The sequence below is a fragment of the Rana temporaria genome, chromosome 9 (genome assembly GCF_905171775.1).
Source record: "Rana temporaria chromosome 9, aRanTem1.1, whole genome shotgun sequence".
Classification (NCBI taxonomy): domain Eukaryota; kingdom Metazoa; phylum Chordata; class Amphibia; order Anura; family Ranidae; genus Rana; species Rana temporaria.
The window spans coordinates 164,671,038-164,815,216 of record NC_053497.1 but is presented as its reverse complement, the minus strand read 5'-3'; the positions used below and the strand labels follow the sequence as shown (position 1 = coordinate 164,815,216).

Genomic DNA, 144,179 nt, shown 5'->3' with positions numbered 1-144,179 from the left:
AGCCATGAATAGGCCACTGAAGTGGCCTTGGCCACTGGTTCCTGTTTATGACAGGTTGATTCTAGAACCGTCTGTGGTCTAGACAGATTAGCCGGACTCCCCAATCCATTTAAATAGCTTCGTAGTTGGAAATATGCCCATTGTTTCATGTTAGGGAGATCATTGTCTAACTTGAGTGAGGGCCAAGTTTTGAGTGTATTCCCTACAAAGCAGTCTCCAGCCAGTAGAGGACCATTGGTGCGAGGCAATTTAAAAGTCGGGGTGTCAACCCCTGGTGTGAATTCAGGGTTGTCAGCTAAAGGGGTAAGCGGACTAGGAAAGGTGGAGAGTTTTCCCTGTCTGGCGAGTGAGTGAAAAATCCCCAAAGTGGTTCCTGTGAGTGGGTTTTTACGAAGGTGAGGTGGACACTTGGGCCACGACAACCACGGTGAGTACAGGAGGGTCATGGGACTAAGTTCATTCTCTAACGCTATCCAGTCTTTTGAGTGGCCATGGCAGTGCCAGTCCATGATCCTTGCTAAGTGGGACGCTTGGTAGTACTGTTTGAAATCAGGGAAGCCAATCCCTCCCAGATCTTTAGATTGTGTCAAACTAAGTAGCTTGATTCTGGGTTTCTTCCCGGACCAAAGGAATCGCAGCAGTACTGAGTTCAGGGTAGCGAAAAAACGATGCAGGATCACAATCGGGAGCGTGCGTGTCAGATACAAGAATCTGGGCAGTATAACCATCTTGACTATGGCCGCGCGACCGAACCAGGAAAAATGTTTCAGGTCCCATCCACTGAGAGCCTTCTCACATTCCCTAAGTAACGGCGAAAAATTCCGCTCGAACGTGTCTTTGAGATGCTGGGTTAGCCACACCCCCAAGTATCTGAGAGCATTTCCTTCCCATCGGAACTGCGAGTTTGCCTTAGTCTGGGATAATAATCTGTCTGGTAGCGAAACATTGAGAGCTTCCGATTTCGTGTAGTTTATTTTTAGGTTTGACATGTAGCCATACTGGGCGAATTCTTTCATTAAATTAGGGAGCGAGACGTGGGGGCATGACAAGAAAAAGAGGAGGTCATCGGCGTATGCCGCAACCTTGAACTCACTGTCCCCTACACGAAACCCAATCACATCTGGGTTTAATTTGACTAGTCTGATAAAGGGTTCGAGCGTAAGGATGAAAAGCAGGGGTGACAATGGGCATCCCTGCCTTGTCCCGTTAGCAATCTCTACTTTTTCGGAGAGACTACCATTAATTTTTAGACGAGCCGATGGGTGTTGATATAGCGCCGCCACCCATGCCATCATACAGGGGCCAAATCCTACCCTGCTGCATACCGCCGTCATGAAGTCCCACGCCACCCGATCGAAGGCCTTCTCCGCATCAGTGGAGAGGAGAAGGCCCTCGATCTTCCGCACCCTCGCCGCATGGATCAGCAGCAGGGTTTTAGTAACATTGTCTTTAGCTTCTCGGTTCGGCATGAACCCTGCCTGCTCAAGACCGATCAACCCGGGGAGCAGTGGGCTAAGTCTAGTGGCAAGTATTTTGGCGAATAGCTTCACGTCCAGGTTGAGAAGTGAAATGGGACGATAACTCGAGCATGACGTGGGGTCCTTACCCGGCTTTGGGATGACAGCCACGTGGGCCGAGAGAAAATCTGGGGTTACCTTTCTGGGTACAGACAGTGAGTTCAAGGCATTTTTAAGGGGGACTACAAGGCTTTCAGTAAAAGTCTTGTAGTAAATAGCTGAATATCCGTCCGGTCCCGGACTTTTATTGTTTTTCAGCTGTCCTATCGCTACTCCTATCTCTTCCACTGTGATAGGTTTTTCTAGGCTTGTAACATCATTGTCTGTGAGTGACGGGATGCCACTCCTGGCTAAGTATTCCCTTATGAGCTGAGGTCTATCGCCTATCATGTGAGGTTGTCTATGCTGAGGTGGGAGGTTATAGAGCTTCATGTAGAAGCTGTGGAAGTGGTTTGCGATTTTTTCAGTTGTCACGTCCAATCCCCCATCTTCTCTTTGTATGGCAGCAATAATGTTGGCGGAGGAGCATTCACGGAGCGCTCTCGCCAGGAATCTACCAGACCTGTCACCCGCTTCGTAGTAGAGTCGTTTTTTGAAGAACAACATACGCTTGGCTGAAAAGTCTAGGATCTGCTGTAGTTCGCATCTCAATTCGAGCAGCTGTTTGGCTGAATCAATGGAGAGCGACTGTTTGTGGAGAGCCTCCAGGTTGTTAATTTGGGTGGACAATTTATGCAGTAAGGCCTCTCTTTCTCTTTTACGTTTTGCCCCAATACTAATCAAGATTCCTCTAGCCGTGCATTTGTGCGCTTCCCATACTGCAAGTGGATCTGATCCCGGGGTGGCATTAAGCATGAAAAATTATTTCAGGGATTTGGTCAAAGAGGCAAGTGTAGTCTGGTCGGTCAGTAAGGATGCGTTAAGCCTCCATGTGGGTGAGCGTCCAGTGGGGTGTGTCGCATCTAAGGAGAGCGACACCGGAGCATGGTCAGAAAATGTCTGAATGCCTATGTGCGCACCCGTCAATCTCGTGAGGTCACGTTGCGTGATGAAGAGATAGTCTAATCTGGCGTATCTCGCATGAGGGACCGAGAAATGGGTAAAGTCACGTCCCCCTGGATGCGAGAAACGCCAGGTGTCGATCAGATTTAGAGACTGTAGCATCACCTTGAGTCGTTTTAGGAGCCGATAGGTGATGCATGATTTCCCATTAGAGGTGTCCTCCAGGGGATTTAAGGGCACGTTAAAGTCCCCTCCTAGGATGATACAGCCATTGGCAAACCCGGCGAGTTCCCTGACAAGTTTCTGGCAGAAGGTGCCATGCGCCCTGTTCGGGAAATAGACGTTTGCAAGGGTCATTGGTGAACCTCCATATGTGCCCTTAACAAAGATGAACCTACCCCCTGGGTCGCTTAACTGGTTTGTGGGTTGAAAGGGTGCATTCTTGCTAATCAGTATCGTCACACCTTTTGATTTTGACTCACTGTTGGTTGAGTGGAACACACTTGGGAAGTGAGCATTGAAGAGTCTAGGGATTTGGTTGGTTCTAAAATGGGTCTCCTGGAGGAACACAAAGTGTGGCCTACCTTTTTTTAGCTCCTTTAGTAAGGTTGAGCGACGCTCCGGTATATTCAGCCCCCTGACGTTATGCGATATCACCAGTGGACTGGTCCCCAAAGAGGAGTAGGCCATATCGATCTTCTCAGGTAGCGTGGTCGGTCGGTAAGGCAACCTGGTAGGATAGAACTGCAGGAGACAAGTCAGCAACAACACCCCAGAGTCTATCAGTTTCGCTGTGCAGCGGGTAGATTAATATACTTTAGGGATGTGGGTGGGATGGGGAATGTGGGATGGGAGGGAGGGTGTAAGAGAGGACAGGGAGTAGTGCAGAAGTAAGAGAGAGGAGTAGTAAGAAATGAAGTAGCAATGGAGTCAGAAGAAGAAGGTCAACTGACAGAGGCTCTCCCCCACGGGCCCGAAATCGGTTCCGCTGGGGTGAGTCCGTTTGCAGTGAATGTTGTGTCCCGCGACTCCAAAAGGATGTCAGGACACTTTGTGGGGTATTAGGGAGGCAACGACAACGGTATGTCAGTACCTCAGGCAAGTAACTGTCTGAACGTACAGGCACAACAAAATAAAAAAGAGAAAAGTAAAACCAAAGTGTAAAATTTCAGACAGACATTGCCAAGCAACGGGCGGCACACACAGCCCTATAAAACACGATCAATCATGATCAAACTTGCAGGTTATTCAACAAATACTCAACCTAAGTGTGAACAGATCTGCCAGACCGTTAGCATAGAGTTCTTGAGAGAAACTGCATCATAACCCCCAGAACAGCACAATCGATATTAGAACTTGAAAACGGTCTCTTTCCCACCCTCCAGCACATCAATGGTAGCTTGCCTTATGTTAGAGAAGAAGAAAAGAACAAAGTTAAACATGAAATGAACTCAGGCACTAAACAGTTTTGATGATTCCATGGACCAGCTAATAAAAAGGATATAGGGCATCCAGGGTCCCTGATCCCCCAACCCCGCCTGTAGAGCATTGTGTTATACACACGGGGTCCCTCTCATGCAGTCTAGTGTCGCATAGATCCTAACATGGAGGTGTGTTTTCGTACCTAGAAGAGAGCCACGTCCAGGGCAGGGTACTAGGCCGGGCAGCTCGCACGAGCGGTAATGGTGACCTTGTCAGTTCTCAGGTATCCAACAGTCAGCTCAAAATTGCTATAGAGATTCAGGTATACAGGGTTTTAGTCAGGGGGGGATGTTCGATCAGGCGGCAGTAGATTAATGGCTGGAAGTGATCGTTGTGATCGATTGTGAGCAGTGGGGTGGGGTGCAGAGGCACATCAGTTGCGTGGAGTAGTCCTCTGGGGGGTTATGGTCCCGGCATATGAGACAAAAAGCAACATAACGATTAAAAAAAAAAAAAAAGGGGAAAAATAATTGTGACAGGAACAGTGTAGAAACAAAGGGAGCGATCAGTCAAAACTCACGGTCAGTCCTCGGCTCGTCTCCCCGGAGCATCGGTCATTGCTTTTTATGTAATAAGGTATCTGCGCAGCAATTTTCCAAACGTAATTTTTTGGGGAAAAAAAACACTTTTATGAATAAAAAATAATTATTGCTCTCTAAAGCCTCGTACACACGATAGGTTAAACAGAGGACAACGGTCTGAAGGACCGTTGTTCTAGGTTAACCTATGAAGCTGACTGATGGTCCCTCGTGCGTACACACCATCAGTTAAATAACTTTTGATAAATGTAAAGTTATGCACTTGGGGGCTAAGAATATGCATGCATCATACATACTAGGGGGAGTACAACTGGGGGGATCTGTAGTGGAGAAGGATCTGGGGGTTTTAGTTGATCATAAGCTCAATAATGGCATGCAATGCCAAGCTGCGGTTTCCAAAACGAGCAAAGTCCTTTCCTTTATAAGAGAGGTATGGACTCCAGAGAGAGAGATATCATTTTGCCCCTGTACAAATCATTAGTAAGACCTCATCTGGAATATGCAGTTCAGTTTTGGGCACCAGTTCTCAAAAAGGATAAATCGGAGAACTGGAGAAAGTGCAGAGAAGGGCAACCAAACTGATAAGAGGCATGGAGGAGCTCAGCTATGAGGAAAGATTAGAGGAACTGAATTTATTCACTCTTGAGAAGAGGAGAATTAGGGGGGATATGATCAACATGTACAAATATATAAGAGGTCCATACAGTGGACTTGGTGTTGAGCTATTCACTTTACGGTCAACACTGAGGACAAGGGGGCACTCTATACGTCTAGAGGAAAAGAGATTTCACCTCCAAATACGGAAAGGTTTCTTCACAGTAAGAGCTGTGAAAATGTGGAACAGACTCCCTCCAGAGGTGGTTCTGGCCAGCTCAGTAGATTGCTTTAAGAAAGGCCTGGATACTTTCCTAAATGTACATACAATAATTGAGTACTAAGATTTGTAGGTAAAGTTGATCCAGGGTAAATCCGATTGCCTCTCGGGGGATCAGGAAGGAATTTTTTCCCCTGCTGTAGCAAATTGGATCATGCTCTGCTGGGGTTTTTTCCCTTCCTCTGGATCAACTGTGGGTATGGAGTTGGGTGTATGGGATTGTATTGTGTTTTTTATGTTTGTTTATTTTTTGTGGTTGAACTGGATGGACTTGTGTCTTTTTTTCAACCTGACTAACTATGTAACTATGTAACTATGTAACCGATCGTGTCAGAACGTGGTGACATAAAACACGACGTGCTGAAAAAAACGAAGTTCAATGCTTCCAAGCATGCGTCGACTTGATTCTGAGCATGCGTGGATTTTTAACCGATGGTTGTGCGTACTAACGATCGTTTTTGACCTATCGGTTAGCAATCCATCAGTTACATTTTAAAGCAAGTTGCCATTTTTTTAACCTAAGGTTAAATAACCTATGGGGCCTACAAACGATCGGTTTGGACCGATGAAAACGGTCCTTCAGACCGTTGTCCTCTGGTTAACCTATCGTGTGTACGAGGCCTAACGATCGCAGTGATAACTCACATGTGAGGTTTGAACGACATTAACAAATTGCACACGGTCAGAGATGGCACACGGGACGGTCAGAGATAGCACACGGGATGGTTAGAGATAGCACACGGGACAGTCAGAGATGGCATGCATGGAACATGGGACGGTCAGAGATTGCACGCATGGCATATGGGACAGTCAGAGATTGCATACATCATGGCACACGGGACAGTCAGAGATTGCATACATCATGGCACATGGGATGGTCAGTTTGTATGCATGGCACACAGGACGGTCAGAGATTGAATACATATGGCACATGGGATGGTCAGAAATTGCATGCATGGCACACAGGACGGTCAGAGATTGCATGCATTTCTTGTTAAAAAAAGAGATTACATGGATGGCACACAGGATGGTTAGAGATTGCATGCATGGCACACAGGATGGTCAGAGATTGCCCACAGGACTGTCAGAGAATGCACATGGGACGGTGAGAGATTGCACACATGGCATACGGGATGGTGAGAGATTACACGCATGGCATACGGGGCGGTCAGAGATTGCACACATGACGGTCAGATGGCACACATGGTATATGGGACGGTCAGAGATTGCACACGGGACAGTCAGAGCTTGCACCCATTGCACACGGGACGGTCAGAGATTACATGCATGGCACACGGGACAGTAAGAGATTGCACACTGGGCGGTCAGAGATTGCATGCATAGCATATGAGACGGTCAGAGATGGCACACATGGCATAAGCAGGGCCGGACTTACCATTGGTCTTAGAAAAAACAAAAGTGTGGCGCTGATGAAAGTATAAAACAAAGTCCATATGATAGGACAATTGCACATAGCAGATAAGCCAAAGTCCACAGTAGAACCAGATCTCTGAAGCAGATGAGGGACAACAAAGTATAAGTTCCTTAAACCATGAAGATGGGTAAAGATGTCTGCTTACCAGATGTTGAGACTTGAATAGGTGTACACCTATCAAGTCATACAGGCTTGTAGGTTACTGAGAACCTGATGTCGTCTGCTGGGGGAAAGGGATGTAGGATCCAATAGTCCTTCCTCCTGGATGTTGTTGATTAGCCGATAACCATATAGAAGTCTCAGACACGAGAATCGATGATTGACCAAAGGGAAATTAAAACACACATAGCGTGATACTGCATATGGTTGAAATTTATTTTAAAGGGAATAAAAAATTTACACTCACGTGTGACCGGAGGTAATAAAAGCGCTTGTACAATAAAAGGCAGAAAAGGTCAGTGTCTTCTCCCGACGCGTTTCGTTCAATAGAACATCGTCTTGGGGCACTGACCTTCTGCCAACATGAGCCAAATATATAACTGTAGATGTCCCCTACCTTAATTCCGTGATCCGTATGGGGACAGGTCGCGCCGCATCTAAATGAGTCTCCACTTCCGGGTTGGAACAAGATGGAGTCACTAGCGTGCGCTTCAAGCCTCGATCTGAAAACGAGGCTTGAAGGGGAATGGGACGCACACTGTGCGGAAAAGCACGCACAAAGACAAGGAGCGGAACGTAATTGCGCTAAACACCAACGTAAGTAACGTGACGTGACTGGCGTTCAGACTATGAAGCGCAATGAAGAAAATATGCGTTTCACCGACAAAGGACGAAAACTCACGTGGTGTAAAGCCTCCAATAGAGGCACACGGTGGACATGATACAAAACCGCAACGCAAAAAAGTGGGGACATCTAGCGTTTAAATAAGGAATGGCACCAAATAACCAATTGTAAGTCAGTTAGATGTAATAATGGTCACATATGCATGTGAATATTAAATGCAAAGAACAGTAAGAAAATTCATCTAAAAAATTCATAAACACATAAAATATCAATCTATCGATGTATAAGAATAAAAGATGAAGTAAAAATAAAAATAAAAATGAGAAGTCTAGAATTGTAAAAAGAAACTTTTACATGATCATATATGACAACAGTACCATAATAAAAAACAAAGAATGGGGATAATCATGATTTGTTAATAAAAGAATTAATATCCCATTCAACATTCAATCCATATGGCATATACGTTTGTAATTCGTATATCCAAAATGTTTCAAGCCTCGATACCCCTCTAGTCTTGGCTCCACCTCTCCAGGGGGCCACAAACTTGTCTATAATCAAAAATTGGGTACCAGCAGGATCACGATTATGTTCTTGTCTGAAATGTCGTGGTACCGTATGTTTTGTATATATACAAAACATACGGTACCACGAGGTGGAGCCAAGACTAGAGGGGTATCGAGGCTTGAAACATTTTGGATATACGAATTACAAACGTATATGCCATATGGATTGAATGTTGAATGGGATATTAATTCTTTTATTAACAAATCATGATTATCCCCATTCTTTGTTTTTTATTATGGTACTGTTGTCATATATGATCATGTAAAAGTTTCTTTTTACAATTCTAGACTTCTCATTTTTATTTTTATTTTTACTTCATCTTTTATTCTTATACATCGATAGATTGATATTTTATGTGTTTATGAATTTTTTAGATGAATTTTCTTACTGTTCTTTGCATTTAATATTCACATGCATATGTGACCATTATTACATCTAACTGACTTACAATTGGTTATTTGGTGCCATTCCTTATTTAAACGCTAGATGTCCCCACTTTTTTGCGTTGCGGTTTTGTATCATGTCCACCGTGTGCCTCTATTGGAGGCTTTACACCACGTGAGTTTTCGTCCTTTGTCGGTGAAACGCATATTTTCTTCATTGCGCTTCATAGTCTGAACGCCAGTCACGTCACGTTACTTACGTTGGTGTTTAGCGCAATTACGTTCCGCTCCTTGTCTTTGTGCGTGCTTTTCCGCACAGTGTGCATCCCATTCCCCTTCAAGCCTCGTTTTCAGATCGAGGCTTGAAGCGCACGCTAGTGACTCCATCTTGTTCCAACCCGGAAGTGGAGACTCATTTAGATGCGGCGCGACCTGTCCCCATACGGATCACGGAATTAAGGTAGGGGACATCTACAGTTATATATTTGGCTCATGTTGGCAGAAGGTCAGTGCCCCAAGACGATGTTCTATTGAACGAAACGCGTCGGGAGAAGACACTGACCTTTTCTGCCTTTTATTGTACAAGCGCTTTTATTACCTCCGGTCACACGTGAGTGTAAATTTTTTATTCCCTTTAAAATAAATTTCAACCATATGCAGTATCACGCTATGTGTGTTTTAATTTCCCTTTGGTCAATCATCGATTCTCGTGTCTGAGACTTCTATATGGTTATCGGCTAATCAACAACATCCAGGAGGAAGGACTATTGGATCCTACATCCCTTTCCCCCAGCAGACGACATCAGGTTCTCAGTAACCTACAAGCCTGTATGACTTGATAGGTGTACACCTATTCAAGTCTCAACATCTGGTAAGCAGACATCTTTACCCATCTTCATGGTTTAAGGAACTTATACTTTGTTGTCCCTCATCTGCTTCAGAGATCTGGTTCTACTGTGGACTTTGGCTTATCTGCTATTTGCAATTGTCCTATCATATGGACTTTGTTTTATACTTTCATCAGCGCCACACTTTTGTTTTTTCTATGTTCTATTTGTGACAAAAAGTGATCTATTTTTTGTTGTGTTGGCTGCTTAGTTTAGGATTGTTTTGGCAGCGCATTACCGTATAGACGCTTTTTGTGTCTATATTTTCCCTTGTTACCATTGGTCTTGACTGGGCTCAAGCCCATGGGCCCCGCCCAATAGGGGGCCCCCTTTAAAAAAAAAAAACACCTTTTTTATTTATTTTTTATAAAAACAAATGTTTTTGTATATATTTTTTATATATATAGATAGATAGATAGATAGATAATATATATATATATAGATATATATATATGATATATATTTTATTATTATTATTATTATTAAAGGGCCCAGAGGTCTCCAGGGCCCACGGGTGGCAACCCCCCCCCCCCTTTTTTTTATATAATTTTTTTGTTTAAAGGGCTCAGAGGTCCCCATGTGGCAACCCCCCCTTCTTTTTTTTTAGGGACCCAGAGGTCCCCAGGGCCCCCGGATGGCAACCTCCCTTTTTTTATGTATTTTTTATAAATGCTTATTTTTTTATTAAAGGGCCCAGAGGTTTCTTTTTTCTTTTTATTAAAGGACCCAGAGGTATATTTTCTTTATTTCTTCTTTTTTTTGTAAAGGCCCCCCCCCCGCTTCTCAATTTGCGGCAGCCCCCCCGCTTCTCAATTTCAGGCGGCAGCAACCCCCCCCCCCCGTTCTCTGCTCCAGGGGGCCAATGCCTCAAGCTGTGTAAGGGGCCCCAAAATTCCTGATGGCGTCCCTGCACATACCTCCCAACACACACGGATTCTGTGGGACTTTCCCGCACAGACAGCTTCTTACTGCAGTCCCGCGAAAGGGTTAATTTTCCCGCACTGCAAGAGAAGACAGCACGGAAGCAGGAGGAACCGGAGCGGTGTGTGGAGGACTGTGGCTGCTGAAGGGAAGAAAGCCGACACACACGCCAGGCTAATGACAGTCTGTGGCCCCGGCTGTCGGCACAGGTGAGAGGCACTCCCCCGCTCAACAACTGCAAACCCCCCCCCAGGAGGAACCGGAGCGGTGTGTGGATGTCTGCTAAAGGGAAGAAAGCCGCGACACATCCCGTGCACAGGTGAGAGGCACCCCCCCGCTCAACAACTTTAATGCGCACCCCCCCCGCTCAACAACTATGATCCCCTCCTCGCTCAACATCTTCGATCCCCCCCCAATTCTCGGCTCCAGGGGGCCCCTTCAACACTCAAGCCAAGGGGCCCCCACCACCCTAAGTCCTGCCCTGGGCATACGGGACGGTCAGAGATGGCACTAGGGATGGTCAGAGATGGCGCTCCGGACGGTCAGAGATTGCATGCATGGTACAATGGCAGGGCTGGTTCAATAATATACACAGCTTGCTTGCCTCACCTTATGCAGAGATGAGAGCAAAATCTTCATCTGTGCTGTACCACCACTACCAATCGCGCTCCTCCTCCTGTGCTTTCTGCTGGCCTTGGTCCCTCCTCCAGGTCTCACTTTGCTCCAGGCTCCCCCTCTTCTCCCACGTTCTATCTGCTGCTGAAATGGAGGCATTGCTACCGAACCCAGGGAGGTGGGAGGAATTATTTTTCTTCATGATCCAGTGATCCTCCCTCAACTCGAGGGCAGGGGGACAGTGTCTTCGAGTGTCAGTATTATAGTTTTGCGCTGCAGCTCAAATGGGATCTGCCAGAGATACCTCCTACGATGTGCGCATGCGCCATTGTTACATCAGCCCAGCTGATCGGCAAATCGTCTGTCGTGCTATGATGTACGGTGCATGCGCCGTTCGTCCCAGGCCCTATTCGATGGGGAGCACTTCGACAGAACACCAGGACTGTGCTGCGCCGCCTCCTGTCAGTGTGCGGATGAGCTAGGCTGTGTACAGGTTGGAGACAGGCTGGCCATTGGCGCCAGCATAAGCAACTCTTGGGAAACCCCTGACTTTGCCACCATCCTGGTGCTTACCGTGGCTGCCTTATGCCTGCACGGGCCTTGGGTATAGGGCACTCAAGTCGACAAAAGCCTTGCAGAAACTATTTTTGCAGCAATGAAGATGACACCCATTGAAATGAATGTGTTTTGACTTGTCATGAAACTTTCTGTGTCGCACGTGGCGGTAGTGTGAACCAGGGATAAGGTCTCACAGCTGAAGACCATGAGGAAAGTTTCTTTGGCCATCTGGTTACCTTGGCCCAGATTCTCCAAGAAGCACCTATCTTTAGGCGGGCGTAGCGTATCTCAGATACACTTCGCTGCCGTAACTTAGAGCGGCAGGTCCCGTATTCAGAAAGGACTTGCGCTCTAAGTTACGGCGGCGTAGCGTAAATTGGCCGGCATAAGCTCGCGTAATTCAAACTAGGCTGGTAGGGGGCGTGTTGTATGTAAATGATTGGTGACCCTACGTAAATGACGCGCTTTACAAACGGCACATTCGCGCGCATGCTCAGTATCACGTCGAATTTTCAAAGTAAATTACGCCCGCTCAATAGTTGACGTGAACGGAACCTACGCCCAGCCCCATTCACGGACGACTTACGCAAACAACGTAAAATACGACGCTGTTCGTACGTTTCCGACGTCCATACCTAACATGACTTACCCCTGCTTTATGAGGGGTAACTTTACGCCGGTCCGACGCCTTGCGTAAATGACGTATCTTGATACGCCCGGCGCACGTACGTTTGTGAATCGGCGTATCTAGCTCATTTGCATATTCAACGCGGAAATATACGGAAGCGCCCCTAGCGGCCAGCGGAAATATGCACCCCAAGATACGACGACGTAAGAGACTTACGCCGCTCGTATCTAGGCAAAATTCATGCATAACTGATTCTAAGAATCAGACGCATAGATACGACGGCGCACATTCGGACTTACGACGGCGTACGTGGAGTTACGCTGTCGTAAGTCCTTTGTGAATCTGGGCCCTTGTGTCAATGCATAACTCAGGGCTTGACAAATTTGCTTTGACTCTAAAAGCCAATTAAAAAAGTGAAGAGACAATTTTTTCTAAACATTCACCCCCTTTCTGCCAGGCCAATTTTCAGCTTTCTACGCTGCCACACTTTGAATGACAATTCCACGGTCATGCAACACTGTACCCAAAATTACATTTTTATAATTTTTTTGGAGACAGATATAGCTTTTTTTTTTCTGGTAATATTTAACCACTTGCCGACAGTAAGAATCACTCCCTAGTACTGACTTAACCCCTGCAGCGCCACCTAGTGGTTAACCCATTCACTGGCAGTGTAATTTTTACAGTAATCAGTGCATTTTTATAGCACCGATCACTGTAAGAAATTACAATGGTCCCAAAAATGTGTCAAAAGCGTCTGCCATAAAGTCGCAGTTACAAAAAAAAAAAAATCGCCGATCGCCGCCATTACTAGTAAAAAAAAAATATATATATATTAATAAAAATGACAAAACTATCCCCTATTTTGTAGCTGAGTGAGTAACTTGTATAGCGCTACAAATGAAAACTAAAATCACCTCAAGACGCTGTATCCAATGTCGTCGTCCAGCTACGCTTCAGAATAGATGTGTCTTAAGTTTTTTTCTGAAGGCCCGATGGTTCACTTCTGTAGGTAGAGCGTTCCATAGCCGTGGTCCTTGGAATGCGAATCTCGTTCTCCTTTAGATTTGTAGCTGCTATAACTTTTGCACAAACCAATCAATAAACGCTTATTGCGTTTTTCTTTACCAAAAATATGTAGAATACATATCGGCCTAAACTGAGGAAAAAAAAAACATTTTATATATTTTTGGGGGATATTTATTATAGCAAAAAGTAAAAAATATTACATTTTTTTCAAAATTGTCGCTCTATTTTTGTTTATAGTGCAAAAAATAAAAACCGCAGAGGTGATCAAATACCACAAAACGAAAGCTCTATTTGTGGGAAAAAAAGGACATCAATTTTGTTTGGGAGCCACGTCGCACGTCAGTTAAAGCGAAGCAGTGCCAAATTGCAAAAAGTGGCCTGGTCTTTGACCAGCAAAATGGTCCGGGGCTGAAGTGGTTTCTTTTTTTCTAAATACATGAAGAAAGATAGAAAATGTCTTTAAAAAAAAAAAAAGTTTCTTTCTTGACCACTTAAGGACTGCCTAACACCGATATACGTAAGGCGACCCGGTCCGAAGCGCCGTGACCGCGCCAATGGGACCCGATCGCCGCCGGTGTCCCTTGATCGGGTCACAGGAGCTGAAGAACAGGGAGAGGTGAGTGTAAACACACCTTCCCTGTTCTTCTCTGTGGCAGTGTCACTGATTGTCTGTTCCCTGTTATAGGGAACGACGATCAGTGATGTCACAGCCACGCCCCCCTACAGTAAGAATCGCTCCCTTAGGGCACACTTAAACCCTTAGCGACCCCTAGTGGTTAACCCCTTCACTGCCATTGTAATTTTCACATTTATCAGTGCATTTTTATAGCACTTTTCGCTGTGAAAATGACAATGGTCCCAAAAATGTGTCAAAAGTGTCCGATGTGTCCAACATAATGTCGCAGTCACGAAAAAAAAAAAAAACGCTGATCGCCGCAATTACTAGTAAAAAAAAAATATTAATAAAAATGCCATAAAACTATCCTCTATTTTGTAAAAGCTATTTTTGCGCAAACTAATCAATAAACGCTTATTGCGATTTTTTTTACCAAAAATATGTAGAAGAATACATATCGGCCTAAACTGAGGGAAAAAAAATTATATATTTTTTGGGGGATATTTATTATAGCAAAAAGTTAAAAATAACGGAAAATTGTTATTCTTACCTTCGGTAATTTTCCTTTCCTGGCCTGTCCTCACGTCAGCACATCATGGGTTAATCCCTCCTTCGGTCCACCAGTACCACCTTCTCTTAGCTAATAAGTAGGGGGCCCCTCCTCCCCAGTCCTTGTTCCACTAATTTGGCGGACGACAGACTATAGGGAGGGAAAAGCTGTGCTGACGTGAGGACAGGCCAGGAAAGGAAAATTACCGAAGGTAAGAATAACAATTTTCCGTTTTCCTGGCCAGTCCTCCCGTCAGCACATCATGGGATTTGATTTAGCACCTTAGGGCGGGAAAATATATAAAAGACTCGGACGACAACTATAAATGCGGCATTTCCGAAACTAGACGCCTTAGATGACGTCACGTCTAAACTGTAATGCCTAGCGAAGGTCCTGCAGGAACTCCAACTAGCTGTCTTGCATATTTCTTCAACCGGAATCTTGGCAAATGCTGCCCAAGAGGCTGCCACCCCTCTGGTAGAATGAGCTCTAGTTGCCTGCGGAGGCGTCAGCCCTTGTTTCTCGTACGTGAGCTTTATTACTTTGGTGATCCAGGTTGAGATTATTCTTGTTGAAGCTGCTTGTCCTCTTTTAGGTCCCGATGGCAGGACAAAAAGGGAATCCGTTTTGCGTATTTGTTGAGAACGGTGCAGATAAATTGAGAAAAGGTTGACCATGTCCAGAGGTCTGAGGTCCAATTCTTTTTCCTGCCTAGGAGATACTGTAAAGCTAGGTAGCACTGCCTCCCAGTTAAGGTGGAATTTTGAAACTACCTTGGGTGTTGCTATTGGAGAAGGCCTCAGAATTACTTTATCTGGAAGAACGATGCAATACGGTTCTTTACTGGATAGGGCTGCTAGCTCAGAAACCCTCCTTGCCGATGTTACAGCGGTGAGAAAAAACAGCTTAAGTGTTATGCCGCATACAGACGGTCGTTTTTTGTGATGAAAAAAAAATGACGTTTGAAGTGATGAAAAAAAACGACATTTTTGAAACTTCATTTTCAAAAACGATGTAGCATACACACCATCATTTTGAAAAATGATGAACAAAGTGACGGCACTCTAAAGGGGAAGTTCTATTCGCCTTGAGGCTGCTTTTAGCTGGTTACTTGTTAGTAAAAGATGATTCGTGCTTTTTTGTCTGTTACAGCGTGATGAATGTGCTTACTCCATTATGAATGGTAGTTTTACCTCCCGTCTCAAAACTTGCTTCTGGGCATGTGCGGGTTTAAAAACGTTGTTTTGCCCACACACTATCATTTTCATTGACACAAAAAATGACATTTTGAAAGACACAAAAAATTCGAGCATGTTCGAATTTTTTTTTGGTCGTTTTTCTGAAGACATAAAACGACATTTTCCCCACACACTATCATTTTAAATGACGTTTTCAAAAACGTAATTTTTTTTCATCACAAAAAACGACCGTCTGTATGCGGCATTAGAAACCAGAATGGACAGGATTCTGCCGGTACAAAAGGATGTAGAAGCAGCGCTTTTAGCACTGTGCCTAAGTCCCATGTCGGGAATAGACACTTCCTTGGAGGATTTATTTTCATGGTTGCCTTCAAGAATTGTTTTACTAGTGGTTCGTCTGCCCATCTATGTCCTGTAAAACACGACAAAGCTGATATTTGTACTTTCAACGTACTATACGCCAAGCCTTTGTTTAAAGCTGATTGCAAAAAGTCCAGTACTTGTGCCACACTCGGATCCAGTGAGGAGAAATTTTCTTGCAAAGGTTGTAAACCTTGCCCAGACCCTGTTGTAGGTGACGTTGGTCGAGGCCTTTCTAGACTTTAAGAGTGTTGAAATTACTTCCTTTGAAATGCCTTGTGCTTGGAGTCTGGTTGATTCAGCAGCCAGGCCGTCAGTTGCAACCTGTTCGGGTTGGGGTGTACCCATTGGCGCTTCCATAGGAGGTCCCTCTTTAGCGGTAGCCATATCGGGGGAGCCGACACCATGTGTAGGAGTAGAGGGAACCACGGCCTCTGCGGCCAAAAGGGGAGAATTATTATTGTATGGACCTTCTCCTTCGCAATTTTTAACAAAGTTCTCATTGCTAGCGGCATCGGCGGAAAAATGTATACTAGGGGAAAATCCCATGGAATGGAGAATGCATCCTGGGTCAAGGACCCGTTGCAACGTAACCTGGAGACAAATTGAGGTGTCTTTGCATTGATTCGAGTCGCCATCAGATCCACCGAGGGTGTCCCCCACTCGGAGAAGATTGGTTCTAGGAACTTCCAGTTCAAGGCCCATTCGTTCTTGTCGGGGAAGTCCTGGCTCAGATGATCTGCGATGGAATTCTGGCTGCCCGGAATATAAGCTGCTGTTAGGGCTTCCAGATGTGTTTCGGCCCAAACAAATATCTTGGTTGCCACCTGCAGAAGTGGCAAGCTCTTGGTTCCGCCCTGTCTGGCTACATATGCCACTGCTGTTTTGTTGTCCAACATTAGTTTGACTCGAGCACCCTGTATCAGCTTCTCGAACGCCCGTAGGGCCATGTATGCTGCTTGGAGCTCCAAGAGGTTGGAGTGTCGGGATTCCGTTTTGCTCCAAAGCCCTTGCACCTGCCTGCCGAGGCAGTGAGCACCCCAGCCCCGGAGACTGGCATCCAAAGTTATCAGAACCCAGTCCCCGGGGCTGAGGGGCTGATGACTTCCACCGGGCTAAGTTCTGTCGAATCCGACTTGGCATGAGGATCCTCTGGTGGAGAGAAGTACTGTCCCATTGGTTCAGGAAGGTTGTCTGGAAGGCTCTTGTGTGGAACCTTGCCCAAGGAACGGCTGGGCTTGCTGCAGTAAACATCCCGAGTAGGGTCATACAATCTCTCGCCGTTAGCGATGATGATTTCATCATGCTGCCCACGCAAGCTACCAACTCTGCCTTCTTTCGTTCGGGTAGAAGGACCAGGCCTCTGTTTGTATTGAAGACCAGTCCCAGATATTCCATCTGTTGTGAGGGAATTAATTGACTCTTTTGTTTGTTGATGATCCAGCCAAACCTTGATAGGATTTCCAAAACCGTCTCGCGTTGACACGCCAGTTCTTTGCTTGAACGTGCTACTACCAAAATGTCGTCTAGGTAGTGAAAAATCTTTATGCCCTTCAGGCGAATGACGGCAATAACTGCTAGCAAGATTTTGGAAAATATTCGTGGGGCTGTGCTGATGCCGAACGGCAGACACCGGAACTGAAAGTGGTCTTCCCCCACAAGGAATCTTAGATATTTTTGATGTCTCTTGTTGATTGGGACGTGCAGATATGCATCCGTTAGGTCGACTGATATCAGCCAGTCTCTTGGTTGCAATACAGAGATGATTGTAAATACGGATTCCATTTTGAACGTCTTGGGCTCTATGAAGTGGTTTAAAACCCTCAGGTCTAGAACTGGTGTGAGATCTCCTGATGCTTTGGGAACTAGAAAGATTGGAGAATATACCCCTCTTCCTTGTTGACATAGGGGTACCGGCGCGATCGCCTTCTTTTGCTGCAAGCCGGTTAAATATTCTTGTAAGCAATTCCGTTTTTTCTGATCTGTCGGCCATTCTGTGTGGACCACCGTATTGGGTGGCTTCTGCTGAAAAGATATTTTGTAACCGTATTTGATCGTCTTGTGGACCCATTGGTCCTTGATTTCCTCCGCCCATACTTTCCAGAAGGACATTAACCTGGCGCCCACCTGGACAGGATGGGCGGTTGACCTGTCAAAAAGACTTCTCGGTTTTCTTTGCGGTCTGCGCCGCTCTAGACTTTACCTTCTGCAAGAAGGAATTTTGTGGATTTTTCCAGTAGGGTCTTGTATATTCCCGTCCTGGCCTGTATGCCCTGGCGTCATACGCCCTTTTGTACTCTGGCTGGGCTGGCCGAGTGGCCTGGTGTCTCTTCCTGGGTCTCTGTGGTATTAGACCCGATTTTCCCCCTGTAGCTCGACTGATAGCTTCTTCTAGGGTCTTTCCGAACAGCACCTTGCCGTTAAACGGAATATTGCAGAGACTCAGTTTGGAGGTGCTGTCTGCGCCCCAATGCCGCAACCAAAGAGCCCTCTTTGCCGTCACTGCAAAAGCCATGATCTTTGCAAGTAGCTTTGTCAAGTCCATAGAGGCTTCTGCTATGAAATCGGCCGCAAGATCGAAATCCTCCATTGTTTGTATGAGTGCTTCTGAGCCTGTCTCTGCTTTAAGGGCTGCTTGGGTTCTCGTGGTCCAGACTTTGAGTGCCCTGGAGACTGAAGTTAGGGCAATGGCCGGGCGGCACGCTGCACCTGCGGCTGAGTATACCTTTTTCAGGTCTGTGTCTGCACGTCTGTCCATTGGGTCTCTAAAGGTCGTGGAATCCTGTAAAGGCAGCGCGACCTGTCTGGCCAAGCGTTGTAAGGCCGCATCTATGCCCAATGGTGAGTCCCAAAGGTCTGCCTCTGGAGTTTTAAAAGGGTATAACCTTGAGAAACGATTTTGAACGTTTGCCCTCCTTTCTGGCCTTTCCCATTCTTCCTCGAACCATTCTCGGATTTCCGGCAAGAGGGGGAAGGTAACCCCTTGTCTCTTACGGCTAGGAAAAAAATCTTTTAATTTTTTCAGGTGGCTGAACATCTTGATCCCAATCAATGGCCTCTCTTATAGCTGTGACAAATGCTTCAATATATTGAAAATCAAATAAATATTCTGAGGGCTCTTCAGAGTCCGATGAGCCTAATGATGGCGTCTCCCGAGTGGGTGAATCGTCTCGCCCTGGCTGATTGACGCTCCTAACTTTGGGCCTTGATCTAGGAGTTTTGGTAGCTGAGGCTGACTGAATACCCTCTGCCACTGCTTCTTGGATATAGTCTTTAATTCTTTTTGCTTCTGCTTCCCTGTCTGTGGCCACATCTTTAATGCAGCCAGCGCAAAGAAGCTTGCCAGGTTCGGATGGAGCCGAACATGCCCAACAAAGACCATCGTCCAGGCGGGGCCTTGACCCACTTGGCTCTGCTACAGTCGCAGAGTGACTGGATTGGCGTGCTGGGCTGGAATGGGACTTATGCGTTGCCCCGAGAGCCAGACGCCTGCGGAGATTTTGAGCGGTGGCGGGACTTCTTTCTCCGTTCATGTCTTATCTTAGGGCTTCTGCTCCTAAAAAGACAACCAAGAAAACTATGTTTAGCTCTTGGTGTGCACTCTTTTAAACTGTGGCCCCCGTAGACCCCTCCTACCTGTCAGGAGACCTTGGTGCATTCTGGGGCTGTGGTGAGCTCATGCTGTATAAAAAGCAGGATACGCACATTAGATGTGAGGCAAACAGTTGCAGACCATACCTAATAAATACGTATCTATATTTTTATTTTATACATCTATCTACATATCTTTACATATATATCTCTATTCCTAATACACATATATATGGATACTCTACAATATATATGCACACCTAACCTTGATTATTTATTATTCACTTTGTTTTTGTTTTTTTCAAAACAACACTGCCCCTTTAAATAGGCATATTTACCTTAGATCAATAAGGGAAATAATTCAGGGTGGCAGCAGGCAGTTAGGACGGCTGTAGAAGCTCTGTTAGACAATGTGAGAAAAGAGAAAACATCTTCCTTAGAAAACACAGCCCAGCGCTGAAAAATGCTGACACAATCTCTCTCACCTCCTCCTAGCAGGAGGCTTACCTCACACTTCCTTTACAAGAGCAGTGGCAGACCGCACTGAGCTGTCTGCCATTGCGAGTTTATATAGTACTCCGGGGTCCGCCCCCCGGCGCGCCTCCGGCACCGCCCCCCCTGTGACGTCATCACCGCCTGACAGAAGGTGGAGGAAGGGAGGGCGGCGCGCTCCTACGGAGCACAGATTCAGAGGAATAAGCAAGCCACACACGCTCCAGCGTATGGGAGAGACACACCACAGCCCTGTAAAAATAAAGTAAGCTTTTCCTAAGCTATATTGCCCGCAGCTCATGCACCTGAGCGTCCAGGGTCATAAAGGTTCATACCTTTATTATTTCTGGACCTTCCAACCCGAGGAGAGGCTGAACCTGGGTGGGATTGGTTCGGCAGGGGGGTAATATCCTCTTCATTTGTAGTTTCCGGAAGAGTCTTCTAGTGGTCTGGACGTCCGACCAAAAAAAAAAAAGGAACAAGGACTGGGGAGGAGGGGCCCCCTACTTATTAGCTAAGAGAAGGTGGTACTGGTGGACCGAAGGAGGGATTAACCCATGATGTGCTGACGGGAGGACTGGCCAGGAAATAGATTTTTTTTCAAAATTGTCACTCTATTTTTGTTTATAGCCAATTTTGTTTGGGAGTCACGTCACACGACCACGCAATTGTCAGTTAAAGTGACGCAGTGCGGAATCGCAAAAAGGGGCAAGGTCCTTAACCTGCATAATGGTCTGGGTCTTAATTGGTAATTTGTTATAAAATTTAGCAAATAATTTTTTTTTCTTCTAATGTGCAGTGATAAGGAAACATTGGTGGCCCCTGAGGAGGATGCATTGGTGGCCCCTGACAGGTGACTACATGGCTGTCCAGAGGGTAGCGGGCTCTCAAGCTGCCCAGACCCAACTTGAAGTCCAGGGGGGAACTGGAAGATGAGCAGGGAGTATCCCTGGACAGCCCGATCTAGACCCCCACCCAGTGTAAGGGAGGAGAGAGCTGCACAGGGGATACTACCTGCCAGAGACTCTGCTCCACTGCTCCCCTGCTACTACTTTACTGCCCCACATCTGCCATAACCCACCCTTCACAATCCCATCCCTATCCTACATAAAATAGCGCTGTCGCTTCCCATCACCCAACAATGTTGCTCTCGGCTATTATACAACATGTTACAAAACACTTTCAATACCAAAAAGAAAAAATTTCATTGTTAGGGTTTATATACACAAGCAACATAAACTCAGATTTTAACTACAGTGGAACCTCGGATTGCGAGTAATGCAGTTAACGAGCGTTTCGCAATACGAGCACTGTATTTTTAAAAATCCTAACTCAGTTTGTGAGTGTGTTGTCTCGCAAAACGAGCAGGATTCAGGCCAAAGAGGTGTGCAGTAGCGTGTATGGCCTGAGGTGGTGGGGGCGCCGGAGCCGAGCAAAGCCAAATGGCGCTGTTCGGAAATGCTTGGAAAGACAATACTCCGTTCCCGAGCCTTTACGAGCTGTCCTTGGCCCTTTCCGGCTGTTTCCGTGGCTCTCCGGTGCCCCCCACCTCTGGCCGCATGCGGTATTGCATGCTATTGAAGTCAATGCAGAACTAATTATTTTCATTTCCATTGACTTCAATGGGGAAACTCGCTTTGATATGCGAGTACTTTGGATTACGAGCATTCTCCTGGAACGGATTATGCTCGTAATCTGAGGTTCCACTGTATTTTAGAACACAAGACAAAACAAAAAAGTAAACAGAGTCACTTCATAGGGGCAAGCCAATTTTATTGATAATTAAAATCTTAAAAAAAAATATAGTTACATCCCAAAATTCTATTATTTATTGACTTAATGTCCATAGAGTAAATACAGTCTTATTACCAACATGCCATTTGTTCTCTCATGTGCCTCATATCTATATCTGATCATTTCAGGTCTCTGTCTGGTGATTGAGACAATGATTTTTCAAGTGCTAGATAATTTATTCAATCTATAACTGGGGAATTAGACCACATCTGATACATTATTATTCCAGTCGACTGAATCACCCAACAACCTCAGATGTGTTTCAGAAAGGCTTGGTATCAAGTTTTCTGCATCCCAACTGATGGCTTAAAGGGAATATCATTCTTTGTTTTTATTTTATAATATCAGGAACATGGAGATAATGCTCAGCCTCCTGAAGCTGGGAAGCCAGACAGAGTCAATGGAATTTCTGAGAAAAAACATTTAGGCATTACAGATTATGTTAACTCAACATATTACAGTGCATTATGGTCCACTGCCCTAAGACAAACCATCTATTTTGTAAGTACTGGTAGTGCAGTTAGGAAAAATTGGACATGCAGTTTTTTATAAGAATGAATTTGCAACACACACATGTGCATTGTAATGTGCTGCAGTGCATTGTCCTCTACTGTGCAGAGTGTTCAAAACAAAGGGCACCACAAAACACTGCAGTGCATGCGTTGCACTAAACCAAGGGTCTCTAAACTGCGGCCCGAGGGCCAGATTGGGGCACTATTTCTCCCACTGATATGAGGCACTATTCCTCCCACTGACACCAACAATGGGGCACTATTTCTTCCAACAATACCAATGACAGGATACTATTCCTCCTCCTAATAGGGGCAATACTCCTCCTCTTTGACCACCAACCCTGAGGCCATATTTATTCTCACTGATGCCAGGCCCGCGCCATTTTTGCCCCTGCTGGCCACACTCTCCGGCCCTTCTAAAGTCTGAAGGACAATAAACTGGCCCTTTTGTTTGAAAAGTTTGGAGACCCCTGCACTAAACAATCGATTTGTATTTATGGCTTGTATGTGGAATATAAGTACTTAACAATACCTTTTCTTTCCTTTAAGCAACATTAAAATAAAAATAAAAAACAACATACTGACATTTTCCATCATAAATCATGTCATCAATGGTCTCTTATATTCCTCTAGAATGTCTGAGTTCACTCAATTATAATATGCCTGCTTTGATATTGTAACATCAGCCGGTCCATAACGTGGGTTTTGGACTGTAAAGTAGAATGTGCAATTTTGTTTTGTTCCAAATTAGTTTTTGGACGAAATTTGACACATTTGTTAATTCGGAAAATTATCGAATTAACAAAAACCCATTGAATTTGGAAATTCGAAAGCAAGAACGAAAATCCAAAGATTCAAAAGAACAAAAATCAGAAAACCCCAAAATTTGAAAATCTGAAATAACTATTAAATTATAGGTATTGGAATTTCCTTTCAAATATGGCTGTTAGTGAACGTAACAAACAAAGATTTATCCAAAGTTACGAATTATTATTTATTTGTTACGTTCCATTTGTTTAGATGCGACATTCGTTATTTAGGATAATTCGTAACGTCGGATAAAATTCATATTCGTCGTGTTCACTACCAGACAAATCTGAAAGGAAATTCCAAATACCTATTATTTAACAGTTATTATTGTGGAAATCTCGAATTTCCGTTCTTATTTTAAATTTTTGGGAAATTTTGATTTTCCGAAATTAAGATTATTTTTCGAAAATAACGAATTTCAATCTTAACAAATGACCCAGAAAAAAAAACAAAAACAAAAAAAAAATGAATGAAACTAAAACAAACACGTTTTTCAGCAGTGCACATGTCCACTGTAAAGGCATTTTCAGACAGGTGACGAACACTATGAAGCAGTGGCGTCTCCAGCTTTCATATTTAGGGGGGGCACAGGGACAAAAGTAGGGGGTCCAACTATAAAATGCAATTATATATATATATATCCTGGGGCCCTATACTACGATCCCACTATGGGCCCTTTCACATGTTCTGCAGTGAGCTCCCTTCCTACTATACTGGGGCCCCAGGGTGGCAGAAAACAAGAGATATATGTCACCAGCACACCAAGAAAATATAAGGGTCCAAAGCAGTGGGAGAACTATCAGGGTTGCAAAGGATGTCTTGCCAGGGAGTCTACTGGTGTTCTGCCACAGTGGGGATCCCCAGCTGTCCTGTCCCTGCTATTTACAGCGCTGGTCTGGCGTCTGTCTCCTTGGCAGTGGTGGCAGTCTATTAGGACCTAGTGCTGGTGACATTATGGGTGCATGCAGGGGAAGGCTGGCACTATTGGTTATAGAGAGCCGAGCCCCCAGCTGGTCACCTAGCAGCAGTAATGCTGTATAACCTTCTATGTTGACATGCTGATCGGCATGTGATCCAGGTGATGCTCCCAGTCAGATCTAATAAACACAGTATTTATTATCATCAAGAGTACAACCACATAAATATAATCAATTGTATGATCAGCAGCCATGTGGGCTCTATGCCTGTAAAGTGTGGGCTTTGATCAATAAAATCACTAGGACTGTGCAAATTAACTTTTAATTAATCGATTAATCATGAATTTTTTTGAGTGATCAAAATCTTTTTGATCGATTAAAATTCTTTTGATTGGTACTCACCTCTCCGCCGGCTTCTGGGCCTTCAGGGAGTTCCGTTGGAGATCCAGTAACGTCACGGACACCGGCGGGGCTTGCCGTGTCCATCTGAAGGGCTCCTTTGCTGTGCCTTCATATCTGCATGCCAGCGGGACCTTACTATCTGCCACACGCAAGGGCTGTTACACTTTCCTCTATCAACCTGGGATTCTACAGCCATCCACTGGGAGTTGTGATAGTTCCCTTCATGGGACATCTACATGCCGACGGACTGATGTTAACCTCTCCTCATCTGGATTCAGCAGTGGTATAGTTGTACACATTTTTATACCAGTATCATACTTAGCTACATGTTTTTATGACTGCTTTTGTTACCGTTTGGTATTACTCGCACCATTTTTACAGTTTATGTAGCTACATCGATTTTATCTCCAGTGCAATATTTATTTGGTTACCTACTTGATGACTGTAAAAGTTTTAATGCTATTCCCATCGAGCGCTGCCTTTGTGTGTTTTTTGTATCCTGCTATCCATTTTTCTAGTGGTTGGTAGCTGCACTGGGAATCAGCCTTTAAGGAGATCAGCTAAAAGTAGTTGGATCTGTATGTGCGCTATTAATCGAAATAAGTCGATTAATCGATAAAAAAAAAAAAAGATTAATCGAACAGAAACATTTTGATCAGTAACAGCCCTAAAAATCACTGATATTTATGACTAGGATTTGACTGCGAGCATCAACTGGATTGCATCCCGATCAGCATGTCAGAGAAGGGTCCACTGCTGCTAAGCAACCTGCAGGGAGCTCAACTGTCTACAACCAATAGAGATGGGCTCGGGTGTGTTTGAAATCCCACATGCCCGATCACGCCAGGAAGCCGACACTCCACAGTGCTAATCAATGTATGGGCTGCCTATAAGCTAAGACCAGCCATAGACAGTTTAAATCTCAGCTGGTTCAGCAGAAACTGGCTGAGATTTGAACCATTAATGAGCAGATTCTCTTATAATTATCACTAGTGGTTGCTGTATAGTCACTAGTGATAATCACTGTTTGTCGGGAGAATATAATTGCTGGGCAGGAGGGATATTACCCTGTCACCACTGTCTGTTGATGGGGGAATCATGCAAGTTTCTTTCCTGCAATCTGTGGATGCAGGAAAGAAATTTGCACCGTATATTATCTGCCTGACTGAAAGTGAAAGTAAATTGTGAATGTTTTGAAAGAACAGGAACAGGAGAGGGGGAGGGAGACAGATGGGGGGGGGAGAGAAGGGATGGAGATAATGTAGTTCAGTGATTACAGTGTACTGCAGTCTGCAGTGCACACACTTAAACACGGCCCAGGCTTGAATATCTGGTTGTGTGAGCGCTCGCATTATGCAGTGATGGCGAGCAGAGGGAGGGGGAGGAATCCCCCACAGAGCTGACTGGGGATGCTCTCCCTCTCGGGGAGCAAAATACAAAAATTGCAATTGCATGTGCCCCCCCCCATGTGTGGGGGGGGGCACATGGTGGGGCACAGCATGATGTTGGGGGGGTCAGGGCCCCCTCTGGCCCCCCCCTAGGGACGCCTCTGCTATGAAGTCTATGGGTATGCAAAACCTGCTTGAAGTAGATCAGGAGGAGGTCAACTGCAGATCTAATGTACCCATCAGTAAATTCTGAATGATTTCATACGTGTTTCATACTAATGCTATCGACACAAGTCCAAAGCCCAGTGACACAGACCCTAAAGCAAAACACAGCTCAGTATTTTCTGAAAAGCTTCTTACATCTCTATGATGTCTGGAGCACTTCTATATACACCCTGCGGAGTTCAGTCCATTATGGATATTGGTCTGTACAGCAAAGAACTCCTCTGAATGAGGGGAAAGGAAATGCCAATGTTGGTCTGACCTTAGCGATTTGCAGATGACAAACACCATTCATTGTAAAGATGAGGGAAGCCCATCAAACATTCTGACATACATGAAAGGGGCAGCGGGAGAGCTGTGTCTATTTGGCGCAATGGGTCATCATCCACCTGAAGAAGCCCAGCAGTTGTTTCCAGAATATGATAGTGGTGTCCATGATGAAATGAGATGTTAAACGTAGGTATGGTATAATGTCTTTTTTTACAAATCAAACTATCACTTACAAATAAAATAAAACCCAACAAAATTAAAAACCTTCACCTTATTGCAAATATGAAAAGATGTAAAAGTTATCCTTAAAAAAAAAAGCAGAATTATGTTGTATAATATGATAATTGCTGTATAAATCCTATTCCTACAGAAAACCTGTCATAGAATATGGCACATTGTGTGTATGACCTCATTAGCCGTGTATCAGGATATCAATGTTCTTCTGACGAATGTACAGAGAAACTAATTGTCCCCCAATAATAAAGGGAAAGGCGGCTCACTATTCATGGCTGGCAATAAACGAAACCTGTGAGGATGGAGATATGAGAGATGCCAGATTGGATTGTTTTTTTAGGAGTGCAAGTTCTGAGGCCGTCACCCTGATCCTTGAATTACTATCACCCTGATCCTCGAATTACCATCATCCTGGTCCTTGAATCCACTACACACAACTCCCTGACCTGACACAGGCACACAGAAGGGAATTATGACAGCATGCCTGTTCCAGGTCACTGACTCATGATGTACTCAAGCCAAGATCATGAACGTAGAAAGGAGTCTACACCCATAAAACAGATCAGAAATGGTATCTCTGGTGATTCTATCCTCATGATTTTACAGGGGTCCAATATATGCTCCCCATCATTACTCAGATATTACTGCAGGCAATGCTGTATCCTGGCCTAGGCCAACAATGCCCAGGCCTAGGCCAGTATTTTGAAGGGGGGCAGCACAGAAAGAGTCTCCACCAGCTTGCGCTACAGTTAAGCCTCGTACACACGGCCGAGGAACTCGACGTGCCAAACACATCGAGTTCCTCGGCCAGTTCAGCCCTGAAGCCGCCGAGGACCTCGGCGGGGCGAGAGCTCCCATTGAACAACGAGGAAATAGAGAACATGTTCTCTATTTCCTCGCCGAGCTCCTCGTCGGCTTCCTCGGCCGAAAGTGTACACACGACCAGTTTCCTCGGCAGAATTCAGCCAGAAACTCGGTCGGAAGCTGAATTCTGCCGAGGAAACTGGTCGTGTGTACGAGGCCTAAGTTATATCTTCTTAGTCCTTTCCATAGAATTATCAAAAATGTGTTGCCTATAGTTTTACTTTACACCTTTTCTTTTTCATTTTATAGCCCATGTCAGTTTATTTTTTACCATCCCTGTCCCATTGCAGAGATTTCCCTTCACTTCCTGCCCCATAGCTAAACAGAAAGTGAGAGGAAATCAATGCAAATTAAGGGAATTCATTTCCCACTCTCTCCCCCCCCCCCCCCCCAGAACTAGTGTCCCCACTCGAAAATTTCAGGGCGGGTCATAAACAGCAAGGGGTGTGGCCTTAACAATTATGTGGGTCATATTTAAATTAGGGGGGGGGGGGGTGCACAAGTTTAGTCAGGCCTAGGGCAGCACAAAACCTAAATACACTACTGACTGCAGGGCCTGGGAAGTCAGATGCAGAGTACCGAGTACAATGATGGTACTAATCAGAAATCCTCAGCACTGATCCAATCCGTTAAATCTGTATATGAATATTTATTATAGTCCTTTATAGGAGTCACATTGTCAGCCATGATGATTTGATCAATATGGGGAAAATACTTCTCTCAATCTTCATACAATTGATGTACCACCCTGGTTTTATATTCAAATTTATGAATACATGACAGGTTCTCTTTAAATTACATGACATTAGGTGTATTAATGAAAGCAGACAGAAGCAAGTGCAATAGGCTGAAAGTGAATGGAAAGAAAATTCATCTGCTCCTCTTCCTGCGATTTCCTCCATTGTGTACATTCAGACTTTCTGGTTGGAGGAGTCAGAACTGGCATCTGAAGCTGTAAAAGAAAGTGGAGCAATTTAGTCTGTATGGAGATCATAGGCAATGATGATCATCATATAATGCTATATAAAGTACAGAGCGAGAGAACATCCTTCTGGCACATGCTTTTTTTTATTACAGAGAAAATTCTGTACAGAGAGACAATATTGGGGATCTCCTCAGTTATTCCTATCATATAATGTAGGTAATGATAATAAAAGTTACTTGTATCACAGAATAAGATTACATTATGGTCTACTGCCCTAAGACAAACCATCTATTTTGTAAGTACTGGTAGTGCAGTTAGGAAAAATTGGACATGCAGTTTTTTATAAGAATGAATTTGCAACACACGCCATATGCATTGTAATGTGCTGCAGTGCATTGTCCTCTACTGTGAAGTGTGTTCAAAACAAATGGCACCACAAAACACTGCAGTGCATGCGTTGCACTAAACCAGGGGTCTCCAAACTTGTATCACAGAATAAGATTATCTGCAAGACGTCTCACCTCCTCACATATTCTACAGTCCAGAGTTTGACAAGTTTGCATGGAATCTATGAGCCAGCTAAAAAAAGTTAGGCGCCTGAAAATGCGCCCCGCCGAGCTTGTGCGCAGAAGCGAACGCATACGTGAGCAGCGCCCCATATGTAAACGGTTTTCAAACTACACATGTGAGGTATCGCCGCGATTGGTAGAGCGAGAGCAATAATTCTAGTCCTAGACCTCCTCTGTAACTCAAAACATGCAACCTGTAGAATTTTTTAAACGTTGCCTATGGAGATTTTAAAGGGTAAAAGTTTGTCGCCATTCCAAGAGCGGACGCAATTTTGAAGCGTGACATGTTGGGTATCAATTTACTCGGCGTAACATTATCTTTCGCAATATAAAAAAAAACTGGGCTAACTTTACTGTTGTCTTATTTTTTTAATAAAAAAAAAGTGTATTTTTCCCCCAAAAAAAGTGCTTGTTAGACCGCTGCGCAAATACGGTGTGACAGAAAGTATTGCAACGACCGCCATTTTATTCTCTAGGGTGTGCTCCCCCACCGCACGATTGCGTCGGTCCGCGGCTTTGCTGCCTTCTGCAGGCACACTTCTGCAGGCACACTAAAATTACAGAGAACAGGACATGATGGGATACTTACTACTGGTGGTCTTGTAACCTTTTCCCTTCTCTGAAATATATAAATTATTGTGTTAGAAACAGGAAAATATTAAATAAAAGCTCATCACAATCTGTCATAGCCAATATCCAAACTTTCAGAATTTTGAGGCTTGAAACATCCATAGAAGGGATATAACCCATCAGAAAAGAATACAAAACAGACTAATATAATTACAAATGGCTATAAAAATAAAATAAAAAGTTGAAGAACGGACCCCTACTTTCTATAAATGACACTATGGATGCTGATAAAATAATAAAGAGATAATATCACAAGAGAATGCTGGAGGCCACCATTGCTGAAATCTTCCTTTGAGAATGCTCATTCCCTGGCTGTCTTGCTAATGTTTGGCTTCAATGCTGTCTGAGTTAGTGACCCAGAACAGATACAGTTATGCCCTGTACACACGATCAGAATTTCCAGTGGGATAAAATCGATGGAATTTTCAATCGGAATTCCGTTCAAGCTGTCTTGCATACCACTGTCTTGCAAAACACTACGACAAGCCGAGAAAAATTAAGTTCAATGCTTCCGAGCATGCGTGGACTTGATTCTGAGCATGTGTTTTTTTTCTCCGTCGGAGTTCGACACAGACGATCGGAATTTCCAATTTGATTTTTTGCCATCGGAAAAAAATAACATGTTCTATTTCTAAACTCAGACGGAAAAAAGTCCAATGGGGCCACACACAGTCGGAAAATCAGATGAAAAAGTTCTGTCTGACTTTTTTCATCGGAAATTCCGATCGTGTGTACAAGGCATTAGTTATGGAATTGAAAACTTTCCTGGCATTCATTTACAACATGCTCGTTCCAGGTTTGTGACTTCCCCGCCAACGCCTCCTGGATGACCCCACACCCCTCTTTCACTTCAAATATTTTCCTGGTAGTGGGTGGCTCTTGATGATACAGATATCAGCACTGACATTAAAGGGGTTGTAAAGGAAAAAAAAAATCCCTAAATATATTCCTTTACCTTAGTGCAGTCCCCCTTGACTTACCTCATCCTTCCATTTTGCTTCTAAATGTCCTTATTTCTTCTGAGAAATCCTCACTTCCTGTTCTTCTGTCTGTAACTCACCACCATAATGCGAGGCTTTCTCCCTGGCGTTGAGAAAGCCTCTTGAGGGGGGAGGGGGTGAGCAGGAATGTCAGGACGCCCACTAACACACAGCTCCTTTCTCTATCTGCAAAAATGAGAGTGTCCTGACTTGCCTGCTCGCCCCCTCCCCCCTCAAGAGGCTCTCTCCACACCAGGAAGAAAGCCTTGCATTACGGTGGTGAGTTACAGACAGAAGAACAGGAAGTGAGGATTTCTCAGAAGAAATAAGGACATTTAAAAGCAAAATGGAAGGATGAGGTAAGTGTAAAAGGACTGCACTAAGGTAAAGGAAGCTATTTAGGGAAAGACATCAGTGCCTCTTCCTGCCCCTGCCTCCTACCCTGCATTCACAGTATGTCCTCAGTCTCTCAGGTTGAATGAGAAGTGCAATTTCACCCGGAATACTGAGTGGGACGGAACCGATTGGCACCTCGCTTTGGTGCTTCCGCCAAACAGTGCTTCCTGCCCCCCAAACTGTTCCAGCAGACTGAGAGCCAATACCAGCTCTTTACCCTTTACCCCAAACATTATGCTGTGTAAAGCCAAAAGAATGGTTGTTTATTGAACAGAAATACAGGTTTTTGTACACCTCAAAAGTAGGACCACATGCGCGGGAGTGACTACATCGCGGCTCCAGCCACTAGAGCCGTGATACCCGGAAGACACGTCGAGGCAACATGTCAGCTACCTCGGCGTGGACCAGGTGAGTTACGATGCCTTGTTCTAAGGTAAGTATTTCATAATGAGCTAGTATGCGGTGCATACTAGCACATTATGGCTTTTGCCTTACAGGTGACAAAAAATAAATAAAAAATGTTGTTGCTTGAGCTGATTATATTGCCATCTGCTCTCACAGTGTGACGTAGTCATTGCTGGTTTGGGCACAGAGACTCCAAATATATATATGGATCCTCCAGTTCCCAGAGTCTGTGTTTTGGATAGACATGGACTTGAATCCGAAGCAAGACCACTTCAGGGGTCCCCCAGGCACACATCTCCCAAAAAGCAGTGTTCCCTTAAAAGCCCAGGCCTATAGTCAGTGGGTAGGAGGCCTGCCCCTAGTCCCCTCCCAAAGCCTCTGTTCCAGTTTTGTCTGTCCCACTGAGGACATCTTCTGGCAGAAAAGAGGTACTGTGGGAGACAGTGGAGGGCTGAGTACAGGACCTAGACTTTAAACCAGGGATATGCAATTAGCGGACCTCCAGCTGTTGCAAAACTACAAGTCCCATCATGCCTCTGCCTCTGGGTGCCATGCTTGTGGCTGTCAGAGTCTTGCTATGCCTCATGGGAATTGTAGTTCTGCAACAGCTGGAGGTCCGCTAATTGCATATCCCTGCTTTAAACTTTGTAGGGGGGAGGGCAGCAATGGTGGCTTCCTTAATTGTCACTTTAAAATGGTTGTAATCCCAACCACACATCTTGCACCTACAGGTAAGCCTAGATTAAGGCTTACCTGTAGGTGTAAGAAATATCTCCTAAACCTGCACGGTTTTGGAGGTAATTGCAGGCGCCGATGTCTACGGCGCGTGCAGGCGCACTGAAAGTGCAGTTTTTCTTAATGGCATAACCAGGGTTAATGCCATATTCCCGCGCATGCGCTGGGATCTCCCGGTCCTGCGCACATGCGCGGGAGTGACGTCATCGCCGCTCCACCAATCACAGTGTCGGCGGCGGAGGGGGACGAGGAGGACTTCGGGGGCTGCGATATCAGGTAAGTGCCACATAATGAGCTAGTATGCTGTGCATACTAGCTCATTATGCCTTTCTCCCTTTCTCTTGCAGGTTATTTTTACTTCCTCTTTAAGCAATCAAATTCTTCTGAGCTTCATTCATTTATACTGTGAAAGACAGGAACATTTGAGAAAAATAAAAATTTTAATCTGTCACTTACTCTTGTAGCAATAGATTCCAACACCAACAGCGACAGCGATGAAGGCAACAACAGCACAGACAATGCCAATAATCATTGCATATTGGGTGCCATTGTCAGGTTCTGAAAGAGAGATGCATGAGATGGTGGGAATACTGAGAGAGAGAAGTTCAGGAGAAGATACTCTATAATAGAAGACATGTAATAGTTAGACATTATGTACACAGATGGGAAGAAACCGTATACAGTATATGCCCAGTGTAAAATTCTGGGTGTTTTCCCACGTTATACTCTTATAAATGTTGATGCTTCTTTGCATCACGGTGTACCCCTTCACGTATGACATAATTACCGTACGCTGAACCTCTGTGTACCCGTATGCATTGTACGCACATCTGTGGGTAAATGCTGCACAGAAGCACCAATGTTGACAAGCAGAAGGCTGCATACAGTCAACCACTACAATAGCAGGCTGTACACAACACATGAGGCTTCCGGGGTGCGGGAAAACTACTGGAATTTTATGCTAGGCTTGTCTTCACCTTCACAACTAAAATCAGCTGACAATTTCTCTGCCAAGGCTGTTTGAGTACAAATATTGTACATCATCCGACAGTAAGACCTTGTTTACACTTGCAGTCAGGAGTGCGGTTGAGCAGCGTTATCCTCCTCCAACTGCTCCTACTAAGGCCACCATGACAGCAAGTGGGGTGAACATTCCGCAGCCAAGATGCTTTGCATTGTGGTGCAGCAAAATTACTAGTAAAAAAAAAAAAATATTAATAAAAATGCCATAAAACTATCCCCTATTTTGTAGACGCTATAACTTTTGCGCAAACCGATCAATAAACGCTTATTGCGATATTTTTACCGAAAATATGTAGAAGAATACGTATCGGCCTAAACTGTTTTATATATTTTTGGGGATATTTATTATAGCAAAAAGTAAAAAATATTGAATTGTTTTCAAAATTGTCGCTCTATTTTTGTTAATAGCGCAAAAAATAAAAACCGCAGAGGTGATCAAATACCACCAAAAGAAAGCTCTATTTGTGGGAAAAAAAGGACGTCAATTTTGTTTGGGAGCCACGTCACATGACTGCGCAATTGTCAGTTAAAGCGACGCAGTGCCGAATCGCAAAAAGTGGCCTGGTCCTTTGGCTACAAAATGGTCCGGGCTGAAGTGGTTTACTGATTTTAGGTACGGTATCAATCTTTAGCTGAAATTATACCCTGAGCTGTGTGTGACGAGCTCAGTGTACAGTGCAGACAGACAGGACAGCAACTTTAATGCAGAAGAGACATAGTGGTGTGATTTACTAAAGGCAAATTGCTTGTTCACTTTGCAAGTGCAATTGAACTCTGCAAGGACATTTGCTTAAGAGCTTAGTAAAATGAGAAGCTTCACTCTGCAAAGAATACCCAATAACATTTGTGTTTGCACATGATTAGATGACATAAGTCCCTCATTTACTAAGGTCTGGAGTAAATCCCCTTGCAAAGTGGCCAGTATATTTGGCTTTAGTAAATCACATTTTTTTTTTCACACTGAAGTTACACTTAAACTTATTTTTTAGTCATGGTTACTGGAGGTCCTGGCTGCATTTCTCCTATAGACATGCCTGTAGCTTCCCCTTGCCTTATGTTCTTACGTAATGTAATATTTAAAAAAGTGACTGAGATAATAGTTCTGGATTATAGGGGGATAAAAAAGACAGTGCTCCACTAATATTAAGAATAGACAGAGTCAGGAAAAATTTAAAGAGAAGTGCAAAACAAATAAAATTGATCAATAATGCACTCACATTTAAAACCATAGAACGTCATTGCTAATGAAACGCGCAGGGTGGAGTCACGGTGGGTGAAGTCTCTGCGCACCGATTGCAGAGCCCATCTTCAAACTTTCTAATGTGATTTTCTATTTTCTAAATGTGAAGGCATTATTTTACTGAATGGACTTTAACAAACATGCTGGACTACGAAATACCTCTGCCTTTCTTTCTTTTTGACTACTACCCATTGGGAGTTCTGATGGTCACCATGGTAGGAACAACTACTGAATATGTTTGCCCAAGGGAGAAGTTGAGAGATGTTCCATTTCTGAAGGAGATGTTTGTGTTTGACTGTGCTTTTTGACTGCAAGCTCAAAGGCCTATGCAGCTTGAGGGTGAAGGCCCGTGTCACAGATCCTTAGGAGCACCATCTACCATCCATTTAACCACTTAAGACCCAGGTAAAGGACCTTGCCACTTTTTGCGATTCGGCACTGCGTCGCTTTAACTGACAATTGCGCAGTCATGCGACGTGGCTCCCAAACAAAATTGGCGTCCTTTTTTTCCCACAAATAGAGCTTTCTTTTAGTGGTATTTGATCACCTCTGCGGTTTTTATTTTTTGTGCTATAAACAAAAATAGAGCGACAATTTTGAAAAAAAAAAAAAAATGTTTTTTTTACTTTTTGCTATAATAAATATCCCCCAAAAAAACAATTTATTTTTTCTCAGTTTAGGCCGATACGTATTCTTCTACCTATTTTATCGATTGGTTTGCGCCAAATTTATAGCGTTTACAAAATAGGGGATAGTTTTATGGCATTTTTATTAATATATTTTTTTTACTACTAATGCCGGCGATCAGCGATTTTTTTCGTGACTGCAGCATTATGGCGGCACATCAGACAATTTTGACACATTTTTGGGACCATTGTCATTTTCACAGCAAGAAGTGCTATAAAAATGCATTGTTTACTGTGAAAATGATAATTGCAGTTTAAGAGTTAACCACTAGGGGGCACTGTAGGGGTTATGTGTGACCTCATATGTGTTTCTAACTGTAGGGGGGCGGGGCTGGACGTGTGACGTCACTGATCGCCTTTCCCTATATCAGGGAACAGACGATCAGTGACATTGCCACTGTGAAGAACGGGGAAGGTGTGTTTACACACACCTCTCCCCGTTCTTCAGGTCCTGTGACCGATCGCGGGACACCGGCGGCGATCGGGTCCATGGTTCCCGCGGTCACGGAGCTTCGGATGGGGTCGTGGGCGCGTGACCCACGGCTGGGCACTTAAAGGGGACATACAGGTACGTGCCTGTGCCCAGCTGTGCCATTCTGCCGACGTAAATGTGCAGGAGGCGGTGCTTAAGTGGTGAAGGACTTACCTGATCAATTTTAATTGGTATGCACCTCTTTGTTCATATAATTGTGTTTATATTGTAGCCTGCAATATTGTGTCAGCTGCTCACGTCTTATCAATTAGAGCCTTAGCGCAGGTACCATTTGTGATTTAATAATTTTGGATTGGCAATTCTATTTTCACGACGTTGTGAATATGAACACAGAGAGGTTGATTTACTAAAGGCAAATAGCCTGTGCACTCTGCAGTTGCTCCAGGGCTTACTTAAAGCGGAGTTCCAACCACAATTAGCATTTTTTAAATGTATGTCCTTTCATCCTGCGTTTTTATAATATAAATCTGGTCACTTACTATTTTACAATCCGCCGCCGATCCGCATAGATATTCAAAAAAGATAAGTTTATAAAACTATGTCTACACCGTTGTCATTTTGCTTGTGGGCATTGTGAAGCGTACAGGCACTTAGGGCCAGATTCACAGAGCAGATACGACGGCGTATCTCCCGATACGCCGTTGTATCTGTTGTTCTATCTATGCGACTGATTCATAGAATCAGTTACGCATAGATAGCCATAAGATCCGACAGGTGTAATTGTTTTAGACTGTCGGATCTTAAGATGCAATACGGCGGCCGCCGCTGGGGGGAGTTCGCGTCGTAAACCAGCGTCGGGTATGCAAATTAGGAGTTACGGCGATCCACGACGGTTTTTCGCGTTCGCTACGTCGCCGCTAGTCTAGTTTCCCGTCGCAAATTTAGTCGTCGTTTTGGGTGCCCTAACTACACAGCACACGTATGTGCTGTATAAAGTATGGCCGTCGTTCCCGCGTCGAAATGTAAAAATTCACCTCGTTTGCGTAAGACGTCCGGGAATCCAAAAATACGCTACGCACGTCGCCGTTCGAAAAAATGACGTCACTTCGCGCAAAGCACGGTGGGCAATTCAAAAGGGAGCATGCGCAGTAGGTCCGGCGCGGGAGAGCGCCTAATTTAAATGGCACACGCCCCTTTGAATTACGCGGGCTTACGCCGGAGGCTGCCGGCGTAGTTTTCATCGCAAGTGCTTTGTGAATCAGGCACTTGCGTTGAAAACTTGCGGCGGTGTAACGCATCTACGATACGTTACGCCGCCGCGATTCTACGTGAATCTTACTTCCTGGACGTCTTGGATGGGGAGTGATAATTGGACAGCGCACTGCATCCTGGGAAATTATGACACACATTTCCCAGGAGCATTAGAGGGAGATGATGTCAGAATCCTAGGTGGTTTCAAAGGCAGATTTCGTGGGACCGCATAGCAACAGGCATTTCCAGATAAAATATATATTTTTTTCTTTAGTCGTAAGCTAGTTTAAAGCAAAATAGTTTTTTTGATGGAACCTCCTCTAATGAGATGAAGCTTCACTTTACAAAGAATACCCAATCACACGAAAAGAAAAGAAAAAAATACAGCATTTTGCTTGCACGTGATTGGATGAGGGAAGTCAGAAAAGCTTCTGCTCATTTACTAAGCTCTGGAGTAATTGCCCTTCCAGAATGCAAAGTCTGCCTTTAGTAAACCAAACCCAGACTGTCTTTATCTCTCTTAGAATGTCTCCATCTATACGATGTATGACAGTTCTATTGGTGCAAATGTACAGAGCACAAATATCAGGAGGAAGGAATAAATACACATTACATGGATATGTTAATGATTTCTCTTAAAAAAGACCATTGATAAATTTTTTATAATATATATATATATATATATATATATATATATATATATATATATATATATATATATATATATATATACACACACACGCACACACACACACGTATGCTCATAAGTTTACATACCCTGGCAGAATTTATGATTTCTTGGCCATTTTTCAGAGAATATGAATGATAACACAAAAAAAACATTTTTCACTCATGGTTCGTGTTTCCATTTGTTATCAATCAACTGTTTACTCTTTTTAAAATGATAATGGCAACAGAAACTACCCAAATGACCCTGATCAAAAGTTTACATACCCCAGTTCTTAATACCTTGTATTTGCCTCCTTTAACATCAATGACAGCTTGAAGTGTTTTGTGGTATTTGTGGATGAGGCTCTTTATCTTCTCAGATGGTAAAGCTGCCCATTCCTCTTGGCAAAAAGCCTCCAGTTCCTGTAAATTCTTGGGCTGTCTTGCATGAATAACACATTTGAGATCTCCCCAGAGTGGCTCAATAATATTGAGGTCAGGAGACTGAGATGGCCACTCCAGAACCTTCAATTTATTCTGCTGCAGCCAATGACAGGTCAACTTGGCCTTGTGTTTTGGATCATTGTCATGTTTGAATGTCCAAGTACTTCCCAATGCGCAGCTTCCTAGCTGATGAATGTAAATGTTCCTCCAATATTTTTTGATAACATACTGCATTCATCTTGCCATCAATTTTGACCAAATTTCCTGTGCCTTTGTAGCTCACACATCCCCAAAACATCAGCTATCCACCTCCGTGTTTCACAGTAGGAATGGTGTACCTTTCATCATAGGCCTTGTTGACTCCTCTCCAAATGAAGAGTTTATGGTTGTGGCTAAAAAGCATCACTTCAAATGACTTTGTGCCAGAAGGTTTGAGGGTTGTCTCTGTGCTGTTTGGCGTATTATAAGTGGGATACTTTGTGGCATTTGCGTAGTAATTACTTTCTTCTGGCGACTCGAGCATGCAGCCCATCTTTCTTCAAGTGCCTCCTTATTATGCATCTGGGAACAGCCACACCACATGTTTTCAGAAAGTCCTGTATTTCACCTGAAGTTATTTGTTGGTTTTTCTTTGCATCCCAATTTTCCTGGCAGTTGTGGCTGAAATTTTAGTTGGTCTACCTGACCGTGGTTTGGTATCAACAGAACCCCTCATTTTCCACTTCTTGATTAAAGTTTGAACACTGCTGATTGGCATTCTCAATTCCTTGGATATCTTTTTATATCCCTCTCCTGTTTTATACAGTTCAACATCCTTTTCCTGCAGATCCTTTGACAATTCTTTTGCTTTCCCCATGACTCAGAGTCCAGAAACCTCAGTGCAGCGCTGGATGAAAGATGCAAGGGTCTGTCAGGAGTCCAGAAACTCCATTGACCTTTTATACACACACACACACTAATTACAAGCAATACGATCACAGGTGAGGATGGTTACTTTTAGTAGCCATTCATACCTCTTTGTGTCAACTTGTGTGCATGTCATCAGGCCCAAATCACCAGGGTATGAAAACTTTTGATCAGGGTCATTTGGGTAGTTTCTGTTGCCATTATGATTTAAAAAGAGTAAACACAGTTGATTGATAATAAATGGCTTCAGCCCAACACTAACCATAAGCGAAAGAAAGGTTTTTGTGTTGTTCATATTCTTTGAAAAATGGGCAAGACATTCTGCCAGGGTTTGTAAACTTATAAGCACAACTGTATGTATATATATATATATATATATATATATATATATATATATATATATATATATATATATATATATATATATATATGACGGCAGACCTCATGTGTAGTCATGGTTAGATATTTTATCATCAAAATTTCTTCTTCTACTCACCATATTTCTTAGTGAGATCATCATCCAGACTGCTGTGCACCACATGACAGACGTAAGTGCCTGCTTCCTTTGTTGGCACTTCCACACTGACTCTGATCTGATAGGTGCCATCAGGATGGGGGAGAATTGGAGTCATTTCATCTGAAGGAATATGGTCTGTCCCATTCCTCATCCACTTCACTTCCACAATTCGGGGGTGAAACCCGTACACCAGACACTGAAGTCTTGTTATCTCATCTTGCTGATCATGACCCCACACCTTCACCTCTGGACGCACTGAAGGAGATAAAAAAAATATATATATAAAGACACTGATGGTATACAAGTACAGGGAACCTGGAAAGTATTCAGTGCCTCACTTTTTCCACATTTTGTTATGTTACAACCTTATTCCAAAATATATTAAATACCGTATGTCCGCATTTTTATCCGTCCGTTGCGGATGAAAACGGGACATACATGGGTCCCTATGTGATTGCGGGTGTCAGCGGATGACCATCCGCTGACACCCGTAATTGTCCGCCTCCGCAATGATCCGCATTTGCGGACGGAAGAAAATCCTATTTTTCTTCCGTCTGCCGGATTGGATGAACACGGACATACGGTCCATGTTCATCTGATCCCCCATAGGGGAGAGCGGAGGAAAGACAGGGCGGTCCCTGCACAGTGTGCGGGGACCGCCCTGTCAGCTGCCAGCTCAGCGAGGATTTTACGGAGGATCCCCGCTGAGCTTTTGCGGACACACGGAGGCGGATCATTACTGATCCACCCGTGTGAAAGGGCCCTAAGTATTCACAGCTTTTGCAATGACACTCAAAGTTGAGCTCAGGTTTTTCTCATCCTGTTTCCACTGATCATCCTTGAGATGTTTCTACAGAATGATTGGAGTCCACCAATCCAGTGGTAAATTCAGTTGATTTGACATGATTTGGAATGGCTCACACCTGCATATATGAGGGCCCACAGTCAACAGTGCATGTCAGAGCACAAACCAAACCATGAAGTCCAATGAATTGTCTGTAAACCACCGACACAGGATTGTATTGGGGCACAGATCTGGGGAAGGATGCAGAAAAACGTCTGCGGCATGCAAGGTCCCAATGAGCACAGGGGCCTCCATCATCTGTAAATGGAAGAAGTTTGGAACCACCAGGACTCTTCCTAGAGCGGGCCGCCCGGCCAAACTGAGTGATCAAGGGAGAAGGGCCTTAGTCAGGGAGGTGGCCAAGAACCTAATGGTCACTCTGACAGAGCGCCAGAATTTCTATCAGGTACTATCAGGTAGTAACAAAAGTACACTTACCAAGGCCAAGATGCTGAGGGTGGCTCCCTTTGCGACCCGGCGCGGTCCGCCCCCTGAAATGGGGACAGGGGAGCAGACGCACCAGGAGGCACCGGTACCGATGGGAAGGTGAAGGTTCGGTGCGTGAAACAGGAACAACCAGGCAGTAGTCCACTTGGAAATGGCTGAAGATATGGCAGGGAATTCCAGGAGGTCCGGGAAGCAGGATTGGTAGGAAACAGGGAAATCCAGAAAACAGGCTGTGGTCAAGGAAGTTCAGATAAACAGGGTAGTCCAAAGTTCAAGCCAAAAGGTCAAGGGCAGATGAGATCAGAATAGTCCAATAGGCAAGCCGAGGTCAAGGTAGGAGAAGGCAGCAATCCGGTAGAGTATAGCCAAGGTCAGGTAAACAGGAACAAGATCAAGTAAGGTTTTTCCAGGATCCAGGAAACACTCCAAACAAGCGCTGTGACAAACCAGCAACTAGCCACAGGAAAGGGAGAGGTTTAAATAGCCCGCTCAGGGCTCTGATTGGCTGGACGGAACTACAGGTCTTGCGCGCCCGTGCGCGCGCACCTGCACGCGCCCGCGCGCGCCAACACCACGCACGCGCGCGCCAGCACCACGCACGCGCGGCGCAAACAGCCGCGATTGCACCGTTCTGGAAGGCAGGTAAGAGTTAGTGCCCTGACAGTGCCCCCTCCCTAGGGGCGGACTCCGGACGCCTAAACTGTCCATCAGTTCTGGATGGTCCCGGTGAAAAATTCGGATCAGGCGAGGAGCATGTAAATTTCTGGAAGGTTCCCATGAGGTGTCTTCAGGCGGGTAACCCTTCCACTTGACAAGGTACTGGAGTTGTCTCCCTCTCTTCCGGCAACCTAAAATAGATTCAACCTCAAATTCTTTTTCACCTTCAATCTCCACTGGAGGAGGTGGAAGTTCCTCCCTTCCTGGAAAAGAGTCTGGAATAACGGGTTTGAGCAGAGATGCGTGGAATACGGGGTGGATCTTGTATGACCCTGGTAATGTTAGTTCAAAAGCCACAGGATTGATCACTCTTTTAATTTCGAATGGGCCTATGAATCTGGGACCTAATTTCCGAGAAGGAATGGGTAACCTAAGGTTCGTGGCTGATAGCCATACCTTCTCCCCGATTTTAAAAACTGGACACTCCTTCTTTCCCTTATCGTAGGATCTTTTGTAATTTTCCTGGGCCTGTTGCATGTTTTTTTGAAGTCTTTGAAAATTTTGTTGTAAAGCAATTATATGTTCTTGGACAGCAGGTACAGGAATCTCGGGAATTGAATTTGGAAGAAAAGTTGGATGGTAACCATAGTTAGCCCAAAATGGAGTCTGGTTAGTGGATGAATGTAGAGAATTGTTATACGCAAATTCTGCGGATGGTAGCAAAGACGACCAGTCATCTTGCGACGAGGAGCAGAAGCAACGGAGATACTGTTCCAACGTTTGGTTGGTCCTCTCTGTCTGACCATTGGACTGCGGGTGGTAAGCTGATGAAAGGCAGATTTTAATCTCCAGAGATTTACAAAGTTCCTTCCAAAATTTAGATGTAAATTGCACACCTCTATCCGAAACAATGCTTTTGGGTGTTCCGTGGAGCCTCACGATCTCTTTGAAGAAAACTTTAGCAGTTTCTGCTGCAGAGGGTGTGCCAATCATGGGCACAAAATGTGCAAATTTGGACAGCCGGTCGACCACTACTAGGATTGTAGTAAAGCCTCCAGAAGGTGGTAAGTCTACAATAAAATCCATAGAGATGTCCGCCCAGGGGCGTTCAGGAACAGGAAGAGGTCTGAGTAAACCCCAGGATTTGGCGTTTGGGCCTTTGTAACGCTGACACCGAGAGCACGAAGTTACATAGTCTTTACAGTCCGACCTCCACTTTGGCCACCAGAAGGAGCGGCTAACTAGTTCCGCGGTTTTCCGAGCTCCAAAATGGCCTGCTAGTTTATGGTCATGGAATATGCTCAGTACTAGTTGTCTCGTTTGTTCAGGTACAAAAATTTTGCCTCGAGACCATAGTAAACCGTCCCGTCTTTCAAGAGAGAGTGAGGGTATGTTGGTAATTTGAGTGGAAGCCGTCTTTAAAGAGGAAAGTAGATCCAACTGAGAAATCAGAAAGAAATTTTGGGACGTCAAGATGGTACTGGGTTCTGACTGATCAGGGGTTTCAGTGAACATTCTGGATAGGGCGTCAGCTTTTCCATTCTTAGATCCTGGTCTGAAGGTTATGTGAAAGTTGAAGCGGGCAAAGAACAAGGCCCAACGGGCTTGCCTAGGTCTCAGACGTTTGGCAGATCGCAGGTATTCCAAATTTTTATGGTCTGTGAAGATCAAGATGGGGTGAAGAGCACCCTCCAAGAGGTACCTCCACTCTTCTAGAGCGAATTTAATGGCCAATAGTTCCCGGTCCCCAACATCATAATTTCTTTCCGAGAGATTTAGTTTTCGTGAAGCGTAAGCTATGGGGTGCAGTAGAGATTTGGGTCCTTGCCTTTGTGACAGGATAGCACCGATGGCTGTCTCCGAAGCGTCGACTTCCAGGATAAAGGGCAAGCTTGGATCTGGATGCCTAAGGATAGGGGCTGAAGAAAACAAGATTTTTAACTTTTTAAATGCTTCTTGAGCTTCCCGGGACCAATGAAAGCGAAGACCTTGGTGAGTTAGACGAGTGATAGGGGCCACAATGGATGAAAAACCAACAATGAATCTTCGGTAAAAGTTGGCAAAGCCAATAAAGCGCTGTACCCCTTTTTTGTCAACTGGCGCTGGCCAATCCTGAACTGCTTTGACCTTTTGCGGATCCATGGATATACCGTCGGTTGAAATGATGAACCCCAAAAACTGAATTGTAGTCTTCTCAAATTCACATTTTTCCGCTTTAAGATAAAGCTTGTGTTCTCTGAGGATAGTCAGGACCTTTTTAACGTGGGTGCGATGTAGTTCGAGTGATACCGAAAAAATGAGGATGTCGTCCAAGTAGACGACTAGAAAGTCATCCAGATATTGACGAAAAATGTCATTTACCAGATGTTGGAAAGTGGCAGGGGCGTTTCAGAGGCCGAATGGCATTACTAGGTATTCAAAGTGCCCGAACCTTGATCTAAAAGCGGTCTTCCATTCGTCCCCATGCCTGATCCGGATAAGGTTGTAGGCCCCACGGAGATCGAGCTTAGAGAAAATCCGGGCTGATCGGAAGCGTTGAAAAAGTTCCGGAATGAGGGGCAAAGGATACCTATTTTTGACGGTGATTTTATTTAGCTCCCTGTAATCGATACAGGGCCTGAGGGAACCATCTTTTTTCTCAACAAAAAAGATTCCAGCCCCGGCTGGGGAAGATGAAGGGCGGATGAATTTCTTTCCTAAATTTTCATCGATATAGGCTTTTAGAGCCACCAATTCAGTCTCTGAGAGTGGGAAGATTCGACCAAAAGGGATTTTAGAACCGGGAAGTAAATCAACGGGGCAATCGTATGGCCGATGTGGGGGAAGGCGGTCAGCCTGTTGCTTATCGAACACATCCTTAAAGTCTGAGTATGCAGCAGGAACGTGTTGAAGATCCGATGGTGCAGATATCAAGGTGGAGCAGGAGGCTTTAACGGGAGGAAGACAATGTTGAGAACAGAAAGCAGAAGGGAATGTGATGTCTCTTTTGAGCCAGTCTATAGAAGGTTGATGCGCTTGTAGCCAAGGTAAGCCCAAAATAATAGGGAATAAAGGGGAAGGAATGAGATCCAAGCACAGATACTCTCGATGGCCGGAGTCGGAGATGGCGTGGATGGGCAGAGTTTCCATGGTAACTAATCCAGAGCGGGGTAGAGAGCCGTCTGCCAGATGGATCTGTAATTGAAAGTTCTTTGGCCGGTATGGGACATGCAGCTTCTGGGCTAGGGCAGAATCAAGGAAGCAGCTGCAAGCCCCGGAGTCAACGATGGCTGGCAGCCGGACCGCCCCCTGCGGGAGCTGTGGAGAAAGAAAAAGTACAACATAAGTCTGTGGTAAGTTGGAAATATGGCAATTGAAAAAAGACGGTAGTCTTGATTTACTGGGTCTTATGGGACAGGTGCGAAGAAAATGTCCTGCAGCGCCACAATACAGGCAGAGGTTGGACTGCCGTCTACGTTGTCTCTCTTCAGGGGTGAGAGGTGCCCGGAGTAGACCGAGCTGCATTGGTTCTGGATCTGAAGACGAAGCAACAGGTGGAACTGGAGCAGGTGGAGGAGCCGGTGAGAATCTAGGCGGAACCCAATTAGGACGGGATGTCTGGAAGCGTTCCTGCCGGCGTTCTCGAAGGCGTCGATCAAGCTGGGTGGCCGATTGGATTAAGGCTTCCAGAGTGGCAGGTGGGTCACCTCTGGCTAGCTCGTCCTTGAGGGATTCCGACAATCCTTGGCGAAACTGGTATTTTAGGGCAGTTTCATTCCACCCTGTATCAGCAGACCATTTACGGAAGTCAGCAACGTAGTCCTCTACGGGTCTCCTCCCCTGGGTTAGTTGATGAAGAGTAAGTTCTGCGGTAGCTGAACGGAGAGGATCATCGTATAACTTAGATAAATGTTCAAAGAAAGTGTCCATGGTGTCTAATATCGGGCTCCCTTGTTCCAACAAACTATGGGCCAAAGCTTGTGGTTCATCTGCAAGGAGGGAGATCACGAAACCAACCTTTACAGCTTCTGAACAAAAAGTCCTGGGTTGAAGAGTCAGATACAGGGAGCAAGCGTTCTTAAATGCCCGAAATTTCTTTCGGTCGCCAGCGAATCGCTCCGGGGTAGGCACACGTGGGTCAGGATGAGTTACCAGCACTGGAGAAGCAGAAGAGGGTTGAGAAGAAGTAGGACCTGTAGCTAATGCTGCGGAAGCGGTCGAGGATCCGGGGGTGACATTCATCTGTTGTAAGCGACCGTCTATATGCAGATAGCCTTCTTGAAGTTTCTGTACCGCTTCGGTGAGGGCTGAGACTTGTTGGCATAGCGTCTCAAAAGGCGAGCGCACCCTGTCGGCCTCGGACATCTGGCTGGTTTGTACTATCAGGTACTATCAGGTAGTAACAAAAGTACACTTACCAAGGCCAAGATGCTGAGGGTGGCTCCCTTTGCGACCCGGCGCGGTCCGCCCCCTGAAATGGGGACAGGGGAGCAGACGCACCAGGAGGCACCGGTACCGATGGGAAGGTGAAGGTTCGGTGCGTGAAACAGGAACAACCAGGCAGTAGTCCGCTTGGAAATGGCTGAAGATATGGCAGGGAATTCCAGGAGGTCCGGGAAGCAGGATTGGTAGGAAACAGGGAAATCCAGAAAACAGGCTGTGGTCAAGGAAGTTCAGATAAACAGGGTAGTCCAAAGTTCAAGCCAAAAGGTCAAGGGCAGATGAGATCAGAATAGTCCAATAGGCAAGCCGAGGTCAAGGTAGGAGAAGGCAGCAATCCGGTAGAGTATAGCCAAGGTCAGGTAAACAGGAACAAGATCAAGTAAGGTTTTTCCAGGATCCAGGAAACACTCCAAACAAGCGCTGTGACAAACCAGCAACTAGCCACAGGAAAGGGAGAGGTTTAAATAGCCCGCTCAGGGCTCTGATTGGCTGGACGGAACTACAGGTCTTGCGCGCCCGTGCGCGCGCACCTGCACGCGCCCGCGCGCGCCAACACCACGCACGCGCGCGCCAGCACCACGCACGCGCGCGCGCGGCGCAAACAGCCGCGATTGCACCGTTCTGGAAGGCAGGTAAGAGTTAGTGCCCTGACAATTTCTCTGTGGAGAGAGGAGAAACTTACAGAAAACAACCATCTCTGCAGCACTTCACCAATCAGGCCTGTATGGTAGAGTAATCAGACAGAAGCCACTCAATAAAAAGGCACATGACAGCCCGCCTTGAGTTTGCCAAAAGGCACCTGAAGGACTCTCAGACCATGATGCCGTGTACACACGATCATTTTTCGGGTTGTAAAAAACATTTTTCAAGCTCTAGAAAAAACATCTTTTTCAACTTGATCATTAACTAGTTGCCGACCAGCCGCCGCAGTTCTACGGCAGCAGGTCGGCTCTCCTGCGCGAGAGCCCGTAGCTCTACGTTGCCTCGCGCGCGTGCCCGGCGGTCGCGATCACTCTTTACAGAGCGAGAACTGGGAGCTGTGTGTGTAAACACACAGCTCCCGGTCCTGTCAGGGGAGAAATGCCTGACCTTCTGTTCATACAATGTATGAACAGCGATCAGTCATTTCCCCTAGTGAGGCCACCCCCCTACAGTTAGAACACACCCAGGGAACATACTTAACCCCTTCCCTGCCAGTGTCATTTTTATAGTAATCAATGCATTTTTATAGCACTGATCGCTATAAAAATCCCAATGGTCCCAAAAATGTGTCAAAAGTGTCCGCCATAATGTCGCAGTACCGAAAAAACAAACAAAAAAAACGCTGATCGCCGCCATCACTAGTAAAAAAAATATATTAATAAAAATGCCATAAAACTATCCCCTATTTTGTAAACGCTATAACTTTTGCGCAAACCAATCAATAAACGCTTATTGCGATTTTTTCTTACGAAAAATATGTAGAAGAATACGTATCGGCCTAAACTGAGGAAAAAATATCGTTTTTTTTATATACTTTTGGGGGATATTTATTATGGTAAAAAGTAAAAAATATTATTTTTTTTCAAAATTGTTGCTGTATTTTTGTTTATAGCGCAAAAACTAAAAACCGCAGAGGTGATCAAATACCACCATAAGAAAGCTCTATTTGTGGGGAAAAAGGGACGGCAATTTTGTTTGGGAGCCACGTCGCACGACCGCGAAATTGTCAGTTAAAGCGATGCAGTGCCAAATCGCAAAAAGTGCTCTGGTCCTTGACCAGCAAAATGGTCCGGGGCTTAAGTGGTTAAAAACCGCCTTGCCTATACACGATCGTGAAAAAAAAAATGCTCTAGCAAAGCGCGGTGACGTACAACGGCACTATAAAGGGGAAGTTCCATTCGGATGACGCCACCCTTGGGGCTGCTTTAGCTGATTTTGTGTAAGTAAAAGACGATTTGCGCTTTTCTGTCTGTTACAGCGTGATGAATGTGCTTACTCCATTACGAACGGTAGTTTTACCAGAACGAGCGCTCCCGTCTCATAACTTGCTTCTGAGCATGCGTGGATTTTTCACGTCGTTAAAGCCCACACACGACCATTTTTTACAACCCGAAGAACAACAACGTTTAAAACGTCTGGAAAAAATAGAGCATGTTCGGAAAAAAATGTGGCCGTTTTTCAGAACCCGAAAAATGCTCTGAAGCCCACACACGATCGTTTTTAATGACATTAAAAAAAAAACTAAATTTTTTAGAACCCAAAAAATGATCGTGTGTACGCGGCATGAGAAACAAAATTCTCTGGTCTGATGAAGCAAAGATTGAACTCCATGTCTGGAGGAAACCAGGCACAGCTCATCACCTGGCCAATACCATCCCTAAAGTGAAGCATGGTGGTGGCATCATCATACTGTGGGGATGTTTTTTAGCGTCAGGAACTAGTCCTAGTCAGGATTGAGGGAACGATAAATGCAGCAATGTATGAGACATCCTTGATGAAAACCTGCTCCAGAGTACTCTGGACCTCAGACTGGGGCGAAGGTTCATCTTCCAACAGGACAACGACCCTAAGCCAAGATAACAAAGGAGTGGCTTCGGGAAACTTCTGTGAATGTCCTTGAGTGGCCCAGCCAGAGCCCAGACTTGAACCCGATTGAACATCTCTGGAGAGATCTGAAAATAGCTGTGCACCGACGCTCCCCATCTAACCCGATGGATGTTGAGAGGTCCTGCAAAGAAGAATGGGAGACCCTGCCAAAAAATAGGTGTGCCAAGCTTGTAGCATTATACTCAAAGACTCGATGCTGTAATTGGTGCCAAAAGTGATTCAGTATTGAGCAAAGGCTGTGAATACTTATGTACATGGGATTTTTTTCATTTTTATTTTTAATTAATTTGCAAAGTTTTCAAACTTATTTCACAACGTCATTATAGGGTATTGTTTTAACATTTTTAGGGAAAATGAATAGAATCCATTTTGGAATAAGGCTGTAACATAACAAAATAGGGAAAAAGTGAAGCGCTGTGAATACTTTCCGGATGTATAAGAGGATCGTACACAGATAGAGACAACTGTACAATCAGGATCATTAACCACTTCAATACAGGGCTTTTTCACCCCTTCCTGCCCAGTGTAATTTTCAGCGCCATTACATTTTGAACAACAATTGCACAATCATGTAACGCTGTACCCAAACAATTTTTTTTCCCACCCACAAAGAGCTTTCTTTTGGTGTTATTTGATCACCACTGGTGTTATTTTTTGCGATACAAAATAAAAAGGACCGACATTTTTGAAAAAAAAAGTTCTTTGTTTTGATAATTTCTCCTTCACTGATAAAGCAGTACTGATTAGCAAGCTGTTAAAGCCCAACTCCAGGCAACTAAAGAATTACCCCTTGTGGTTCAACACATATACCCTGTAAATGTGTTGATTGAAGACCAAGAAGCTGCCCATGATGTTGAGATGCTTCTGGTTGAATTCGCTAACTGCTTCCGGGGGTGCCAAGCCCTTTGCTTCATAGGCCCATTGGATAGACCGAATGATCCACACAGCAATTGATCTTGCTGAGGCACGCATTATTCCTTTGTTCTTCCCATGGAAGATAATCAGATTGACGAAAAGGAGCCGCGGCCTCCAAATATTGCTTCAAGGTGTCCCCACGTCAAGGGGATAGACATCCACGTTTTCGGCTGATCTGAAGGTGGGAAATAAGTTTTCCTGATTTTCGTGGAAAACTGGTCACTTTGGGGTTCGACCAGGCCCGGATTTACTCCCATTGCCGCCCCAAGGCCGGGTCCTTCAATGCCGCCCCCGCCTGTGCAGTACAGGGGGGACATTATCCGCCGGGGGACTTTTTCGGCAGGACACTGAGAAGCAGGGGGGGTGCTGCTGCCGAATATGACATTGAGAACTGGGGGGGGGGGATGTTGCTGACTCCCGAAATGAAAGTGTCCTCTCCTCTCAGCTGCAGTGCCGCCCCTGCACCCACTGCCGCCCCATGGCCTGGCCTTGTCTGGAATCCGACCCTGGGTTCGACCCCAGCAAAGGAATTAGCACCACTCTATCCAGGAAGATAGTGAGAAAAGCCTCCGGTCTCCGGATACCCTTTTTGCTGATGTAATGGCCACTAGAAAGGATTAGTTTAGGGAACAAGTTCCTTAATCGAGAGTGGCTTGTTCTGACCCGAGCTGTAAGAAGAACTCGAGGACCAGTGAGAGATCCCACTCGCAGGAGAGACACTTTTGCAAAATCTGTCTTTCCCAGTCTTTATGAATTTTTGGGGATGTTTATTATAGCAGAAAGTAAAAAATATTGTTTTTTTTCCCCAAATTTGTCGCTCTTTTTTTGTTTATAGCGCAAAAAATAAAAACCGCAGGAGGTGATCAAATACCACCAAAAGAAAGCTCCATTTGTGGGAAAAAAGGACATAAATTTTGTTTGGGTACATCATCGCACGACCGCGCAATTGTCAATTAAACTGACGCAGTACCGTATCGCAAAAAATGGCCCGGTGAGCAGCCAAATCTTCCGGTCTGTATGCGGTTAACGTGGGAGTAAACTCCCATGTATAATTTTTACCTATAGGCAAGCCTTATTATTGACTTGCCTATAGGTACTGTACATATATCTCCTAAATGTGAACTGTTTAGGAGATAATAAATTTAGATGCAGCTGGTGATGCCACCAGCGCATGCGCTCTGAAGTAATGGCATACCCATGCCGTTCTATCAGAGCCGCGCCATAAACAGCGACTCCCGTGCGCATGCGTCATTGCCAGCCCGTGAACCCGGAAAGAAGACCAGATGAAGATGGAAGCGCATTCGGCGTTGACACGCACCTCTGGAGGGCTTTGTTTTTAAGTAAATCGTGCATAATTTGCTAGTATGTGATGCATACTAGCACATTATGACTTAAAAAGCAGTTCTAAAGGCATAAGGCTTTTTATCTTAATGTATTCTATGCATGAAGATAAACAATAAAACTTATGTGTGCAGCAGCTGCCCTAAAATTTACCCGAGCCCCATCTTCCCATCTCGATCCATTCATGTTGCACGAGAAACTTGGTTGTCCGGGACTCTCCTGTCAATCAGTCAGTGAGCCAATGAAAAGAGAGGGGGTGGGGCCGAGCTGCCGCTTAGTGTCTGAATTGACACACAAAGAAGCGGCTCAGCTTGGGTGCCCCCATAGCAAGCCACTTGCTGTGGGGAGCAGGAGGGAGGGGCCAGGACTGCCGGCGAGGGACCCGAGAAGTGGAGGATCTGGGTTGCTCTGTGCAAAACCACTACCAGTACACAGAGGAGGTAAGTAGAACATGTTTGGTATTTTAAACAAAAAAAATGGAGACTTTAATATCACTTTAAGCTGCCCAGGCCTGATTTTTTATCTTTTCCGATGCGGTTTACTACTTTAATTGCAGTGACTTCTTAGGCAGCATTTTTTAACCCTCACCTCCCTGGTCATTCTTGCTGCCTAAAAACGTCATCCCTAGGACACCCCAAACACACCTTTGTGTAGCAGAAACGCACATTCCCGCTAATGTGTTTTTTTGCACGTTTCTCACGTATAGAGCAGATGATTCACTTAAATGGGCTTCCCTACGTGTGACAAATTCCCCAAAGTAGCTCAAGAACCTTTTCAGACATGGAACATCGCGCATTTTGGCAGCAAAACACACATCTGGTAACCGTGATTGGGGTGTCATTAACAGTTAGAATGAATTCACATCTGCAAATTTCTGAACAGGCAGCAACTCACGTTTTGCAAACTCACAGCAAACGCACGTCACGCTTGCATTGCCATTTAGGCAGCATTACTTCTGAATGCACGCAACCTGCACTGAAAATGCATGGCAACACCCACCAAATGCGCGTTACGCTTACAGTGCCATATGGGCTGCATTCGCATCTGCGCATTTCTGAATGCATGACAACCCACATAGAAAATCCACGCTTTGCTGTGTCTTTTGAAAACATGAGGTAATGTGCGTTGCGCTTGCGTTAGGGTACATGCTCACTGGATGCTGAGAACAGCTGCCTGGATGTTTTTCTTCTGGCAGCAAAAAAATTTTTTTAAATGCTGGTAAAGATGTGTACCACAATTACACACATTTACCCGTGTCAAATGCTTGGGTGTTTATTAATTTCATTGGCCAGAATATTTATTCCATCCATAAAAATAAAAAATTGCTGAAGTGCTAAACTCTCCTATCATTTAGGTGCGTTTTTTTCAGCGTTTGGAATTTTTCTGTGAAAACGCTCCTCTCCAGAATGGGAATTTAGCCTGTGTGTGCTGCTCCCAAACGTGAGATATCCAAACGCACAACCCGGAAGAAAAAACGCATGTTTTTCCTGAACGTTTCTGAAACACGCTGCAATGCGCGTCACGGTACCATAATTTTGCATCTGCGTATTTCCAAATGCGTGGCATCCCACTTGGCAGTATGCGTCATGCTTGCGTTACCATTTAGGTGTGTTTCCAAACACGTGGCAATGCACTTGCGTTACCAATTGTTTGCATCTACGCATTTTCAAGTTCATGGCAACCAGCAAGAAAACGCATGCTTTGCCGCACATTTTAAAAACATGCAGCAACACTGGGGCGGGCGGTGCAGTGGTGGTAAAGCGGCGCTTTACTGCTAATTTTGCAGCGCTATTCGGCCTCTAGTGGTTTTACCCCCGCTAGCAGCCGAGGAAGGGTTAAACCCGCCCCAATGTGCCTTTGCAGTGGCGCATTGCCGGCGGTATATACGTAGTGTCCCATTGATTTCAATGGGCGGGAGCGGTAAAAGAGCGGTAAATACACCGCTCCAAAGATTCGGCTAGCAGGACTTTTTTTCCCGTCTTGGGAGGGCTTTCACACTGGAGAAACAGCAGCAGCAGTTAAGGGTCGGTTTGCAGGCGCTATTTTTAGCGCAGTAGTGCCTGCAAACTGCTCCAGTGTGAAAGGGGTCTTACCATTTGTACGCACGTGTGTTTCCCAGCACATGGAAACTTACAAGAAAATCCATGCTTTGCTGTGCATTTTTAAAAAGGACGGCAATGTGCGTCACCTTTGCTTTACCATCTAGGCTGCTTTCGCATTTGCGCATTTCAAAAAGCACAGCAACCCACACAGGGAATGCGTGCTTTGCCTTGCATTTTGAAAAACGCCTAGCAATGCGCATCATGCTTGCGACACCATTTGTTCACATCTGCACATTTCTGAATGCATGACAACTCACAAGTAAAACGCATGCTTTGCCATGTGTTTTAAAAACACGTGGCAACCTGCACAGAAAACACACACTTTACCTTGTATTTAAAAAAACTTGCGACAATGCGTGGCACGCTTGCGTTACCATTAATTTGCTTCTGTCTGGCAACCGACATGAAAATGTATGCTTTGCTGTCGGTTATGAAAATGCATGGCAATGTGTTTCACACTTGCAGTACCATTTAGGCCGAGTTCTCATCTGGGCATTTCCAAACATGTGGCAACCTGCACAGAAAATCCGTGGCAATGCGATTATCTGCGCGTTTCATAGCGCATGGCAGCCAGCAAGAAAATGCACACTTTTCTGTGTGTTTCTATCTGTTTATGAATGCATGGCAACAAGACAATACATGCTTTGCTGTGCATTTATTTTGAAAACGTGTGGTAATGCGTGTAAGGCTTGCGTTACCATTTAGGCCAGGGCTCAAAATTTCAAATCCTGAGCTAATAGCCAGGCCTTAAGGGTTACTCGCCACCAGTTGACCCAACTGATTGATCCCTACCCTGCACCGCTCCTAATCCCCCCCCCCCCCCTTAAACACGCCATCGTAAATTATGTCATGAAATGACACTTAAATGTTTTATGCAGAATTAAAGTTACAAAAATAAATATTAACAACATCTTTATCAGTGCAGCCTCACCTGTGCCCACCATTGCAGCCTCACCTGTGCCCGCCATTGCAGCCTCACCTGTGCCCGCCATTGCAGCCTCACCTGTGCCCGCCATTGCAGCCTCAGCTCACTGTGACCCCATTGCAGCCCCCGCTCACTTTGACCCCATTGCAGCCCCCGCTCACTTTGACCCCATTGCAGCCTCCGCTCACTGTGACCCCAATGCAGCCTCCGCTCACTGTGACCCCATTGCAGCCTCCGCTCACTGTGACCCCAATGCAGCCTCCGCTCACTGTGACCCCATTGCAGCCTCCGCTCACTGTGACCCCATTGCAGCCTCCGCTCACTGTGACCCCATTGCAGCCTCCGCTCACTTTGACCCCATTGCAGCCTCCGCTCACTGTGACCCCATTGCAGCCTCCGCTCACTGTGACCCCATTGCAGCCTCCGCTCACTGTGACCCCATTGCAGCCCCCGCTCACTTTGACCCCATTGCAGCCTCCGCTCACTTTGACCCCATTGCAGCCTCCGCTCACTTTGACCCCATTGCAGCCTCCGCTCACTGTGACCCCATTGCAGCCTCCGCTCACTGTGACCCCATTGCAGCCTCCGCTCACTGTGACCCCATTGCAGCCTCCGCTCACTGTGACCCCATTGCAGCCTCCGCTCACTGTGACCCCATTGCAGCCTCCGCTCACTGTGACCCCATTGCAGCCTCCGCTCACTGTGACCCCATTGCAGCCTCCCCTCACTGTGCCCCCAATGCTTAAGCCCCGGACCATTATGCAGGTAAAGGACCTTGCCCCTTTTTGCGATTCGGCACTGCGTCGCTTTAACCGACAATTGCGCAGTCCTTTTTTTCCCACAAATAGAGCTTTCTTTTGGTGGTATTTGATCACCTCTGCGGTTTTTATTTTTTGCGCTATAAACAAAAATAGAGCGACAATTTTGAAAAAAAAATCTATATTTTACTATAAATATCCCCAAAAAATATATATAAAAAGTTTTTTTCCTCAGTTTAGGCCGATACGTATTCTTCGACATATTTTTGATAAAAATAAAAAAAAATCGCAATAAGCGTTTATTGATTGGTTTGCACAAAATTGATAGCGTTTACAAAATAGGGGATAGTTTTATGGCATTTTTATTATAATTTTTTTCTTTTACTACTAATGGCAGCGATCAGCGTTTAATTTTTTTTCGTGACTGCGTCATTATGGCGGACACATCGGACACTTTTGACACATTTTTGGGACCATTGTAGAGCTGCACGATTAATCGTCAAGAATCGTTATCGCAATCTTTTTCCGTTGCAATTCTTGACACAGGGTTTGGCGATCTTTGACATGAAAATAATTTTCTCTCTGCACTTTGGTATGCAAAGAATTTCCTGTCTGCTCTCAGCCAAAAGTCAGTCTGGGCAGCCTGCCAAGTTTTAAAAACATTCTTTATCAGTGGAAAGTTACCGTAAGTCTAAACATTGTATCACTTCAAAGGAATAAACTTCTGTATGTAAATTAGGGAATGTTTAACCACTTCCATACCAGGTACTTACGCAGCTTCCCGCCCAAGCCAATTTTCAGCTTTCAGCACTGTCGCACTTTGAATGGCAATTGCGCGGTCATGCTACACTGTACCCAAACAAAATTGGCGTCCTTTTTTCCCCACAAATAGAGCTTTCTTTTGGTGGTATTCGATCACCTCTGCGATTTTTTTTTTTTGCGCAACAACTAAAAAAAGGCTGAAAATTTGGAAAAAAAAATACGTTTATTTTTTTCTGTTAATTTTTTTGTAAATAAGTTTTCTCTTTCAATTACGGGCACTGATATGGCGGCACTAATGTTGACCGATGAGATGGCACTGATGGACATCGATGAGGTAGTACTGACGGGCACAGATGAGGTGGCACTGATTGGCGGCGCTGGTATGCAACACTGATGGGCACACATAGGCGGCACTGATGGGCACACATAGGCGGCACTGATGGGCACACATAGGCGGCACTGATGGGCACACATAGGCGGCACTGATGGGCACACATAGGCGGCACAGATGGGCACACATAGGCGGCACAGATGGGCACTCATGGGCGGCACTGATGGATACTTATGGGTGGCACAGATGGGCACTGATAGGTGGGCACTGGGCATGGATGGGCACTGTGGGGTGGCGCTGATGGACACTGGGGTGGCGCTGATGGACACTGGGGTGGCAGCACTGATTTTTGCCAGGTTGCCAGTCAGTGCCCATTTGTGGGCACTGACTGGCATCTTTTTTTTTTCCTTTATGCTTTTTTTTTATTTATTTTTTAGACTTTTTTTTTTTTTCTGTCATTTTTTTTTTTTTTTGCCCACCCTGGTGCTCCAGGGTGGGCATCCCTGGTGGTCCAGTGTGGCGATCCGAGGGGGGGGCTGCGCTGATAAACAATCAGCGCTAACCCCCCCTGTCAGGAGAGCCGCCGATCGGCTATCCTCTACTCGCGTCTGTCAGACGCGAGTGAGGAAGAGCCATCGACGGCTCTTCCTGTTTACATCGTGATCAGCCGTGGTTGGACACGGCTGATCACGTGGTAAAGAGTCTCCGCCGGAGGCTCTTTACCGAGATCGGAGATGCAGGGTGTCAGACTGACACCCCGCATCACCGATCGCCGCGATGCGCGCCCCCACGGGCGCGCGCGGCATGAAATCCTGCAGGACGTTCTAGAACGTCCGGTCAGGATTTCATAACCACTTCCCGGACGTAAATCGGCCATAGGCCGGGCGGGAAGTGGTTAACCACTTAAACACCAAACCTTTTTCTGACAGCTCTTTTCAAGTTAAGTGAAGTTTCCCCCTAAAAAAAAAATTCTAACAATACATTGAGAAGACTGATTACACTGCGGGTATGCTGTTTTTTTTTTTTTTTCCGTACATACCTCGTTATCACCGTTTCATCCCTCAGCTTCCGGGTAGGATTCTTGCTGGACCTAGTTGATTGACGTTCCTCCGACCGGCGCATACTGCGCGTCACGACTTTCCGACAGAAGCCGAACGTCATTGCGCAGGCGCCGTATAGAGTCGGCTCTATACGGCACCTGCGCAGCGTCGTTCGGCTTCTTTTGGAAAGTCGTGACGTCAAGTATGCGTCGGTTGGAGGAACGTCAATCAACTAGGAACGCCCAGCCCCACTAGAATCATACCCGGAAGCCGAGGGATGAAACGGCGATATCGAGGTATGTACGAAAAAAAACAAAAAACAGCATACCCGCAGTGTAATCAGTCTTCTCAATGTATTGTTAGAATTTTATTTTAGGGGGAACCTCCACTTTAAAATCATTATTTTTTTTGCTAGAAAATTACTTGGAACCCCCAAACATTATATATTTTTTTAGTAGAGACCCTAGAAAATAAAATGGCGGTTGTTGCAATATTTTATGTTGCACTGTATTTGCGCAGCAGTCTTTTTAAATGCAATTTTTTGGGAAAAAATTACTTTAATGAATTTAAAAAAAACTAGCCAGTAAAGTTAGCCCATTTATTTTTTTTTGGTATAAATGTAAAAGATTTTACGCCGTGAGAATCGTGAGAAAATCGTGATCTTCATTCTAAGCAAAAAAATTGTGGATTCTCATTTTGGACAGAATCGTGCAGCTCTAGACCATTGTCATTTTCACAGCGAAAACTGCTATAAAAATGCACGTCTTACTGTGAAAATGACAATGGCAGCGAAGGGGTTAACCACTAAGGGGCGCTGTAGGGGTTAAGTATGTCCTATTGTGTGTTTCTTACTGTAGGGGGGCGGGGCTGGACGTGTGACGTCACTGATCATCGTTCCCTATAACAGGGAACAGACGATCAGTGACAAGCCACAGAGAAGAACGGGGAAGGTTTGTTTACACTCACCTCTCCCTGTTCTTCAGCTCCTGTGACCCGATTGTGGGACACCGGCGGCGATCTGGTCCGCGGGTGCGGTCACGGAGCTTCGGACCGGGTCGCGAGCGCGCCGACCCACGGCTGGTTTCTTAAAGGGGACGTACATGTACGGCCTTGTGCCAAACTGTGACATTTTGACGACGTATATCGTCGTGCGGCGGTCCTTAAGTGGTTAATGACACCCGGATCACGGTCAGCAGATGTGGGTTTTGCTGCGTGACAAAATTTGTTGTTACAAATGCACCGAAACGTGCACTGAAAAAAACATGACACTCCACGACGGAAAATGTTCTAGAGCGACTTTGAGACATTTGTTGTGTGTAGGGCAGCCGATTCAAGTGACTGGGAAACCCAACGTGTGACGCATGTTTATGCTTGAAAAATGTGTAAGAAAAAAAAACACTGATCCATCCAAGTCATAGGAACGTTGATCAGTAAAGTCGCTTATAACTTTGAGCATCTTGTTATGGTAGTGTGATGCAGGGCTTAGTTCTCCTTCTAGGGTAGAGCCATAGTAAAGGCCCGTACACACAATCAGACTTTCCGACAACAACGGTCCGACGGACGTGTTTTAACCACTTCCCGCCCAAGGACGTCATATGACGTCCTGGACTTTCAGTGGGGATATCTGAATGATGGGTGCAGCTACAGGCATCATTCAGATATCCATCTCTTCAGCCGGCGATCCTTTGCACCATAAGAACGATCATAGCGGCAATTCCACCTCTTGATCGTTCTTACAGGCTGGGGAAGGGAACTCCACCTCCCCCTCCCACCCCCATCCGGTGCTTCTCCGGGCTCTCCCGTGCCATCGGAGACCCGGAGAAACGATCTGCCGGCGACGGATGGGAGGCATAGAGATGACTGGTGACCAGATGGTCACCAGTCATCTCTCTGATTGGTGGAGGCCCGGGTGCGATGTTATGACATCACGCCCGGGAACAAAAATGTAAACAAAGCTGCAATCGCGGCTAAAAGCATGAGATCTGTGAATTTTTTTTTCACAATCCCATTCTTTCCAGCCTGGAGGAGAGATGTGAGGTCTTATTAACCCGCATCTCTCCATAAAGAGTTCCTGTCACAAACCATTTCTATTACAATGGATGTTTACATTCCTTGTAATAAAAGTGATCAAAAAAAAAAAAATGTTTTTAAAAAAGTGTAAAAATAAATTAAGTAAAATAAAATAATACATTTTGTATTTTTATATGCCCCTGTCCCCGGTAGATCGTGCTCAGAAGCGAACACACACGCAAGTCCCGCCCACATATGTAAACGCTGTTCAAACCACACATGTGAGGTATCGCTGCGTGCAACAATTCTAGCACTAGACCTCCTCTGTAACTCTAAACTGGTAACCTGTAAAAAAAAAAAATAAGCAACGCCTATGGAGATTTTTAAGTACTGAAGTTTGGCGCCATTCCATGAGTGTGCGCAATTTTAAAGCGTGACATGTTAGGTATCTATTTACTCGGTGTAACATCATCTTTCACATTATACAAAAAAATTGGGCTAACTTTACTGTTTTGTTATTTTTTAATTCATGAAACCGTTTTTTTTCCCAAAAAAAGGCGTTTGAAAAATGATTGCGCAAATACCGTGCGAGATAAAAAGTTGCAACGACTGCCTAGGGTGTCTTCTAAAAAAAACATATATAATGTTTGGGGGTTCTGAGTAATTTTCTAGCAAAAAAATCATGATTTTTGCATGAAAGAGAGAAGTGCCAAAATAGGCCCGGTATGGAAGTGGTTAAACCAACCGTCTGTACGCTCCATCGGACAATTGTTGTCGGAATTTCCACGGACAAATGTTGGCTGTGCATGCTCTCAAACTTTCCGACAACAAATGTGTTACGTCGGCTAATCCGATCGTGTGTACACAAGTCCATCGGACTAAAGTCCAAACACGCATGCTCAGAACCAATGCTAACCATCAGACAACAATAGCAGAAGTTGCCCAAAGGGTGGCGGTAAAGAGCTGAAAAACCACGTGATTTGGCTGAAAATGTTGTGCCATGTGTATGCAGAACAAGTTCACGGCCAACGCCCTTCGGACAAAAATCCACGGAAAAGTCTGATCGTGTGTACGAGGCTTTAGATATATTTTAGACACAATTCAGTGTTGGGTAGAGTTATGCTTGTTGGACATTTCTCTATGTGGGTTGGTATGTATTGTACGGTGTGTAGATTGTATGGTGTATTATACACTCAGTGTTGGGTGGAGTTATGCTTGTTGGAGATTTCTCTATGTGGGTTGGTAGGTATTGTACGGTGTGTAGATTGTATGGTGTATTATACACTCAGTGTTGGGTGGAGTTATGCTTGTTGGAGATTTCTCTATGTGGGTTGGTAGGTATTGTACGGTGTGTAGATTGTATGGTGTATTATACACTCAGTGTTGGGTGGAGTTATGCTTGTTGGAGATTTCTCTATGTGGGTTGGTTTGTATTGTACGGTGTGTAGATTGTATGGTGTATTATACACTCAGTGTTGGGTGGAGTTATGCTTGTTGGACATTTCTCTATGTGGGTTGGTATGTATTGTACGGTGTGTAGATTGTATGGTGTATTATACACTCAGTGTTGGGTGGAGTTATGCTTGTTGGAGATTTCTCTATGTGGGTTGGAATGTATTGTACGGTGTGTAGATTGTATGGTGTATTATACACTCAGTGTTGGGTGGAGTTATGCTTGTTGGACATTTCTCTATGTGGGTTGGTATGTATTGTACGGTGTGTAGATTGTATGGTGTATTATACACTCAGTGTTGGGTGGAGTTATGCTTGTTGGAGATTTCTCTATGTGGGTTGGTATGTATTGTACGGTGTGTAGATTGTATGGTGTATTATACACTCAGTGTTGGGTGGAGTTATGCTTGTTGGAGATTTCTCTATGTGGGTTGGAATGTATTGTACGGTGTGTAGATTGTATGGTGTATTATACACTCAGTGTTGGGTGGAGTTATGCTTGTTGGAGATTTCTCTATGTGGGTTGGAATGTATTGTACGGTGTGTAGATTGTATGGTGTATTATACACTCAGTGTTGGGTGGAGTTATGCTTGTTGGAGATTTCTCTATGTGGGTTGGTAGGTATTGTACGGTGTGTAGATTGTATGGTGTATTATACACTCAGTGTTGGGTGGAGTTATGCTTGTTGGAAATTTCTCTATGTGGGTTGGTAGGTATTGTACGGTGTGTAGATTGTATGGTGTATTATACACTCAGTGTTGGGTGGAGTTATGCTTGTTGGAAATTTCTCTATGTGGGTTGGTATGTATTGTACGGTGTGTAGATTGTATGGTGTATTATACACTCAGTGTTGGGTGGAGTTATGCTTGTTGGAGATTTCTCTATGTGGGTTGGTATGTATTGTACGGTGTGTAGATTGTATGGTGTATTATACACTCAGTGTTGGGTGGAGTTATGCTTGTTGGAGATTTCTCTATGTGGGTTGGTATGTATTGTACGGTGTGTAGATTGTATGGTGTATTATACACTCAGTGTTGTGTAGAAATCTCTGATAACTCTCCCAGTATCGGGGTGCGGATCACACTGGGTGGATGAACGCTCTGTGTGACGTGTGTGATGGAAGCAGCTACAATAAGAGAAGATGTATAGAGGTGACTGATCTCTGAGGAGAACCCCGACATCCTGAAGGAGTCATTGTGGGGGAGGGGAGATTATTCCTTTGATCACCACAATACTCACCGATGGGAGGGGACAGATCCCGATATCTACAGACTGGAAGACATGAATGGACACAGACCGGGATGGACAGATCATCACTGACAGACAGACCCGGCCAGACAGTCAGGGTGAGTCTCGATTGGTGGAATGAGAAGCTACACCCACTTCATTAAACTCCACCCATTTCTGGGCCAAGGACTCTCCAGACTATATTGGGTTTTATTATCGGTGGGTGTGGATTCAGGTGACAGTGGGTGTGGCTTATCAGAGAAGTAGGTGGAGTGTGGCATGTAGTAGTAGAAGGCGTTGGGGAGAGAGAAAGAGAGAACAGAGGATTTATAATACAATATATATATATATATATATATATAGAGAGAGAGAGAGAGTACAGAGGATAGATATATATATTATATGAGAGAGAGAGAGAGTACAGAGGATAGATATATATATTATATGAGAGAGAGAGAGAGAGAGAGAGAGAGAGAGAGAGAGAGAGAGAGAGAGAGAGAGAGAGAGAGAGAGAGAGAGAGAGAGAGAGAGAGAGAGAGAGAGAGAGAGAGAGAGAGAGAGAGAGAGAGAGAGAGAGAACTGTACACAGAGGATGTATATAATACAATGTATATGGAGTGTTCTCACCTCTCCTCTCCAGATCTTCTCTCCCGTACTCTATGTATTTCTTCAGTGCTGTAATACAGATATTCTCCAGATAATTCTTGATTCTCTCCCCCTCTCTCATCTCCGGACTGTTCCATCTCTGTGTGGTGATCTGAGCCTCATTCATGGTCGGGATATAGATCTCTCTCTGTGTGTCCAGATACATGAAATCTCTCCCATCATATCTATGATGCTCATACCCCTCAGTGGTGCCGTCATCTCTCAGCTCACAGCCGTACATCTCCTGTACAATATGGATCCCTGCAAACAGAAGAGGAAGATGTGACCCGGGATCAGAGGAAGTGTCCAGCAATGGATGCCCCATGTGATGGGCGGGGTGTGACATGTATTATATGTACGGACACTGAGCATCACTCTGTATATTTCTACACTCACCATCCCCCCCCCCACCTCATCTGTACCACGGGGTGAACTACAAGTCCCAGCAATCCCCCTCAGACACATCTGGAGGGAGGAGCAAAGTAAGAGATCCGTCACCCTGCTCCCCCCTCCCGCTGTGTACAATCCCCCCGGGATGGAGCGATAATCGAGAAAACCGGATCGCAGGACTGGAATAGCCAATAGGAATGGAGACAATCACATAGAAGTCCGTACAGAGAGCGCGAAGAATCTGCTGATTACTGATTGGACGCTCTGAGCTGTCAATCACCCCAACATCTAATCAGATGAAATGTCTTCAGCCAGCTTATTGGCCAATGTTTCCCCTTATCCAATCACCAAGTGTGTCAGAAGAAAAGGAACGTTCCATCCTATAGCGGGGGAGGGGAATGACGGGGGATAAATCCATTCTACAACACAGAGATGATAATATTATACAGATAATGATCAGTCCCAGTAAGAGAAATGGCGGAGTCTGTGCTGATCACTGACCGACACACCGACCCAGGAGAGGTCATGTCCTGCTGAGTGCACACAGAGTTCAGGGAGAGTTCAGGAAATACAAACTTCATACCAATCCTGCAGAGATCACCGATCACTCCGGGGACTTTATATAGAAATGAGAAGAGGAGTGTATATTGTGTGTTATCAGGGGTCATCATCTCACCCCCCCCATCATCTTATACCACCCCCCCCCCATCATCTTATACCATCCCCCCCCCATCATCTCTCTCATACCATCCCCCCATCATCTCTCACACCATCCCCCCCCATCATCTCTCTCATATCCCCCCCATCATCTCATACCATCCCCCCCCATCATCTCACTCCATCCCCCCCATCATCTCACCCCTCCCATCATCTCATACCATCCCCCCATCATCATCTCTCTCACACCCCCCCCCCATCATCTCATACCATCCCCCCCCCCATCATCTCATACCATCCCCCCCATCATCTCTCACACCATCCCCCCCCCATCATCTCACTCCATCCCCCCCATCATCTCATACCATCCCCCCATCATCATCTCTCTCACACCCCCCCCCCATCATCTCATACCATCCCCCCCCATCATCTCTCATACCACCCCCCCATCATCTCTCATACCATCCCTCCCATCATCTCTCATACCACCCCCCCCCCCCATCATCTCTCATACCATCCCCCCCATCATCTCTCATACCATCCCCCCCATCATCTCATACCATCCCCCCCCCATCATCTCATACCATCCCCCCATCATCTCTCATACCATCCCCCCCCCATCATCTCATACCATCCCCCCCCATCATCTCTCATACCACCCCCCCCCCCCCATCATCTCATACCATCTCCCCCATCATCTCATACCATCTCCCCCATCATCTCATACCATCCCCCCCATCATCTCATACCATCTCCCCCCATCATCTCATACCACCCCCCCCATCTTCTCATACCATCCCCCCATCATCTCTCATACCATCCCCCCATCATCTCTCATACCATCCCCCCCATCATCTCATACCATCCCCCCCCCATCATCTCTCACACCATCCCCCCCCCATCATCTCTCATACCACCCCCCCCATCTTCTCATACCATCCCCCCATCATCTCTCATACCATCCCCCCATCATCTCTCATACCATCCCCCCATCATCTCTCATACCATCCCCCCCATCATCTCATACCACCCCCCCATCATCTCTCATACCATCCCCCCATCATCTCTCATACCATCCCCCCCATCATCTCTCATACCATCCCCCCCCATCATCTCATACCATCCCCCCCCCCATCATCTCATACCATCCCCCCCCATCATCTCATACCATCCCCCCCCATCATCTCATACCATCCCCCCCCATCATCTCATACCACCCCCCCCCCCATCATCTCATACCACCCCCCCCCCATCATCTCTCATACCACCCCCCCCCCATCATCTCATACCATCTCCCCCATCATCTCATACCATCTCCCCCCATCATCTCATACCACCCCCCCCATCATCTCATACCACCCCCCCATCATCTCATACCACCCCCCCCATCATCTCATACCACCCCCCCCCATCATCTCATACCATCCCCCCATCATCTCTCATACCATCCCCCCCATCATCTCATACCACCCCCCCCCCCATCATCTCATACCATCCCCCCCATCATCTCATACCATCCCCTCCCCTCCCCCCATCATCTCTCATACCATCCCCCCCGCATCATCTCATACCCCCCCCCCATTATCTCATACCACCCCCCTATCTCATATTATTCCCCCATCATCTCATACCATCCTCCCATATCATACCATCCCCCCCATCTCATATTATTTCCCCATCATCTCTCATACCATCCCCCCCATCATCTCATACCATCCCCTCCCCTCCCCCCATCATCTCTCATACCATCCCCCCCCCCCCATCATCTCATACCATCCCCCCCATCATCTCTCATACCTCCCCCCATCATCTCTCATACCATCCCCCCCCCCATCATCTCATACCATCCCCCCCCATCATCTCATACCATCCCCCCCCATCATCTCATACCATCCCCCCCCCCCCATCGTCTCTCATACCACCCCCCCCCATCATCTCATACCACCCCCCCCCATCATTTCATACCACCCCCCCAACATCTCATACCATCCCCCCCCCATCATCTCATACCATCCTCTCATTACATCCTCCCCATCATATCATACCATCCCCCCCATCATCTCATATTATTCCCCCATCCTCTCATACCACCCCCCCCCCCCCAACAACGCATACCGTCTCCCCATCATTTCGTACCATTCCCCCATTATCTCATACTATCCTCCCATCATTTCCCACCATCCCCCCCCCCCATCATCTCATACTATCCTCCCCATCATCTCATACTATCCTCCTATCATTTCACACCACCCACCATCATCATCTCATACCATCCCCCCCCCCCCCATCATCTCATACCACCCACCCCCATCATCTCATACCACCCCCCCCCCCCCATCATCTCATACCACCCACCCCCATCATCTCATACCATCCTCCCCATCATCTCATACCATCCTCCCCAACATCTCATACTACCCCCCCCCCATCATATCTCATACCATCTCCCCATCATCTCGTACAATTCCCCCATTATCTCATACTATCCTCCCATCATTTCATACCACCCCCCCCATCTCATATTATTCCCCCATCATTTCACACCATTCCCCCATCATCTCATACTATCCTCCCCATCATCTCATACTATCCTCCTATCATTTCACACAACCCACCATCATTTCATACCATCCCCCCCCCCTCCATCATCTCATACTACCCCCCCCCCCCCATTATCTCATACCATGTAGATTGTAGATCTGGAGCTCTGACTTCTTCCAGGTCAGTGACCCCAAGATTTAATCTCCACACCGGGGACACCCGCCATGTCTGTCCACCATCAGATGGCAGAGATAATAGATCTCTAACACTTCTACAATCTGTAGTTGGACAATCCATAGGAGAGGGAAGATGGAGCTGGAAGATGAGAGCGGTAAAGGGAGGAGTGTGATCAGGAGACTATCAGAGGGGGGTCAGCAATGGCGGCCCCCATATTTCTACACTGGATTCCCCCCATCCCCCTTCATAGACAAGCCGATTCCCTCATCACAAATATTCCTCCATTCTGGACTCAGGAAATCCTTCCCATCCTCTGCTGGATTATAGAACACAACTACCCTGATATCTTCTATATCCGTCATCTCTCATCCTCAGTCTGGTCTGATGATGTCACAAGTCTTGGAGTCGGAGTAACACTTGTCTCCTGGCCACTTACCTCTCTGTACAGTGACAGGATCCTCCACACACAGCACAGCTCCAGCTGCTGGGGAACTACAAATCCCATCACTGCCCCATACTCAGAGAGGGAAGAAAGTCACCAGGGAGATGGCAATGCCTGCTGGGACTTGTAGTTCTACTACAGCTGGAGATCTGCTGTTCTCCTATTACTGATGTAAAGGAAATGTCTGCTGTCACTGGGATTCCTGTCTGCTTGGATCTGTTTATGTCGTAACTGTCCTGTGCAGCTGACGGGTTTTACTAGAACCAGAACCTGTTATCCCAGATCACATCCATCACTATTCATAGGGAGATCTGTATTGTAGAAGGAGCATAACATACATTGGAAGACACTTCATCTTAACCGAGGGGAATATGGTGGCTGCCATTGCTGATCTCCTGAGCATACCTTCTGCCTGGCTGTCACTGGGTTCAGTGCTTTCTGAGTCCCTGACCTGGAAGAAGCATGTAGCAAATGAAGTGAGACTTTCTAATCTGCAAACTTATTCTGGGTCAGTGATTTATATAATAATATGAGCACCATTGGATCAGCATGAAAACCAGGCAATCAGCATTTTCTAAAGTAAAATCACACAGAACAGACAGCTGTCGGAAAGGTAAACCTGAGCACTCCATCCTAAATGCAGTAGGGGGCGGTGTGGTGCACAATTCAGAGCATCACACAACTCTTTTTTCCCCTCACTGAACTTTATTTGAAGTGGACAAATGTACACTTCATGCATGTCACTGTTCAGCAGAGTGTGATGCTCTCCTGTACAGTGACATGCGATCCTGTACAGTGACATGCGATCCTGTACAGTGACATGCGATCCTGTACAGTGACATGCGATCCTGTACAGTGACATGCGATCCTGTACAGTGACATGCGATCCTGTACAGTGACATGCGATCCTGTACAGTGACATGCGATCCTGTACAGTGCACTGCAATAAGATACAGCATGCCTGTATTTTATCACAGCCCACTTCAGCACAGCTCTGGGCTGCATTACAGTGTGAATGAGGTTCACAGGCAACAATTGTGGTGTCCGGCATTTTACAATGCAGAAAAACGACGATCATGCACTGTGTGTGAGTCCAGCCTAAAGATCAGAAATGCCTACATATTTATTTTTGTAAATATCAGATATTGAAGCCTTATTCAAAGGGGTCCATAAGAACTGCATTGATCCCAGAAATCCCGGGCAATGGTCCTTACTGCAATTAGTAATTCATAGGATTGAGCTCTGGCTCACACTGCTACGGGAATTAAATTCAGATGAACTCGCACAATTTCATTCCCGCATGTCAGTCCGATGATGTCAGACACATCTGTACAGATGTCTATTGAAATTGAAGATGTCTGATGAAATTTCACCTGAAATCGCTAAAAGTAGTTCAGAAACTACTTTTGGGAATGGGTGGGGGCGCCACAGAGTCGGCGTCGCACCCATTCGGATGGTGCCATTGGGGGCGATAACTGCCGATTTGGCACGTGATTTGACATGCCAAATCGCATCAATGTGAACCAGGGCTGAAGAGCATCTAATTAAGCCATGTCTAAGATGTCTGCTGTTCATCTGTCTACCTTCTCTTCATGGATCTGAATCCTAATTTCCATCTATATCAGCTGGGGGGACAAGGAGGGGGCAGGGCTGGGGGAAGCTCTATAAGGCCCGATGCACATCTATGCATGTTGCTTTTGAAAGTTTCTGCAGTGCTTTTTGCTGGGCTTGCTGCGTTTTTGGACAAGCGTTTTCACCGCGATTTGTGTTTTGTTTCTTTTACACTGTATATAGATGGTTGCTAAGGAGGGGGCCCGGGAAGCCGCCGTGTCCTTAACCGCTTGCCGACGCCGATGTACATCGGCACAATGGCACGGCTGCACATATTGGCGTACAGGTACGTCTCCTTTAATGCTCGCGACCCGGTCGGGTACTCCGTGAATGCACCCGCGGGCCCCATCGCTGCCGGTGTCCCACGATTAGGTCACAGAGCTGAAGAACGGGGAGAGGTAAGTGCAAACAAACCTCTCCCTGTGCTTCCTAGTGAGCCTGTCACTGATCGTCTGTTCCCTGTCATAGGGAACAGAGGACCAGTGACGTCACACGCCAAGCCACGCCCCCACACAGTAAGAGACATCTTAACCCCTTCAGTGCCCGCTACAGGTTAACCCCTTCACTGCCAGTGTCATTTTCACAATCAGTGCATTTTTTTATAGCACTGATTGCTGTAAAAATGACAATGGTCCCAAAATAGTGTCAAAAAATCGCTGATCGCCGCCATTACTAGTAAAATATATATATATATATATATATATATATATATATATATATATATATATATATATATTAATAAAAATGCCATAAAACTATCCCCTATTTTATAGAAGCTATAACTTTTGCGCAAGCCAATCAATAAACCATATTGTGATGTTTTTTTAACAAAAATATGTAGAATACGTATCGGCCTAAACTGAGCTAAAGCAACGCAGTGCCGAATCTCAAAAAGGGGCCTGGTCCTTTAGCAACAAAATGGTCCAGGGCTTAAGGCCTCATTCACACGACAGACCATTCGGGTCCGCCTGTCAGTTTTGACGGCGGACCTGAACGGCCGCTCCATGCATCCCTATGGAGTGTCGGATGTCAGCGGAGACATGTCCGCTGACATCCGACCCTATCCGATCCGCTAAAAACAGACGTATGGGGGGCACGTCCCCATCCGTCCATGCGGATCGGATCGGGTAAGATCTCATGAAAACGGACATGCTGTCCGTTTTCATCAGATCGCTCCATAGGAAACAGCGGTGCCCGACAAGCCCCTCCCCACTCAGTGAGCAGAGAGGAGCTTGTCATTCGTCGGCTCAGCGGAGATCTGCGGACTGATCTCCCGCTGAGCTGGCGGGAGCAGGCGGACTCCGTAGGAACGGAGCCTAAGTGGTTAAAGGATCACTAAAGAGATTTTTTTTTTTTAAATAACAAACATGTTCTACTTACCTGCACTGTGTAGCTCGTTTTGCACAGAGTGGCCCCGAACCTGGTCTTCTGGGGTCCCTCGGCGGCTGTCTCGGCTCCCCCCCGCAAGAACTTTCCACCTTCATGCGAGCTCCCTCGCATGGTGGAAAGTTTTTTGCGGGCGCGCTCCCGTGATACAGCCGGCGGCTATAGCCGCTCACCAAACTGATAAGAGGCATGGAGGAGCTCAGCTATGAGGAAAGATTAGAGGAACTAAATCTATTCACTCTTGAGAAGAGGAGAATAAGGGGGGATATGATCAACATGTACAAATATATAAGGGGTCCATATAGTGAACTTGGTGTTGAGTTATTCACTTTACGGTCAACACTGAGGACAAGGGGGCACTCTTTACGTCTAGAGGAAAAGAGATTTCACCTCCAAATACGGAAAGGTTTTTTCACAGTAAGAGCTGTGAAAATGTGGAACAGACTCCCTCCAGAGGTGGTTCTGGCCAGCTCAGTAGATTGCTTTAAGAAAGGTCTGGATTCTTTCCTAAATATACAGAATATAACTGGGTACTGACATTTATAGGTAAAGTTGATCCGGGGTAAATCCGATTGCCTTTCGGGGGATCAGGAAGGAATCTTTTCCCCTGCTGTAGCAAATTGGATCATGCTCTGCTGGGGGTTTTTGCCTTCCTCTGGATCAACTGTGGGTATGGAGTTGGGTGTATAGGATTGTATTGTGTTTTTTATTTTGTTTGTTTATTTATTTTTTGTGGTTGAACTGGATGGACTTGTGTCTTTTTTCAACCTGACTAACTATGTAACTGTATCACTCGGTCAGCGCCCCGCGAGAAGTGAAAGGGGCCTAAAAAGTAAGCATCATCATTTTTTATTTTATTTCAGCTGTGTGATTGGGAACACATAACAGAAATATAGCGGAGGATTGCGCTTTAGGGCCAATTCACACCACATGCAGTCCAGTGCGTTTTCTGCATCAAAAACACATGGAAAGTTATATGGTTTTGTTAATGGCATAGTTCACACCAGTGTGGTCAGTTCCAGTAAAAAAAAGTAGAACATGCTGCATTTAATCTGCAGTGAACTGTGCAGTAAAGTGGTAAAACGCATCAAAAATGCACCAGAACGCACCTAAAATAATTCAAGGTAAAGAAAAAAATGCACTGGAACGCATCAAAAACGTGCATGCAGAAAAACATACAGCGGTCATGCGATGTTGCGCCTGAACAAAATTGACATCCTTTTTATTGCCCACAAATAGAGCTTTATTTTGGTGGTATTTGATCACCTCTGCGGTTTTTATTTTTTGCGCTATAAACAAAAATAGAGCGACAATTTTGAAAAAAAAAGCAATATTTTGTACTTTTTGCTGTAATAAATATCCCCAAAAAATATATAAAAAAAAAAAAAATTCTTCAGTTTAGGCCGACACGTATTCTTCTACATATTTTTGGTAAATCGCAAGCGTATATTGATTGGTTTGTGCAAAAGTTATAGCGTCTACAAAATAGGGGACAGTTTTATGGCATTTTTATTATATATATATAATTTTTTTTCTATTAGTAATGGCAGCTCCGTGACATGATCATGGGAACCCGGCGGCCATTGAGTCTGCGGGTCCCGCGGTCATGGAGCTCGTGACAGGTACGTTACTTTGCGCAGCCATGCCATTCTGCCGACTATAAATATATATATGGGCATCGATGGGTTCTAATGTCGCACCCCCATATGCAAATGCATTCATGATCATTGATTTATGTCAATAACCTATTTTTTGAACACTGCCAGGGATGGTATAGATTTGTGGACGATATTTTCGCAGTGTGGGGTGGCGACATTGAATCCTTACTACTTTTCGATTGTTTTCTCAATTACCTTATTCCCGGTTTAAAATTTAATAAAACTGAAATTGCTTTCCTAGATACCACTCTATGTATTAATAATATGAAAATCATGAGTGATCTATATGTAAAAACCACTAATCACAATCAATTGTTACACTTTGATAGCTTTCACCCATGGTGCGTTTTTAATTTGATTCCTAAGGCTCCATGCACACTGAAGCTGATAAACTGCAGTTTATTGGCGTTTTGGATTTTTTTTTAAAAGCCCATAAACTGAACTCTATGTTAGCCTATGTGCCCATGTACACCTAGACGTTTTTTTAGTGTTAGGCTCCATGCACACTGGACTTAAAAAAACTTTGATTCTACAGGCGTTTGACGTTTTTTTCTCCTCCCTCTAGAAGCACTTCTATTGTTCTCTATGTATCTTTGCACATTATTGACTGCTACAGGTGTTTTCTCTCAGGGACGTTCAGAGGCAGGAAAAAAAAACCTTCTCTATCGCGTTTCCTGGAGGAGTTGAGGAGCTGTAAAAACGTCAGTCTCTCCTAAACTCCTCTTATCTCTTCTGAACTTCAAGTGGCAATTTTTTTTTAGGTGTGTTGTGGGAGTAAAAACTTTTGCAGAGGGGAGTGTAGTGCAAAAAACGCCTATAAACTAAACGCTCCTAGTGTGCATGGAGCCTCAATGAGCTTTGGAGTGTATTAGCTTTTTTCTGAACGCCCGAAATTTGCATTCAAAGTGCCGTTTTTCGGCGGGAAAAAATTGCTAAACGCCGAAAAACAGCCAAAAACGCTTAAAAACCCTCAAAAACAATGGTACCAGCGTTTTTTTATCCATAAAAAAAAAAGCTACACTCAAAAACGCTGATTAAAGCTATGGCAAAAAAACGCTAAAAAACGTTGAAAGGCTCCCTGCAAAGCTACTGGCATTTTTTTATAGCTTTTATCAGCTTCAGTGTGCATGGAGCCTAAAAGTCAGCTGATGCTCGTTCAGAGAATAGTTTATGACCCACAATGTTGTCAACAGAGAATAAATGAAATGGAGAAATAAAAACGTAACCAGAGAGGATATCCTGAAGCACTAATCAAAAAAGAACGATTAAATCTAAACACTAATGCCGCGTACACACCATCACTTCAATTTTCAAACACGACGTTGCCTACACACCATCGTTTTTTCACAATGCTCTAGCAAAGCGCGGTTACGTTCAGCACTTTTTTCCATTGAAGCTTGCTTCATAACTAGCTTCTGGGCATGCGCGGGTTTAAAAACGTTGTTTTAAATGTGTTTTTTGCGACACACAGTGATTTTTTGTGAAACAAAAAACGACGTTTTGAAAAACGACACAAAAAATTGAAGCGTGCTTCAATTTTTTTTCGGCGTTTTTCACAAGACATAAAACAACGTTTTCCCCCACACACGTTCATTTAAATTGACGTTTTTAAAAACGTCGTTTTTTTTCATCACATAAGGTGATAGTGTGTACGCGGCATAAAGATCATTAAAAAGAATTCCTTTTGTCTCACAGTATCATTTTTTCATATAAAAATTGTAATATTATTAAAAAAACATTGGAATACACTTAAGCCTAGACATGTGCACACTGAAATATTTTATACATTTATTTAGTTACTCCCTAAATTCGTTTTTATTTATTTTGTTTTTTGTAAAAAAAATGCATTCGTCCGAAAATCCAAATTAAGGTCGAATCTGTCATTGAAGGCTTATGGTGTCTGTCGAATGTTCTAAAAAAAATAAAAAAATAAAGATTCGATAGAATCTTTAAAAAAATAAAAAAATAATTTTTTTTGACTCATGTCGAATCTTCATGTCTCTCTATGTCGACTCTTTTCTCTTTATGTAGAATAATATTGGACCAATAGAGTTAAGGTTAGGCACATTCGACAGCAAAAAAATGAAAATAAAGCATTTGTTTATGTCGGATCTTTCGGTTTTCGTTTTCTGTGCTTTCGTTATCGTTTGTTAAAACGAAAATACCTGAAATTCGGACGAAAACGAATGCACATGTCTACTTAAAGCGGAGGTTCACCCATAGCTTACACATTTTCCCCTTAGATTCCTGCTCGTTGTGTCTAGGGGAATCGGCTATTTGTTTTAAAATATGATCCGTACTTACCCGTTTACGAGATGCATCTTCTCCGCCGCTTCCGGGTATGGGCTGCGGGACTGGGCGTTCCTTCTTGATTGACAGTCTTCCGAGAGGCTTCCGACGGTCGCATCCATCGCGTCACGATTTTCCGAAAGAAGCCGAACGTCGGTGCGCAGGCGCAGTATAGAGCCGCACCGACGTTCGACTTCTTTCGGCTACGAGTGACGCGATGGATGCGACCGTCGGAAGCCTCTCGGAAGACTGTCAATCAAGAAGGAACGCCCAGTCCCGAAGACCCATACCCGGAAGCGACGGAGAAGATGCATCTCGAAAACGGGTAAGTACTGCTCATATTTTAAAACAAATAGCCGATTCCCCTAGACAAAAAGAGAAAAAAAAAGGAATTGGGTGAACTCCCGCTTTAAGACTAGTTATACTACCATTGATGAATTTTGGAGTTTACCCATGCCTTCATATAGGAAAGGAAGAACACTCAGGGATCAATTGGTGAAATCAGATAAATTTTCCCTGCCTGTTCCCAAATTGACATTTCTGGGACCGAAAAACATGCAACTCTATGATTAAAGGTAAATATATTTCACATCCCCACAAAGGTTTTAATATTCCCATTAACTGCTTGCCGACCAGCCGCCAGTTATACGGCGGCAGGTCGGCTCTGCTGCGCGAGATCACGTAGCTATACGTCATCTCGCCGAGCAGCCAATAGGGAACAGGGAACATGATTAACCCCTTCCTCGCACCCTAGTGTTAACCCCTTCACTGCCAGTGGCATTTTTATAGTAATCAATGCATTTTTTATAGCACTGATCGCTATAAAAATGCCAATGGCCCCAAAAATGTGTCAAAAGTGTCCGCCATAATGTCGCAGTACCGATAAAAATCGATGATTGCCGCCATTACTAGTAAAAAAAAAAAATATTAAGAAAAATGCCATAAAACTATCCCCTATTTTGTAAACGCTATAACTTTTGCGTAAACCAATCAATAAAGGCTTATTGTGATTTTTGTTTTACGAAAAATATGTAGACGAATACGTATCGGCCTAAACTGAGGAAAAAAATTGTTTTTTTATATATTTTTGGGGGATATTTATTATAGCAAAAAGTAAAAAAATATTATTTTTTTCCAAAATTGTCGCTCTATTTTTGTTTATAGCACAAAAACTAAAAACCGCAGAGGTGATCAAATACCACCAAAAGAAAGCTCCATTTGTGGAAAAAATAGGACGCCAATTTTGTTTGGGAGCTATGTCGCACGACCACGCAATTTTCAGTTAAAGCGACGCAGTGCCGAATCGCAAAAAGTGGCCTGGTCTTTGACCAGCAATATGGTCCGGGGGTTAAGTGGTTAAGGGACACTACACCTGCCAATCATCGTATGTGGTATATGCCATCAAATGTCCATGTGGGTTATTATATATTGGAGAAGCCACCCTTAGGCCCCTTTCACATTGAGGCAGGAGCCGCGGTGGCGGTATAACGCCGCTAAAAAGAGCGGCGCTATACCGCCGGGATTGCCGTGGGATTCGGCCGCTAGCGGTGCGGTATTAACCCCCGCTAGCGGCCGATAAAGGGTTAATACCGCCCGCAATGCGCCTCTATAGAGGCGCATTGCGGGCGGTATTGCCGCGGTTCCCATTGTTTTCAATGGGAAGGAGCGGTGAAGGAGCGGTATACATGCCGCTCCTCTCACCGCTCCAAAGATGCTGCTGACAGGAGATTTTTTTGTCTCCCGCCAGCGCATCGCCTCAGTGTGAAAGCCCTCGGGCTTTCACATTGAGTCTGCAGTGCAGGAGTTTTTCAGGCGGGATAGCAGCGCTATTTTTAGCGCTTTACCGCCTGAAAAACTCCTCAATGTGAAAGGGGCCAAAAGGTAAAGGATCGAATAGCCCGACATAAGTATTCAATCAGCGATAAAGTAACACAACTACCACTTGCCCGTCATTTTGTAGAGAAAGGACATGCTGTCTCACAATTAAAATATATGGTATTAGAAGGCATTGAAAGAAATAGGAGAGGTGGTGATCGTGAACTTACCTTGAGGAGATGTGAGGTACATTGGATACATTTTCTTAATACTATCACTCCCAATAGATTAAATACAGATTTGGATTTATGTTTATTTTTATGATTCATAATTTTTGATCGATGCATATGGGTCTGCATTTATATTTTTTCAATATACAGTATATTCTTTAAAAAAAAACAGTTTTTTACATAATATATATTTTTCAGATTGACACTGGGATGGCTCCTGGGGAATTTTGAGACTGTGACCAGCTGAATTAACCCTTTTTTGTATCCATGGTGTGAAAAACTTGAAATAACCATGTGTGAATTTGATTGGATTAGTAAGCAATTAACCATGTAATTGATTCCATATGTGATGTAGTTTGTGAAGTGTTTAAAATCACATGACTTTCATGAAATTGTTAGATATGTTCTGATTTGATCTGAAGAAGGGCGTTAGCATGTAAGTCCGAAACGGACATCAATGTCTGAATATTTTGTATACTTTTTTGGTATGTAACCTTTACAAGAATATTTAAAACCATTTTAAATGCAGCAACTCTTGAACTTTTCATATATTACACACACACACACGTGGAAGCGAACCGGAAGCAAAAGATAATCTGCAACAGGGACACAGAAATAAAAATCCAACGGGTTTTTGTTTTTCACTTTACTAAAGAAATCATTTATTTCTGTATTGCTTTTAGAGTTACTCCCACTTCCTGTCTAGTGAAACTCACCAGGAAAAGAAGTGAGGGAAAATCTCTCTAAGGGCTGGTCCACAACACAAAAATGCACTCCAGATTTCGTCACTGTACTGGAGTTTTTGATGTGTTCCAGTACATTTTGATGCGTTTTACTGTGTTCCAGTACAGGAAAAAAGCAGCATGTTTTACATTTTTTTCTGGAACGCCTTGGAACTGACCACACTGGGGTGAACTATGCCACTGGAAACCATATAACCTACTATTCATGCGTTTTGAATGCAGAAAAAATGCATGGAACTGCATGTGGTGTGAACTGGCCCTAATATCTGTTCCTTAGTAAGCAGCAGACCCATAGCACTTTTTATATATATTTTTTTAATAACAAACATGTTATACTTAGGCCTCATGCACACAGCAACGTGCATTTATCTCTACTAGAAGCCTGCAGCGTTTTTGCAGAAAAAATTCCTGACCCTTGTAAAAGTGTCTAAGATTTTACAGGCGTCAAGCTCTTGGAAGTTAATTAATTTCATTGGCCAGAATAAATAATTTATTTTGGTCATTGAAAATAATTCATGCTCACGCACTAATGTTTAACAGCTTTTAGAAGCCGTTAGTAGCTTCAAACTCTGCTGCTCTTGAACGCACTGGCAGTCCTTTTTTTTAATGTGTTAAAGGCGTTGTAAAGGTACTTTTTTTTTTTTAATAAATAGCTTCCTTTCCCTTAGTGCAGTCCTCCTTCACTTACCTCATCCTTCCATGTTGCTTTTAAATGTCCTTATTTTTTCTGAGAAATCCTCACTTCCTGTTCTTCTGTCTGTAACTCCACACAGTAAAGCCTCATACACACGGTCGGACTTTTGGCTAACCAACTTCGAAATCTGCAAGTTTTCGAATTTGTCCGACCGTGTGTACGCTCCATCGGACCAACTTTTTACGGTTTCATCCGACAAAAAGTTGGGTCTGCAAACGGACCAACTTTTCGGCAACAAAAGTCCGATGGTGCCTTTTCTGACTGAACTAAATCTATTCACTCTTGAGAAGAGGAGAATTAGGGGGGATATGATCAAAATGTACAAATATATAAGAGGTCCATACAGTGTACTTGGTGTTGAGTTATTCACTTTACGGTCAACACTGAGGACAAGGGGGCACTCTTTACGTCTAGAGGAAAAGAGATTTCACCTCCAAATACGGAAAGGTTTTTTCACAGTAAGAGCTGTGAAAATGTGGAACAGACTCCCTCCAGAGGTGGTTCTGGCCAGCTCAGTAGATTGCTTTAAGAAAGGCCTGGATTCTTTCCTAAATGTACAGAATATAACTGAGTACTAAGATTTGTAGGTAAAGTTGATCCAGGGTAAATCCGATTGCCTCTCGGGGGATCAGGAAGGAATTTTTTCCCCTGCTGTAGCAAATTGGATCATGCTCTGCTGGGGTTTTTTGCCTTCCTCTGGATCAACTGTGGGTATGGAGTTGGGTGTATGGGATTGTATTGTGTTTTTTATTTTGTTTGTTTATTTTTTTGTGGTTGAACTGGATGGACTTGTGTCTTTTTTCAACCTGACTAACTATGTAACTATGTAACTATGTGTACAGCAATCCAACCAACTTTTGGACAAAGTGCAAATACGAATGCTCAGAACCAATGTTAAAAGCAACAAACAATAGCAGAAGTTAACCAAAGGGTGGCGGTAAAGAGCAGAAAAGAGCAAAAAAAAAAAAAAAACATGTGATGTTAGGAAACTTTTAGAAAAGTCTGACTGTGTGTATGCTATGGGTGTGACCAGACAAATCAATTAGGACAAAAATCCAAGGGACATTTTGTTGGATGTCTGACCGTGTGTATGAGCCTTAAAGTGGAGGTTCACCCTCAAAAAAATTTCTGACATCACATGGAGTCGAGCCATCCTACCGACAGAATGCCGGTGTTTTTTTTTTTTTATTCTCAGCACATACCTCGTTATCACGATTTTCAACCCCCGGCAATCCCGCAGGACTGGGCGTTCCCAAGCACTGCCTGTGATTGACAGGCTTCCGAATGGCGCATACTGCGCGTCACAGGTTGTCGACAGAACCCGAACGTCGGTGCGCAGGCGCCGTATAGAGCCGCACCGACGTTCAGGTTTTTTCGGCAACCTGTGACGCGCAATATGCGCCGTTCGGAAGCCTGTCAATCACAGGCAGTGCTTGGGAACGCCCAGTCCCGCGGGATTGCCGGGGGGTGAAAATCGTGATAACGAGGTATGTGCTGAGAAAAAAAAAAAAAACACCGGCATTCTGTCGGTAGGATGGCTCGACTCCATGTGATGTCAGAATTTTTTTTGAGGGTGAACCTCCACTTTAATGCAAGGCTTTCTCCCTGTTGTGGAGTGTCGTGCTCGCCCCCTCCCTTGGACTACAGGAGAGTCAGGATGCCCACTAACACACAGCTCCTTTCTCTATCTGCAAAGTAGAGAGCAATCTGACTCCCCTGTAGTGAGGATTTCTCAGAAGAAATAAGGACATTTAAAAGCAAAATGGAAGGATGAAGTAAGTGAAGGAGGACTGCACTAAGGTAAAGGAAGCCATTTTAGGAAAAAAAAATTGTACCTTTACAACCCCTTTAAGGTTAAAAAAACTTCAGATTTAGAACCACTGTAAGATTGGATATTACCACAATGCATGGGTCACAGCGGTCCCTTTACCATGTGATCAACTGTCAGCCAATTACAGCTGATCACTGAAGCCAACAGAAGCCGGTTACCAGCTTTTTTTTTCCCCTCTTCACGCACACAGCTTGAAGAAAAGAAGAAAGCTGGTAACCAGCTTCTGCTAGGAGGGACATCGGTCCCCTTACTGCCCACCAGTGCCGCCTATCAGTGAAGAAAAATTACCTGTTGCAAAATTTTAAAACAAAAATATGAAATATATTTGAAATATGAATATAAACCCAGTGGTGATTAAATATCACCAAAAGAAATCTCTATCTGTGTGAAAAAAGATGCTAAAAGTTGCATTTGGGTACAGTGTAGCATGACCGCGCAATTGTCATTCAAAGTGTGACAATGCTAAAAGTCGAACATTGGCCTTGTCAGTAAGGGGGTGAAAGTGCCCTGTAAGCAAGTGGTTAAAATATTTATTAACGCAACACAATTTTTATGTTATAGATTTAGTAGGAATTTTGCAAGTTTTGTTTGTGTGCACTAATAATGATTTCTATAAACATTTGTGTAACTATCATGGGGCCTAAGAATCAGTAGCACTGTTGTTTTATTCTATCAGTCCTATGCTTCCAGAAATACATGGTGGTGGGGGGAGGGGGGTAAAAGCTATGAATGCTGAAACTTAAAATTATAAAAAAGTGAAAATTGCAGAAATGGTCTGACTACCTGAGGGTAAAAGTTGAGTGCAAGGCCTGGCAGTGAAAGGGTTAAGTCACACCCAATATTCATATACCATGTTTAGTGGTCTCACCAATGTTAGCCACTGACACATCCTGGGGTACTGAACATGTTTTTCCAATGTACCTCCCAACTTTTTGAGATGGGAGCGAGGGACACCCCACCACACCCCGTAAAAGGAGAATTATGCAACAAAACACAATTAAAGCGTGACTCTACCTGCGATTGTATTTTTTTTTTTTTTTAAAGTCAGCAGCTACTAACACTGTAGCTGCTGACTTTTAATAAGGACACTTACCTGTCCTAGGCGCCCGCGATGTCGGCCCCCCGACGGCGATCGCTCGGTCCTGGCGCCTCCATCCTCACTAAGGGAAACAGGTAGTGAAGCGCCCGTTTCCTACTGCGCATGCGCGACGCTTTGTGGATGGGCGGCTGCCTCCTAGGATACACACAGAAGACACCGCGACGGAGGACGAGGAAGAAGATCCACCGCGTTGGAGGAAGAGGCAGAAGAGCTAGTTCCACATAGCAACCGCCCTTTCTGGTGAGTATTAAAAATATATATTTTTCCCAATTTCTTTTATTTTTTGGGGGGAAAAAAAAACAAAACTGAGTGGAACTCCACTTTAATGGTTAAAGTGAGTTGAAGTTTTTTTAAATAACAAACTTGTTATACTTACCTCCACTGTGCAGCTCATTTTGCACATAGTGGCCCCAAATGCAGTTTTCTGAGGTCCCTCTGTATCTCTCTCGGCTCCTCCCCGCATCAGATAACCCCTTCTGGGAAGCGCTCTCCCAAGAGGGTTACCTTGTGGGCGCACTCCCGGATTCAGCGTCCATAGCTGCCGAATGCAGGACTTTGCGTCATTGGATTTGATTGACAGCAGCGGGAGCCAATGGCTGCGCTGCTATCAATCTATACAATGAAGAGTCGAGAACCCGTGGAGAGAGCGACAACGGGATTGCGCCCACAGAAATTCGGGACTTCGGTAAGTAAATCTGGGGGCCTGAGGGGCCGGACACTGCAAGGTGTTTTTTCACCTTAATGCATAGGATGCAGTAAGGTGAAAAAACATGGAGGTTTAAAACCCGTTTAAACCCACAAGTGCCTTTTTTTACCACTATTTCTTTATATTGGCTTTTGAAATGTACAAATGCAGCAATTTAGAAACTGGATGAAAGACTTAGGGCTCTTTCACACTGAGCGCCCGTACAGGTTCGTCTGTCAGGTTTTTTAAGGTCCTGTACGGGCTCTATGGAGCCACGGATGTCATCGGTGACATGCCCGCTGACATCCGACCCGCCAAAGTGTGACGGACGAAAAACCTACTTTTTCCATCCGTCTGGCGGATCGGATCGGGTAAACACGGACATACAGTCCGTGTTCATCCGATCCCCCCATAGGGGGAGCGGAGAAAAGTCAGGGTGGTCCCTGCACAGTGTGCGGGGACCGCCCTGTCATCCGCCGGCTCAGCGGGGGATCAACGGAGCGATCCCCGCTGAGCAAGCGGAGGTGCGCGGGGCGGATCATTACTGATCCGCCCTGTGTGAAAGAGGCCTAAGTAATGGGAAACACTTTTTGAAAGATAAAAAGTGCATTTTAATTAACAACTATATGGATCAGGGCAAAAAGGAGGGACAAAAGAGGTGGAAAGAGGGACAGAGGGACATTTCTCTAAATCAGGGACAGTTGTGAGCTATGCAGGATGTCTCAGATCAGTCCTGCTCATGTTTTAATGTGGTTTTTGACATTAACCACTTTAGCCCCGGGCCTGTTTTTCAGAGTCGGTGTTTACGAGACAAAACCATTTTTTTTTGCTAGAAAATTACTTAAAACCCCCAAACATTATATATTTTTTTTTTCTAACACCCTAGAGAATAAAATGGAAGTCATTGCAATACTTTTTGTCACACCGTATTTGCGCAGCGGTCTTACAAGCGCACTTTTTTTTGAAAAAATTCACTTTTTTAAATGAAAAAATAAGACAACAATAAATTTGGCCCAATATTTTTATATATTGTGAAAGATAATGTTACGCCGAGTAAAATGATACCCAACATGTCACGCTTAAAAATTTCGCCCGCTCGTGGCATGGCGTCAAACTTTTACCCTTAAAAATCTTGATAGGCGACGTTTAAAAAATTCTACAGGTTGCATTTTTTGAGTTACAGAGTAGGCCTAGGGCTAAAATTAATGCTCTCGCTCTAACGATCGCGGCGATACCTCACTTGTGTGGTTTGAATACCGTTTTCATATGTCGGCGCTACTCACGTATACGTTCGCTTCTACGCGCGAGCTCGTCGGGACGGGGCGCTTTAAAAAATTTTTTTTTTGCTTTTCGCATTTATTTTTATTTATTTTACAATTTTTAACACTGAAAAAAAAAAAAAAAAAAAAAAAATTATCACTTTTATTCCTATTACAAGGAATGTAAACATCCCTTGTAATAGAAAAAGGCATGACAGGTCCTCTTAAATATGAGATCTGGGGTCAAAAAGACCTCAGATCTCATATTTAGGCTTAAATGCAAAAAAAAAAAAAAAAATTTGGAAATGTCATTTTTTCAAATGACAAAAAAAAAAATGTTTCTTTAAGACGCTGGGCGGGACTGACGTTTTGACGTCACTTCCGCCCAGCGGAGCTATGGGGACGGGCGAAGGAGATTTTTCCTTCAGTCTCGTCCCCGCTCACCATCCGGATGGTCGCGATCTCCTCCGCCGCTACCGACGGCTCCGGTAAGCGGCGGAGGGCGCGGAACAGCGGCGGGAGGGGGGGGGGCCCTCTCCCGCCACCGATAACGGCGATCTCGCGGCGGATTCGCCGCGGAGACCGCCATTATCGTTAACACGGCCGCCCACAGAAGAGATGAATATCTCGATTGTGGCAGCAGCTGCTACCGTTACCGAGATATTCATCTCTAAAGTGATGACGTATAACGACGGTGGGCGGTCGGCAAGTAGTTAAGGCCCCATGTACACGGGACGCTGGTGCAAACTGTGCTGAAATTGCGTCTCAAAGCGTTTAGTTAGGAAACATCACAAAACCCTCCCTAAGCTCCAACAACAGTATTATTTAACCATTTCAGCCAATTGTATTTAGCGTGTCACCTACCACAAGTTGTGGATTGTCCACTTGCCACTTCACCTGCCACAAGTTGTGGATTGTCCACTTGCCACTTCACCTGCCACAAGTTGTGGATTGTCAACAAGGCAATGCAAGCAATTGGAGTTTTTTTTATATTTTTTTTAATGGTTTTTCATCATTTGCCCTAATTTTTGGAGATTTCTAATGTAAAAAAAAAAAAATAAATAAATAATAGGGAGGTCACCTTTAAAAACGCTTATAAACGTGAAAAAACGCCGGTACCGCGTTTAGCGTCTAAAACGTGGAAACAAGGTTAAACGCAACTGCATATAAAACGGCAATAAACCAGACAGTGTACATGGTCACATAGGATAACATTGAATGAGTTCAGGGGCAGTTGAAAAAAGTGTCCAACTGCCTCCTGTGTGCATGGGGCCTAATAATTGGCCAGGCAGATAACTTGTTATGGATATTGTCGATGTTTACATATTGTTTATTCACTTTAACAGCCTGGCGACCGCCCTATAGCAGATTTACTGCTAGAGCGTCTTAGGCTCGATTCACACTTGTGCGATGCAGGAACCAGCGCAATTCCTGTGCTGGTTCCCGCATCGCACCTGAATCACCAGCGGTTCACACTGACATCTGCGAACCGCTGCAGGTGTAAAGTTAATGACACCCCAGCTCTGATCGCAGTGCGAAAATGGTGCAGGAATCGGATCGCGTAGGTGTGAACACCCATGTGATCCAATTTCAGTGCAGACCAAAAAAAGGGTCCTGCACCATTTTGGTGCGAATGCGATTTCAGACAGTTTGTATGGCTGAATTTGCATCGCACAAAAATTGCATGTGATCTGCACAGCAATGCGGAGCAAATCAATGCGATGTCTGTGATCGCCCAAGTGTGAACCCAGCCTTATAGTGGGACTGCAATTTTGCAGTGGACAATTTGACACTTTGTGGGAACCAGTGACACTAATAGTGGTCAGTGCTAAAAAAATGCACTATCACCGTACTAATGACACTGGCTGGGAAAGGGTTAAACACATAAGGTGGTCAAAGGGTTAAATGTGTGCCTAACCAATGTATGTGTACTGTGAGGTGCTTTTACTAAGGTATGTGCTGGATTTTATTCCCTGCTTTGCATTGTTTACATACACAGAGCTCTGTCCGGTCTTCCTCCTTAGCGATCAGCGGGTGCCGGCAGTCATCCATTGGCTGACACTTGCTGATCAGCGTGTACTGTGACTAATCACAGCACAGCCTGGGCACTGGCGACCCAGCTCTAAGGTGGATGCAGAAGACAGAGGCTGACCACACAGGATGGGTCTCAGTCCACCTGAATGAGCCTTTAACTGACCTATCAGTTTTAGGAGGGATTACACTGGCCACAGACATAATGGTGGCGAGACATCATTTGTTGCATCAATATTACAGCATCCTGCACCCCCCGACTGCTGTGTACAACCCCCCCAGGATGGAAACTGTTATTCTACCAAGGAAACCGGGTCACATGACTGGAAGACCCAATAGGAACAAAGACAATCACATGGGAGAAGTCTGTACAGCAGGCATCACCAAATATCACACCGAGTAACAGTCCTATCCGGACCACAGCCTCACCAAATACATGCCTGAGTGTCTTCTAAGTCATCCCTCCTGATGGCTCACCTCTGTCATCCTGTATCATCGCTGCAATTGGGCAGTTGGGGGCATGCAAGGATGCTGGGGGGGAGAGAGATGCCATACAAGCCTGTGCATGTACCACACAGTGGGTGTCGGCTTGTAGTGGGAGGAGCTGCAGTGTACAGCAGGATCAGCAGTTATAGTATATAGCCCCATACATTATCGCATCTCACCTCCGGTTTGGTTGAAACGGCTCATCGCTGTCCCGACATTGTGTCTGAATACATGCTCAGCACCTTTAAAGTTCTGTGTCTGCCTGTCCCAGTACTCAGTGCCTTCATTCTTCTCCATCCAGTGAGTCACAGGGCGAGCCAGATGAGACTCGCTATTGTAATTAATGAATTCACGGTCATCCACATATCCAACGGCTGAGAACTCGGGTAAATCTGATCCTTTATCCGAGACCCCTGTGTAAAAATACCGCAGAGTGTGCCCATCTGTGAGAGAAATACAGATCATTATATATAACAGAACAGAGAGAGACATACAGAATGGACTTTACATATCACCGCACAGTGTGACTGTCATTATAGCAGAATTACAGATAAAGCCTAACCAGTTTTAAAAATGCTCCCTCCCCCTACCGACAGTGCCTTGAAAAAGTATTCATACCCCTTGATATTTTCCAAATTGTGTCATCTTACAACCAAAAACGTAAAATGTATTTTATGTGATAGACCAACACAAAGTGGCACATACTCGTAATTGTGAAGTGGAAGAAAAATTATAAATGATTTTCAACATTTTTTTTACAAATAAATATCTGAAAAGTGTGGGGTACATTTGTATTCAGTCCCCTTTACTCTGATACCCCCAACTGAAATCTAGTGGAGCCAATTGCCTTAAAAAGTCACCCAATTAGTAAATAGAGTCCACCTGTGTGTAATTTAATCAGTATATATACACAGCTGTTCTGTGAAGCCCTCAGAGTTTTGTTAGAGAGCCTTAGTGAACAATCAGCATCACAACAGACAGGTCAGGGATAAAGTTGAGAAGTTTAAAGCAGTGATGGATATAAATATCCCAAGCATTGAACATCTCACAGAGCACTGTTCAATCCATCATCTAAAATGGAAACATGTATGGCACAACTGCAAACCTACCAAGACATGGCCGTCCACCTAAACTGACAGGCTGGGCAATGAGAGCATTAATAAGAGAAGCAGCCAAGAGGCCCATGGTAACTCTGGAGGAGCTGCAGAGATCCACAGCTCAGGTGAGAGAATCTGTCCATAGGACAACTATAAGTGGTGCTCTCCACAAATATGGTCTTTATGGAAGAGTTACAAGAAGAAAGACATTAAGAAGTCTGGTTTGCAGTTTGTGAGAAACCATGTGGGGGACACGGCAAACATGTGGAAGAAGGTGCTCTGGTCAGATGAAACCAAAATTTTACTTTTTGTCCCAAAATCAAAATGCGATGTGTGGCGGAAAATGAACACGGCAAATCACCCTGAGCACACCATCCCCACCGTGAAACATGGTGGTGGCAGCATCATGTTGTGGGAATGCTTTTCTTCAGCAGGGACAGGGAAGCTGGTCAGAGTTGGTGGGAAGATGGATGGAGTCAAATACAGGGCAATCTTAGGCCCCGTACACACGGTCGGGTTGGTCCGCTGAGAATGAACCGAAGTTCATTTTCATCGGACCAAACCGACCGTGTGTATAGGCTATCGGTCTGGTTTCCTTCGGTCCAAAATTTCTAAACATGCTTCAAAACCGAACCGATGGACCGCTGCCCCATCGGACCAAACCGATGGTTAGTACAGAAAAGCATTGGTTCAAAACCCGCGCATGCTCAGAATCAAGTCGACGCATGCTTGGAAGCATTGAACTTCATTTTATTCAGCACGTCGTGTGTTTTTCGTCACCGCGTTCTGACCCAATCGGATTTTGAACTGACGGTGTGTACACACATCAGGCCACTTCAGAGGTGAACCGATGAAAACGAACCGACGGACCAGTCTCATCGGTTTGGTCCGACCGTGTGTACAAGGCCTTAGAAGAAAACCTGTTAGAGGCTGCAAAAGACTTGAGACTGGGGCGGAGGTTCACCTTCCAGCAGGACAACGACCCTAAACATACAGCCAGAGCTGCAATGGAATGGTTTTGATCAAAGCATATTCATGTGTTAGAATGACCCAGTCACAGTTCAGACCTAAATCCAAATGATAATCTGTGGCAAGACGTGAAAATTGCTGTTCACAGAAGCTCTCCATCAAATCTGACAGAGCTTGAGATATTTTACACAGAAGAATGGGAAAAAATGTCCCTCTCTAGATGTGCAAAGCTGGTAGAGACATCCCCAAAAAGACTTGCAGCTGTAATTGCAGTGAAAGGAGGTTCTACAAAGTATTGACTCAGGGGGGCTGAATACAAATGTACCCCACACTTTTCACATATTTGTAAAAAAAAAAATTGAAAACCATTTATCATTTTCCTTCCACTTCACAATTATGTGTCACTTTGTGTTGGTCCATCACATAAAATACATTTATATTTTTGGTTGTAACATGACAAAAAGTGGAAAATGTCAAGGGGTGTGAATACTTTTTCAAGGCACTGTATACATTTGTCACACATTCAAAAAGTTCTCTTATGAATAGTACTGTGTGGAGTATTGCCAATATGATAGATGCAATGGTGTACCTAGAGCATTTGACACCCGGGGCAGATCCTATATCTGACACCAGGCGGCGCACCACACGTCAACATGCTGACGACAACGTCAAGTGACGTCACGTGGGTGTCAGCCTGACACCCCCCAATGTGTGGCACCCAGGGTAAACCGCCCCCGTTGGGACACCAATAGATAAGATACATAGATAGACATTATAAAGCTGGCCATAGAAAATGACCAGCTGAATTTCAATTATTATGTGGCTGTTCCTACTCCATAGAAGTCAATCTAACAATCACCTTCTGTAGAATAGGGTTGTTGGCAATTATTGATCGACAAATGCAGCCACTGATCAGTGTATTCTGACAGCAGACGGAGGGATCCATTTAGTTTGTGTTTTTTTTATATAGCCAACCACAGACCCTCCACAAGCCCCCCATATACTCACACTGTACTCACCGGAATGGACTCCTATGACAGCCATAGCAATGAGTGTGATCACACAGAACTCCATCTCCTCCTGTGCATAGACCCCAACCTGTTTTCTCACCTCACCCACTTCTATTGATACTCTGTGCTGGAGGTGGAGACATTGTACACAAAACGCTGCTAATTGGGTGATAATTACCTCCCATCCAATAGAAAAATTCATACATTTGTGATCAGCAGTTGCTGGGCAGAGGCAGTGTGAAAAGGTTGGCTAGTTGAGGAATAGAATGGGAGAAAGTGAAAGTAAAATGCTGAGATGTCTGACAAACAAGAGGAGCTCAGTGTGGGGGAATTCCAGATCCTGAGCCCTGATCACTGAGCGGGGAGATGTGATTGGTTGGCACAGGAACTGAAGCCTTGTTTCTAGCAGCCATTTTATCATTCGCAGTTCAGAATAGAAAAGATGATTTTATTTCCCCCCCGATTGTGATAAGCCCCTGTACGCAGACCCCCACAAATGCCAGGGTTGTGGAGAAGGGGTCCTTGTCCCTTCCCTGAAATGACCAGGAAGCGGCGGGGGGGGGGGGGGGGGGGACTTCTCCCGCCGCCTCTTAAAGTGATCCCACGCCCAAAAAAATAAATGCGGGACCACTTTAACCACTTAAGCCCCGGACCATATTGCTGCATAAAGACCCAAGGGGTTTTTACAGTTCGGGACTGTGTCGCTTTAACAGACAATTGCGCGGTCGTGCGACGTGGCTCCCAAACAAAATTGGCGTCCTTTTTTCCCCACAAATAGAGCTTTCTTTTGGTGGTATTTGATCACCTCTGCGGTTTTTATTTTTTGCGCTATAAACAAAAATAGAGCGACAATTTTGAAAAAAATGCAATATTTTTTACTTTTTGCTGTAATAAATATCCCCCAAAAACATATATAAAAACATTTTTTTTCCTCAGTTTAGGCCGATACGTATTCTTCTACCTATTTTTAGTAAAAAAAATCGCAATAAGCGTTTATCGATTGGTTTGCGCAAAATTTATAGCGTTTACAAAATAGGGGATAGTTTTATTGCATTTTTATTAATTTTTTTTTTTTTTACTACTAATGGCGGCGATCAGCGATTTTTTTCGTGACTGCAACATTATGGCGGACACTTCGGACAATTTTTACACATTTTTGGGACCATTGTCATTTTCACAGCAAAAAATGCATTTAAATTGCATTCTTTATTGTGAAAATGACAGTTGCAGTTTGGGAGTTAACCACAGGGGGCGCTGTAGGAGTTAGGGTGCACCTAGTGTGTGTTTACAACTGTAGGGGGGTGTGGCTGTAGGAATGACGTCATCGATCGTGTCTTCCCTATAAAGGGAATGACGCGATCGATGCGCCGACACAGTGAAGCACGGGGAAGCCGTGTTTACACACGGCTCTCCCCGTTCTTCAGCTCCAGGGAGCGATCGCGACGGAGCGGCTATAAACAAATAGCCGCACCGTGGTCCCGGATCGCTCCCCGAGCGGACCCGACCTCCGCATGTAGCGGGGGGGGTCCCGATCGGACCCCCCACCCGCTAATAGGCGAGGACGTACCTGTACGCCCATGTGCCTGTACGTGCCATATTGTGGACGTATATGTACATGCGGGGGTCGGGAACTGGTTAATTTGACATATATTTACTGTGGGTGGTCGGAAAGTGTTTTTTAAAGGCCAAGTTCACTTTTTTTATTTCTAAAATCCAGCTCCCCTATGTACCAATATACCATTAACCACTTCCATACCAGGCACTTACGCACCTTCCCGCCCAAGCCAATTTTCAGCTTTCAGCACTGTCGCACTTTGAATGGCAATTGCGCGGTCGTGAGACGTGGCTCCCAAACAAAATTGGCGTCCTTTTTCCCCCCACAAATAGAGCTTTCTTTTGGTGGTATTTGATCACCTCTGCGATATTTTTTTTTTGCGCAACAACTAAAAAAAGACTGAAAATTTTGAAAAAAAATTACGTTTTTATTTTTTTCTGTTAATTTTTTTGTAAATAAGTACGTTTTCTCTTTCAATTACGGGCACTGATATGGCGGCACTGATGGGCACCGATGAGATGGCACTGATGGACATCGATGAGGTAGTACTGACGGGCACAGATGAGGTGGCACCGATTGGCGGCGCTGGTATGCTACCCATGTTGCCAGTCAGTGCCCATTTGTGGGCACTGATTGGCATCTTTTTTTTTTTTTTTTAAAAAGCTTTTTTTTTTTTAAGACTTTTTTCCATGCTTTTTTTTTTTTTTTTTGTTTGGCCCAACCTGGTGGTCCAGGGTGGGCTTCCCTGGTGGTCCAGGGTGGGCTTCCCTGGTGGTCCAGGGTGGGCTTCCCTGGTGGTCCAGTGTGGCGATCCGAGGGGGGGGCTGTGCTGATAAACAATCAGCGCGAACCCCCCCTGTCAGGAGAGCCGCCGATCGGCTCTCCTTTACTCGCGTCTGTCAGACGCGAGTCAGGAAGAGCCATCAACGGCTCTTCCTGTTTACATCGTGATCAGCCGGGATTGGACAAGGCTGATCACGTGGTAACTCTTTACCGCCGGAGACTCTTTACCGAGATCGGAGATGCAGGGTGTCAGACGGGCGCGCGCGGCATTAAATCCTCCAGGACGTCCTGTCAGGATTTCAGAACCACTTCCCGGACGTAAATCGGCCATAGGCCGGGCGGGAAGTGGTTAATATAACTCTGTTGCAGAAAAATAAAAGCTTTCTTTGATTTTCAGAACAATGCCTTACCTTAGCCCTTGCTGTGTTCCATAGAAAGCTTCATGACTTCCTGGTAAGTCGATTTGGGATTAAGAAACCAGTAAGACACAGGAAGCAGTTTACCAGCTGACCTCTTTAGCACATACCCTGCACCCATCAACTATGTTTGCACGGCATCTCTTCGTGTATTCGTTTGCTTGTCAGTGTAAGCTGCCACAGCTGCTGTGATTGCACGGCATCCCCATCTTCCCTGCAGATGGGCCCGGGCCACATGCAGCCCGCAGGCTGGACACCTCTGATGTAGTGCAAGGGCCTGCCTGATTGGATACAGAGTGAATGGATAGATAGATATTCCATAGTTTTGGCAAATCAGAAGGAAATTGTACAATCCGATTGTATAGTGTATGGCCACCTTTATACACCTAAAATGAATTAATCGCGCTTTCAGTGCCATTAATTGTTAATGGCACCCCAAACACTGGAGCAAACACACATTTTGCCACAAAAAAAATGCAGCAAAACGCACAATAACAAATGTGCAACCCGCAACACGCCAGAATATCCCATGAGCTACTTTGCCACATTGAAATCAACGGGCTGTCTTATGTGTATCACTGGGAAAAGATGCCAAAAAACGTGCGCTCCCACTATGCTAAGTGTGAATAGGGCCTAAAAGTGAAATTGGTTTGTTTACACAAGAACACATCTGTGGGTTTCCAAACGCACAGAAAATGCGCATTTTACCTTGCTTTTCATAAACGCGCTGAAAACACACAAAAAAGCATGGGAAAAACCGCACCATGTCTGGCTGTAAAGAAAGTTCTAGAGCTTCTTTGGGCCAAATTTTACAAGTAGGGCAGCCCATTCAAGTGATTAAGCTGCCCTATGCGTGATGAGCGAAAATGGTACAAAATGACAAAGAAAATAATTAATGAAGGAATGTGAGTTCCTGCTATGCAGAGATGTGAACGGGGCCCGACAGCTGAGTGTCTCCATCTAATCCCTCCTATGTACGTGTATAAAGCTGGCCATACACTATGCAATCTGATTGTATCATTTTCTTTTATCTCCACCATCAACTATGTAGTGCATGGGCCTGTCTGATTGGATACATAGTGAATGGATAGATAGGTGGGTCCTCTTATTCCATAGTTTTGGTAAATCTAAAATAAATTATACAGAGAGTGTACAATTAGATTGCATAGTGTATTGCCAGCTTTATACAAGTACATAGGAGGGAGTAAACAGAAAAAAATATAGCGCATACCAGAGTGAATATAAGTGTAACAGCTGCGTCTCAAAATGTCATACAACATCAATTAAACATAAAAAAGGAGGAGTCGCGCTAAATGATTGAAGTGAATACAAATATAAAGTGAACACAGTGAATGAACAGTGCACATCTATAGGGCATGAACTGATGTTCTCATACCAGCTCCAACATAAAAATAGTCCATAATGTGAGAAATTTGAAAAAAGGAATGAACCAAAGCCAAAATGAACAAAAAAGATTTTAAAACACAGTCCCAAATAATTGGTGAAAAATAAATAAAATAAATAAAAATAAATATCCTGAAAGTGTCAAAAAAAGGGGAATCCACAGATGCTGTGATGAATAGCAGACAGGAGACCTCCACCAACGGATCACACGGACTCTTACCAGAGATCAATCAAAGATCAGCATAAACGATATCCAACCTCCACTAACGAACAGTTAAAACTTTCATCCAATAAACCACCACGATAAACAGTGTTCCTCTCTGATGGCAGCCCAATAAAATACTCCAGCGTATGAAAAGAGATTAAAAGGAACTCATAGCGTGATACTGCAAGATGTTTTATTAATAAAAAAAGAAATGCCTTTGAAAAAGTCCTATTGACGAAACTAGTCAGGTGCCTTAGCGTCTGTCACGTCACACGTACGCACCGCCAGTAGACACTTCCGGGTACGGACTTCAGAGCCGTGGAGCGCAAACGGCCACACGTGCTGCGGGATACCGCTGGACTATTCTATCAAACCCGGCAAGTGTACAACGAGGCGGAGGACTGGACGTTGTCTTATACCCACCGTTAGCACAAGAACGGTTTTTATTTTATTTCATTTTGTTTATTTTTGCTTGGTTTTATAGCATTTTTAACCTTTTGTGTACTTGGTTTGATCTCTTTGCATTAAAGTTGATCATCAAGTATTGAACGTACTACTCTATGTGGATTTCCTTTATTTTTTATACTACCACCATCCCATGAGATAAGACACAGCACACGGGGAAGACGCCGTCCCACACCAGACTGAAGTAAAGAGGAGAGGTAACCATCTGACAGCTCACTGAAGCTTATTCAGACAAGCTCTACACCCCCTTGAGGGGACATCTGTCCGGTGAGTGGGGATGCAACAGGGGGGATCGTCAGCCACGCCAGAGAGGGGATACGGGATAATTATTGACAGCAGAATAAGGATTAACCGTATGAACCAGCTGGGGATCGCACTGCTCAATTAGCTTTAATTGAGGACTGCATAGCTTTTGTTTTTGTTATTGTTCTCTGTTTTGCTTTGGAATCTTTCGAATGAAACTGTGAAGATTAACTTCTAATACCTACATATTTGTTTGTAGTAGAAACTCTGAACACTAAATAACAGCAACTAACTTGAGTATAATCACCAATCGCGGGGTTCACAATTAATGTGAAATTTAATGAATTATTCTTTACAATTTTTTACTAGAAGTATCTAACAGATTGGCACTTATCCTAGTAGCACATAGCACTTTAATTGTTTTTTGTTTGATGAAATCATTTTTTATTGTCATTTTTTAATATGTTTTGAGCACTATTAACTATTTTTATGCCTGACGCATGATTTAGACAAGAGGCACATACCACGGAAAACGACATCCCATTTCAACTGTGCCACACACACTTACCTTTTTTATGGCCAATATATATATTTTTTTTGGAGTGATCACATCTTAAGGTTCACATAATTGATTAATTTTTTCAGAATTATGGTGGACATCTAGAGGCCCAACTGAAACTGACATTTTGCATATTAATCACACACTGTTATTAGGGTACCGAATATTGACTACCCCATCTTCACTGCACTTTTTGCATTTTTTCTTTCTCTTTTTCACAAACATTTTTTACTGGTTTTTGGAGGACACACAGGGTCAACACATTAACTGAGGACCAAGCGGTTATACACTGCAAATCAATAAAAAGGGGGACCTCATATCCTAATGGTGGCTGCATATACAAGCTAAACCACAGGAAGGAACCCAACATTACTTATTTGCCTACACACTTGCCCACAACCTAGTGATTTATAGCCCAGTACCAGGCTAGCAGCGCCATTTTCCCTTAAGCGTTAACATTTACAAAAAAAGAAATGCACTTACATCAATCCGATGAATCGTAGCATATGACATGTAAAATAACACACAGCCGGCCGGTCTGTGTAAGAAAGCGCGTGCCCAGAGATCCGGGTCCTCGCACGTGTAACGCGGTGACGTCAAAGCGCCGCCTCCCAACGTTTCGTCACAAAGAGGACGTGTTCACGGGATAAGGAGGCGCTTCCCGTCACCGCATAATAAAGCAAAAAAAGGAGGGACTTAGCTCCGAGATGGATCCGACAGCAGACGCACATCCACCATCTTAGTTAGTGGAAAGCAATTAGCAATTGCCAGTAGGATGTCGCCAATCGAAGCTTCAGAGCTAGCATTGTGAAGGATGTCACAAAAGATCCTAAATCAATAGTAATCAATTGCCACCACTTACAAAGCACGTTGTTATGGCGCCCTTAGTGGAAATATAAAGAAAAACACTAAAACATAAAATGCTATTGAAAAAGCATTACTAACTAAAACTGGGCGAAGCTTGCAGAGACCAAACAATGATAAAACATCTTGCAGTATCAGGCTATGAGTTCCTTTTAATCTCTTTTCATACGCTGGAGTATTTTATTGGGCTGCCATCAGAGAGGAACACTGTTTATCGTGGTGATTTATTGGATGAAAGTTTTAACTGTTCCTTAGTGGAGGTTGGATATCGTTTATGCTGATCTTTGATTGATCTCTGGTAAGAGAGTCAGTGTGATCCGTTGGTGGAGGTCTCCTGTCTGCTATTCATCACAGCATCTGTGGATTCCCCTTTTTTTGACACTTTCGGGATATTTATTTTCACCAATTATTTGGGACTGTGTTTTAATTTCTTTTTAGTTCATTTTGGCTTTGGTTCATTCCTTTTTTCAAATTTCTCACATTATGGACTATTTTTATGTTGGAGCTGGTATGAGAACATCAGTTCATGCCCTATAGATGTGCACTGTTCATTCACTGTGTTCACTTTATATTTGTATTCACTTCAATCATTTAGCGCGACTCCTCCTTTTTTACATAGGAGGGAGTGCATGGAGACACTCAGCTGTCGGGCCCAATTCACATTTCTGCAAGAACATATTCATTATTCACAAGAAGCTCCAGAACTTTTTTTTAAACTGTAGCGTATTGTGCTTTTTGGTGTGTTTGCAGCGCATTTCGAAAAACAAAGCTTGCATTTTCTGTGCAGTTTGCCATGCGTCTGGAAGCACACCGATGTGAATGGAACTTCATTGTTCTTGTGTAACAAACCAAATTCACTTTCAGGCCCCATTCACACTTAGCATAGTGGGAGCGCACATTTGTTGGCTCCTTTTTCCCGTGACACACATGAGTTCAATGGGCTGCGCTACACGTGGCATAGGACCTCATGGGACATTTTGGCATGTTGCATGTTTTTTAATCAGTTTTTCTGCATTTTTCATTCGTTTAGTCAAAATGTATTTTTGTTGCTGCATTTGGTGTGCCGTTAACAAATAATGTCACCAAAAGTGCAACTAGTTCATTTTAAGTGTATAAAGGTGGCCATACACTAGAGCAGGGGTGTCAAACTCAATTTCATTGTGGGCCGCATCAGCATTGCGATTGCCCTCAAAAGGGTCGGTTGTATCTGTAAGATTAGATGTTCATCGCATCCCCTCCCCTTACATTAGATGTCAAGTGTCACCCCACCATCAGAAGTTGAGTCGCCCCACTCTCCCTTACATCACAATGCACCCCTTTCCTTATGCTGCTGCTGGGAAGAAGCTGGATGCGTTGCTTGAAAGCAGAAAGTAAGGGTCTGGAGGAGCACCAGAGGAGGGCTGAAGCTCTCCTGCACGTGCAGGAGAGGTGCAAGGGTCACATGAAATGGCCTGGAGTGTCAGATTCGGCCCGCGGGCCTTGTGTTTGCCACCTATGCACTAGATAATCTGATTGAATAATCTCTGTATGATCTCCTTTAGATTTACCAAAACTATATAATGGGGGGACACACCATCTATCCAATCAGGCAGGCCCTTGCACTACATAGTTGAAGGCAGATCTTAGGCTAGGTTCACACTGCTGCGAATTCTATTGCGAATTTGAGCCGTTGCGATTACTCAAATTCGCAAGTCATTGAAAGTACATAGTTTAACATTAGTGCCGTTCACATCAATGCGTTGCGAAAATACCGTAAGCTGCGGGAAAAAAGGGTCCTGTGCAAGTTTGATCTGTGTGCGATGCAAATTCAGCTCTATAGAGCATTCCCTGAAATCGCGGCCGCGAATCACGGCAAAACCGCAGTAAAATCGCGCAATTTTAAATTCGCAGCAGTGTGAACCTAGCCTAAGTCCCCTTTCACACTTATACGACTTGTACCACGATTTTGGACGGCCAAATCGTATGACAAGTCATTCTTTATGATTTTGAATGACTACCATTTATACTGGCACGATTTTAAGTCGTGCCGACTTCAAAGTAGTTCCTGCACTACTTTTTTTCTAAAGTCGGATTCCGTGTTAACAGATCCGACTTTGGCATGTGACTTGTACACAACTTGTGCATGAAGGGGAACTCCATGCCAATTGTTTTGTAAAAAAAAATAAAAACAGCATGGGTTCCCCCTTCATGAGCATACCGGGCCCTTCGGTCTGGTATGGATTTTAGGGGAACCCCCACGCCTAAAAAATGGCATGGGGTCCCCCCCAAAATCCATACCAGACCCTTATCCGAGCACCAGCCCGGCAGGTCAGGAAAGAGAGCACCCCCCTCCTGAGCCGTACCAGGCCGCATGCCCTCAACATGGGGGGGGGGTGCTTTGGGGCAGCTTGCCCCCATGTTGATGAGGAAAAGGGCCCCTTCCCGACAACCCTGGCCGTTGGTTGTCGGGGTCTGCAGGCGGGGGGCTTATCGGAATCTGGGAGCCCCCTTTAATAAGGGGGCCCCCAGATCCTGGCCCCCCACCCTAGGTGAATGAGTATGGGGTACATCGTACCCCTACCCATTCACCTGGAGGAAAAGTGTCAAAAAAATAAACACACTACACAGGTTTTAAAATAATTTATTAGTCAGCTCCAGGGGAGTCTTCTTCCAACTTCTCCGCTCTCCGGGGGCCTTCTTCTGACTTTGGGGGTCGTCTTTCGTCTTCTCTGCTCTATTCTTCTGCTCTCCAGTGTCGTCTCCGCGCTCCCCAGTTCTTCTCCCACTCTTTCTCCCTTCTGCCGGGCACCTCCGCTGTCTTCTTCCAGCTCTTTTACCAGCAGGGGCCCGGTCTTCTGCGTCGCCTTCTTCAATGTTGACTCGACGATCCCTCCCGCTGTAATGCCGGGTGTGCGATGCACAACTATTTATATAGGCCTCTTATGACGTCACAGTCCCAGCATGCTCCGGGTGGTGACGACATAAGGGGGCAGGGTAATTATGACAGCACCACCCGGAGCAGGTAGTGCCATGGTTGGGATTCGAACCAACGACCCTAGTGCTGCTATGTGGAAGTGCTAACCATTTAGCCACTGTGTTACCCATATATACGTCTCCTGTTTTCAAAATTACAGCTCTATAAAATCTTTCACAAGGCTACCCCTCAATGCCAGAAGATGCTGAGAAGAGAAACCCAATAATAAACTTAAACACACAAAAAGTGAACCCTCGCTTTTTGGAACCTCCCCCCCCCCCCACATTTGGAACCTTTCAGGGGGAGGGGGGGTGCAGATACCTGTACAGGTATTTGCACCCACTTTCGGGCATAGATATCCGCAGAATCTGCAAATCTACAACACTTCCTGTCCATCCTCCCCCCCCCCCCCCCGCTGTCTTCTGGGAGATAGAAGACAGGAGGGACCATTTCGACTGCGCAGCGCGCTCCAGGCCTCGCTCTGGCCGCCGCCCGAGATCCGGAAACCATCCATTGGATTGAACACCGACTCCCCTGCACACAGAGACTGCGCCTGGGACATTGCCGGCACAAGCGGAGATGCACATCTCACTGGACTCCCACATCCCGTTTTAAAGATACATCCGAGTGAGTGTTTTAATGCTACTGTACAATTAAAAAAAAATATATATCCCATTTTTTACTCTAGCAGCTCCTGACTTTGTCTTTTTTTCTCTTTACATGCTCTGGAGTTCAGATTCAGCTCCCAGCCCAGAGTACATAAGACTGACATCTCACCATAGGGATGCAGCTCAAAGGACTTCTTTGGACAAGTGTCCTATACTATATTTCAGCGTGCGCCACTATTTTGTATCTTTTTGGGTGACTGGGAGGGGATGAGCTTCTCCTGAAGAGGGTTTTCATACACAGGATGGGCAGCACTGGCAATACTATCAGCCTCAGAGCCTGCTGTGTAGCTACAACCTGGGTCTCCCTCTTCTACCACAGCTAGGGTCCGGCAAGAATTGGTAAGTATATTAGTTTCTACAAAAGAGTAAGAAGGTGGGAAATTGGGAAAGGCACACAGAAGGCCGAACAGATCGGAATTATTATAATAGGCCCCCCTGCCCCAAAGCACCTCCCCATGTTGAGGGCATGTGGCTTGGTATGGTTTAGAAGGGGGGGCGCTCAGCCTAGCTGCATGCTCAGATAAGGGTCGGTATGGATGGGGGGGGGGGGGATGCTGTTTTATTTAAAATTTGGCGTTGGGTTCCCCTTAACCACTTCCCATCCTGCCTATATACATATGACGTCCACAAGGTGACGTCCATCCCAGGTGGACGTCATATGATGTCTTAGGGCAGGGGTTGACAAATTTGCTTGGAATCTAGGAGCCAGCTAAAAAAGTTAGGAGCCAGAAAACGCTTAGGAGCTTGCGCGCAGAAGCGAACACATACGCGAGCAGCGACCGCATATGTAAACGGTGTTCAAACCACACATGTGAGGTATCGCCGCGATTGGTAGAGCGAGAGCAATAATTTTAGCCCTAGACCTCCTCTGTAACTCAAAACATGCAACCTGTAGATTTTTTTAAACGTCGCCTATGGAGATTTTAAAGGGTAAAAGTTTGTCGCCATTCCACGAGCGGACGTAATTTTGAAGCATGACATGTTGGGTATCAATTTACTCGGCGTAACATTATCTTTCATAATATTAAAAAAATGGGGATAACTTTACTGGTGTCTTATTTTTTTAATTAAAAAAAGTGTAATTTTTTCCCAAAAAACTGCGCTTGTAAGACCGCTGCGCAAATACGGCGTGACAGAAGGTATTGCAACGATCGCCATTTTATTCTCTAGGGTGTTAGGATAAAAAATATATATAATGTTTGGGTGTTATAATTAGAGGGAAGAGGATGGCAGTGAAAATAGTGAAAAATTACATTAGAATTGCTGTTTAACTTGTAATGCTTAACTTGTAATACCAACGGCCACCACCAGATGGTGCCAGCTTACACATCTGGTGGTAATAACTTGTAATACCAACGGCTCAGCACCAGATGGCACCAGCTTACACATCTGGTGGTAATAGCTTGTAATACCAACGGCTCACCACCAGATGCCCCCCTTCCAAGCCAAGACGCCAGGACCCTATTTCTAGTCGCCATGGCGACCTGGCGCCCGGGATTTGTCGAGCCCTGTCTTAGGGTCTCCTGGCCGCTAGGGGGCGCACGAGCACCGGCGGCAGCTCACGCATGTCCACCGCGTCACTCGGGTGCCGATGCGTGTGCCTGGCGGACAGATACCCACGATTGCCAGTTACAGAGCCAGGGACGTGGATCTCAACTCAAAACATGCAACCTATAGAATTTTTTAAATGTCGCCAATGGAGATTTTAAAGGGTAAAAGTTTGTCGCCATTCCACGGGCAGACGCAATTTTGAAGCGTGACATGTTGGGTATAAATTTACTTGGCGTAACCATATCTTTCACAATATAAAAAAAAATTGGGCTTACTTTACTGTTGTCTTATTTTTTTATTTAAAAAAGTGTATTTTCTCCCCAAAAAGTGCGTTTGTAAGACTGCTGCGCAAATACGGTGTAACAGAAAGTATTGCAACGACCGCCATTTTATTCTCTATTTTTGGCACCCAATTTGCTGCTCGTGACAAGTTTTCTTTAACAAAAGATGCCTTAATATAGCTGCTACTTGAGAAACAACTGAGCCGTTTTCCTCTTATACCATGTTCTCTGACAGACTAATAGCATTCTTATAAGGCAAATTAAATAATCCATTTTCCTCTAAAGCAGCTGACATTCTAATTCCATCAATCCTGCCCTTCTGTGACCAAGAGCAAGGTTTTGAGATCTTGAAAATAATTTGTAGTTGTCATTGGCCCCCCCCCCCAAAAAATCAGTGATTTTGAAAAAAAAAAAAAAAAACTTGATTCACATCGAGTTTTTTTTTCCTGATGGACACCGCGCCGGTTCCATAGGACCGGCGCTTCGCGGACTAGCCTAAAACATCCTGCCCGCAGCTCGTGGCCGAATGCCGCTCGCGGCCTATTCCCAGGATCACGGCGAGCTGCGGGCAGGATGTTTTAGACGAGGCCGCGGCTTCGGCCTAGTCGGCGGAGTGCTGGTCCTAAGTTTTAGGCGAGGCTGCGGCTTCGGCCTAGTCCGCCGCGATCCTGGGAAAAGGCCACGGACTAGGCCGAAGCCACGGCCTCGCCTAAAAACTTAGGACCGGCGCTCCGCGATCCTGGGAAAAGGCCTTTTCCCAGGAGCGCGGCGAGCAGGATTTTTTTAGGCGAGGCCGCGGCTTCGGCCTAGTCCGCAGAGCGCCGGTCCTATGGAACACAAAAAATAAAAACCATCAGTGGCTGCCGCGCTGCTCTCTTACTGCTCCATCCCCGCTGACGCCGCTAATCGCATTCCAAAATGACAGTGACGGGCAGTACGAGGACCGGGCCATGTCCACCATCCCAGCCAAGACCCCACTCGCCAGGATGCTTTTTCTAGTAACCATGGCGACCTGGAGACCGGGATTTGTCGAGTCCTGATATAAGCCTTCAAAAACCAACGTTAGACCTACCGGTAACGGTATTTCTATGAACCTTCCAGGACGGCACCCGAGAGATGATGGCTCCTCCTGCAGGAAACACAATCACATGACAGTTTAAAAGGCCCCGCCCTTCCCCTTGCTCCTCAGTATGCAATAGAGTAATCCTGAACTGGTTCACAAGGGACGTAGTCCTTATAGGTACTTACCTTTTTTCCCCTCCACATAGGGTGGGAAGTAGGCCTGCCGTCCTGGAAGGTTCATAGAAATACCGTTACCGGTAGGTCTAACGTTGGTTTTCTCTTACCACCTTCCAGGACGGCACCCGAGAGGATAATAGAGTAATAAACACAGGCCTACCTTCAGGGTGGGACCACAGCTTGTAGCACCTTTCGACCAAAGGCTAAGTCTTGCTGTGACAACATTTCCACACGGTAGTGCTTCAGGAATGTATGATGGCTGGACCAGGTGGCCGCACTGCGGATTTGTTCCCAGGAGGCCCCTGCTTTCTCAGCCCAGGAAGTTGCTATGGCTCTGGTAGAGTGAGCCTTGATTTTTTTGGGAGCTGTTGCTCCAGTACATACATAGGCTTTGGATATTGCTTCTCTAATCCATCTTGAGACTGAGGCTTTTGATGCCTGCAGTCCCTTCCTGGGCCCAGCGTGTAGAACTAGCAGGTGGTTAGATCTTCTAAAACTTTTAGTTCTCTCTAGATAAATGAGAAGACACCTTCTCACGTCTAACAAATGAAATTTCTTTTCTTTTTCGTTCTTTGGTTCAGAACAAAAGGACGGCAATAGTATGTCTTGCGTCCTATGAAATAGGGATGCCACCTTCGGCAGGTACAGGGGGTCTGCTCTGAGGGTGATCCTATCTGGCTGTACCCTCAGGAAGGGTTCTTTCATGGATAGCGCCTGCAAATCCCCTACCCTCCTGGCCGAAGTAATGGCTAACAAAAAAGTCAACTTTAAGGTTAGAAACTTAAGGGGAACCTCTTCCAGAGGTTCGAATGGGTGTATAGATAACGCCTCTAACACCCTAGTTAAGTCCCAAGGCGGACAATTATATTTTTGGACTGGAGAAATTCTTTCTCTAGCTAACAAGAAACGTTTTATAAGGTCCTCTTTCGCCAATCTTTTATCCAGATAGACTGAAAGAGCCGTTATTTGGACCCGAAGGGTACTAACTTTTAATCCTAAATCTACCCCATCCTGGAGGAAGTCCAGGATAACCGGGATAGAAGTTGAAGCTACCTGTCTTTCCTTACGCCAGGAACAGAAGGTCTTCCATACCTTTTGGTAAATTTTTTGAGTTACTGGTTTTCTGCTCATGAGAAGGGTATCTATGACCCTCTCTGAGCAGCCTTTGCGTTCTAGAATCTGGCGCTCACTAACCAGGCTGCTAGCTGGAAGAATTCCGGCTTTGGATGGAGTACTGGGCCCTGCCTGAGGAGATCTGCCCTGTACGGGAGCTTCAGAGGCTCCACCATTGCCATGGCTCTTAGGTTTGCGAACCAAGTTCTTTTTGGCCACCATGGTGCTATCAGAAGAATCTGGCCTGGAGACCTGCTGAGTTTCTGAAGAACTCGCGGAATGAGCGCTACCGGCGGGAAGGCATAGGCCAGCCCGAAGCGCCAGGTCTGGGATAGCGCATCCAGACCTTCCGACTGTAGTTCCCAGGAAATCGAGAAATACCTTTCTACCTTCCTGTTTAGTCTGTTGGCAAACAAGTCTATTTCCGGTTCCCCGAAATACTGGACTAGGTGTTGAAACACCTCTGGGTTCAGTTCCCATTCCTCCTCCCTCAACTTGTGACGGCTGAGGAAGTCTGCTTCTATATTGCTCGTCCCCTTTATGTATATGGCTGAGATAGAGAGTACTCTTTCTTCTGCCCAGGTTAGTATTTCCCTGGAAAGTTCTAGTAGGGGACTGGACCTGGTCCCTCCCTGGTGACCTAGGTACGCTACTACTGTAGAGTTGTCTGAGCTTACTTGGACTTCTCTGCCTCTGATGTCTTCCTGGAAGGCTATTAAGGCTTCCCCCACTGCTCTGAGTTCTTTGTAATTGGATGACCTGCGAGCTAGTGAGCTGTCCCATTGTCCCTGCGCTTTTTTCCCTTCCAGGTGGGCGCCCCACCCCCAGGAACTGGCATCCGTGGTAACCTTCGCTGGGTTCCACTGAGCCCACGGTCGCCCTCCCCTCAGGTTTTGGGGAGATGTCCACCACTCCAGGGAGGACAGAACCTGGGGGGTGAGTAGTATATCCTGATCTAAGGACTCTTTCCTTTTGTCCCATGAGGACAGGAAGAAGAAGTGTAATGCCCTTGCATGAAGCTGAGCCCAAACCACCGCTGGGATGCTTGCTGACATCAGGCCTAGAACTCTCAGAACATTTCGTCTGGAGAGTTTGGGGTTTTTGATAAGGTTCCCGACTGCTGAGGCTAGTTTTAAAACTTTTTCTTCTGGTAAGAAGAGTCTCTGCTGCCTGGTGTCCACTACGTATCCCAGGAAGGTCTTGACCTGTTCTGGGTTGAGGGAGGATTTTTCTATGTTGATTATCCACCCTAGGCTCTCTAGGAGTGCCATTGCTTTGTTGGCATCCAGCGTGACTTGGGCGGCTGATTTTCCTGAAATCAGTAAGTCGTCTAAATAAGGTATAAGGGATATGCCCTGAAGGTGCAGGTATGCCACCGCTTCTGCTAGGACTTTTGTAAAAATCCTTGGGCTGGAGGTTAGCCCGAATGGTAGTGCTCTGAACTGCCAGTGGAAGGTTTCTCCTTCCACCACGACCGCAAACCTCAGATATACCTGGTGATCCACGTGGATTGGCACGTGGAGATAGGCATCTTTGAGATCTAGGGTCACCAAGAAGGCCTCCTTCATGAGGTTCTTTCTTACCGAATAAATACTTTCCATAGCAAACTTTTTGTATTCTAGAAACTTGTTCAGGTTTCTCAAGTTTACTATTAGACGGTATTTCCCGGAGGGTTTCCGTACTACGAAAATATGGGAATAAAATCCCTGGTACTGCTGAGCTTTTGGTACTGGTACTACCACTAGTTGTTTGGCTAAGTCCTGTATGCCCTCCAAGAGGGCAGACCTTTTCAGGGTATCCCTGGGAAGGTGAGTAATGGTGATCATGGTGGGGGGTGTAGCCAGAAATTCTAGGCGATAGCCTTTTTGAATTATTTGGCAGATGTAATGACTGTTCGAAATTTTTTCCCATAGGGGAAGGAATTGAGATAGTCGACCCCCCACTCTGACTACGTCGTCACTTGGACGGTTTGTCGCTGGGTTTTGGAGGAGGGAAAAGGAGGTTGTTCTTCCTGTTCCCTTTGCCAAAGTTCCAACGCCTGAAAGGTTCCTTTTTGGCTTTTTGTCTACCCTGCCCCTGGGGGCCTCGAAAAGTTTTCTTGAAACCTTCTTTTTTTGGGTTTAACTGGGAATTTTTTACCTTTTTCTGATGACCTAGCCAGGACATCATCCAGGTCTTTCCCAAACAACAGGGAACCTTGAAAGGGGATGCCACAGAGTTTTCCCTTGGATGTAGCATCTCCTTCCCAGGCCTTGATCCAAACTGCCCTCCTAGTAGAGTTAATGAGGGCTGCTGTCTTGGCTGCTGCCCTTGCAGATTCCGTAGCTGCATCTGCTAGGTAAGCAATCGCCTTCCTTACTACTGTAAGTGACTCAACTACCTCCTCCGCCTCCGAATTCTGGGCGAGGTGGTCGGTGAGTGTCTCTACCCAAACATCTGTATTCCTAGCTACACATGCTGCTGCTAAGGCTGGGCTTAATGCTGCCGCATTGGCCTCCCAGGCTTTCCTAAGGAGAGACTCTGCTCGACGGTCCATCACATCCTTGATGTTACCTGTATCCTCAAAGGAGAGATCAGACAATTTAGTGACTTGTGACAAAGCCGCATCAAGTCTAGGAAGCTTAAAAAAGACTTCCTCATCTTCCTGGGAGAAGGGGAACCTTCTTTTCCAGGTTTTTTGTTTGATTATTCTCCTTTCAGGGTCTCTCCACTCCTGAAGGACTAACTCCTTGAGGGATTTGTGCAGGGGGAATACTTTAGATTGAGCGTCACTCAGGCCCCTATAAACTTTATCCTGTGCTGAGGTAGGTTTAGGGGTCTCAGGAATTTCCTCTGTGGCGTAGATAGCCTGGAGGAGACTCTCTAGATCTTCTACAGCAAAGAGGTGTTTTCTTGGACGTGTGTCCTCCTGAGACTGACTAATGGAGTCTCCATCTACCTCCCCTGAGCTGTGCCTAGACCTAGGTAGACTGGCTACCTCACTCTCTTCACCATCTGCTTCCCCCAAAGGGGGATTTTGTGAGGGTGTAAAGAAAACACTTGGGCCCTTAGAAAAGGGGGTCTCCTGAGAGGAAGTGCCTTCCTTAGGGGTAAGTTCCTCTGTTTCAGTCTGTGCCGACTGCCCGGCTGCCTCCCGAAAGGCTTTGACTGTTGCTAACATTTCTGTTTGCATGGATGAGAGAAAACTCTTCATCATGGCAGCAGCCTCCTTTCCCGCCAGTATATTAATACATTTGTAGCAGAAAGGTTTTGTGTAGGACTTGGGGAGCTTCTCTCTACAATTCCCACATTTTTTAGAGGAACTATGCCCTGTAGCGGAAGGAGACTGAGCTGAGGCCTCCTGGGGTCCGCTGGGGGTTTCTGAAAAGACATGAAATGTACATTTAAATTGTCTTTCCCCAAGACTGCTGGCTGTACTGGGGAGGGGAGGAAATAGACGAGAAGGGACCAGATCCTGCTCCGGTCGTTCCCTAAAAGTTTGGGAACTCTCACCACTTCCCCCCTCCCTTTCCAGGGGGATTGGTACTTACCGCCCCCCGACCTGGATCTGCCAGCGGTCGTGTCGGTCTTTCCGTCCTCTTCCATGAGGAGGGTGACTCGGTCCTGGCTGTCGGTACTCCTGTACTGGTCACCGCAAGCCGACCCGTCCACCACCCACGCTGTCTCCTCGCTCCACTGGGAACTTCCGGGTTACGCCGTCCAGAACCGCCCACTTCCTGTGATGCAGTTCCTGTCTCAGAATGAGGCCTGGAGCGCGGCGTTTTTACGTCTGGAGACCCGGGAAAACGGCGATTCGAATGGTGGTGGATTCGATAGCACGCAGTGATGGCTCACCTCCCCGCAGCTCAGAGCACTGGTGCTTCCATAGGGCGACCTGTGAGTTTGGACCGAAGTCTACAGGTAAGTTCAGCCCTCCCCGGCCTCCCTTAAACCTGTCTCACAGGGGTACCTTCGACCCTCCCCGGTCTCTAGGTTTCCATAAACAAAACAAACGTGTCGCTGTGTTGGAGAAACACAATCAATACTGAGGAGCAAGGGGAAGGGCGGGGCCTTTTAAACTGTCATGTGATTGTGTTTCCTGCAGGAGGAGCCATCATCTCTCGGGTGCCGTCCTGGAAGGTGGTAAGAGAAATTAGGCTTTTGATTTTTCTAATTCGGGTCCCATAGACTTTAATAGGATTTGGCGTTTAGGTTAGAACTTTTTCTCTGTTCAGGTGCGAAGCGAACCAGGGGCTGTTCAGTCCATCAATACAAAGAGAACAGGAGACTTTCTCATACAAGTACATAGTACAGCAGGCACATATCAGGAATATGAAGTGTTGGGATAACAATCCCTTTATCCAGAGATCACAGAATTGTGAATGCAATATACTGTATTTTAGTGGACATTGAATTAATGGGACTTTCGATCACCTTCACTTTATGGAATGTTTGAATTCTGTTAAATTGTAGATTTGATGTTAAAACACTAAATTGCACACATTTTTGCACTGGCTTTAAAGTGGAGCTCCACCCAAAAATGGAATTTCCACTTTTTTGAATCCTCCCCCACTCTGGTGTCACATTTGGTACCTTTCAGGAGGAGGAGGGAGAAGATACCTGTGCAATACAGGTATTTGCTCCCACTTCCAGGAATAGATCACTGCGGTGATCTACGCCACTTCCGGCACCTACGCTGTATCCAATGGAAAAAGAGTACCGCTCCAAGCCCTGCGACCTATGCTGTGCTCCCGCCCTGTAGTACTGACAGGTGCAGACTCTGCGCTGATCCGTGGAAAAAAAGAAATGTTCCTGACAGGGCTGTGGAGTCGGAGTCGAGGAGTCGGAGTACATTTTGGGTACCTGGAGTCGGAGTCGGCAAACAATGCACCGACTCCGACTCCTACTAAATTTAGATTGGAATTAAAAAAAAAAAAGCAAGTTTAAATGTCCCAATTCACAAAAAGTTATAATTAATGACTTCTCTACTGTAAGAATAAAGACCAATGCATGCAGTGCCTCACGTAACCGCAAAACGAACACGTTCAGTGACCATGAAGAAGCATGCTTTTCATGTGCTTCACTATATGGCACGCAACGCACAATTAGGAGCTGCAATACTTATACTTTCCATAGTGTTGTGTTCTGCTTTTACAGGGAACGCAGCGCCCATGTGTAACCTAGCCTCTCATTGATGAGGGATTAAATAAATATGTTTTTTGCAGGACTAGAGAGTGAGACACTTGTATAAGTGAAGGGAATGGAGGGCCAATAGTTCAAGACTGAAGCTGTAAACCATTGGAAAAACTGCTGTCATTTAGCTAAGGCTATAAAAACTTGTAAACTCCGATTGTTAGCTTAAACTTTAAACATGACTATGGGATTCTCCTAGGAAAATCATGTTTTAGAATAAAAAAACTTGTTATTGCGTTTGTCTTTTGCTTAAACTGTGCAATACAGTAGACTGTTGGCTTCCCAGCCAGTAGTCCTGTGGTAGGTTGCGTTTCTTTCTCTCAAGGAATGTATAAAATACATTTGCATATTAATACAGAGGAGTCGGGGAGTCGGAAGTACATAAAACTGAGGAGTCGGAACATTTATCTACCGACTCTACAGCCCTGGTTCCTGGACTGCCGCACTCTGATAGGCGATTTATTGAAACAAAATGAACAAAGAATAAAATCCAAAGTCATAGCTAAGCATCTATCCATGATGTGAAACATGTTAGCTTTTTTGTCCCCTATGTCCACTTTCTACCATTGATTGCAGTGTTGTATGAATTTTTGGATGTTATACAGCTTTGGATTTTATCCTTTGTTTATTTTGTTTCAATAAATCGCCTATCAGAGTGTGGCAGTCCAGGAACATTTCTTTTTTCCACCTACGCTGTATCCCCCACTGTCTTCTGGGAGACACACAGGTCCCAGAAGACAGCAGAGACCAGTGAGGATGCGCATCGTGACTCGTGCATGCGCAGTAGGGAACCAGGAAGTGAAGCTGCAAGGCTTCATTTCCTGATGCCCTTACCGAGGATGGCGGCGTGAAAAAAATTCCGGCGGAACTCCGCTTTAATCTAGACAAACCTTTGATGTTGGTTTAGATATATTGGGGATGGCTCTAAGCACTGTGTCTTCCTCAGGGCTTTTTTTTCTCTCAGAGATTAGGTGCAGGTACTCTTCCCCCCCCCCCTTCAAGTCCCCCCTTGTCTCCATGCCTTAACAACTTCTGAGCATTACCCCTTGGCTCTACTCCCTACTTACCTCCCAGTACCACCATTTTTAGAGAATACAGAATCAAGTATCATTGTCATTTGTAATTTGTAGGAATGTGTTAATGATAACAAGAAATGGATCTCCTGAAGCCAGCAACAATAGACCCTCCTGTGACGGTATTGGTATGATATCCCCGTCAAAGATTCCCTTCTTCCATAAGAACGTCACCCAATATTCCACTAGGAGGAATATTCCTGAGATCGCCCATTAAGCCACACATTAGTCCAGGCTTACTGCTAGAACAAGACAGACTTTAATGTTATAACACACACAGCTTATATGTCATTTCCAAAACTGTTACAATGACAAATCTCCGCCCCCCTCACACTGGGGCTTCTATACAGATGATTAGGCAGACACGATGGAGCCGATGCTGAAAACACATTTTCTTTAGACAATGACATCAAGGACGCTGATTACTAGTTATACTGAATACATTAACTAGACCACTAGACCCCGCATATAGAGAGATAATTACCACAATGAAGCAATCAGAATAATTAACACAAGCCACTTAAACACAGATCTCCTTCACACAACACAATAGATCAATTAACCTTTAGAAATAGTGAGGGGACATTAGCACGTCAATAACCTGTTAGCCAGGACAGAATCACACAGGGCAAGCAGGGAGAATTACACTGAGACATATAGGCAAATGCATCACACCTCCCAACAACAAATATCCCCCTTCAGCAACAACAGATCCCTCCAGGAACAATAGATTCCCCCCAACACGAGAGCCTTAGCAACAATATAGCCTCACGGCAACAATAGATTCCCAGCAGCTTGCATCAGTAGACTCCTCCCAGCAACAATTGATCCCCCAGAAACATAAGACCTCCTTCAACCAATAAATCCCCCACCAGCAACAATAGACCCTTCTGGAACAATAGACACTCCAACAAATAGAGCTCCCCAGCAATAGACACCCCCAGCAGCCTGCATCACTAGACTCCTCCCTCAACAGTAGATCCCTCCCAGCAACCACCACCACCCCAACAACTTAACACATCCTCAGCAAAAAGATATCCCCCACCAGCAAAAATAGACCCCCTGCAAAAATAGATCCCCCACCAACAATATACAGCAACATTAGATCTCTCAGCAGCCTGCATCATTGGACTCCTCCCTCAGCAGTAGATCCCTCCCAGCAACATTTGATCCCCCAGCAACATAAGACCCCCTTCAACAATAAATCCCCCACCAGCAACAATACATCCCCTAATAACAATAGACCCCCCCCCCCCCAACAATAGACCCCCCAGTAGCCAGCATCAATAGACTCTCATCACACCCCAGCACCTATTGCCATTACATACATTTAGAGCTGGAGGTGCCAGAACTTTGTTCCCACTGAAAAAAATCCTTGTTCTTCCACTACAGAGTCTGCAGTACAGAAAGTGAGGTGAAATCGCCCCAATGGGGTCATAGAAAGCGATAAATACCTCAAGAATGTCTAATCCCTCACTACCCAAAACTAAACGAAAAGGCTTTACATCTCAATCCCCAATACCCCCCTCCCCCCCCACAGCTCTCACTGAGAGATTCAGCCACACCTCAGTCTGAGTAAAATCGAAACTGTTATTACATGATCAACACAAAATGGTTCCCTCGGTTATATTCATATAAAAGATTTCATTTACATCAAGATTAACAAATACCTAAACTGGACTAGAGACGCTCACACATAGAATGATCGGAGTCTCTTTCTTATATAAACAATCTGATCCAAGAAGTCCTAATACAGGCGGTCCTCTAGTTACAAACATCCATCTTATAAACGTCTCCTACTTACAAATGGAGGGGGACAAGAAGAAAGAACAAATCTCCCCCTAGAAGGGGAAACTCTCCTGTTAGACCCCTTTCACACTGAAGCGTTTTTACAGCATTTTAGCATTAAAAATAGCGCTATTAAAACGCTCAAATGCTCTCCATGCATCTCAATGGACCCTTTCACACTGAGTCCTGCAAGCAGCATCTTTGGAGCAGCTTTTGGGTGCTGAAAAAAACGCTCCAAAAATGCCCCTCTCCATTGAAATGAATTGAAAGCGCTGTAAAAACGCCTTACCCTTTCACACTGAGGCACTGCAAAAAAAAAAACTAAAACGTAAGGGTCTTACCAGCGTTTTTCGGGCGCTGGCAGTGTGAAAGGGCTCTGAAAGCACTCAGGCTTTCACATTGGGATTGCAGATGAGGCTTCGCCTGAAAAACGCTTGAATAACGTCTGAAAAACGCCCCAGTGTGAAAGGGGCCTAAGAGTTAATATGGGAAAAGGGTGTCTCCTCTCCACTGATGCTTTATCACCAATCCTTGTTTCCCTAAAAACCCCAAATTTTCTAAATCCAATTGTCATTGGGACAGAAAGTGAGGCGAGACCTTCTGAACAGGGGCACAGACAGCAAAACAAATTACAGGGGTGATAACCCTTCCCTGTGTTTTCCAAAAAGCTTAAAAAATTTACCTGTTCCGACTTACAAACTTATGAACAAACCCCGATCTTTGTAACCGGGGGACTGCCTGTAGGCAGAATCACCATAAGCACATACAGTAGAACCTTGGTTTAAGAGTAACTTGGTTTGAGAGTGTTTTGATTTGCGAGCAACATTTTTTTCTAATTCTGACTCGGTTTGCGAGTGTCAGAATTGAAGCTAAATCGGCCTCCAGTACCTGATTTGGCCTGAGGTATGGGGGGCGCAGAAGCCAAGGAGAGACGAAAATAGGCCTGCAGTACCCGATTTGGCCTGAGGTACAGGGGCACAGAAGCCAAGGAGAGACGAAAATAGGCCTGCAGTACCCGATTTGGCCTGAGGTACGGGGGCCGCAGAAGCCAAGGAGAGACGAAAATAGGCCTGCAGTACCTGATTTGGCCTGAGGTACGGGGGCGCAGAAGCCAAGCAGAGCCGAAAATAGGCCTGCAGTACCCGATTTGGCCTGAGGTACGGGGGCCGCAGAAGCCAAGGAGAGACGAAAATAGGCCTGCAGTACCTGATTTGGCCTGAGGTACGGGGCCGCAGAAGCCAAGGAGAGACGAAAATAGGCTTGCAGTACCCGATTTGGCCTGAGGTATGGGGGGCGCAGAAGCCAAGGAGAGACGAAAATAGGCCTGCAGTACCCGATTTGGCCTGAGGTACGGGGGGCGCAGAAGCCAAGGAGAGACGAAAATAGGCCTGCAGTACCTCATTGCCCTGAGGTATGGGGGCGCAGGAGCCGAGAAAAGCCGACCATTTGCCTGCAGTAGCTCATTTGGCCTGAGGTACGGGGGTGCAAGAAACGAGCCGAAGTGTCCTCTGGCCTTTTCGCACGTTTTCTGCTCTTTCTGGCGACCCCCCACCTCTGGCCGCATTTGTTATTGTATCCCATTGAAGTCAATGCGGAACAAATTATTTTCATTTCCATTGACTTCAATGGGAAAACTCGCTTTGATATGCGAGTATTTTTGGATTACGAGCATACTCCTGGAACGGATTATACTCGTAATCCGAGGTTCAACTGTATTTGTGTTCTGGCTCCTAACTTTCTGAGTTGAGGAAGGACAGCTTTAGGCTAGACTCACACCTCTGTGTCTGTATTTTCATCTGTGCCCATAGTCTATGGGGCCACGAATGTCACACCAAACTAAGCGCCTACTTCTGTGCCGCAATGTGTCTACCACTGTGTAAATACTATTCACAGATGTGCCAATACGTAAAGTGTAAATGATAAAAAAAAAAGACAATATGAGTATCAGTGGAACCTCGGATTACGAGCATAATCTATTTCAGGAAAATGCTTGTAATCCAAAGCACTCGCATATCAAATTGAGTTCCCCAATAGAAGTCAATGGAAACAAAGATAATTTGTTCCGCATTGACTTCTATGGCATGCAATACCGCATGTGGCCAGGGGTGGGGGGCGCCGAAGAGCTGCGGAAATACTCAGGGACAGCTCGGCTGATCTCGGGAACTCTCAGAAAGGTTCAGAAACACTCGGGAACTGAGTATTTCCAAGTATTTCCGAGTGTCACCGGCGCCCCCGCACCTCTTGCCAAATGTGGTACTGCACACCCCATTAGCTTGAATTCTGCTTGTTTTGCGAGACAACACCCGCAAACCGAGTCAGAATAAAAAAAAAAAAAGTAGCTCATTATTCAAACCGCTCGTTAACTGCATTACTCGTAAGTCAAGGTTCCACTGTACTGCTAATGATAAAGATATAATAAAGTGACAATATAGGTACTGAACAGTGTGTGACCACTATATATAAAGGCCCGTACGCACGATCGGATATTCCGATGACAATTGTCTGATAATTGTTGTCGGAATTTCCGTCAACAAATGTTAGATGGTCATGCTCTCAAATTATCCGACAACAAATGTGTTCCGTCGGATTACCCGATTGTGTGTACACAAGTCCATCGGACTAAAACACAAAGGGCCAGATTCAGATAGGAGATACGACGGCTGGCACTCAGAGATACGACGGCGTATCTATGCGCCTGATTTCCCTAAGATCCGACTGGTGTAAGTGTCTTACACCGTCGTATCTTAGGCTGCATAATCACGCTGGCCGCTAGGTGGCGCTTCCGTATAGTTACGCGTGGAATATGCTAAATAAGTATTTACGCCAATTCAGAAACGTACGTCCTGCCGGCGCACTTTTTTACGTCGTTTGTGTTAGGCTTTTTCCGGCGTAAAGTTACCCCTGCTATATGAGGCGTAGCTAACGTTAAGTATGGACGTCGTTCCCGCGCCGAGTTTTGAAAATTTTACGTCGTTTGCGTAAGTCGTTCGCGAATAGGGCTTTGCGTAAGTTATGTTAACGTCGATACCAATGAGGCTTTGCGGCGTAATTTCGAGCATGCGCACTGGGATTTTTTAAAGAACGGCGCAAGTCAAATTTAAATAAAACACGCCCACAACATCCCCATTTGAATTAGGTGGGCTTACGCCGCCACACATACGTTACGCCGCCGTAACTAAGGGCGCAAGTTCTTTCTGCATACTGAACTTGCGCCCAAAGTTACAGCGGTGTAACGTATCAGAGATACGTTATGCCCGCAGAAAGATGCGCTCATCTTTCTGAATCCGGCCCAAAAACTACAAACACGCATGCCAATTCTAACCATCAGACATTAGCAGAAGTTGCCCAAAGAGTGGCCCTAAATACCAGAAAAAAAACACATAGTTTCATGAACGTTGGCATTAAGTATCTCGATTGGAGATCTTAAACAGCCAATGTGATACCAAAGTGCAAATGCTGAATCAAAAAAGTACCGATACATAAATGATTAAGGCTCTTTCCATTACTGCGAGTTGTTGTGCGACTTGACACATGTGAAGTCGCATGACAAGTCAAAATCCATGTCATTCAATGTTCCCCGTTCTAATTGGTGCGACTTAAAGCGGAGGTTCACCCTAAAAAACATCTATATACCATTACATCCAGCATGCTTCTGACATCTACGGTATGCTGGTATTTTTTTTTTTTTTTTCGCTGTACATACCGTCTTATAGTTCTTTTTCACCCGGCTTCCGGGTTCTCACTCCCGCGGGGAATAGGCGTTCCTATGAAGAGGCGTAGATGATTGAGGTGCGGATAAGGCGCGTCACGCGTTCCGAAAATAGCCGAACTGGGACTCAGCTGTATACGGCGCCTGCGCACAGACTAGGAGCCGTGTAGAGCTGACTGCGCAGGCGCCGTATACAGCCGAGTCCCAGTTCGGCTATTTTCGGGAACGCTTGACGCGCCTTATCCGCACGTCAATCATCTACGCCTCTTCATAGGAACGCCTACTCCCGGCGCGAGGGAGAACCCGGAAGCTGGGTGAAAAAGAACTATAAGACGGTATGTACAGCGGAAAAAAAGAAAATACCAGCATACTGTAGATGTCGGAAGCATGCTGGATGTAATGGTATATAATTGTTTTTTAGGGTGAACCTCCGCTTTAAGTCGCAGCGACTCCAAAAAAGGTTGAAAACAAGTTGTAAAACATTTGTTGATCAGTGTGGTGTCAGTGGGGGTCTCGCTGTCAGGATACAATGTCCTGTGTGGATGGAGGAATCTGTCAGTTTCTTATTTTGTCCAATTCGCTGGCTGAATAAAAAATCTTTCCCGTCTATGGGCAGCTTTAGTCCCATATGAGGGACCGCTGGAAGCTCTGCATTTGTCACATATCATTAGAAACGTTTTTGTATCGTAGTGTGTGCAGTACTGATAGATTTTTTATTTATTACAATTTTTAACCTACGCAGTCTTACCCGAAGGCCTCGCTACACAAATAGATAAATATTATAACTAATACACGGCATAACACAGACCCTCCCCAGCCCCCCCATATACTGGCACTGTACTCACCGGAATGGACTCCTATGACACCCAGACAGAGGAATGCGGCCACAAAGAGCTTCATTTTCTTCTTCGTACAGAACCCAACCTGTTCTCTCACCTCACCAACTTCTACTGATACTCCGTGCAGGAGGAGGCGGAGACTCGGTACACAGGACACTGCTGATTGGGTGATTATCTCCCCATCCAATAGAAAAATTCATACACAGATGATCAGCAGTTGCTGGGCAGAGGCAGTGTGAAAAGGTTGTCTAGTTGAGGAATATAATGGGAGAAAGTGAAAGTAAAATGCTGAGGTAACTGAGGAGCTCAGGGGAATTCCAGATACAGAGCCCTGATCACTGAGGGGAGAGATGTGATTGGTTGGCACAGGAACTGAAGCCTTGTTTCTAGCAGCCATTTTATCATTCGCAGTACAGAATAGAAAAGATGTTTTTTCCCATTATCATAACGTATTCAGACGCCTGAAACACAACTCCAGTTTTTGTTTTTAGTACTGGATAGGGAAAGGTAGTTAGGTTTAGGTTAGAATTGCTCTCTGTGAGGTTGATTTACTAAAGGCAAATATATTGTACACTACAAGTGAAGCTCCTTTAGATCTGAGGGGAAGCTCTGCTGATTTCTGTCTGATTGGATAATCATGTGCAAGAAAAATATTATATATTATATATATATATATATATATATTTTCTTTTAATGTTCCCCTCATATCTAGGAGGACCTGCATTTGCAGTGCACAGACCAGTTACCTTTAGTAAATCAACCCCTGTGTCTCTCCTCAGGTGGCAGTGAAGTAAAATCTCCGGCTCTTAAGTTAAGGTGACCAGATTTTTAACCACTTAAGGACCGCCTAACGCCGATATACATCGGCAGAATGGCACGGCTGGGCACAATCACGTACCTGTACGTGATTGTTAATTGCCCAGCCGTGGGTCGCGGGCGCGCGCCCTGGTCCGAAGCTCCGTGGCCGCGGGACTCGCAGACCCGATCGCCGCTGGAGTCCCGCGATCGGTCCCCGGAGCTGAAGAACGAGGAGAGCTGTGTTTAAACACAGCTTCCCCATTCTTCACTGTAGCGCCGTGATCGATCGTGTGTTCCCTAATATAGGGAACCACAATCAATGATGTCAGACCTACAGCCACACCCCCCTACAATTAGAAACACAGATGAGGTCACACTTAACCCCTTCAGCGCCCCCTTGTGGTTAACTCCCAAACTGCAATTGCCATTTTCACAGTAAACAATGCATTTTTAATGCATTTTTGCTGTGAAAATGAAAATGGTCCCAAAAATGTGTCAAAATTGTCCGATGTGTCCGCCATAATTTCGCAGTCATGGGAAAAAAAAAAAAAAAAAAAAAAAAAAAAAAAAAAAAAAATCGCTGATCTCCGCCATTAGTAGTAAAAAAAATTTTTTTTATAAAAATGCAATACAACTATCCCCTATTTTGTAAACGCTATATATTTTGCGCAAACCAATCGATAAACACTTATTGCGGATTTTTTTTAACAAAAATAGGTAGAAGAATACGTATCGGCCTAAACTGAGGAAAAAAAGTTTTTTTTATATATTTTTGGGGGATATTTATTACAGCAACAAGTAAAAAATATTGCATTTTTTTTTCAAAATTGTCGCTCTATTTTTGTTTATAGCGCAAAAAATAAAAACCGCCGAGGTGATCAAATACCACCAAAAGAAAGCTCTATTTGTGGGGAAAAAAAGCTGAGTTAGGCTTACCGGTAACTCCTTTTCTGAGAGTCTTCCAGGACAGCCCATGAGTGTTTCCTGTCCTACCAGGACAGGAAACACGTTAACCCCCACCAGATAAAAGGGCGGTCCTCCAGGCCCCATGCCAGTCTTCTCGAGAACCGTAGGACTACCCTGAAAAACATATGCATTAAAACACATAACTTCCATACAACAAAACCGGGTGGGAATCCGGCTGTCCTGGAAGACTCTCAGAAAAGGAGTTACCGGTAAGCCTAACTCAGCTTTTCTCTCAAGCGTCTTCCAGGACAGCCCATGAGACGATGAGCCAGAACTTAACAGTCTAGGGTGGGACAACTGCCTGAAGGACCTTTCGACCAAACGCCTGTGCTTGAGCGGACAGCAGATCCAGGCGATAATGTTTAATAAAGGTCGAATAACTGGACCATGTGGCAGCTTTACAGATTTGTTCTGGTGAAGCACCAGCCCTCTCAGCCCAAGATGCAGCCAAAGCTCTTGTTGAATGTGCTGTAACAAAAGGTGTAGGAACTTCTCTGATTTTATAGGATTCTGAGATGGCCTGCTTAATCCATCTAGCCAATGTGGCTTTAGATGCACCTTTACCTATGCGTGTACCTAAAAAAAGGACAAATAAAGCGTCTGTCTTCCTAAAGACCTTGGTGACCTCCAAATATGCAAGAAGGGTTCTTCTTACATCTAAAAAACTAAATTTCTTTTCCTGATCACCCTGTGGTGAACTACAAAAGGATGGCAGTACAATGTCTTGTGATCTGTGAAATGTACTAGCTACCTTAGGCAAAAAACCTGGATCAGTTTTCAATACAACTCGATCCTCAAAAATCGTGAGGAAAGGCTCCCTCACTGATAAGGCCTGTAACTCGCTTACTCTACGAGCTGAGGTAATAGCTACTAAAAAAATAGTTTTTAAGGTAAGTAATTTAACAGAAATATCCTCTAAAGGCTCAAAGGGAAACTCTACCAGAGTTTGAAGTACCAGGGACAACTTCTTACCACTACTGGCCTGGCCCTTGAAATGGATTTAAAGAATCTAGCTACCATGGGATTTTCCAAAAGAGAAAACTGGAGGAAAACGCTGATAGCTGCCGCCTGTACCTTCAAGGTACTAACTGAAAGACCCTTGTCGACACCCTCTTGAAAAAATTCCAAAATAGAAGGAACATCATGCGTTGATCTTTGGTTTTCAGACAACCATGAATTAAACTTTTTCCAAACTTTGGAATAAATGGCTCTAGTGACTGGTTTTCTGCAATTTACCAAGGTTCTAATCACCTTGTCAGAAAACCCCTGAGCCTTCAGTATCTTCTCTTCAGATACCAAGCTGTCAAGCTTAATGAAACCACCTGTGGGTGTGACACTGGACCCTGCGACAGCAAGTCCTCTCTGTTCTGAAGTCTCAGTGGAGGCTCCAAGACCAGAGACTGTAGCAGGGAAAACCATGGCCTCTTGGGCCAGAAGGGGGCAAACAGAATAAGGTCTGTTTCTTCTAGGAGAAACTTCCGGAGCACTTCCGGAATGAGTCTAATTGGCGGAAAGGCGTAGCAGAGGTTGAAGGGCCACGGATTCGCCAGGGCATCTATCCCCAGTGATCGATCCTCTGGGTTTAGAGAAAAGAACTCCTCTGTCTTGCGGTTGTCCTGATTTGCGAACAGATCCGCCTCGGGACAACCCCATTTGTTGGTGATCTCCAAAAAGACTTCTGGATGAAGTGACCAATTGTCTCGCTCCACCCTGTGGCGACTGAGGTAGTCTGCCAAACTGTTTTGCGTCCCCTTCAGGTGCACTGCTGAAATTGAGCCTAGATTTACTTCTGCCCAAGACAAAAATTTTTGTGCAATTCCTTGAAGAATTCGACTCCTCGTGCCTCCTTGTTTGTTGAGGTACGCCACTGTCGCAATGTTGTCTGACAGGATCTGGAGATTGTGACCCCTGACCTCCGATTGAAAAGCTTGCAGGGCTCTTTGCACCGCTAGCAGCTCCCTCTGGTTCGATGAGGCTCTTGCTTCCTTCAAGGACCATTTCCCCTGTGCGACCTGGTCTTTGAGGTGGGCTCCCCACCCCCAGGCACTTGCGTCCGTCGTGATCCTCTTGGATATCGAGATGGACCAAGGCAGGCCTTTTGTTAGGTGCAGATTTTTCCTCCACCACCACAAACTTCTCTTTACCTTGGTCGGTAACCAAACTTTTGACTCTAGGGACCTGGCGTCCCCGTCCCAATTTTCCAAAAGGAATCTCTGCAATGGTCTCTGATGGAATCTTGCCCATGGTACCGCAGGGAAACACGAGGTCATGAGACCTACCGTCCTTGAAATTTCCCTCAGCGAGACCAACTGATTGGTCTGTAAGGCTGACACTGCTTGCACCATCTTGGAGACCTTCTCCTCTGGGAGGAAAACCTTTTGGACTACTGAGCAAAAGTCGTAACCCAGGTACTTCACCTTCTGGGCTGGATCTAGGGAAGACTTTTCCCTGTTTATCAGCCAGCCCAGGGATTGAAGGAAGTCGAGTACAGTCTGGAGATCTGCTAGTAATTTCTGGCGGGATTCTGCCACTATTAATAGGTCGTCCAGGTAAGGGATGATAGTTATCGCCTTTAATCTTAGTGGAGCCAGCGCCTCCCCCAATACCTTTGTGAAGATACGAGGTGAAGAGGACAGACCGAAGGGGAGGGCCTGAAACTGGAAGTGCCTGATTTCCGATCCCATCTTTACTGCTATTCTCAGGAATCTCTGGAAAGCCGGATGGATCGGGACATGTAGGTAAGCATCCCTGAGGTCCAACGTGGCCATAAAACAGTTTGGGTAACCCAAGCCACAAAAAATACTCCATCACCACGTGCAGGAGAAGAAAATGTGTCCCCTAACACCTAATCCTATGATTGGGAGGGGGGGGGGTAAAAACCTTCACCAGGATAGCAAGAAAAGTGACCATAAAACACTTGCAGCTTACCTGAGAGGTGCTGGTGTTGGGGACTGCATCCGTTGCCTGAGCGATTATCGCAGGATTGTCCATGCCGTCCGTCTGGTAGTCCTACAGCCTGTGCTGTCTTTACCAGAAATCACCAGCAGCCATTAGCCCCCGTTTCGCGCCGTTTTATGGAGACAGGAACCATGTCTCCGGCGCCCGAGGATGACGTCATGCGACCCGGAAGTGACCCTCGCCGGATCTTCCTGTAGCCAGCTTGAAGCGCAGAGGCTCCGCCCCTACCAGCGCTAGTGAGCTCCACGTTTCCCAGCACGAATCAGCCATGCTGTGTGCGGGAAACACTCTCACCAACATACAGCCTGTGCTGCGAACAGCGCAAGGGACTCGACGCCATCCCGGTCCTGGCCCTCTCCAGGCACAAAGAAGCAAGGGCAGCAGCAAAACTTCCCCATGGAAAACTGCTAATGGCAAGGAGGTTAGTCAAAAATATATACATACCCCTTTGAACGGTCATTAGAGCCCCTGCCCATGAGACCTAGGGGACCAGGTTCCTGAAACATGTTACCCCCCATCCGGAGGAAACACTAATACTGGCATGGGGCCTGGAGGACCGCCCTTTTATCTGGTGGGGGTTAACGTGTTTCCTGTCCTGGTAGGAGGAGCCCTAGGTCTCATGGGCTGTCCTGGAAGATGCTTGAGAGAAAGGACGCTAATTTTGTTTGGGAGCCATGTTGCACGACCGCGCAATTGTCAGTTAAAGCGACGCAGTGCCGAATCGCAAAAAGGGGCCTGGTCCTTTACCTGCATTTTGGTCCGGGTCTTAAGTGGTTAAAATGAAATCCGGGGACATATTTTATTTTTTTATTGGCAAATGGTAAACTCTTTTATAAGTATATTTTCCTCAAATTATATATGCAGTCAGTGGTGTAGTGTGGGTTGTCAGCGCCCAAGACAGGGCAAGAAATTGCACCCCCGCCAGACTTTTAGCACTCCCTTCAACTAGTACAGTAGTACTGACCAACTTGATTTCTACACTGACTTACCTGACCACTGCACTAACCTACCCGATTCCTAAACTGACCACTACACTAACCTACCCGATTCCTACACTGACCACTACACTGACCTACCTTATCCCTACACTGACCACTACACTGACCTACCTGATTCCTACACTATCCACTACACAGACCTACCTGATTCCTACACTATCCACTACACTTACCTACCTGGTTCCTATACTGACCACTACACAGACCTACCTGATTCCTACACTGACCACTACACAGACCTACCTGATTCCTACACTGACCACTACACAGACCTACCTGATTACTACACTGACCTACCTGATTTCTATACTGACCACTACACTAAACTACCTGATTACTACACTGACCAGGTATCGCTACCTCAAATGATTATCTGATGACTACACAAAGATAGTTTGGAGTCAAGATTTATTCCTGATATTGCCCCTGTGGGAAAAATTATTTTGGTCTTTTGTTGGTTCAGAGACCCATTCATTGAGGTGAGCGTCCTGTATATTTGGTGAAGGAAGCACTATAAGGACACATTATCAGCTTCTACTTGCAAGCACTCACATTTTGAGGAATCTCTACCTATATTGTGACCTTTTTTCCCTTCTCCATCATCTGACTTCAGTTTTGGAATCAGGATCCACTGTGGAACTCTTAAAGGGTCACTAAAGGACAAAAATGTTTTTGCTGAAATGACTGTTTACAGGGTATAGAGACATAATAGTTAACTGATTCCTTTTAAAAATGATTACAAATAGATAAAAATCAATCATATAATGTGCCTGCAGGTTAGTTTCACTTTTAAACTGGTTTCATGTTCCTGTGAACTAGAGAGACCCACAGAACAAAAACAAACAAATCCCGGGCAGTGTTTTGTTTTTAAAATGAATCTGATTGGTTCTGTTAAGTTTTAGACACACAGTAATGACAGCTTAGACCACCGTGAAAAGCTCCCAGTACTGTGGTTATAAGGAGCCAGGCAACCAGGAAGTGTGGAGATCACAGCAGAATTACAGCAACTTTAAAGCAAAAACAAACAATAAGGACATGAAACCAGTACTGCAGTAAGGTAAAGGAAGCTATTTAGCTAAAAAAAAAAAAAAATTCCTTTAGTGATCCTTTAACATGTTGTGTTTATATTGGACATTACCATTATTTCGATTCAGTTTAATAGTGCTGCATTATCTATTTTTATTACACTGACCTACCTGATTCCTACACTGACCACTACACAGACCTACCTGATTCCTACACTACTCACACCCCCCTCCCTCCAGGGCCGATCCTAGGTTTACAGACGCCTGGGTGCAGAAATATTTCTGGTGCCCCCACATGGGCATCTTTACCAACTCCTCCCATTTACAAATGTTTCTATGGCTACGACTCAAACACAGAGATGCTCCCCTAAGAAGTCTTTATTAGTGTCCCCCATCAGAGTCCCTCCCAGCAGGTGTCCCCCATCAGAGCCCCCCCCAGCAGGTGTCCCCCATCAGAGCCCCCCCCCCAGAAGGTGTCCCCCATCAGAGCCCCCCCCCCAGAAGGTGTCCCCCATCAGAGCCCCCCCACAGCAGGTGTCCCCCATCAGAGCCCCCCCACAGCAGGTGTCCCCCATCAGAGCCCCCCCACAGCAGGTGTCCCCATAGATTAGTACTTGTTCAATAGATCCCTGTAGCTTGGGCGCGCTGGGAGCAGAAGCACATTACAGGGGGGCGGGGCATATGTGGCATCTTTGGTTACTTGGAGGGTGGCACTCGAAGAGCATTTCTGGGAGTGTACGGGATGATTGGCAGCAGCTCCGGCCAACCCAAAAGCCTCTCATCACACGGCCTATGGGAGAAGAGCCGACACACGCAGAGGGGGCGGGGCAGACAGGAGACTGCTCCATGCGCACCGGACAGAATTAATTAGCGGAGCCTAGTACCGGAACGTGTTCCAGTACTAGGCTCCACTGTGGTACCCAGCCCGGATTCCGGGGACATCGGGAGGTATGCGCTCTTTTCAGTTGCCAGCGGAGAGAGCAAGCGGGATGGGGAACCGCAGCACCATCTACATGCGCTCCACCTCTGGACACAGAGAAGGAGGAGGGGAGCTTCGGCGCCCCCACCTCTGCGGCGCCTGGGTGCGGAGCACCCCGTACACCCTGCCTACAGGAGACCGGAGCGCTTGTTCTGGTAAAACTACCGTTCATAATGGAGTAAGCACATTCATCACACTGTAACAGACAAAAAAGCGCAAATCGTCTTTTACTAACACGAAATCAGCTAAAGCAGCCCAAAAGCGAATGGAACTTCCCCTTTATAGTGCCGTCGTACGTGTTGTACGTCACCACGCTTTGCTAGATAATTTTTTAAAAACGATGGTGTGTAGGCTACGTCGTTTTAATGATGAAGTTGGAAAAACTTCGTTTTTTCAACATGCTGAAAAACAACGCTTTCTTTCATGCTGAAAAATGATGGTGTGTACGCGGCATATGCCTAAGGAGGGTTATTGTGAGTTTCAGGAAGGGTTAGGAGGAGAAAACCCACCAAAGACATACAGAATTTTTAATGCACTGAACTAAATAGTGGAGGATTCTATGTACACCTAAACATATAGAACCCAAAGATCACATCACACTAGTTATTCTGAAGCTTTTCACAACCCGCCTATAAAACAATCATTAGGCATCAAGTTACCTTCTATGGCGTTACCTGAACCAGTACAATGTCGCTCCATTTCTTCCATCACTGGTGATTTCTATCCTCCATTATTTCATTCAGTGAGGAAGTGACAGTCATTAGATAAAGTGGCAGTTATACTAATTCTGCTGCTAATGTGAGATAGGAGCATGAAATGGAGCATGAAATGAATCATAAGAGTGTTCACCCACAGAGATCAGAGATTTTATTTTAGTTATTTAGATGTTTGTTTTTAACCAGTTAAGCCCCGGACCAATATGCAGCCTAAAGACCCAAGGTGTTTTTACAGTTCGGGACTGCGTCGCTTTAACAGACAATTGCGCGGTCGTGCGACGTGGCTCCCAAACAAAATTGGCGTCCTTTTTTCCCCACAAATAGAGCTTTCTTTTGGTGGTATTTGATCACATCTGCGGTTTTTAGTTTTTGCGCTATAAACAAAAATAGAGCGACAATTTTGAAAAAAATGCAATATTTTTTACTTTTTGCTGTAATAAATATCCCCCAAAAACATATATAAAAACATTTTTTTTCCTCAGTTTAGGCCGATACGTATTCTTCTACCTATTTTTAGTAATAAAAAATCGCAATAAGCGTTTATCGATTGGTTTGCGCAAAATTTATAGTGTTTACAAAATAGGGGATAGTTTTATTGCATTTTTATTAATTTTTTTTTTTTTACTACTAATGGCGGCGATCAGCGATTTTTTCGTGACTGCGACATTATGGCGGACACTTCGGACAATTTTGACACATTTTTGGGACCATTGTCATTTTCACAGCAAAAAATGCATTTAAATTGCATTCTTTATTGTGAAAATGACAGTTGCAGTTTGGGAGTTAACCACAGGTGGCGCTGTAGGAGTTAGGGTGCACCTAGTATGTGTTTACAACTGTTTGGGGGTGTGGCTGTAGGAATGACGTCATCGATCGTGTCTTCCCTATAAAGCGAATGACGCGATCGATGCGCCGCCATAGTGAAGGACGGGGAAGCCGTGTTTACACACGGCTCTCCCCGTTCTTCAGCTCCGGGGAGCGATCGCGACGGAGCGGCTATAAACAAATAGCCGCGCCGTGGTCCCGGATCGCTCCCCGAGCGGACCCGACCTCCGCATGTAGCGGGGGGGGTCCCGATCGGACCCCCCACCCGCTAATGGGCGAGGACGTACGTGTACGCCGATGTGCCTGTACGTGCCATATTGTGGACGTATATGTACATGCGGGGGTCGGGAACTGGTTAAAAAACCAAAATAAATTTAAATTCTTAAAGTGGAGTTCCACCCAAAAATTGAACTTCCCCTTTTCGGATTCCTCCCCCCTCCGGTATCACATTTGGCACCCTCCAGGGGGGAAGGGGGGGGGAGAAGATACCTGTGCAATACAGGTATTTTGCTCCCACTTCCGGGCATAGATAGCCACAGTATCCACGGATATCTATGCCATATCTGGCCTCTCCTCCGTCCCCCGCTGTCTTCTGGGAGACACACAGGTCCCAAAAGACAGCAGGGACCATTCAGATCGTGCAGCGCGACTCACGCATGCGCAGTATGGAACCAGGAAGTAAAGCCGCAATGCTCCACTTCCTGATTCCCTTACTGAAGATGGCGGCATCTCCACCAGAGAGCCGAGGGACAAATCGGCTTCGGGTGAGGACATTGCGGGCGCTCTGGCCAGGTAAGTGTCCATATTTAAAAAAATCAGCAGCTGCAGTATTTGTAGCTGCTGAATTAAAAAAAAAAAAAAAAAAAAAAAAAAATCGCCGGAACTCCGCTTTAATCTAGATAGACCTTTGATGTTGATTTAGATATATTGGGGATGGTTCTAAGCACTGTGTCTTCCTCAGGGATTTTTTTCTCAAATAGGTGCAGGTACTCCCCCCTTCCAAGTCACCCCTGGTCTCCATCCCTCACCCACCTCTGAGCATTGCCCCTTGGCTCTGCTCCCTACTCACATCCCAGTACCACCATTTTTAGAGAATACAGAATCAAGTATCATTGTAATTGTAATTTGTAGGAATGTGTTAATGATAACAAAAATGGATCTCCTGAAGCCAGAAACAATAGACCCTCCCCAACAACAATAATCCCCCCACAGTAACAATAGATCCCCCTAATAACAATAGACCCCCCCCCCCAACAATAGATCCCCCCAGTAGCCAGCATCAATATACTCTCCAGCACACCCCAGCACCCATTGCCATTACATACATTTAGAGCTGGAGGTGCCAGAACTGCGCTCCCACTAAAAAAAAGGCTCTGGTCTTCCTCTACAGAGACACCTATCCCCGTCCCAGTGTCTGCAGTACAGAAAGTGAGGTGAAATCGCCCCAATGGGCTCATAGAAAGCAATAAATACCTCAAGAATGTCTAATCCCTTGCTATCCAAAACTAAACGAAAAGGCTTTACATCTCAATCCCCAATAACCCCCCCCCCCCCCCCCCCCCCCCCCCACAGCTCTCACTGATTCAGAGATTCAGCCACACCTCAGTCTGAGAAAAATCGAAACTGTTTTTACACGATCAACACAAAATGGTTCCCTCGGTTATATTCATATAAAAGATTTCATTTATATCAAGATTAACAAATACCTAAACTGGACTAGAGACGCTCACACATAGAATGATCGGAGTCTCTTTCTTATATAAACAATCTGATCCAAGAACTCCTTAGGCTCTATGCACACAGAAGCTGATAAACTGCAGTTTATTGGCGTTTTGTCTTTTTTTTTTAAAAAGCCCAAAAAACTGCACTCCATGTTAGCCTATGTGTCCATGCACACCTGGACGTATTTTCGTGTTAATGAGCAGTGGAGTTTATGGGCTTTTTTCTGAACTCCAGAAATTGCGTTCAAAAGTGCCGTTTTCCAGTGGGAAAAAACGTTAAAAAAAAAACGCAAAACGCCGAAAACGTTAAAAAATGCAGCTCACCAGCATCTTTTTTAGTTTTTTTATCCATTGACAAAAAAAAAAAAAAAAGCTACACTGAAAAACGCTAATAAAAGCTATTGCAAAAACGTTGAAAAGCGCCCTGCAAAGCTACTGCCGTTTTTTATAGCTTTGTTTAGCTTCCAGTGTGCATGGAGCCTAATACAGGCGGTCCCCGAGTTACAAACATCGAACTTACAAAGGACTCCTACTTACAAACGGAAGGATACAACAGGAAGTGAGAGGAAATCTCCCCCTAGGAAGGGAAATTCTCTTCTGTAAGAGGTGTCTCCTCTCCACTGATGCTTTATCACCAATCCTTGTTTCCCTAATAACCCCAAATTTTCTAAATCTAATTGTCATTGGAACAGAAAGTGAGGTGAAATCTTCTGGACAGGTGCACAGACAGCAAAACAAATGCTACAGGGGTGATAACCCAGATTCTCTATGTTATCCAAAACACTTAAAAAATATATTGTTTTGGGCTGGAGCTACACTTACAAAATGTACCTGTTCCAACTTACAAACTTATGAACAAACGTACAGACACGATCTTGTTTGTAACCCGGGGACCGCCTGTAGGCAGAATCCCCATAAACACATAAGGCTAGATTCAGGTAGGGGCACGTAAGTTTGTTTGGGCGTAGGGTATGTTAATTACGCTACGCCGCCGCAATTTAGAGAGGCAAGTGCAGTATTCACAAAGCACTTGCTCCGTAAGTTGGGACGGCGTATCGTAAATCTGCCGGTGTAAGCGAGCCAAATTCAAATTGTCAAGAGGTGGGCGTGTTTTATGTAAATAAAACATGACCCCACGTAAATGACGTTTCTCACGAACGGCGCATGCGCCGGCCGTGAACGTATCCCAGTGCGCATGCTCCTAATCACGTTGCAAATAGTCAATGCTTTCGACGTGAACGTAATTTACGCAAAGCCCTATTCGCGAACGACTTACGCAAATGACGTAAAATTTTCAAAATTCGACGCGGGAACGACGTCCATACTTAACATTGGCTATGCCTCATTAAGCATGAGTAACGTTACGCCGGAAAAAACCTTTACGCAAACGACGTAAAAAAATCTGCCGGGCGCACGTAAGTTTCTGAATCGGCGTATCCAGCTCATTTGCATATTCTACGCTGAAATCGACGGAAGCGCCACCTAGCGGCCAGCGTAAATATGCACCCTAAGATACGACGGCGTAGGAGACTTACGCCGTCGTATCTTAGCAACATTTAACCTCTTCCATACCGGGCTTTTATACACACCTCCATACCGGGCCTATTCTGGCACTTCTCTCTTACATGTACAAATCATCATTTTTTTGCTAGAAAATTACGCAGAACCCCCAAACATTATATATGTTTTTTTAGCAGACACCCTAGGGAATAAAACGACGGTCATTGAAACCTTTTATTCTGCACGGTATTTGCGCAATAATTTTTCAAACGCCTTTTTTTTGGAAAAAAATTGTTTCATGAATTAAAAAAATAACAAAAAACAGTAAAGTTAGCCCAATTTTTTTGTAAAATATGAAAGATTATGTTACACCGAGTAAATAGATACCTAACATGTCACACTTTAAAATTGCGCACACTCATGGAATGGCGCCAAACTTCGGTACTTAAAAATCTCCATAGGCAACGCTTTGAAAATTTTTACAGGTTACCAGTTTAGATTTACAGAGGAGATCTAGTGCTAGAATTGTTGCTGGCACTCTAACGCACGCGGCGATACCTCACATATGTGGTTTAAACGGCGTTTACATATGTCGGCGGGACTTGCGTGTGCGTTCGCTTCTGCGCACAAGCTACTGGGGACAGGGGCGTTAAAAAAAAAATTTTTTTTTTTTTTTTTACATATTTATTTCTTTTTTTACACTTTTTTATTTATTTTTTATTTTTTTTATTATCACTTTTATTCCTATTACAAGGAATGTAAACATCCCTTGTAATAGGAATGTGTGTGACAGGTACTCTTTATTGAGAGATGCGGGGTCAATAAGACCCCACATCTCTCCTCCAGGCTGGAAAGCATGAAATCGGTGGAAAAAAATTCACCGATCTCATGATTACTGTTGCTTAGCAGCCGCAATCGCGGCTTTGTTTACTTACGGGGACCCGGGCGTGACGTCATCACATCGCGCCCGGGTCCTACGACGGTCATAGAGATGACTGGTGACCATCTGGTCACCAGTCATCTCTATGCTTCCTACGAGCGCCGGACGATTCGTTCTCCGGGCCCCTGATGGCACGGGAGAGCCCGGAGAAGCACCGGATGGCGGCGGGAGGGGGGGGGATGTCCCCTCCCGCCGCCTGTAAGAACGATCTAGCGGTGGAACCGCCGCTATGATCGTTCTTACGTTGTGCAGAATCGCCGGCACAAGAGAAGGATATCTGAATGATGCCTCTAGCTGCAGGCATCATTCAGATATCCACCCGCAAAGCCCAGGACGTCATATGACGTCCACTCTGAACGGCAGAGGTTCTTTGTGGACGTCATTTTACTATGGGCCGGTAGGGAAGTGGTTAAGCGTATCTCAGTTTGAGCATACGCTTAAAGTTGCGACGGCGTATCTACTGATTAAGGATGAGCTCCGGCGTGTTCGCATTGAACACGTGAGGAGCCCGCCAGGAAGACGGCACCCGCGCTGCGCTAATCACAGCCAGGCAGGCATTTCCCGATGCTCGGCTGCAGAGATCGGGAAAATGTCTGCCTGGTTGTGATTAGCGCAGCGCGGGTGCCGACTTCCTGGCGGGCTCCTCACGTGTTCAATGCGAACACGCCAGAGCTCATCCTTACTACTGATACGCCCGTCATAAGTCTTTGTGAATCTAGCCCATATTTGTGTTCTGCCTCCTAACTTTCTGAGTTGAGGAAGGACAGCTTTAGGCTAGACTCACACCTCTGTGTCTGTATTTTCATCTGTGCCCATAGTCTATGGGGCCACGAATGTCACACCAAACTAAGCGCCTACTTCTGTGCCGCGCTGTGTCTACCTCTGTGCAAATACTATTTACAGATGTGCCAATACGTAAAGTGCAAATGCTAGTGATAAAAAAAAAGAGACAATATATGTACTGCTAATGCTAATGATGAGAAATAATAAAGTGACAATATATGTACTGAACAATGTGTGACCACTATATATAAAGGCCCGTACACACGATCGGATATTCCGACAACAATTGTCCGACGGACGTGTTTTGTTGGATAATCCGATTGTCTGTATGCTCCATCGGACAATTGTTGTCGGAATTTCTGACAACAAATAATGGCTGTGCATGCTCTCAAATTGTCCAACAACAAATGTGTTCCGTCGGATTATCTGATCATCCGTACTCAAGTCCATCGGACTAAAATCCAAAGTACAAACACGCATGCTCCGAGCCAATGCTAACCATCAGACAACATTAGCAGAAGTTGCCCAAAGGGTGGCGCAAAAGAGCAGAAAAAAAACACATAGGTTAATGAAAGTTGGCTGAAAAAGTTCTGCCATCTGTACGCAGAACAAGTTCACGGCCAACGCCCTTCGGAAGAAATTCCACGGACTTGTCCGATCGTGTGTACGAGGCATTAAGTATCTCGATTGGAGAACTTAAACAGCCAATGTGATACCAAAGTGCAAATGCTGAATCAAAAAGGTACCCAGGTACTGATTAAGGCTCTCTTTCCACTACTGCGAGTTGTTGTGCGACTTGACACACGTGAAGTCGCATGACAAGTCAAAATCCATGTATTTCAATGTTCCCCGTTCTAATTGGTGCGACTTCAGTCGCAGCGACTCCAAAAAAGGGTGAAAACAAGTTGTAAAACATTTGTTGATCAGTGTGGTGTCAGTGGGGGTCTCGCTGCCAGGATACAATGTCCTGTGTGGATGGAGGAATCTGTCAGTTTCTTATTTTGTCCAATTTGCTGGCTGAATAAAAAATCTTTCCCGTCTATGGGCAGCTTTAGTCCCATATGAAGGACCGCTGGAAGCTCTGCATTTGTCACATATCATTAGAAACGTTTTTGTATAGTAGTGTGTGCATTACTGATAGATTTTTTTATTTATTAACATTTTTAACCTACGCAGTCTTACCCGAAGGCCTCACTACACAAATAGATAAATATTATAACTAATACACGGCATAACACAGACCCTCCCCAGCCCCCCATATACTGGCACTGTACTCACCGGAATGGACTCCTATGACACCCAGACAGAGGAATGCGGCCACAAAGAGCTTCATTTTCTTCTTCGTACAGAACCCAACCTGTTCTCTCACCTCACCAACTTCTACTGATACTCCGTGCAGGAGGAGGCGGAGACTCTGTACACAGGACACTGCTGATTGGGTGATTATCTCCCCATCCAATAGAAAAATTCATACACAGATGATCAGCAGTTGCTGGGCAGAGGCAGTGTGAAAAGGTTGGCTAGTTGAGGAATAGAATGGGAGAAAGTGAAAGTAAAATGCTGAGGTAACAGAGGAGCTCAGGGGAATTCCAGATACAGAGCCCTGATCACTGAGGGGAGAGATGTGATTGGTTGGCACAGGAACTGAAGCCTTGTTACTAGCAGCCATTTTATCATTCGCAGTTCAGAATAGAAAATATGTTTTTTCCCATTATCATAACGTATTCAGACGCCTGAAACACAACTCCAATTTTTTGTTTTTAGTACTGGATAGGGAAAGGTAGTTAGGTTTAGGTTAGAATTGCTCTCTGTGAGGTTGATTTATTAAAGGAAAATATATTGTACACTACAAGTGAAGCTCCTCTAGATCTGAGGGGAAGCTCTGCTGATTTCTATCATCCAATCATGTGCAAGAAAAAATATATATATATATTTTTCTTTGAATGTCCCCCCTTATATCTAGAGGAACTGCATTTTCAGTGCTCACACCATTTACCTTTAGACCCCATTCACACCTCTGCGACAAAACGCCCGACCCTGGACGCTCGTGCCGCTGGACGGGAGAATTCCCATTGCTGTCTATGAGATGGTTCACATCTCATAGACGCCATACGCCTGCCGCCTGAAAAAAAGTCCCGGACCCTTTTTTTCAGGCGGCATTGGCGTTCGCCCATACAAAGCAATGGGAAGGCTTTGTTAAAAAAAAAAAAAGGTACACACTCGCGGCAAAATACGCCGCATACGCGGCGTATCTTGTCGCAGAGGTGTGAATGCAGCCTTAGTAAATCAACCCCTGTGTCTCTCCTCAGGTGGCAGTGAAGTAAAATCTCCTGCTGGGGCTCTTAAAGTGGAGGTTCACCCCTAATATTAGATTGGGCCTAATTACTGGAAGCAGAATCGGGTGTTTTGTTTAAAATCAATGCAGTACTTAACGTTTTACAGATAGATGTTCTCCGCCGCTTCCGGGTATGGGCTGCGGGACTGGGCGTTCCTATTTGATTGACAGCCTTCCGACCGTCGCATACAGCGCGTCACCAGTTTCCGAAAGTAGCCGAACGTCGGTGCGCAGGCGCCGTATAGAGCCGCACCGACGTTCGGCAACTCGTGACGCGCTGTATGCGACCGTCGGAAGGCTGTCAATCAAATAGGAACGCCCAGTCCCGAAGACCATACCCGGAAGAGGCGGGAGAAAATCTATCTGTAAAACGGTAAGTACTGCATTGATTTTAAACAAAACACCTGATTCTGCTTCCCGTAATTAGGCCCAATCTAAGGTTAAAAAAAACATTCGGGTGAACTCCCGCTTTAAGTTAAAGTGACCAGATTTTTTAAATGAAATCCGGGGACATATTTTTTTATTATTGGCAAATGGGTAAACTCTTTTATAAGTATGTAGCACTGACCCCCCGAAGGAGCTGCTGGTTTAATTTGGGCCTGCACTCTACCAATAAACCCCACTAACTTGGCTCAATCCCCTTGGCACAGCTGTGATGCAATGCAATACAATACAATGTAAGACAATACAAAATACCTGTATTATAACCCCAGGATCCATATGAGTCTAACAGCGTGTGAAATTTAACCACTTAACGCCCGCCGCACGCCTATATACGTCCGCACAATGGCACGAACAGGCACAAGGGCGTATATATACGCCCTTGCCTTCTAGCGGGTGGGCGGGATCCCTCGGGGAGCGATCCGGGACGACGGCGCGGCTATTCGTTTATAGCCGCTCCGTCGCGATCGCTCCCCGGAGCTGAAGAACGGGGAGAGCCGAATGTAAACACGGCTTCCCCGTGCTTCACTGTGGCGGCGCATCGATCGAGTGATCCCTTATATAGGGAGACTCGATCGATGACGTCCATCCTACAGCCACACTCCCCTACAGTTGTAAACACACACTAGGTGAACCCTAACTCCTACAGCGCCCCCTGTGGTTAACTCCCAAACTGCAACTGTCATTTTCACAATAAACATTGCAATTTAAATGCATTTTTTGCTGTGAAAATGACAATGGTCCCAAAAATGTGTCAAAATTGTCCGAAGTGTCCGCCATAATGTCGCAGTCACGAAAAAAATCACTGATCGCCGCCAATAGTAGTAAAAAAAAATAATTAATAAAAATGCAATAAAACTATCCCCTATTTTGTAAACACTATAAATCTTGCGCAAACCAATCGATAAACGCTTATTGCGATTTTTTTTACCAAAAATAGGTAGAAGAATACGTATCGGCCTAAACTGAGGAAAAAAAACATTTTTAGATATGTTTTTGGGGGATTTTTATTATAGCAAAAAGTAAAAAATATTGAATTTTTTTCAAAATTGTCGCTCTATTTTTGTTTATAGCGCAAAAAATAAAAACCGCAGAGGTGATCAAATACCACCAAAAGAAAGCTCTATTTGTGGGAAAAAAAAGACGCCAATTTTGTTTGGGAGCCACGTCGCACGACCGCGCAATTGTCAGTTAAAGCGACGCAGTCCCGAATCGCAAAACCTGGCCTGGGCATTTAGCTGCAAAATGGTCCGGGGCTTAAGCGGTTAACAAACTGTGGGTTGTGACCCGCTCACCCACTGGATCGGAGCTCAGTGACGGCAACTAGCTTCTCCGTCAGCTGGGCCAGTCGATCCGTTCAGCTCCGCTGGATCGATCCGGTCCTTCGATGCTCGGATGAGTGTCTCTCGGTCTCTGAAATCCGGCCACCGTCCCTCGGGCACCCTCAGATCACTTCCCCCAACAACCGGAATTGTTTTCCCCATCGCTGTGTGTCCTTGTCTCCCAGGCAACCAAAAAAACAAAACAAACATCTCTCTGCATTACCAGTATTTGGTCACTAGATGGCTCCAAATACTTAACCACTTCCCGACGGCCGTACGACTTTGTACGGCCGCAGGGTGGCTCTAAATCTCTGGGAGGCCGTCTTTTTACTGCCTCCGCTCCTCCTGGCCACTGGGGGGCGCGCGAGCGCACCGGCGGCGCGCGCCTGTCCCCGCCGCATCACTGAGATGCCGATGCGCGTGTCTGGCGGCCGCGATGTCCGCCAGGCACCCGCGATCGGCGGTTACAGAGACAAGGACATGGATCTGTGTGTGTAAACACACAGATCCATGTCCTGTCAGGGAGAGAGGAGACCAATCTGTGTCCCTTGTACATAGAGACACAGATCGGTCACCTCCCCCAGTCAATCCCCCTCCACACACAGTTAGAACACTATGCAGGGTACACATTTAACCCCTCCCTCACCCCCTAGTGTTAACCCCTTCAATGCCAGTCACATTTATACAGTAATTAGTGCATATTTATAGCACTGATCGCAGTATAAATGTGAATGGTGCCAAAAATGTGTCAAAAGTGTCCGATGTGTCCGCCATAATGTCGCAGTCCCAATAAAAATCGCAGATCGCCGCCATTACTAGTAAAAAAAAAATAATACAAAATAATAATTCTGTCCCCTATTTTGTAGGCGCTATAAGGCTGCTTTCACACTGAGGCGTGCAGCCGCGGTGACGGTATAGCCGCGCTATTTGTAGCGTGGCTATACCGTCGTATTTACCGCGATATTCGGGCGCTGGCGTTGCGGTTTTAACCCCCCCTAGCGGCCGAAAAAGGCTATCCGCCGCTAGCGGCCGAAAAAGGCTGCGCTATCCCATTGATTTCAATGGGAAGGCGCGGTATCGGAGCGGTGAACACACCACTCCTATACCGCGGTAAAGATGCGGCTAGCAGGACTTTTGGTGCGCTCCTGCTAGCGCACCGCTTCAATGTGAAAGCCTTCGGGCTTTCAGATTGAACACTACAGGGCATGATTTTTCATGCGGTATAGCAGCGCTACTTTTAGCGCTGTACCGCATGAAAAACGCCCCAGTGTGCAAGGGGCCTAACTTTTGTGCAAACCATTGCGATTTTTTTTTTTTTTTACCAAACATATGTAGAATATGTATTGGCCTAGACTGAGAAAAAAAAATTAAAAAAAATTGGGCTATTTATTATAGCAACAAGTAAAAAATATAATTTCGGGTGCTGCTGCCTGATCAGTGAGGACTCGAGTGAGGGCAAGATGGCTCCCACCCAGCTTTGCTGGGCGGAAGTGACGTCAAAACGTCAGTCCCGCCCAGCGTCTAAAAGAGACAATTTTTTTGTTGTAATTTTTTTAAATGACAAAATTTCCATTTTTTTTTTGCATTTAAGTCTAAATATGAGATCTGAGGTCTTTTTGACCCCAGATCTCATATTTAAGAGGACCTGTCATGATTTTTTCTATTACAAGGGATGTTTACATTCCTTGTAATAGGAATAAAAGTGATACATTTTTTTATTTTTTTATTTCAGTGTAAAAAATGATAAAATCAATAAAAATAATATTTTTTTTTTAAAGTGCCCAGTCCCGACGAGCTCGCGCGCAGAAGCGAACGCATACGCGAGTAGCGCCCGCATATGAAAACGGTGTTCAAACCACACAAGTGAGGTATCGCCGCGATCGTTGGAGCGAGAGCAATAATTCTAGCCCTAGACCTACTCTGTAGCTAAAAAAAATGCAACGTATAGAATTTTTTAAACATCGCCTATCGAGATTTTTAAGGGTAAAAGTTTGACGCCATGCCACGAGCGGGCGCAATTTTTAAGCGTGACATGTTGGGTATCATTTTACTTGGCGTAACATTGTCTTTCACAATATATAAAAAAATTGGGCCAAATTTATTGTTGTCTTATTTTTTAATTCAAAAAAGTGATTTTTTTCCAAAAAAAGTGCGCCTGTAAGACCGCTGCGCAAATACGGTGTGACAAAAAGTATTGCGATGACCGCCATTTTATTCTCTAGGGTGTTAGAAAAAAATATATATAATGTTTGGGGGTTTTAAGTAATTTTCTAGCAAAAAAAACTGTTTTAGTCTTGTAAACGCCGAATCTGAAAAACACCTTCTGTCCTTAAGTGGTTAAATTGGACATTACCATTATTAAGTGGTCTTGCATAGCAAGAGCACTTATTGTTATCTCACATATATATTATTAAGTGGTCTTGCATAGCAAGAGCACTTATTGTTATCTCACATATATATTATTATTATTCTTATAGCCAAATTTGCCCCCCTAACTCCTCCCACAGTTTTTACACTACATAGACGAGTAACATATCGAATCGTGCGGATTGTTCCCGATCGGTGGGCTATTACTGTGTGGAAAATTTCGCCGAATCGTTCGCGAAATATTGTAATTTTTGCGGCATAATTTTCCCATAGGAATGAATGGGGAGCGGTAGAGTGTGGGATTTCTAAAAATGAAAAATCATTACATGATTTGCAAACTGCGACCACACCCTCATTTTCAAGCCGACCTACACAAATCTTATATAAAACGTTCAGCTATCCCTGCTGCCTCCACACGTGTTCACGGCTAAGTGATTGATCAAACCGTTTTCACAATATGATAATTTGTTTGCAACCTACGCCATCCATTATTTCAATGGAAGTCAATGGAGGTCAAAGTTTAGAAAACTAAAATCATCTTTGGAATTTGTAAACTGCGACTGTGCCTTCAATTTTATTATTTCAGAGACATACTATACATCAAAATGTAGGTCTGGGTCTTGTGATTCGTAAAATATAAAGATATTCGCTGTACGATTCATAGTTTTTAAAATACAACCATTTGAATAGGACAAGTATTTAAGAAAAATCCAGGATCTGAGTCTCTGCTTAGAGGCTGCATGCTTATGTTTACATTGGTTTCCTAGGAAACGCTGAGGTAATAAAAACTCCTCACGCACAGCTGTAAGGGGATTCTATAGCTCCTCCCACACAGTTGTGAGGCAGTTGTGAGGTGTTTTCTGTGAGGTAAATAACTTCATACACACAGTTGTGAGGTAGCTGTGAGGTAGTTGTGAGGTGTTTTCTGTGAGGTAAATACCTTCATACACACAGTTGTGAGGTAGTTGTGAGGCGTTTTCTGTGAGGTAAATACCTTCATACACACAGTTGTGAGATAGTTGTGAGGTGTTTTCTGTGAGGTAAATACCTTAATTTGAAGGACAAGTATTAAAAAAAAATCCTCAATTTCTGCTGTGTTTACAGAGAGCCTGCAAACCAAACAATTGGTTTCCTAGGAGACGCTGAGGAGTTTAATAACACCTCACAAACAGCTGTGAGGTGAGTTGGCTCCTCCCACACAAGGCTGAGGGAACTTTCCTCTGCTTGCAAGGGTCTCAAACTGGTGGCCCTCCAGCTGTTGTAAAACTACAAGTCCCATCATGCCTCTGCCTGTGGGAGTCATGCTGGTAACTGTCATTCTTGCAATGCCTCATTGGACTTGTAGTTTTGCAACAGCTGGAGGGCCGCCAGTTTGAGACTCGAGTGTGTTTGCATATGTTTACATTGGTTTCCTAGGAGACGCTGAGGTAAAATCCTTCATACACACATCTGTGAGGGCTTTCTATAGCTCCTCCCACACACTGTGAGGTGATATGGCTCAGTTTTTTTGGCTCTGCGTAACTTCTGCATGCTCTGCATATAGCAACCATACATAGCAACCAGTCCATAGAAACCAGTCCATAGCAACCAGTCCATAGCAACCAGTCCATAGCAACCAATCCAGAGCAACCGTCAATACCAACCAGTCCATAGCAACCAGTCCATAGCAACCAGTCCATAGCAATCAATCCATAGCAACCAGTCCATAGCAACCAGTCCATAGCAACCAGTCCATAGCAACTGTCCATAGCAACCAGTCCATAGCAACCAGTCCATAGCAACCAGTCCATAGCAACCGGTCCATAGCAACCAGTCCATAGCAACCGTCCATAGCAACCAGTCCATAGCAACCAGTCCATAGCAACCGTCCATAGAAACCAGTCCATAGCAACCAGTCCATAGCAACCACTCCATAGCAACCCGTCCATAGCAACCGGTCCATAGCAACCGGTCCATAGCAACCAGTCCATAGCAACCGTCCATAGGAACCCGTCCATAGCAACCAGACCATAGCAACCCTCCATAGCAACCAGTCCATAGCAACCGTCCATAGCAACCAGTCTCTAGCAACCACTCCATAGCAACCACTCCATAGCAACTGTCCATAGCAACCATTCCATAGCAACCGTCTATAGCAACCAGTCCATAGCAACCAGTCCATAGCAACCAGTCCATAGCAACCACTCCATAGCAACCACTCCATAGCAACCACTCCATAGCAACCAGTCCATAGCAACCAGTCCATAGCAACCAATCCAGAGCAACCGTCAATACCAACCAGTCCATAGCAACCAGTCCATAGCAATCAATCCAGAGCAACCGTCCATAGCAACCAGTCCATAGCAACCAGTCCATAGCAACCAGTCCATATCAACTGTCCATAGCAACCAGTCCATAGCAACCCGTCCATAGCCATCAGTCCATAGAAACCAGTCCATAGCAACCCTCCATAGCAACCGGTCCATAGCAACCAGTCCATAGCAACCAGTCCATAGCAACCGTCCATAGCAACCAGTCCATAGCAACCAGTCCATAGCAACCACTCCATAGCAACCCATCCATAGCAACCGGTCCATAGCAACCGGTCCATAGCAACCGTCCATAGGAACCCGACCATAGCAACCGTCCATAGCAACCAGTCTCTAGCAACCAGTCCATAGCAACCACTCCATAGCAACCACTCCGTAGCAACCACTCCGTAGCAACCACTCCGTAGCAACCACTCCATAGCAACCAGTCCATAGCAACCAGTCCATAGCAACCCTCCATAGCAACCAGTTTTTGATGGGGCAAATAGGATGGTGCAGTTTTGATGGGGTAGTTTTTAATGGAGCAGTTTTTGATGGGGCAATGGACCGAACTGGCTCGACACACTGTTGGATCACATTTACATCTCCAGGGGCACCGTCTCCAGTCAGGAGTATTGGTGGAGGCAAGACCACGCCGCACAATTTCCCCAGAAATTGTATCTTTTCTAGTTATTATTATTCTTATAGCCAAATTTGCCCACCTAACTCCTCCCACAGTTTTTACACTACATAGACGAGTAATATATCGAATCGTGCGGATTGTTCCCGATCGGTGGGCTATTACTGTGTGGAAAATTTCGCCGTATCGTTCGCGAAATATTGTAATTTTTGCCGCAAAATTTTCGCATAGGAATGAATGGGAAGCGGTAGAGTGTGGGATTTCTAAAAATGAAAAATCATTACATGATTTGCAAACTGCGACCACACCCTCATTTTCAAGCCGACCTACACAAATCTTATATCAAAACGTTCAGCTATCCCTGCTGCCTCCACACGTGTTCACAGCTAAGTGATTGATCAAACCGTTTTCACAATATGATAATTTGTTTGCAACCTACGCCATCCATTATTTCAATGGAAGTCAATGGAGGTCAAAGTTTAGAAAACTAAAATCATCTTTGGAATTTGTAAACTGCGACTGTGCCTTCAATTTTATTATTTCAGAGACATACTATACATCAAAATGTAGGTCTGGGTCTTGTGATTCGTAAAATATAAAGATATTCGCTGTACGATTCATAGTTTTTAAAATACAACCATTTGAATAGGACAAGTATTTAAGAAAAATCCAGGATCTGAGTCTCTGCTTAGAGGCTGCATGCTTATGTTTATATTGGTTTCCTAGGAGACGCTGAGGTAATTAAAACTCCTCACGCACAGCTGTAAGGGGATTCTATAGCTCCTCCCACACAGTTGTGAGGCAGTTGTGAGGTGTTTCTGTGAGGTAAATACCTTCATACACACAGTTGTGAGGTAGCTGTGAGGTGTTTTCTGTGAGGTAAATACCTTCATTTGAAGGACAAGTATTAAAAAAAAAATCCTCAATTTCTGCTGTTTTTACAGAGAGCCTGCAAACCAAACAATTGGTTTCCTAGGAGACGCTGAGGAGTTTAATAACACCTCACAAACAGCTGTGAGGTGAGTTGGCTCCTCCCACACAAGGCTGAGGGAACTTTCCTCTGCTTGCAAGGGTCTCAAACTGGTGGCCCTCCAGCTGTTGTAAAACTACAAGTCCCATCATGCCTCTGCCTGTGGGAGTCATGCTGGTAACTGTCATTCTTGCAATGCCTCATTGGACTTGTAGTTTTGCAACAGCTGGAGGGCCGCCAGTTTGAGACTCGAGTGTGTTTGCATATGTTTACATTGGTTTCCTAGGAGACGCTGAGGTAAAATCCTTCATACACACATCTGTGAGGGCTTTCTATAGCTCCTCCCACACACTGTGAGGTGATATGGCTCAGTTTTTTTTGGCTCTGCGTAACTTCTGCATGCTCTGCATATAGCAACCATACATAGCAACCAGTCCATAGAAACCAGTCCATAGCAACCAGACCATAGCAACCAGTCCATAGCAACCCTCCATAGCAACCAGTCCATAGCAACCAGTCCATAGCAACCAGTCCATAGCAACCAGTCCATAGCAACCGTCTATAGCAACCAGTCCATAGCAACCAATCCAGAGCAACCGTCAATACCAACCAGTCCATAGCAACCAGTCCATAGCAACCAGTCCATAGCAATCAATCCATAGCAACCAGTCCATAGCAACCAGTCCATAGCAACCAGTCCATAGCAACCGGTCCATAGCAACCAGTCCATAGCAACCGTCCATAGCAACCAGTCCATAGCAACCAGTCCATAGCAACCGTCCATAGAAACCAGTCCATAGCAACCAGTCCATAGCAACCACTCCATAGCAACCCATCCATAGCAACCGGTCCATAGCAACCGTCCATAGCAACCAGTCCATAGCAACCGTCCATAGGAACCCGTCCATAGCAACCAGACCATAGCAACCAGTCCATAGCAACCGTCCATAGCAACCAGTCTCTAGCAACCACTCCATAGCAACCACTCCATAGCAACTGTCCATAGCAACCATTCCATAGCAACCGTCTATAGCAACCAGTCCATAGCAACCAGTCCATAGCAACCACTCCATAGCAACCACTCCATAGCAACCACTCCATAGCAACCACTCCATAGCAACCGTCTATAGCAACCAGTCCATAGCAACCAATCCAGAGCAACCGTCAATACCAACCAGTCCATAGCAACCAGTCCATAGCAACCAGTCCATAGCAACCAGTCCATAGCAACCAGTCCATAGCAATCAATCCAGAGCAACCGTCCATAGCAACCAGTCCATAGCAACCAGTCCATAGCAACCAGTCCATATCAACTGTCCATAGCAACCAGTCCATAGCAACCTGTCCATAGCCATCAGTCCATAGAAACCAGTCCATAGCAACCCTCCATAGCAACCGGTCCATAGCAACCAGTCCATAGCAACCAGTCCATAGCAACCCATCCATAGCAACCGGTCCATAGCAACCGGTCCATAGCAACCGTCCATAGGAACCCGACCATAGCAACCGTCCATAGCAACCAGTCTCTAGCAACCAGTCCATAGCAACCACTCCATAGCAACCACTCCGTAGCAACCACTCCGTAGCAACCACTCCATAGCAACCAGTCCATAGCAACCAGTCCATAGCAACCAGTCCATAGCAACCCTCCATAGCAACCAGTTTTTGATGGGGCAAATAGGATGGTGCAGTTTTGATGGGGTAGTTTTTAATGGAGCAGTTTTTGATGGGGCAATGGACCGAACTGGCTCGACACACTGTTGGATCACATTTACATCTCCAGGGGCACCGTCTCCAGTCAGGAGTATTGGTGGAGGCAAGACCACGCCGCACAATTTCCCCAGAAATTGTATCTTTTCTAGTTTCTATTTAGTTTAATAGTGCTGCACGATCTATTTTTACTACACTGACCTACCTGATTCCTACACTGACCACTACACTGACCTACCTGATTCCTACACTGACCTACCTGATTACTACACTGACTACTACACTGACCTACCTGATTCCTACACTGACTACTACACTGACCTACCTGATTCCTACACTAGTCACACCCCCCTCCCTGGCTCCCTCCCTGCATGAACAGTGTGGATCAGTTGATTTTGCTCACCTCTTCATGGCCTCCATGAGAATCCATCGGAGCAGGGCTCTCTCCAGCACCAGGTACTATTCCGAAACCCAGTCGCTCCTCAATATCCATTGCCGTTCTCACACACACATCGGCCGCCCACACCAGAGGGATCATGGGGGACAGACTGGGCCACAGGATTCCCTGGGTGGGGGGAGCAACACAGCACACTTTGTGGAGCACAGTAATGGTTTTGTGCCCCCCTAAATGTTTCAACTGGTGTGAGAGTACATCAAGAAAAAATTACTGCTGGGAGGCAGTGGTAGGGCGGACTTTAGAGGCAAGACGGGAACAAAGGATTTAGAAAAAATATATAATTTTAATTACAAAAGATACAGTAAGATACATAAAAACCATATAGTGTATACAATAGGTTTAAAAAAGTCCGCTCGTCTACGCATTTCGCCTTTTTTTATTTTTTCTGACTAAAGGTTCCCCCTGCTATTGGAGGTATGCTTATTTTACTTTTGGGGGAGCGTGAGGGGACACACTTGCTTGTGTGCGCGTCCCGCTGGGTTGTGGTGCCATTTGTAACGTATGTTTTTGCATCGCCCAGTAGTACATGCCTTTATCTCCCCCCCTCCTCCACGTGTGTGGGATTAGCTTCGGGGACACCCTATGTAATGTCGCCCCTGTTGACTCTAACTGACGCTGCTGCGTCATCGCGTCATCCCCGCAGCTGTCGGCAGCACGCTGTAACGACGCTATGCCCGCCCCTTGGCGTTTCCTCCTTCCTCCCTACCTCCCTATAGCACCACGCCAGATGGCTGGTGTATAGCACAGGCTATCCCCCGGGACGCGTGACATCCTCTCATCCGTGAGGCAAGTACCTTTACTTTTTATCCTTTATCTATGCCGCACTCTCCCTCCATTTATCTCTACCTGGCTTATGACTGCCCTTGTCCATTTACATTCTTAGGCCCTAAACCTTATGGTTATTCCACAACGGACGGTATATTTTGGCTGCCCAATCTGGATGTAATTCCCTCTGTGGCTTTGCCCCCCGTTCTTTTGGTCCCGGCTCTTCGATGCTCTGGCTATTTGCTAGGTAACTTTATTTATTTATTTTTACTTTTTGGACACTTTATTTGCTGATACATGGCAGCCATGGATCTCTTTGTCTTTATCTACTTTATTGTTTTTCTAGATTTTTTTAGATGTATTTCTTATCAACGGATTTGACGTGATTCTGATGTCACTCAGAGGAATTCCTCTATGCCTGGGTAGGCCTATTTTCCTGATGCTTTTTTGCCCAATCTATTTCTGTGCTATGCATATGTCTATGCACTGAACTTTTTTCTTTTCTAGTTGTACAAGCTTTTTTCTCATAAGCTACGTATAAATGATTGATGGTACACCTGCGATTTCAAGCGTCCTTGGTGCACTGGATGGCTGGCGACCAATCCGGTATTTGTGGAGACTCTGTTTATATGCTCAATATTATTGTTTTAACCATTAAAGTTGTTGTCTGTCAAATGTTCTAATTGATTATGTTTCATTTCAGATAAATGAAATATTTAATGTCCTACTGCCAAAATTCTCCTACCTCGTCCTGAGGAAGCCAAAAGGCGAAACGCGTAGACAAGAGGATTTTTTCAAACCTATTGTATACTCCAGGGGTCGACAAATCCCGGGCGCCAGGTCGCCATGGCGACTAGAAATAGGGTTTTTTTGTGAGCTGGCACATCTGGTGGTGAGCCATTGGTATTACAAGTTATTACCACCAGATGTGTAAGCTGGCGCCATCTGGTGGTGGCCGTTGGTATTACAAGTTAAGTATTACAAGTTAAACAGCAATTCTAATGTAATTTTTCACTATTTTCACTGCCATCTCCTTCCCTCTAATTAGAACCCCCAAACATTATATATATTTTTTATCCTAACACCCTAGAGAATAAAATGACGATCGTTGCAATACTTTCTGTCACGCCGTATTTGCGCAGCGGTCTTGCAAGGGCACTTTTTTGGGGACAAAATTACACTTTTTTTAATTAAAAAATAAGACAACAGTAAAGTTATCCCCATTTTTTTTAATATTATGAAAGATAATGTTACGCCGAGTAAATTGATACCCAACATGTCACGCTTCAAAATTACATCCGCTCGTGGAATGGCGTCAAACTTTTACCCTTTTAAACGTCGCCTATGGAGATTTAAAAAAAACTGTACAGGTTGCATGTTTTGAGTTACAGAGGAGGTCTAGGGCTCGAATTATTGCTCTCACTCTACCAATCGCGGCGATACCTTACATGTGTGGTTTGAACACCGTTTACATATGCGGTCGCTGCTCATGTATGTGTTCGCTTCTGCGCGCAAGCTCGTCGGGACGGGGCGCGTTTTCTGGCTCCTAAGTTTTTTAGCTGGCTCCTAGATTCCAAGCAAATTTGTCAACCCCTGGTATACTCTATATGGTTTTTATGTACCTTACTGTATCTTTTGTAATTAAAATTATATTTTTTTTCTAAATCCTTTGTTCCCATCTTGCCTGCCCGCCCTACCACTGCCTCCCAGCAGTAATTTTTTTTTAATTCACTATTACGGATGTTGGCAAATGTGAGTGCTTTTTTGTTTCCCTTCTCCTCCTTTTGATTCAACTTTTGGGTGGCAAACACCATTTCGTCTTGTTGCACTCTTGGGTGTGTGATTCCTCTATCTAGGACTCCGCCCATCTTGTTTTGTTTTGTTTTATCAAATAAAACTTTTATTCCCCCTTTTTTTATCTAATCCATTTTTCTTTCCCTTTTCCCCTTTTTTTCTCTCCCCCACATCTGGGGTCTGAGAGATAACTTAAAAGTGCTGTTGACAATGGCTAACTTTACAGGCAACGACTGGGAGGGATTCATGCTGGGCATTAAAAAGACATGCTCCTCCTCCAAAACCAATGAGGTTGAATATGAAATCGTATACCAAAAGCTCCTACAAACATTTGAAAGGAAATCTAGCCTATTTTGGCATATCAAATACTTTGAACAATATATTGCTGATGATCTCAATCCTAAAGGGTTAAGAGTACAAGTGTTCCCGAATATATGGGCTATTGACTCTGATCTCAAGACCCGTTGGGAGCAGAATCTACGCATATGTTCTAAAAAAAAATGATGGAATTGATGCTAGAATACTACATGCAAGAACTCAAAATAGTTGATTGTGAGATCAAAAGAATCTATGATGAGAACAATCTAATATTGAACAAACCGGAGTTCGGAAATTTTGACATACGATTGAAGGAGCATATTCAGATTTTTACAAGTGATCTACTCATTAAAAAATAAGAAAAGCTGTCACGTGACAAACTAGCCTTTGCAGGCAAATATGCAATATGCAGTTGGCCAACTGCTAACAGGCAACGGGGTGGTCGGAGGGCTTTCGGGACACACACGAATAGAAAAGGCCCAAACAAAAAGGATAAAAACAAAGATAAAAATAATGATTCTGACTCCTTTGCTAACTCTTATAATTCACAGAACTCAAAGACAAGCGACCGAGGACGACAAAGAGGTCGCAACTCCAGAAAGCAACCCCAACAAGGTGGTGGCTACCAAACGGGCACTTAAAGTAAGAAACACAAAACTGACACTTCTGACCGATATAACGCTAACAATCAGACTGATACACCTAACCGAGACGTAGCAACTCTAGGAGCACGCATCGTTACTATGTTTCCTAATTCAGCACTGGGTGTCTCCTCTGAGAACTCTCTTACTCCTTCTATGCTATCGAGACCCGAACTTGACATGCGACAAAACATTGTAGAGACTGCACAGTCAATGGTCAGAT

The 144,179-nt window shown here is 45.1% G+C and overlaps 1 pseudogene across 1 annotated transcript; it reads right to left on the bottom strand.

The window, feature by feature from the left end:
• Positions 1–28,070: 28,070 nt before the first annotated feature.
• LOC120914274 lies at positions 28,071–86,929 on the bottom strand (annotated as a pseudogene). Its single transcript, XR_005743650.1, has 7 exons — positions 86,829–86,929; positions 83,923–84,186; positions 61,702–61,980; positions 39,231–39,506; positions 32,539–32,640; positions 29,526–29,555; positions 28,071–28,394 (listed from the first exon to the last, which is right to left on the bottom strand). The product of XR_005743650.1 is annotated as a class I histocompatibility antigen, F10 alpha chain-like (transcript).
• Between the last annotated feature and the right edge of the window lie 57,250 nt (positions 86,930–144,179).